Raw genomic sequence first — 144,179 nt, 5'->3', positions numbered from 1 at the left:
TCGGTCTACGGCGAGAATTAGACGCGAGTCGAAATCAGCGGGGCATTAAAATTCCTGTCGTTGATATCACCGCGATATACATATCGATATAGGTACATGCGTTTCCTTTTCACGTGCCTATTTTCCTTCCTATACTTTGTCTTTGTTTTTACTTTCGTGAACGTTTTTACTACAATGTAATATTGACGCGCAAGATTGGATGGAATATTTCAGAAAGCAGGAGGTATCGTCGGGAAAAGTGTGGAGAATATATGAAAAGGCGCAGACGCTAGGAAAAATGGGTTTCATACGGATAGCGATTTGAAGAAAATTTGAAGAATCTGATGGAACAACGAGGAAAAACAAGATACATAGAGAATGTTGAGTTAAAATGGAGAGAAAAAGTCACATCGTTTGCACATGTACGGTAATAACGTAGAAATATGATCTAAAATCATGTTAACGAGCATAATTTACTCGTTTACAAATAATACGGCTGGAAATTTCATGTATTTCTATACGCAAGACAACGTAGACAAAAATAGAACAAGGTTGCGATACATATTGGAAAATATACGTTGATTTACGATTTTCGCTTGTGAATATCGTACTTAAATTATATTATGACCTTTCTTTTTCTATCCATATTACTTTATCTGGATATGTTTCGTTGTGATACGAAACGTTCGCTTACATTTCTTTGAGTAATAGCAATAGTTCGAAACATTCGACAGATTGCCACGAGGTGCGTTCAAGCTACCGACAAATATAAAATTCGTTTCTATAATTATAATAAATTCGTAATACGTACTAATTACGTAAACGGTAAATTTCCAATTTCGAGTTTCGCATCGTTTAGGAATTCTTTATCTTTAGGTAGAGTTTTTGATCGAGAGTAAAAGAACATAGTTTCTCGAAATGCTTACTTTTATCGAATGCCTGATTAAAATAACGCTTGGCGTTACGCGTAATACAAAGATATTAAAAATTCAAACTTATTTACCGATAATACCGATAATACCGATAATACCGATAATACCGATCTCGTGACGTTCTTCGTTCTTTCTCTTGAAATTCGAATTCAGATCGCGCGAAATTAGCGCGAAAAACACGAATCCGCGCAACTGTGTCTGCAGGAACGTAGCCTCGTGTAATCCGCGTCTACGTACTCCCGCGTTTTACTCTCCATCTCGATTGTCCCACTTGGTAAACAGGACAAAACTGGAAGAGCAAGGCTGGGGTCCTGCCGGTGGCGGAGAGCGGCAAAAGCGGAAAGAGGTGGTCGATCCGCTCGACTTTTTACCATCGCATCGTCACGAATCCGAGACGAGAGTCGCCGCGTTGGAAGGAGGCAGTAAAGTAAGCAACAGAACGGAAGAGGAAACCGAACCAGCCGCGTTAAGATCGCGAACAGTTCGTTATCGCCGTTACAACTTTGAACGCCTCGACCCACTCTTGGTTTCCGACGCCAAACAAAATGGAAACAATCTGATCCCCTCTCCTCTGCTGCTTCCTTCTTCTTCTTCGTTCTCTAACTTTTTCATACCTCTTCGATCGGATTTGACTTTGTGCTGCGATTGATTCGACCGTGCAGCCGATAAATATACATATGTATCAGGTTGTCGGAAAAGTTTCTTTCCTTTTATGATGTTTTTCCTCTATTATATCATAGACGCACAACGTTTTTTTGTTTTATATTATTTTGTCGTATTACGTGCGATCCATTTTGTTATATTGAGATAAATACCGCGACATTTCACAGACTTGGTTTCACCTGCTTTGTATGAAGGTACGCTGTTGTAAAAAAAAGAAAAAAGAAAAAGAAGACGTTTGAGAAAGAAAGACAACCTTTTCGGACAACCTAATATATCGCCGATTATATATGGTCGATTTAGCGAAGGAGAGGTGCAATTAGCAAAACTAAATTTCGATGGAAATCGATTCGAGATAGAATAATTATAAAAAATTATTAATAACCCGATCATTCAGCGATGAGACATGTCCTTTTTTCTAATTTAGGTAACTCTGAACTTTCAGGTTATTTGGTAATTATTGCAGTTAAAATTAGTTAGTTTAGTAATAGTGGTAGTAATTTCTTACGGGATAACGTCACGTTAACGGGGAAACATTTTACTATTAATTATTGACAATTCTTCTTCCTCTTTTGGTTCACTTACGCCATCTAGTTCCATTTTTGAGCATCGTGATCGAGAAAGGAAGCTTAAAGAATATTTTAAAATATCTTTTTGTCCCTATTTCTTGCTTCGCTTACAGTTAGATTTTGTCATATACAGCGTAACCGTAAGCCTAACGCCTCTTATAATACAATGATCGTTGTACACAGTTTACGATTATACGCAACGAGCACAATGGCCATGTATTCAATGATACGTACGTATATTAAATGGTTCGTAACTATATTTTAAAGATCACCGTCTATTGTATACTCTTCAGAATGGAAAAATCTCGACTATCGTCAATTGTTAATTCTCCTTCGAACGACTCGTTCCACTTCCACTCCAGTTAGGATTATAATTAATGAAGAATGGCCTCCTGGTAGTCTCCTTCTTTTATCTTGGAATTTAGGACATTTTTTGCCGGTTCTTGATAAAAAGATTTTACGAGAAGCCGCGATCTGTTATTTTTATGAGATCGGGCTTATTTTTACGATCGTGCCGACCAACCGCGCATACCAGAACCAACACAACCTAGCCATCGATTCCTTTCTACGCTTCTTTTTTTTCTTTTCGTTTGTCCGACGAATCGAACCGGGTCACATTTCCTTCGCGATGCCACGACAATGGATAGCGAGGAACCTTTACCTAGCTACGCTTAACGCAGAATTCGGATGACACCGGAGTTCCGTTGCCCAAATTTCTCCCTCTCTCGTTGATTCTGCATACCCAAATCCGGAACCTGGTTTAGTCGTACAGGGGACCGTCGCCGCCACCGCCGCCGCTCTCCCCCCCCCCCCCGCACATCTGACAGAATGTCCTCATTTTTTTTGGGGCCTCGAGGGCCGCGTGACTTCCACAACGTAACAACTGGGAGTCACGACGCGACATAGGCTCGCGTGAACTTCCAATTCGTCCCTTCGAATTCCGTGAACGTGATCTTTCTGGCGGTTAATTTTACCGTTCTTTGCTGCTTCGATTCATTGATATCCGGACAGCAGCTCCTATCGCGTGAACGAAAAATAATAGATACGTAGCGAGGGAAATTGGTGAGATTCTGCTGCGACTACCAACTCGAATTTCGAACTTTATACGTGCATAAATAATACGTAAACGGCCTGCCATATCCAAACTAGTAAAGAGAGAAAAATGTTGAGATAACGGAATATTCAGATAATAGAACGATCGCTTCTGATATCAACTAGCGACCAACAAAGTTGTTTTAATATCTCATTGGCGGCTAAACGGCATAAAATTTCCACGTGACAACGTGTCTTGTCATCATTTTCATTAGCTGTTTATGCTTTGATACACGCGTGTAGCGATAATGTTTCTAACAGAAAGAAAGCATCTATTACCGGTGGGGATTCTGCTCCGGATAACAGAATACGTATTCGGCATTTGGATAATAGAATGTTCAAACATTAGACGTATTCGAACAATTCGCGATTTCGGATACAGAAAGCTCTATTATATTGTAACGCGTTTGATAGGTATTACGTACAAAAGCTAGTTGTTAATATGTTATATCGTTAAACAAATTTCTTCGGTTTCTTCTTCGCAGAAACATGATTATGTGCGATCTCTTGTTTCAGTTTTTTACTACGCTCTGGTACAATCGTTATTTTACATACATCGAACGAAATGGGCGATTTTACCTAACTGGACCTGAAGATCGCCGACTCTTCCTTTGTTAATTTCACACGCATTCCATCTATGTATTATATTTTCGTGTCGTGTTAATTTCTCTTGTAAAACGGTAGTCTCGGATCGTAGGAGACCTTTTTCTTCCTTAAATTTTTTAAACAATCGCCATTTTCTCTTTCGAGTTTTCTTTCTTTCTTTTGAATCGCATGTACGGTTTGTTCGTTGTTAAATTTTAAGTAGTGTTTGAAAAAATCTCTATCCGTCAAACTTTCTGTAAATATGTCGCATAACCAATGCGGAAGGCATTGGTTCAGTTTCTTTACTCATCTTATTTGAGCCTAGTGACGACTAATGACGGAATAGCTTACTTTTACTTGAAATGATATTTCTCTTACTGTTCTTCTGCGGATTATTCTCGGTAATATCTTTCCAGATTTGAAACATTATCATCGATTCAATTCAAATATTTCGCCTTCCTTCGGATTTTAGCATTTGCCAGATATTATAATGTTATAACGTTTAGAAATTATTATAATACTTATAAATACATATAAATTACTTGGGTATTGGTTTAATTACCTAATACTTAATACGATATTTATACATTACTTGGATGTGCTATATTTCTACGCGCAATCCACCGATGAGAAGTCATACGAATATTCGAGTTATTCACGATAATGGATAATATTATGAGCTTCTTCAACGTTTTTATTCGTATCATACCGTAAAACTGTGCCCTAGCTTCTTTTCGATCGAACGTTGTCGATATATCTCATCGGTCATATCAAATATTGTACAAACGTGTGTCATTGGGGGCATTGTTAGAGAGTTGTACCTAACACAAAAGCGATATACGAAACGAATGTGCGTTATTAATTATTGTGTTATTTGTATAATTATATTTGTAGATAGTGCGTTATTACAATAGTATCCGTAGTCGTTGGTCGCTTGTCAACGATCGCATACGATTACGATTAACGGGACTGTTGGAAGGATATCATGAACGAAATACACTTTCACGGAGTTCTGCGAGATCACAACCGTTCGTCAAGAATAAATAAACTTGTTTGATTATACGGTAGCTGACGAAAGTATTCGGATATTTGTAGAAACCTTTCGTGAATGTATCGCGTGCGTTGTTATACGAAACATTTTGACATTTTGCTAGCACTTTTATGAGATTCGTCTCTCTCTCTCTCTCTCTCTCTCTCTCTCTCTCTCTCTCTCTCTCTATATATATATATATATATATATATATATATATATATATATATATATATATGGGTATATAGTGGTATCGTGGATGACGATGATACGAAAACGAAGGACATGGTGCGCTGTATGACGGTATGCGACGTGTTTGCCGAAATTGTGGCGAATCGATTGCTGATATCGGTGCAGAGCGCAGAAGAACAATCGAGGTTGCTTGGACGCGTTTGGCGGTGAAATTGTTTGTGCTGTATAATTTCTTTCGTTTCATGATCACCGACGATGAAGGATATTTGTGATTTTGCAATTCTTTGGTAATATCGTGTAATTTTAATAAATTGGTAATACCGTTGTTGCGATACTCGAGAACAATGTTTTCCGTTGTATTTTGACTTTTACTCCCCCTATACCTAACCGTTTTATTCATAGATATTCTTCTTCGTATCTCGCTTTCTCTGCTTCTCTGCATCCTCGATCGCTATTGTTCGTCGTTGTTCTCGTTCTTATCGCCTCTCTGGTCGTTCGCATCGTCACGTTCATTTTCAATTGATACGACGCTGCCATCGGCTTCCAAAACGGTCGTCGTGTCCCTTTCTCGCGTATGTATGGCAGATATGGTAAAAACAGCGGTTGGAGGTACGTTTGTCGTTCCTACGTTCTTGAAAACGATAAATTAAATGTGTTCCTTAACACGAGGAATGTTACGCCTTGTATCGTACGTAGTTGCCGATGAAGCATTTCCGAGGCATTTAAAAGATATTTACCGAGGCGAAATGCCGCTTCGCGAATTCAAGCGGACGGATTGGAAAGAATTTTCTTTCGCCGTTTGTCGCGTGTGCGAAGAATTTCGGAAGATGCATTCGGAATGTCAAGCCGAAGGATTTCAGCTTGGCAATCGTAGACCAAAGCGAATGAATTGTCCGTCCATCTATGAATTATCCGTATTCAACTACTTTCGTTCCCAGCGATTGTACGATCGAGCGATTTAACATTTTTGGCTGGTTTCATAGCCGTGGAACGTTGCTAAATGAAACGTAGCCTACAAATATTGACTTGGAAAACAGAAATAAATACGGAGAACCATAAAATACGTAAAATTACTTAAATAAGCTTAAATAGGTAGAAAATGGATTTGTATCGGAGAAACGCTGTTATTCGGAGTAAGTGCACGTTTGAATCGTGCATTACGGGGCGTCAGCCTCGAAACAACGAGTTGGCCGTTCACCGGCGATCGCGGAGCGGCGCAGCGGCTCGTCTCGGCGCGATAAACAATTACGAAACGGATTGTTAAAAAAGGAAGTAATACGGCTTGCGCATATTTATGTAACGGCCGCACAGGCTTAGCGACCACGAGCGTGTAACGGCAACGCGAGTAAGTTTCCTCGTGAGCTAGTGTATAACATCCGCATCGACAGCCTATGTATGCACGCGCCACCCAGGCTACAGGCTTCTTGCCTTGCACACCTGTGCACTAGCACGTATGCCTGCCACGTGTGTGTCCGCGTCTGCGTCACACTTAACGCCTATCTCTAGTCATCGGCCAATGTGTATGGTAGGGGTAGGATCCTCCATGCTCCAGTATACCACCAAGAAATTTCACTTGGTGCTCACCACGACTCCACGATTCTTTCTCACGTATACGTATACGTATACGTATACGTATAAGAAAACTCGAGCGTTCCAATTACGTCTACGTATAGGTATATGTGTATTATGCGTTAGCCGTATAAGTATGTAAGCGAGTTTTCGTGTTCCCATTATGTTTACGTACGTAAACGCGTACGCGTGTGCGTGAACGGCGAATTCGCGTGTTCCTTATTGCGTCTATTGCGTTTATTGCGTTTATTGCGTTTATTGCGTTTATTGCGTTTATTGCGTTTATTGCGTTTACGTGTATGCACGGGTTATTTGTTAGCTGTATGTATTACTTGCTGCAGGCAAGTTCGATTACGTGTATAGGTAAACGTACGCTGCAAATTGCGTGTATCTGTCTGCCTGCAAGCACACGTACGTTGAAGCTCGTACGCGTGCTACCGGCCGTTTAATCGGAGAATGGCCGGCCAAGTCCTTGGCAAGGCCGATCGAGACATCATCCAGCCACCTTTTTCCAATTAGCGGACGTCTGGTAATCGGCAACCGACTTCCTACGAACAAATGCACGCGCCTCCGACCGCGCCGTGTGTTTGCGAATTGTCTCGTTCTTTCCAATCTCTTTTTATCCTATACTTTTTCTTTTGCACGATTTTCTATTCCGACTGATTTCCGCTTGGTTAAATAGTTCTATGCATTCTTGATCGTGACGAGATCGTAGGACAAGTACTTGAGAAGTACTGAATTATTTATCGAATAAAATATTTCGATTAATTACTTTTAATTCAATTAAATTCAATTAAAATAAACGTTATTTCAGATTAAGCCGTATTTTTGAAAAGAAAATTCCTAGATAGTGTTTATACCTTACCTTAGTTGATGGAAGTGAAAATTTTAATTTGCTATTAAATGTAATTGTTTACGTTTTTGTTAAAATTTATAGTAGCGCCAATTTAATTCTCGGGCTGCGGACTACGGACTGTGGTAAAAACGGAATTACACATTTACAGCGTTATTATTTCCACTCCATCGACGCGTAGAAAGCAAAGAGGGTATAGAATCCTAGACGATTGCAATTTATGACAAAATTGTTTATAGATATATGAACGGATGAAGAATACGTTAAGATTAAGATTAAGATTAAGATTAAGATTAAGATTAAGATTAAGATTAGGATTAAAAAAACTTTTTTATAAATACCGATGTTGGTGTTATCTACATGCAAGTTGGTGAGTCAGGGTTCATTGGTGGAAGGAACGTATTTTTCAATCATTACCGAGTAAATAGGTAAACGAATCAAGCTACGCAATTCATTTAATTGATAAATAATTATGTAGAAAATCTTCCGTTAAATATTCATAGAAATTTACGTTATCGGCGACCAATATAGATCCAATCGGCTATCATCCATTTACATATTTATTTTAACAACTTTTAAACCACTTTGTATCTACTATATCTGTAATTTCACATTGAAAGTTATGGAAAAATGTTAAATATTAAAGCTATTCAAACTCGTATATACATATTTGTACACTTGTACACTTGCTGGATAAGCATAAAATTTTCTGATCGTTCGTACCAGGATTAATTAATCGATGGTAAGTACAATAATCTGATTGTTCGTTTTGTTTCGGTAGCACGATTCCTTCGAGGAAGGTATCTCTTGACCTTGGAGAACGATTATCACGGCGAGCAATAAAATTTGCCAATAGTTGACGAGGACGAGGGTACCGAGGTTGCGATTTACAAAATTTACGGCATCGGGCCACTGGGTTCTTCGCCGTTCTAGTAGACACTGTTCAAAATTGAATTGGCTAGGTGTACAGCTTCCCAAGTGTCGTAAAACACAAAGAAAGGATGTTCGGTGGCCACATCTAGGCCCACAGGTTGTTTTCGACCGCTTTACTACGGTAAGATTTTACACGGGTATCGCGTCGTTTGACGCGCGCCGCGAGATACGATCTTCTCGACTTTGTACAGTTTTGGAATTGACGGTGTCAGAGAAACGACTACCTATGAAAGAATTACCAGCCTTACGATAAATTTCAATATACGGTAAGGAGGAAAGATTTTTGTTTATTGAATATTTTATTAGAAAAAGAAAAAGAAAAAGAAAAAGAGAAAGAAAACGCTGTGATTTATTCTACGTTTTAATGTTTAAAACGATGCGGCAAGTTACGTATAGATCTATTTCCTATTTTCTGTAGCCTCTGGATAAATCACTTTATCGAACTCGTGAGAATCGATAAACGTCAGACGTGAAAGTGCGATGCCTTCCACGACAAACTGTCAAATCTCCGAACAATGTCATTTACTATTTTTTTACGACAATCGGTACAAGTAGCACATCCCTTCTTGGTCAAGGTCTCGAGATTCATGTACTCAGGTGTAGCTATAATGGCAGAGCGAAATGGTTTTCGGTGACCACATCGGGCGCCACAAACCGTTCTTTCTTTCATTTTGCTCGTTCGCAAAACCACCGTAAATTTTCAGCCGTATTTGCTGATGGACCGACGTCCAACTTTCAAGTATTCAAAAGGAAAAATTTTCGTGCCGTGCCTACCAACAATCGCTGTGGAATTTAAGTGTCATCAAAACCTGTTAAATTATTATTTACAGCTTCTTGTTCGAAATATGACCATGAACTTTGTCCCTCGATCAGATCGATCTTGACTTGAAATAGAAACTGACTAATAAATAAGTCTCCTAGCCAGCATTTTATCGTTTTTCAAAATAGCTAAAAGTATTTTCGCCGTAACTTCTATCTTCTCGATAAATTCTTTTCGATACAGTTCGTTATGGAATAACGATACCGAGTATCAGTTTAATCGAACGAAGACGATATTTTATGTATATTTAGTTATCTGTTTAACGGAACATGTGATAATTAGACTTATTTAAATTTGTATATTTGCAAACGCAATCAATTACCTACTATATATCAGAACGTGTACTATTTCTATTTTCGATATATCGTATACGAGTATTTTTGTGTATTATTTGTATTTTCTGCATATTTGCACGTTTGAACGCGGCCCGTATAAACGTTATAAACGTATAAACATTCGCAAGATTACCAGTAGTAACTATTTCAAAATCGCGTACAACGTATTCAAAATCCTGTGGTATTTGTGTTTCGATCGTTTCTTTATCAGTACGTTGTTCTTTGCTTTGTTCCGACATTTCGTCAATATTTCGGTTCACCTTTTCACGGCTGATTGTTCTGCTAGAACAAACGGTCAACGTACTAATAAGAAGACGATCGAAACCCGAAGGACTACAAGCATATTATATCTAATTGTCGTTATTATAGATCTGAAATATTTCAAATCTTTTATCGTACAAGATGCGACGAAGCAGCTATTTCAAACTAATGGTTCGAACGAAAGGAATTCCAAGAATAATTTATATTAAATCGAAGTACGAGCTGATTCGCATCGCAGCGTTGGTGGAAGTGGTTACAATTTCTAGAACAGTTTTTACAATCGCTTTAAATACCTTTGTTTACACTTGACTCTTCGCACACGTTGTTTTATGTGCGACGCGAACCTACTTTCTTCGGCGTCGTAAATTTTTGATATCTGCCCGTAACGATAGATGGTCCATCGTTTACCATAGACATTCTTTCAGCCGTGAATGCCACCATCGGATGACGCAGCGTGTTTCGTGGACAAAATGCGCTTCGTGTGAAATGCATGAAACGCACTGAAATTACAATTGCAACGACTTTTTATCTCGTATGTTGTATTCGACATTACGTCTTACCTTCCGATCGACGATTTTTATTAGCCTTTCGTAGATAGTTGGTAACTGCCTAGTGCAAAGAAGCCGATATAGAAACATTTTACGGCAACTACCAAAATAGATCAAGATAAATTGGTTGAAAGAAAATTAGAGATATAAATATATGTATTCAGATAGAGTGTATATAAGAATATAATTTTATTGGTTTCTTTGTATAAATTTTCCATTCGATCTAATTTTCCATTCGATCGATGTCGTAATTGTAATCTCGCCGAGTAATACTCTAATCATCTTCAAGTCAAGTATTCGTTTAAGCAGAAGGCTCTTATTTTTCGCATTGTTCGTATAAAATCAAACATCTTCGTTTTTACATTTCAGTTATGTATATAGACATGTATTGTTGTCTTTATCGAAGGTTTTCAATGTGTTGTGTGAGCCGATCCAGCTTTTGTTAGGAAAACGATCGAGGACCAGAAGCTAAATATAAGGAATAATATTTTAAATTCTCCGACTTGTTTTTCATTGTTGCGTTTTCGTTTCAAAAGAAAATAAGTAAGAATAAGAACGAGTAATCGTAAAAGATCTTTTGAACAAATATTTTAACAAACTGTAAAACGACAGAGTCGCGGTATTACGAATTTCAACAAATAAAATGATAGAAACTTTTGTCTGTTATCCGTTAGGATATTTATCACGATTAAATTAAATTCTATAAATACGGTATAAATACGGTATGTATATAGAATTTATACTATTTGTTTATAGGGAATTTTTCTTGAATCGCAATATGGAAAGCAATTTTCAGAGAGCTACAATTTTTGCCAATAGCCGATTCTATTTAAGAAAGAGTAAACCAATTTCAAGAGTATCGGCACGGTTATGCCACATTAAGGGACTGTTTTTAACTTTTAGAGGAGCGATCCGCTACAACAGGCGTATCAAATCTCGCGTGGCAAAATATTTTTGGTTGAGGAGCATGGAGATGGAAAAACTCGGTAGGCGAGCAGCTAGACAAGCTGGCAGGCAGGCAGGCAGGCAGGCAGGCAGGTAATCGACCGACCGACCGACCGTAAGAAATCACGTCTCGTAATATTTAGACTCATACTACTTAAGCATGTAGAAACGCATTGTCGTGGGAGATGACAGATTGTTCATGGCCCTTTTCTTCTCTCCATTTTTCGGCTTACACTCGGAAGAAGATCCTTTTGGGTTCGTTGTACCGACAATAAGGAAGTCCCGGTACGTTTGGCAGGTAGTCCTTTCCTTTCTGGAAAACTTCCGTGTAGTCCACTGCTCCGTACAACAATACCTGTTGTTCCTTACTTTTTAAAAATTGGATCAGATTTAGATCTACTAGGATAGTCTATTAGTATAGAAAAGTCAAATTTTCTTTCTACTTCTAATTATGCTATTTGAATTTTATTGTTATTTTGTAAAATTAACAAACCAGTGAAACGACCGAATAAATATGTTGCACGTTATAGAAAACGGTATTATACGGTGGTCCACTGCATATACATATAACTCGTATCGACGTTGTAGATAATTCAGTTTTATTATTATGTATTGAATAAAAATGATTGTAATTAAATTACAAGGCGTAATAAATACGTTAATAACTCTTTCGCAATAAATAATTTAAATACCGTACAATAACATTTCATTTCTTTTATTTCATACTATTTCCTTCTATTTTTTTTCTATTTCTTTCTACTTCTTTCTATTTCTTTCTATTTTTGCCTTTGTACGAAGTATTAAGTTCTATTCGAACATAATATTCGTGTAAATGATACGTAAATTGTAAATCCACGTGCAAATATTCCCATCTTATTTCACATTAGCCGACATTATCCACACATCGTTATGATTTAATTGCGTTGTTTGTCATAATGTACATGTACAGATATTTAAGTTAATGTTTCAATTCATATTCTGTGTGTAACACATAGCATGTATGTATACGAGTATTTAACTTTCGAGCGGTAGAAGTATGGTAACGCGACAGACAGTTCAATCAGATTAATTAATAAATGTGTAAACGAAACTAGTATATCTCCTACAAAACGAAACGAATGCGACGAAAGAAAACAAGATTTTAAAATTGAATCACTCTGTTGCCAACGATTAACTTTTGCTTCTTGCTTCTTCAACGATTCGTTTCAGGCACGTTTATTAATGAAAATCAAACGATCGTTAAAGGGGCGGGACGGACGCAAGATATGTAATTGGTAAATCAAGGAAACGCTTTTGACGAGTAATTTGCTTGACCTCGGCGAGTTTTATTAGCCGTACCTTGAGGCGCGTGTGAATCGTTGTCTAATCGCTTCGTCGACTGTGCGAGCCGCCTCGGTTTATTTAATCGTTTCCTTGGGAGAACCTTGCTGCGTTGCACGAGCAATGACACGAGCACAACTGATCTATCCTTCGTTCGTTTTTCTGCTTTATTCTTTGTTTTATGGCTTATACTTACGTTATTATTAATGCAGAGAAATCCCGGTTTCCCTTGTTATGCGGCGGTAAGCGCAAAATTACTTACCCGTTGCGATTCGATCGAGATCGCTCGAAGGAATGTTTATTAGATTATTGTACAAAGACTTTTTCTTACTTTATCACGGGGTATGCGTTCTTTTCGACTGTTTAACATTTCCCTCGAATTTTAATGTAATTTTAATTTTTAGATAAAGTGTAATTTTTATGTAAAGATACGAGCAATTGGACAGGATACATGTATCTTGATAATGAAATTTTTAATAGCACTTATACAGCACATACGCATAAGGCAAATGTTTAATTTATTTATGGAATATTTTCGCAATGATTTCATTAAATATGTTACGTTGATTAAGCAAATTATGCACATTTATGTGGTCTCAGATGTATATACAGAAATTATTTAGGCGCTCCGTAATAAATGATAAAGGTATAACACACGTTTTCGTGTCGGATCGATAAACTATAAAAAGTAGGAACTGGAATTTTATCGGAGAGAATGAAACGCATGAAGGCAGACGAAAAGGCTTTTGGAGATTGGAGAATCTGGCTATGTACGAATACCTTAGCCGTAGCCACTGTGTACCATTAAATGTACAAATTTAGATGTAAAAATATCGATTAATAGAAATTTTAATAGAAGTATCGATAATCAGACAATAATATACAATAACTATTTCTGCACGTTTGGTTAAACATGGCCAAATAACGTGAAAACGACGGTTGTAAATTATCATTGAGGCATTGAGAGAACACGAGGAATAGCGTTAGAACTTTGTAACACGTGGAGGGAAGGATATTTGAGCAATTTTTACCAAGGACCCGAGATATAGAACGCAAATATTTTAAGTAATCGTCACGCGTGTCGTATTTTCGACACGTGACCATTGTAAATTTTCAACGATTCGTAATAAATACTCTCACCGTCTGTGACACACGTGTCTTGTTCGCGTTGCCACGTTCCTGGTCGTGCTTCGTCCTTACGGTACCACGTGTCTTTGGCCAACATCTTGTGCCTAAACGAACTCCACGACAATACATGCAATTCGTCGTCTCATCAGCACGGGCAGATGTCGAACGAGTATTTCGGTCATGCCAATTTCGAATCTTTTTTGACTTTTTCTCTTCCAATAAAACGAGTACCTTAAGTGGACAAAGAGGATTATTTAACAGACTATTTAACGGAACAAGATTAAGAATTGAAATAATCGTGTTAAATGCGAATATTCTATGCTTTCGAACAAAATAAGTGGCTTATATCGATGGAAATAAAGAGAATCGGCGAGTAACGATGAAAATTGATTATAAATATTCGGCTAATTTGACTTTATTCTATATTTCTTATATGATAAAGGAAAGATTAATTATGATGATACTATGAATTATACGAACATAGCTTTTGAGTCTTTGGAACTCGAGGCTTGAACCAAACCCGTCTAAATGAGTACACGCGAACAAAGACAGAAGTGGAATTAGAATTAGAATTAGGTATTCGATAATAATTAATTGATAACGCGAATTGATAAACCAATATCGTGGATTAACTTAGATCTCTGCCTCTGTTTCACGTTGCCTTATCTGTAAAACGATATAAGCTATTAATTAGAAATAATTATAAATATCTTTATATAACATTTGTCACGTGGCCCAATTATTTGGATATTTACTGTTCTTACAACCTTGTTACTCTATGCTGAGAATAGATAGAGAATTTACTTATTATTTAAGTATTATTACTATCCTTGTAGTTGTGGTCCTGAGCTGTAATCAGTCTTAAAAATATTCGATTATATACGTTTATTATTATATGATTATATGATAGAAGATTGGGGGCGGGGGGTGGACGTATTTTTAGACGCGGGGATGCCTAAATATTTTGACAGCTTCTAACTTTGGAACAGCACGCGAGGTGGTAAAATTTACAATGTTCTCTTTGCTATTTCCAAAGGTTACGCTTGCTTGAGGATCTACAAACAACCCTGTGCATTCCGCACGAACACTTAGGATTTGCCGATTGTAGGATTTTTATTGCTTCCAATAAACAAGGTCTTGTGCTGCCGTTTTGCTGACTTTTACAAAGAATCACGAGTGATCCTCACTTAAGCCTCCGTTTCGAACAAACAATTTTAACGTTCGAGAAGATGGTTCGGGAAGAGAGCAGCTTGAATGTAATTTTTTTATCCGGTGCATTATAATTGAAAATTTACTTCCGATGAAATGAATTCAGATGAAAACGATTAGGTGTCGGTGGTTCCATTATCATTTTCCATTTTCCATACGATCGAAAAATGTCTGTTATACCTTTACTGGCTCTATATGGCTCTATGTGGCTCTATATGGCTCCATATGGCTGTATATGGCTGTATATGGCTGTATATATCTGTAGCTGTATCAGCGATATTTCCGAAACTTTCTTTCCATTTCCGGCAAGAATGATGATCGAGAAACGGAACGATGCTCGACGAAGCGAGACAGTCGGTAATTCTCTGTGAGTGACCGAGAAGACTCTCACGGTTCGCATACTTTTAAAATAAACTTGGAAACAATTAGGTCGATCTGGTTAGCGATCTTCGCGGAGGAGGAACGCGGTCGAGTGGTACCACTAGTCGCAGTAACGAAAGTGTAACCGACTGGGGCAAAAGTGGGGCCCGGTTCGTTGGAATCGACGGAAAGGGGCCCCCGACGGTGGGACGCGGCGATCGCTGGTCGTACCGTGTCGCGCGTCCTTGCGTCACAGAAAAACGGAGCCCTCTTCGACCATATATATGCCTGCCGCGGCCAGCACCACCAAGCTTCGACGCCTAATTAATCGAAAGTTATGCAACGATTACCCATTATGATGCAAATCGCCACGATCCTATTACACGTGACAGCGTGTACGACGTGACAGTATCACCGCAGCAACGTGACACATATATACACATTGGCTTTCCTTAACTTCCATAGGGTGAATAAGAAACCTATTCGTACGATTCAATACGAAATTGGCATAGTTTGAATTTGTTTTTTTTATAGTTTTTGGTCTTTTGGTTTCTTACAATTTGTCCTGAAGGACATTTGGCAAAGTATTATATCTTAGTTATTAGGAAAAAAAATAAAAATATAAAAATAAAAATATAGCATGTGGATGGCTTCGTGTTTGCTAGGTTATATCTTTTATGAGGTCTATCGGGTGTTTCCTTTTTAGTCTTTTTGCGATGTTTGTTGTGTCGTTCGTTTCCGCTGCCAGCTGGTTCGGGTGTGATAGTTTGAATCGACGGTGTTTAGTTAATTTCGGCAAGGAAGATACGCGTGAATATAAGAGATACCAGATAATTAAGGAATCTCTGATGGGAGAAAGATGCGATGTAGGTAAACATTGTCAGTGCCGTTGCCTGTGCGAAGACGTAAATTCTCGACGTAAGGTTTGCACTTTAAAGGAGGAAAAAAGAACGTTGACCTTAGAACCTTTCGCCACCTGGAATTCCGTCAATGACTATATCGATAGGTCTGTTTATAGTATTTTGCGAACTACGGTTACAATAACGGTAACCTGCATTTTTTTTCCTCTTAAAATCTCCGAAAGTTTTGGTTTTTCATCTCTACAGTATGACCATGACTGTCACGGATTTGTAGGGTAACTGTAAAAGGATTTTCCGTTGAAGGGTTATTTTTTTTTTTAACATCGACAAAAATTCATACCTAACCCCGATACTGCTTACATTTTGCTTCGTTCGAGAGCGAATGTTCAGTATTATCGAAAGTTGCGGAAAGCGATTTCTCCAACGTGTCACATGCTTGTTACATCGCTGAATCGATGAATTTGTCATAAGTTTATTGGTTACTTGATTTTTTTATCTAACGTAAATATTTCCAGTAATACTTCCAGTAGAAGATATTTACAATTTCCCATATAGCATATTATTTGATACGAAACGTAGTTTTACTATCGATACGTGCATAGCTATACTCGATCTTTCTAGTTTTATACTTTGATCTTTTAGATACTTGGTCTTATTAATACATCGTACATTAGCCGAACAGAACGCATCTTACCAACGAATACGGGCATGCAATAGCGCTTTGGATGGTTGCAAGAAATGGCCATGACGAGGCATGTGCTGAAAGCGTATGAACATTCCTTTGCTCGTGTTCTTTCAACTTTTCAGAAACTTCACCGTGCGTTATTTCTATTGACTACATGGTTGACTGTTGGAATTGACTCGCTGGAATCCACGACCAGCTAAAAATTAAGCAAATAACGGATAACAATTATGCAAATACCCAAATAAGAGAAAACGATTGGTAGGTATAGACGAGTTCTTGGTGTAAATATCTAATACCTAATACCTAATATCTAATACCTGATACCTAATATATAAACATGATGTACATAAACGATATTTTATCCGTTATACGGGAAAGATGTAAACATACATTTTGTTCGATCGATACAGCACTTTTATTTTGTTAAAGCACTTGTTCTCGAATATTTCTCTTCTAACGAACATTGAATCGTATCTCAAGTTTAACGGAAAATACGAAAAGATCGTTATTTTTATGCATAACTTTTCCTTTCGATTTTATGGTAAACTCGATTCAATTCCATGTTAAATAACGAGGATATTAGAAATTTCGTTCGTTCGTTCGTTCGTTCGTTCGTTCGTTCGTTAAAATGAGAGCAAGACCGAAATGAAACGGAGTAAAAGTTGGGAAACTGCAACAGGATTAATCTTGCGACGGTGTGAAAACTAGGAGAAGTTTTACAAAGCTGGAGATACGATTGCATATGTATATCTGTATAAAATGTCAAACTAATTGATTTAAGTTCAAGAACGGTATATTCGAATGTAAAACTTCTTCGATGTGACATTTCCGTTCTAACGACGATTCTAGAGTTTTAAACGTAAAGTGTGAATTTTAACGGACTGTCGGAACGAGCGAATTTATGTTAGCTGGTTTGGTTAGCTGGTCGAAAGAGAGGAACGCCATTTCATTTCCATTGACGTGACCTGTTTTAAGCTTTAATAATTAAACCGTATCATTATCCACGTAAACAGTTAAACGGCAACGAATGATCACCGCTCGTCTAAATATAGCGCGTTGGAGGCGCAACAATGCATAACTCGATTACAGTGCAAGAATTACACCTTTGCTATCTTTCTCCCGAGCTGCAGTCATGCATGCATAATGCATATCTTTGTTTCTGTTGCGCGCCCATGATCGTGGAAAATCCGACGGTCGACCAATCAAACGAGATAAACAGTTTTGCGATAAACTTTGTGGAAATTATACGGAACGAGTCCGCACGGTTATTTTCGCGTGTACCTGAATAACCTCCTATTTAGCCAAGTTTGAGTATTAAGTACACGCTGTGTATCGTTGACTAATATCGCAATCGTTGACTAATCGATTCTCTGTTCGAGATGCATGAAAAGATCGTTTAGCGCAGCGGACGTAACTTTGAATTCGTAATCTTGAGGCAGAAAACGAGGAGGAAAACTCGAGGAAAGGAAAAAAAAAGAAAGAGAACAAGAAAATTATTCAGACTCGGGCGTACGGTATACGGTGATACGTCGTCGTAGTCATTCGCCGGTGGCAATGGTGCGTACGCGTGAGTTCGATCGTCCATGTATCTGGTGAAGGTGAAAATTACGAAATTCTCGTCTCTGCCAGTTAAATTCAAAACTCGAGCACAGACGCGCTACGGTAAACACGACTACCTGGTTGGTCAATTCGCGTGCTCGACGATGGACGAATCATAGATCGTATTTTCTTTTCTCCGATATTTACATTGGCTCGATAACGATAATTAACGGCGGGACCCTAGTTAGAAGAGGAAGAAGCGTGGAGCTTCTATTCGGTCGAATCGCTATTTCGACGTATATCGCTATTTCGGCGGCGTATAAACACTCTGTACTCTATTTATCGTATACGATACGACATTGATAACATTTACCACGTAATATATACTTGTTCTGTGTTCGATCGCATCGACCGCGAGATGAATAGCGACGACGTTGCGAGTCTGGACGAGTTACAGCAGTTAAGCCGGAAAGCTTCGGTTTATGGTGGTTCCTTGGGTTTCTTGCAGGTCAGTGTAACGAGGGGTAGGCCTTGGCGGCCGGACCGAAAGGGACGTCGCATGGACCCTCTCGCGCGACGTAACACATACATATGTATTATCGAGCATACAGTTTATTGCGTTTCCTGCGTAATCCTGTGCTGTTAGAATTGCGTCTGGTTTCGTTCTTCGGCACTCGCACGTTAGAAAAGAAGGTGAAAATAAGAAACTTACACAGATCGTTACTCGTCGTTACGGTTCATTTCTCTTTTGATATAATGTACATATACCGTATATATTTCACCGTTTGTCGCATCATCGATAACGTGTCGAATAGTTTGTCTTCGATAGATTCGTCGAACGAAAATCGTTCATAATCGAGTCAATCGAGTCTAGCGAATCACGATGAAAATTGCTTCTGGCACGGTATCTTAAATATCCTATTGATTCGAATAACTGTATCGCGTCTTACTCCATGGTGGATAAATGGGATACGGGGGCACGCGAAGATGATACTGCTTCGTGACGCGTTGACGACTCCGATGCGTGCGTGGGTGAAAAGCGATTGAATCGGAGAAAAAAGGTAGGAGAGTATCCGTTCGTGCGGCGAGTATTTCTCGCCAATGCTTTCATGATTTCATGATTTTAATTGGAATCGAAGGATATTAATTATGGTGGGATAATTGAATCGGTGTTTGCGTTCGGCAAACGGCCTGGAGGAACAATGTTGTACGAATCAACATACAATAACTTATACCAACGACGTTTCACTCCTGTTGTTCCAATAAGTATATATCGGATTTGCACGATGATCAGGCACGACGAAAATAGACTGTTAAAGTTTTACCTGCTGGATAGAATTGATGGACAGATGGATATGTAATTTCATATTTTTATGGATCTGGTCAAAGAAACGGAATTTATATAGAGGGAGATTTGTCTATATATTTAATTGCTTTATTAAAAGAAATTAATTTTTACAAACTCATGGAGGGTTCGTAACGAAAACTCGACTTCCTTGCAGGCAAACGATACTTTAGAATCATCGATAACGTGTCCGATAATCGTAATTGTTTTAATCTTTTTCAAACAAAACATTCATCATATCGCACATTTGTTGCAATTATATGTGCGTGTAATTACATGTAACAACTGTAACAACTGTATCCAATGAGATTGTGAAATTCTGAATCTCGTAACGAGATTGTTGTTTTTATAGAAACGATTAACTTTCATTCGACGATAAATCGAATCTTACGCCAGATCGTTACTCGTATGGAGTCCTCTATGGAGCCTAGTTTTTTAACCTTTCTAACAATAGCTTTGCATATATTTAGTAATATTCGCGTATCTGCCGCGCGATTGATATCTTTAGAACGTTTAAACGAAGATCGTGCGCTTTTTTTAAATTCGTTGCACGAACGTAGCAACAATAAGCAAGTTTATTATTAAAATAACAATTACAATTAAATTAAATACAATTGCAATCGATGTGAATCAAGTTTATTCGATCAAGTAACCCATGTCGAAGAAGTATCGACCAAGTATAATTTTCGGTATTTAACGTATTTTAGAGAATTAAAAATGTATATTTTTTTTTTTTTTTTTTTTTTTTTTTTTAATAAAAAGATGACCGACAGTTATATGTGCATTTTAATTTCCACCGGATGTGTGGGAAAGGAACGGAGTGTAATTCGCGTTGTATCCATCGGTTGATCTTCTTTTTCTATATAATAATAAAGACATCGGTAATAAGAAAGTGCACTGGCTACGGATATTCGTGCAAATGTGTTTGTTGCGTTTCCACAAACTGATTGCTGGTAAATATCTAGAGGAGAAAAGAGAAAAAGGAGGAGGGAGGAGGATAAACCGAGGGAACAGAACCAAAGTGTGGACTTGTTTTATTTTTTTAATCGTTATCAGGTATAATTTAATTTGAACGTTTTGTATATTTGTGCACGTATACGTAGGTACATTTGCATCTTACTTGTTGCATGTATGTGTTAACTAATAACTAAAAGTATCGGAAATCGATGTTTTTAACGCATTTCGTGGGCTAACAAACAATCACGTTTTTGTATCTGTAAAAAAAAAAAAAAGAAAACACTTGGCTTTATTTCGTTTTGCGTATTATTCTATTAGAAAGGCAAAGAGGGAAAACGATTCGGTTAAAAAAAATAAAAGTTGTGCACCTTCGAGAGATCAGGATCGAAGAGAATCGTACGTTAAGATCTATCCGCGCCCGTATCAAAGTAGTTACTTGGCCGTAGTCGGTATCGTTGAATAATCGTGGCTGGTCCGAAATCGAGAAAACTCTTTCGACCAGCTTAGTGGTATTCCGACCTGGTGACGACGTATCGGTGTTACGAGCGGTATCGGTGGACAGTGATTTAACACCGGTGGTGTAGGATACACAAAATGGTGTGGCCGAAGGTGGTGGAAGAAGAGCAGCAACGCACAGGAGGAGAATCACGAGGAAGGAGGTAGCAATTCGTTCGAAGTGGGGGGTCCGTAGCCCCACCTCTACTTCTCGTCGCACGGTACGCAAGGAGGGCCGCTGGAGGTAGGGGCCCCTGTCGGTTGGTACCGCGTAAGACCCCTCGCAGTAAGGGCCCACAGGCCATCCAGTTCGTTTCTTCTTCGCCTACTTTTAGGAATTAGTCGCATCTCGTCCGGCGCCAGACGAGCGAGGCCTCTCTCCTGTTCGTGCTACATCGACAAGGCCTCCCTCCTCCTCTCTCTCTCTCTCTCTCTTCTTTCTCCTTCTCTCTCTCTCTCTCTCTCTTCTCCCCGCCCCCTCTCTCTATCTCATTCTTTCTTTGTCTATTGCTCGTTCTGTCGCTGTCTCTCTCTCTCTCTCTCTCTCTCTCGCTCTCTTCCTCTCTCGCGCGCGCTTGTCTCTGACGTTATCAACCGGAACGTCAGATAGTTCGGAATTGACGAGACACGAGGAATGAGACGCGGAAGAGTTGTTGGATCAACGAACGACGTCAATGTCCTCGTGCGTAAATTTTTGTCGCGACAGTGATCGTATCCGAGTTGGATTTTGCGAGAAGAAACGCGAGACACAGACGTCGTGGTTGAGTGATCGTATTTGATCCGGACTCGTCTTATCGATCCCGGAGCCTGTGACATCGACGCGGAGGATATCGAGCAAGATCGGAGGTGATACAGCGACTGCAAAGACCGTGTAAAGAGAGAACGGTAGGTGTTCGAACGGAGGCAACGGAGGAGCCGCTGGTCAAGGTCAAGGACCGTATCCCGCGGGAATTCCATTTGCCGATCTATGCCGGAACGCGTACCACGGATTTTTCGACAACTTGCCAGAGGAAGCACGGAGTCTGCCTGGAAGGAAACGCTGGATGATCGAGAAGAACACGAGAAAGAGAAGAAAAGGAAGATCAAAGTTTCGTGGTCCTTTCGTGATTCTTTCGTGGATTTCGGTCACCTCTCGGAGAATTGGACGGTCGATCGGTCGTATATTCGGTGATCTTGTGATCAGATTTCCCTACGTCGTTCCGTTCCCTCAGAAACACGATAACACGGTTTCGTTTTGTTATCGTTTGTCGGGCCGCTTCTCGCCGTTTGCTCGGTGCTGCGCCGCGTGACAGGTGAAGTCTGTACAAGTGATCTGGATAATTCGTCGTCGAGAGAAGCAGACCCACGGGTGAACAGTGTCTCGTTCTCTGGATAGATTTACACGAGCAGGTGGTCCCGAGGACATCAAAAATTCCACTCTGGATACCACGCTGCTCATATGTAAGTGGATCGTTAAAGTACACGTATTCTATCCTTGTTCCGTCGTTTCCGTCTGTTCCGAATCTTAATATTTTTGTTTCGTAGAAGAAACAGTTTTTCTGCAGAACGGCTACTTTCACAGAATGAATCGCGTGAATTTTTGTATTTACGTGTAAAATGGGGGGAAACGGTGTTACACGTGTTACACCGTCTTGTAAATGTCTTTCTTCGAAACGGTTATACGATTAACTGACTGAATCACGGCACAAACTGACAAACTGACAAACTGACACAGTTGCACAATATGGCTGTTCTGTTTGCACAAATTTCGCGCGTGTCGTCGTGCCATTCGTAACAAATGATAAATTCGATCGTGATTTTTCCGCGACAAATTTGAGGAAGCGGGTCGTGAACGTTTTGCGAACGGCGTTGCATTTTTATGAATCGATTCCTGCACAGAATTTCTTGTACCACATACGTCATTCGAGTTACCACGCTTTCTAACGATAGAACCCGTGTCTCGTATTCACGATCGAAGTTGCGAATTCCGGCCGACTTTTTTTTCCCTCCGCTGCGAAGAAATTCAACGAGTCTCGTTTAACGACCCCGCCGCGTACGAACGATCGCGTAGGAAATGAAATGGTCGCGAGCTGGTTATCCTTGGACTTTCGCAACGTGGTGAACGATATCGTAAGGAAGGTCAGGTCTACTTGTTTCAATGGACTAGAATTGTTCCGGAACAGCAGGAAGTTGTACAGAGAGTGCTACCGATGCGACCCAGTAAAAAGTCGAAGACACTGGAAATTGAGAAATCGAGCAGTCACGATGCAATGGATCGGCGATTTTATCGCGAGTATACAGTGGAATCTAAGCTGGTTTGAAAACATCGCAATTGAAAAATACCATGTTTTCAAAAATTGTGCATAATACAAAAAGTGGCCAGGTTGACGTGAATATGTTGATTTAAATAATACCGAGTACTTTTTATTCGCGGCGATATAATTGTATAACAGTTTACAACAGATTCGCTTGTATTTGCTATTTAAGATATTTGTTATTTAAGAGGGAACGAGTTTGTTTCGATAACCGATATAAGAGAATAGTGGGAAATATCGTTATCCTTTGGTTGGTTTCGAGAGGTCGCTCGCAACGTGTCAGTGGGACCTGGCACTAAAACCTAACAGTTAGTAACGGGTACTGGTAACCGTGTCATAAAGGAGGATTCTCCGCGGCGTGAAAACATTTCGGTATTTCCGCGGTGGACCGCGCGTAACCCGCTATATTAACCCGGTATATTGAAAATGGGCAAATTTGCAAACAAAGCGGCATCTGTTTGTGCAAAGATCGCTTCTTAAATATCGTTTCCACATATATTTTCATCCACATCTGCCGACTATCCGATCTGCGTTCCCACCGTCGTAAAAACGACTTTCTATCTACGACGAGGGGGGAAACGTCTACGGCAATGGCGACTCGTAGACGCAATTTCAGCAATATGAAATTGCAGCCGAATGAACGCCACCGTATATTTAGTTGGGAAGTTGTCAGAGCACGCGAAGGGTGTCAAAGTCGTTAGCCGTTGAATAATAACGGGTCGAATGGTGAACCGTTTCTGGGAGAAATTTGTTTCGCCTGTATCATTGTTGGATGGTATCGTCTTACGGAGGTGTTGCGATCGCCGCTAGCTAGACTTTTCGAGTTTCTCGCTCTTTCGAAAACGACGAATCGCATAGCAGGGCCACGTTCGATCCGATCTAGAGTATAGATTTACGCGACAGTTGCAACGGAAATTACGTTGCACCGAGCAAAGTCTCGCTATATCGGAAAGACAGCGATATCGTCGAGCTTGGAACAGTGTCTTTGGCTGTGTTTTGGGAACAGCGAGCTTGTCCTTGACCGAGACCACGAATTTCGACGACCGGTTCGAGGAATGCGCCGGTCGATTTTCCAAGTATAGAAGATATGTGAATCGCGGCATAATAACAATATAATACACGGACGAAAGTGTAGGACAAGTAGGCCTAGTAGGGGATAAGGAAGACTAGGAAAGCAGCGCCTATACGTCTTGCTGGTGGTTGTTTGACATTTAGAAGCCGACACGGCCATTAGGTATTCGGGTACCGACAACCAGGAGGACGTCGGATAGGAAGAAGACTATAGAGACGACGGAGACGGAGGCTGCTCGGTTCGCGGTGAAATTTCTCCGCGGTGACTTGCTTAGTTCTGGCGAGTGGGGGATCGACGTGTTGGCGCGAGGTTGTAGACATCTCGCAAGGCGGTTCGTTGCTCCATGCCGATTCACGATTGGCTCGAGCCAGTGTCAGTGTCAGCACGCCGATTTCTCGCGATATGCTCGTTCTTTCGAGCCGAGATCGACCGAAAGTATTCGGAAAATTCGTTGCAGGCAGTCGTGTGCGAAGAAAAATATTCGGCAAAGGGCCTGATTTGCAAAGTATCGCGATCTTTCATCTTCCTGTACGTCGATGTATATGTAACGCGGCAATTACGTTAACGCGATGGTGCTCGTCTCGTTTTCTTCCCCCTTTTCTACCGCCGCGATATCGAACAAACTGTCAAGACGATTAACCCTGTTGGCGTTAATAATAATTCCGCCTACGAAACTGGTATTCCACCTGTTCGATTCACGGTTGCACCGAGCCGCCGCCGCAACCTTCGTCTCTTCGTGGATATAAACGATCGTAACCTATCGTAAGTCGGCTTGGAAACTTTCAATGCTGCGCGTCGAGCCTTCCCAGAAGAGGAATCGAGGACGAAGAAAGAGGAAGCGCGTGAAAGAGCAAGCATCGGGAAACACGTCAGAGGCTGTTTTTTACGAAGGACCAGAAAAACACGAGCGAGTTTGTCGGCGAGAGAGCAGGTCTATTCGGTGTGAGAGAAAAGTGGCGATCGGTGAGAAAAGAGAGAGAATTACGGAGGTGCAGAAAGGGAATGCCGGTGGAGCGACGAGGAAGGAGGAAGGAGGAAAGAGGGTGGAGCGTGAAGCGAGGAGCGAGGAGCGAGGAACGAGGAGCGAGAAGAAAATACTGGCGGAGAAAAGGACGAGAGAATAACAGCGTGGTGGGGCATTGAGCCGGTGGTACCGCCGTGGCTGGAGAGTAGGTCAGTGTACCACGTTAACCGGTATTCCAGCGAGGTAGGGGGGCTTCCGACTCGTCAGTTCCGCAAGCCTCTATAGATACTCGCAGCTCCGTCCACGGTCGCGTCCATGCTCGCCTCGCTCTTCTCATCGGCGAACGTAACTGCTTTGTTCGCTCGGATGTTCGAGTACCGGTACTTTGCCGGGCTTGTTTCATCGTCCAGGCAACTGCCCCCAAAGAATCGGCTTTGGCTTCCTTTGTAGTACAATAGCAAACAGTTTTTCGTCGATCCGACAGAGATCGCGATGGTGGTCGAAATTCCGATCGCCCGTTCTGTCCATTTCGACACGTTTCCCGTCGGCCGTCTCTCCTTTACCTCGAGCTCGTCTTCTTTAACCTTTACCTTAATGGTTACCGCACTTTCTCCGTTGGCAGCACGGTGCCAGGTTGCCTCGCGTACGTTCGTACGCGCCTACTTGCTACCACGCATTTTGATGTCTCGACGTTCGGCCAAATACCGGAGCAACGTTGAATCGGCCAACGGGGTTAGGTGCAAGAGAACTTGCTTTCAACCTTGAAATTCTCTTCGATTACATGGTCGATAATTTCAAAATTATCCTCCAATCGATGAAGCTTCGCCAGACTTTTGTCATTGTCGTTGGCACGTGCACACGTACACGGAAATTAATAACAGCTAGATTTTCTGTGAAACTGACTTGCTCGATTATCGATTTCTCGATCGTCGTCGCGTTATTCTTCGATCAACTGAAAATCCTAAATTAATTATCCACGTTTAGGTCGCTCTTTCCTGTTTCGCGTAATCATACCTATGGCATACCGAACTCTAATCTCTGATACTTATCTCGCACTTTGTTGTATCGGTGATACCCGGCCGCTTTCGTGCGATGAAAAATCGCGTGGTCGGTCACGTACGATTGCAGAATCAATCGTATTTAACGGAATACTAACGAGTCGTTACGAGATCCACGAGTCGAAGATAAGGTATTTGCGCAAAGTATGCGAAGCGCTACAAGGGCAGGCGTCGTTACGCTTTTGCCGGCGTTCAAGTCTCCAATTTCGATGCGCGTACAGCCGGCTTTCCGTACACCTATCGCCACGAACGAAAGCGATTGACGTTGCACAGGGATTTTACGATAGTTAGTGCTTTTCTCAAACCCACATAGTCGACGCTAATCAGCCAGAGTGCTAACGAACGTTCTAAATATAACCGTGTTTGAATATACCGCTATGATAGATAAAAGATAATACCCTCATTTGTATCTACTTTTAAAACGTATTAACGCGAAAGTCACCGACAAACAGACACGTTATCCTGCATTCCTGCATTCCTCCTGCATGCCAATCCAATTTACCTCTAATGCGACTTCCGCTCCTAGAAACGTATCCTCTTTTTCTCTTCCTGTGTAATTTATCCGCGATCGATATCGAATTTTATCGTAAGGATTTCGCGAACCTGCCGAAGGTCCTTTTTTCCTTTTTAATCTGTAACGCATTTATTCCGTTGTCCTTTGGTTTCAAACAGACTGTACGAATTGCTAAAGTGTTCTAAAGAAAAAAAAAAAAAAAAAGAGAGAGAGAGAAAAAAAAAGAAACGGGAAACTACGGGAAGAGAGGAAATTTTCATACTTTTGAATTACTTTAGAATCGTTACTTTTATCGTCAAGACCGATGGTGATCGGCACGGAATTTCCGTGCGCGTCCAAAAGCGAAAGAACAACGGGGCTTTTACAATCGGAGCTTGTAATTTCGACCGAATTGAAAAACGCGCACGATCCCTGGTTCGTGGGTTGCACGCGAAAACGTGCAAGCGAGTTTCACGTTTACTGATTTCTGGTTTTCCGTGTTACGAGAAACGGCGTGTCCAACATTGTGCAGCGGCAGCAGCAGCAGCAGCACCACCACGGTACCACAGGAGACAGGAGACGCGTGCACGAGTACGAGTGTGGCACGTTTCTCGTATGTAGGTCACCGTGGGGAGCTGCGATTCGCACGCGCCATTTTTCGCAACGAAAAGGAAAGCCATGGCTCACGCGCCTAGCAAAATCTGACTGGTTTTGCGTAGGCCTCCTCTCCGTCGAGCGCAACGCGTAACGGTGCTTCGACCTACTTCCGTTCCCCACTATACACGCGCTCGGATATAGTTTAGCCGCGTATAGTAGCGCGAACAAGTGCGCCCCTGTCACGTGACCACGCGCGCGCCTCTCGTCCAACCATCGAGAAATTCGAATTCCGAGCGTAAAAATACTTCTAACCTCGGTTATTTTAATCGTGGACAGCCAGACGATCGATCGTAGAATTGCTGCAACGACCGTTGAACGCCAATTTACGATTATAGGATACGCGTTTACAACGTTGTCCGTATTATAAAAGGCATAACATGAAAGAGGCACGATTGTTTTTCATGGGATGTTGGCGTCGTTACGTTCGAAAGAAAATCGGCGGGTTTGCTGGCCGAGGAGGATAGCGCATCGGCCGGCAAATGTGGGTCAGAGCAAAAACCGCGGCTCGCACGCGCCATTTTTCACAACGAAAAGGAAAGCCATCTGGACAAAATCTAGCCGATTTGCGTAGGCTCGAATCGTGCAGCGGGTTGTAACGGTGCTCCGGCCTACTTCGCTTCTTGTCCCCACTATACGCGAGCGCGGTATAGTTTCGGCGTATAGCGACGGGCACGAGTGGCCGCGGATCAACGTTGCAGCTTCTTCTCGCTTACGCGTGAACGGCCATTTAATTCCGATATGTTTGCATCGGCAACGATCGTTACGAACGGTCCCTTTCGTTATGATACAGAGCCGTGGAATTTGTATTTTTAAAGGTGACCTAGAAAATTCGTATCGACGATGCTTTAAACCCGTTCAAACTTTTCTCCATGCGGCTGTACCGTGCCATCGAGTAAATTCCGTCGAAATATCGGACGAATAAGTAAATGTCCGAACCGTGAATATATGAAATACACGAAACGACGGTTATATACGGAAATATACGATCGAACGACGGTTTAAAACGCGGTATAAAATATATCCGGGGATGGACGCACGTATAAAGCAGTACGAGTCGGAAAGTTGGATGGGTCCGCGTAAATCGATAAAGCCGAATTGGTCGCGCCGCGCGAATACCCGGTGATCCCATTGATAAGTGGCTCACCGAGACATTGTCGTAGGGCCGAAAAAGTGGGACCGTAGTGCGAGCTGTTCTCTCGTGGTTGATCGGCGAGCGGGTCGAGCGGCCTGCTCGCCAGTCCACGCCATTGGATAACGGTACCCGGTGAACACGTCACAGCTCCACGAGAGCCCCTGTCCCCTCTGTCGGTCCCCGAAGCAGGCACCTCCAACGCTTGTCTACCGTCGGTTGGCAATCGACAAGGACGGGCTCTAACCGACGCGACGACAAGGACGGACACGGCATGCTGGAGGGAGCTTGGCTTGGGCAGAAACGATGGTAGAAGGGATGTCGGACCTCGTGGTGGGTAGCCGGACTATACGTATGCGTCGACCATTTGCATGATTCCCATGACGTGCTTCTACGGCCACGCGGATATGTCAATCGGAACGGAGAGAGAGGAAGAGAGAGGAAGAGAGAGAGAGAGAGAGAGAGAGAGAGAGCCGACTCGCATTTTTCGTGGCAGGATACGGGGATCGCGAACTCCTACGAGAAAATGCAAATAAATCTTCCTTTGTGCAATCATCTCACGGCCAGATTTATATGTCGTTCGCAACCGGATACTAGATTATTTAGACTTTTCTATTTGAAGCGAAACCTTGACGTTTTTCCGTCTGTCCTCTTGATTGTAGGATACTTTTTGAAATTAAAGTTAGAAAGGACAGTTTTCCAGTTACCTTCAATTCTTAGGAGTCGCGTGATTCGCAAACCTACTTTGCATTGTTTCATTTGTTCGCGTTGGAATTTTCTACCAGCGTCGTCTGCCTTTTCGTGAATGAACGGTTTTTGCCTTCGTTTTTGCGTTTCTCTTCTCTATTTTCTCACTCGTGTGATAGCTAGTTATTCGAAAGACGAAAATGTATTTTTAAACGCGGCAATTTGGTTGGTCGAGTGTACCCAGCCGTGGCTGGCTAGCGTGCCACTAACCTAGTTAACAGGAGCAAGTCTTTCTTCTCGAGAGAAGTGGTATCTGCCTACTTAACTTCGCGATACATGCTGCTATGCTATACGTGTGTATTTATACGCACCGGTAGTATTGCCTACGTTTTACCTGTTGATATGCACGCTACATAGGAATAGTATTGTTTATAGGATATATACGCGCGCGCAAATGAAAAACAAAGTAATTGGTTCACCAAACTATTTGTTCCGTTTACCGTATAATCATCGCATTTCGAATCCTTCTTTCTCATATTTTTTAAGTCAAGAACAGTACCTGACGTAACGTTAATTTAAAACTCTAATTTCAAAAAGTATTCGACGACTGCGCAAACCTGATCAAATTTTCGTTTTTATAGAAATTATTTCGAATATAAGGTAAAATAGAAACGAGCGATGTTTCGCTGCACGGTGAAATTCTTCTTCTTCTTATCATTATTATTATTACTATTGTTGTTGTTGTTGTTGTTGTTGTCGTTGTTATTATTATTATTATTACTACGATTAATTCATATCTTTATAAAGGCAAGGTATAGTAATAGATTTGTTTTACCTTCAAAATGTTGTAATAGGTATTAAACGATATTACGCGGATTGCGTGGATTTCTGCATCCTTTCTTCGAAATTTTCCATAAATGCATAAAAATCCGCAGCCTGACTATCACGTGTACGATTCCTTTTGAAAACTGAAATCCATGTTACAGGTCCCCGCGGCGCCGTTGGCGGTTGCAGCACCCCCGGCAGTAGAGTGGATCCCTGGTGGAATCCTGGTACCCTCTTCCCCTCGACCCCTGGGCCCCCAAGGATCGACGAGGGGGCACCGGATAACGGTAGTGGTAGTTTTCAGTTCTATAGTCCACCGAATCGTAACGCGAATAGTCCATCGCAACAGTCGCAACAACAGCAGCAACAGCAGCAGCAACAGCAGCAGCAACCGAATCAACGACAACAGTCGTCGCAACATCAGCCGAATCAGTCGAACGCGAGCAGAAGCATCTGTACGAGCTACGGTATCGCCTCGACGTCGTCCTCTTCGTGCTCGTCGTCGGGCCTCGGTCACGTGGATTCGGTAGCGCGAGGTGCCGATGCCGTAGGTTCGCCTAGCAGCGTGTACGGCATCGCCTCGTCGTCACCGGAACCCTCTTCGGCCAACAATCTGATTCTTTCCGCGCTCTTGACCACCACGTCCTCCACGGAGACCCATAATCGAACACTGCGAGCCGGGCTCCCAACTACGACCACGGGTCAGAGCAACGTGCTACCGTCCACGTCCACGATATCGCACGGTCCGACTAACGCTAGGAACAACGTCGGCAACAGCAGCGTCGCGTCGCCAGATTCCTTAAACGGAATCCTGTCGTCTCTAAACGTCAGGATCAAGACGGAGGAATATCCGAAAGTACGCACGGAGGAACGAAGAACGACAAACGCGACACTTTCATCAGCGTCACCGTCGTTGTCTTCGTCCTCGACGTCCACCTTTAACGCATCCCTGCTCAGCTCCTTGTTGTCCACGTCGCGAATCTCGACGGCCTCCTGTAGGAACGACAGCGACGAGGACATTCTGTCGAGATCGTGCATCAAGCTCGAGTATCCGTCCACGGATACGCAACGGTCAAGTCAAGAACAGCAACAGGAGGAACAAAGTACGGTGCGCGGCATCAAAGTAGAATATCCTCTCAGTCAATCGTCGCAGGACGTTCTGGACACCGGTGAAGAGGAGGAACTCGCTACCACGTCGCCGTACGACATCATCCCAGCCGGGAATCCCAGGTGTTCGACGAAGCAGACGGTTTGCACCGGCAAGAGCCAAACGAGTTCCTTGGTTAAAGACGTGATCGTGCCCGTCTGTCCGGGCGCTGTGTCGCCAACATCGTCCATCGTGATCGAGATGAAGTACGAAACGCAGTCAGGTCCGCCAACAGCGCCGCCGCATCTAACGTCCTCCGGGGTTGAGCCGCCTCACAGCAGTCAAGGGACAGGCATCGTCGTCGGTGGTTCGCCCGCGGAGGTTGTCGGAGTGGACAGTTTACTTCTATCGCCATGGGGAGCGACTGGTCCGGACTTTCTGGAGCCTCCCGACGTCAAGCAAACGGCAGCTGGTCTGCAGGATGCATGGGACACCCTTCTTCTTGGTTCGTCGGTCGGCGTTGCCTCGGCCCAATCGTTGGCAGAATTGAAACCTCTTCCACCCTTCACCGGTTATACCGGACATTTGAGCATCAACGGTATACCTGGTCATCACTATCACACGATAGCATCGTCCGCGCAGAGGCCATCGCTACCATCCTCATCGCCAACGTCTTCGTCGAATCAAGAGTATTACGAGTCACCGGTCGTATCCTCCAGCACGCCGTGCCCGCAGGGTACCCAAAAGCAGCAACAACAGCAACAACAGCAACAGCAGCAACAACATCATCAACATCAACAGCAGCAGCAGCAACAGCAGCAGCAGCAACAACAACAACAACAGCAGCAACAGCAGCAGCAACAGCAGCAGCAACAACAACAGCATCATCATCATCATCATCATCATCACCAACAGCAACAGCTGCCACAGTCGACGCAACAAGTAGACTACGATATCGAGGATATAGCTGAGATTATTGGTTCGGCGATAGCGGACACGACAGTTCCTGGTGGTGGAAACGGGGCAGGTTCGGAGCACGATCCGGACGCGTCGCGCGATTGGATCGACATTGCCGAGTGGATCGATACCGCGTGCTCGCCGAAAGCTCAAGAAACTACGTCGCCAAGCCCGTATTCGCAGATATACGGGACGGCGACACCTTCGACGCAGGCACAGCAGCACGGCTCGACCTTACAGAGTTTGCTGACGCATGGGTACGCGCCGCTGATCAACGCCAGGTTGCAATCCGCGAATGCTGGCCTACAAAATGCATCCTGCGGCGAGACTCCGTCGTCGACGAGCCCCTACCCACCTGTCAGTCCACCTGGCAGAGTCTCAACCTCGTGCAGTCCCGATCATTTGCTGCACTCGTCCTTCGCGGCACCCTCTCACCCTAGAAAGAGGTCACGGCCTGCTCCAGGCTCGCAGAATCCGTCGAAGAAGAGTCCAGGCACGGGTGCGACGGCGCTACCGTACGGAACGGAATCTGGTCTGATAGGCGGCAAGGAGAAGCCGGTGCATAGGTGTTCCATCTGCAACAGAGGATTTCTAAACAAGAGCAATATCAAGGTGCACTTGAGAACGCATACGGGCGAGAAGCCGTTTAGGTGTGAAGTGTGCGGCAAAGCCTTCAGGCAGAAGGCGCACCTCATTAAACACCAACAGATTCACAAAAGGATCGGCAGGGATTAGATTCACGGAGCGGTTTCTCTCTATTGTGGGGAGAACGTATCGAGCGTACCTAAATTACTGTAAGTACCTATTTCGAAATGACGTTGATCGAAGTTAAGACGTCGAAACGTTGACGACTCGATCGTTATCTAACGTGTTTAATACGATTCGTTCGAGGAAACTCAACGAGAAGCTGATGCGTTGCCAAACGGGGACCTAAACGAGGAATCTGTTTCTATCCAGCATATGTAAGTGAGCAAACTTGCGCCGAACGTAACGAAACCGTGCCGAATGATAATTCTTGGTCTCGAGAAAAGATAGGTGGTAGTGCGTAATTCCTAGGTGCAATATCGAGCTGGATCGAGAATCTCGTAGATGGGTATGAAGCCTTCGATCGGGACTCGACCAACGATTCTTCTGTGCGGGTGAATTCAGGAGAAGTGACATGATCTCTTGTGCTGTGTTATATTGACGACGTTAAATTGTGCGTGCAAGCCACTGTCGCGAGGTGTGTACATATACGTGTCGGTAACAGAGCACACGTACGCGGGTACGTGCGTATACGTAGCTACATACGTAGAAAGAAGCGAACATCAAAGAAAAAAGAAAATCTCGAGCAAAACATATTGAGCAGCGAGAATACACACACACACACACACACACACAAACACATACATATATATATATTTACACATACATACATGAGGGTATACATATATATGTCGATATAGAATAAACGTACGCGGGTACGATCGTATACGTAGCTACATACGTAGAAAGAAGCGAACGTTAAAGAAAAAGGAAAATCTCGAGCAAAACGCATTGAGCAGAGAGTATACATATGTATGTATATATACATACATACATGAGTGTATATATACATACGTGTCGATAACAGAGCACACGTACACCGGTACGTTCGTATACGTAGCTACATACGTAGAAAGAAGCGAACATTAAAGAAAAAGGAAAATCTCGAGCAAAACGCATTGAGCAGAGAGTATATATATATATATGTATATATATATATATACATACACGAGTGTATATATATACACGTGTCGATAACAGAGCACACGTGCGCGGATACGTTCGTTACGTAGTTACATAGGTAGAAAGAAGCGAACATTAAAGAAAAAGGAAAATCTCGAGCAAAACGCATTGAGCAGAGAGTATATATATATATGTATATATATATATACATACACGAGTGTATATATATATATATATATATATGTATATATATATATACATACACGAGTGTATATATATATACACGTGTCGATAACAGAGCACACGTGCGCGGATACGTTCGTTACGTAGTTACATAGGTAGAAAGAAGCGAACATTAAAGAAAAAGGAAAATCTCGAGCAAAACGCATTGAGCAGAGAGTATATATATATATATATATATATACATACATGAGTGTATACATATACATAGCTAGGTGTAACATATACGTAATATAATAGACGTAAAAGGAAGTGACGAAAACTACGCAAGGCGCGGCCACGCGTATGGTCTCGCTACGGATGTACCTAATCTCTTCCAAATACGTTTTATTTTTATTCTCCTTTTTTTTTTTTTATCAAGTAAGTCCTACCGCTTGTTCTCTTATTTATATATTGCTTTTATATTATATATTCTCACAGTCATATTGTCTGCAGTCCTTTTCTGTTTCTTTGTTATTTAATTTCATTCGTCTCTCTCTCTCTCTCTCTCTCTCTCTCTCTCTCATCTATTCCTCTTTCTATCGGTTTATCTTTGTAAGATAGTCAGTCGTTTTTTATGTCGCTTTTTTAATCGTGTTTCTCATCCTTTTCCGTTGCCTGTTCTCCCGCTCTGTAAGTTCCTTTCGTCCTTTAGCTTTTGATCCTCACGCATCGTTTGTAACACAACAGTTTGTATGACAACAGTTTCAGGATTGTTTAAGGAAATCCTTTTCGAGACCGACGTTTCGAAGATACGACATTGCGCTGTTCTACGTATTTTAATGTTCGTATCTGCCGAAGCTTCATTACGGGTTCTTTTCGTTCTTTCGATTCCTTTCTCTTTTTCCTTTTTTTTTTTCTTTTTTTTTTTCTCTTTTTTTGTATGAAGAAAATGTAGTACTTGGGAAAGAGAATTATATGTACTTGCTCGATCGTTGTTTCGATTCGTCGTCGGAGAACGAGCCACGAGCCTTCGATGGATCGACCGACGGAGGGCGATATCTTTCTTTTAAAAATACGCGACGTTTTCAAAAGAATACTCATTAGTTTTCGACAGGCTGATACGTTCGACCATGGTATTAATTTATTCCGATCGTCCTTCCTTACTCGATCCACGAATTCTCGTTGAAATTGTGTCGTGTGTTGCAATGGTCGATGACTGCGGAACTGTAATTTTTAATTTGTATAAAGTCGGAAGATGTGGATTATTTATAAAACTCATGTTCGATTAAATGATTGTTACCGTAATACAAAGTTGCCAGTTCGTTTTACTTCCCACGATCCCTACTCGTTTCATCCTCCGTTGGTGGTGCGCTTTTTGGTCTTCGTCGTTTCGTTCGTCTTTCATCTGGTACGAATGTTCAATTAAATAATCCTACGAATTAACGAAATATAATCTTTCTTTTGGAATTTTGAGGTATCATAGATTAACGCGGTGTACTTAATTTACCGTAAAGGAGTGGATAAATCACGCGAAATGACCATCTTTAGTAACGAAATTTGCCATCTTCGTGGAAGTTTAACCGAAGCGGAACGTATCGACATTCGCAAGGTGAAAGTTGGCGAGTTTTCATCCGAAATAATCAGGCTGTAATACTTGACGACGAAATGTACCCTCCGTGTATTTATGGGGCTAGCCAATCAGGAACCACACGCGGATCTCGGCTGCTCGTTGCGTGTTCCGTGTATCCGGATGTCCTCTCACGTGTACGTGCCCGTTTTGTTACTTTTATTTCACTTTAAGTGTGGCACTGACTCAAAGAGGAGAGCCCACGTCCGGATTCTGCGTTTACTTCGTATAATGGTCCCGTTGCGTGTTTCGATCTCTCGGAAACAGATTTTTCTTCTTATCGTACATTTGGCGGTGGATAAAAACTCGATGTCTCTTTAATATGAAACGCAAATACGAAATATGGAAAATAATAAAAAATTCTTATCCGCGTGTAGCCAAGCTCGAAAGAGGAATCTGCGTTCTATAAGAGAAATCTGCGTTAGTAATAGTAAATAAATTAGTAATATAGTATTTAGCGTTCTAAACAGAGCTTTAAATCTGATTTTACAGGAATTTTCGTTTCACGATAGAAATTTGTTTTATATTATATATCGATTAATGTTATGTTAATGTTATATTAAATATCGATGAATATTTCGACGAAAATTCCATTTTATCCAGGATTTTAGCGCGGAGTAGGAGTTGAGATGTTTAGGTAGGCATCGTGTTGTCGCGGTGTATCTTATCTCTGTGTTTAATATAGTTGCGCGTTACGTACGATAAATCGCCGATATATCGATAAACGGTCGATATGTGATATTTCACTTTCAATAAATCGCAACAAAGTCGCGTGGAGCCGCGACGAAACGTTCGAAATGCGTTTAAAAATAAGACTCTGTATCTCGCCACGGTCGAATCGAGAGGCACGTCTAACATTCTCCTCTCTGTTCTCTTTCGTTACTTCGTTACACGTACTTGTAAAAATGTACTTACTCCATAACAATAATTTATTTCTCTTTTGCTTAAGATTAACCTGTCTTTCCTTCGCAATTTATTATCGTTTTCTCCCCGTTCCGTTTCCCCAATTAAATAGTGAGTAGAAAGTTTTTCTTTCGGTTGCTATATTATTATTACGTTGTCTTGTATAATTTAATTCCCGCTGCATTCGTAAAACGGGTTTCCTCAATAGGGAATTCCCCGGTTTCTCAATGAATACGCGTATTACTCGAACACGCATACGCATCATAGATCTGATTTTCTCAGCTCGCATCTTTGTCTCACGCGGTAGATCGCTAGCAAGTCAGTCGATTACCACGTTCGCTCCGTTTCGGAAGTATTGGCACACGTACGTAAACTTAAGTAAACGTTAAAAGTTGTTAGAAAATTATGACGACGTTTCGAAGCGTTCGACCATTCCTTATTTATCTTATTTTCAAGCGAATCGTATTTTGCTATCGTATTTACAAAGTTCTCGAGTATCGAAAGAAACTATGTAAAGTGAAATCTCAGTTTACGTGAATTTAGCCCAGTTATAACAGTTTCGTAATAACTTGTAACCATTGCAAACAATGACCTTGCTGCTTTCCATTTAACGTTAAATATATTAACAATAAATATCCTATTTACGTCGTTTTATCGATGTCTAAAATCAAAAAGATCTGCCAATGACGTTACATACCATGATATGAAAATTATACGATATAAAAGTATAATACGTTGGCAATGTTTCTGAAACATTAAGTTTTTTACAAGTAAAGTAGGATTTTAAGTTTGTTAAAAGTAAAGCGTATGTATATATGGAAATAAAAGAGGAACGTGGATTCGAGTCGACGACTCGTGTCAAATTACACACGATGAAGATCGGTCAAAGGTGGCGAGCGTTCACGAAGAAAGGAAAAAAAAAAAAGAAGGATTGGAGACAGCTTCCGTGACAGGTTGTAGGAACGGTGCATTGGTTAGAATAAAGAGCGCGGACCATTGTTAAATGTAATAATATAACGGGGTTACGGTCCCAAAGGTTACACGGTCTCTCGTGACGTTGTCTTGGCAAGGAGAATAGGGGGACAGAGGTAGAACGGGTGCAGCCGGACGAAAGAGGAGGCGAGATCGGGTACCGATCTTCTTATTTTGGCCCGACTATGGAGATCCGTTAAAGCCACAAGCGCGAACAGCAGGTACAAACGAACACCTTACAATTTATGCCGTAGACATTGCGATAGACGCGGCCTGCTACCGCGAATTCGTTTATCCGCCATCGCCATTTATCACCATTTATCACCATTTATAACCATTTATCGACGAATTTGCCTGGGACAGAGGCCGAGAGACTGAGCGAATTAGGTTAATTCCGGCACCTCGGCACCAGAGATGCAGCTCGTTTTTCAACCTGGATAATGTATCAACTTGGATATGTATACACAATATATAAAACATCCAGAGTAAAATACTTTCCTAAACGAAAACGATTCTCTGCTTAGATTTCATTTCCTTAATCCTATTAACACTAGTTGCCTAGTAAATTTCTGCAGCAAATTGTCTTTTCCAGGGCGTGCGTAATTATCCTAACGCGATATTTCTATAAATAGTTGGTCGTGTCTGATTGTATGTTGGACAAAGTATCGATCAGTCTGATCGGATAACAAGAAATGTACCATTGATCGTATTCGGTCGAAACGGAAAGAGAAGAAGAAGAAGACGAAGAAGAAGAAGAAGAAGAAGAAGAAGAAGAAGAAGAGGAAGAAGAAGAGGAAGAAGAAGAAGAAGATGATGATGATGATGATGAAAGAAACCGATCGGTTGAGAGAAGGAACCGATCCGAAGGAAGAGTGATTAAGAAAGGCGAGAAACAGACGAGATACGAGAAGTTAGAGGCTAAACGGCTAAACGTTAAGACGGTACGGTGGAAGAAAGGGATCGTGGCATCACGAATCCAATCGCGGCCTACGTAGCCAGTCAGGCCAATGACCTAGATTTTTCGGGCCCGTTGGGCCAGGCAGGGCTTTTTACCAAAGATCGCTGGGTCAGGTTATAACGAGCGTACACCTTTTCTAGGAGACTGGTTCCCGGACTCCCGTAGCGCGGCAACGTAAGAAGGTTCCCGACGCTCCAACAAATCGAGGAATCCGAATTAACAGGATGCCCGGTGTCGATACTACGTTTTCCACTATCCACTCGGTATCGGCTGACTCGTTTGCTGCTCTTAAATAACTATTAACGTTGAAAAACTACGTTTCCACGATGTTTCGAAACATCGTAATTATAAATATATAAATATATATATAATGAATAAGTAGACACGTATCGTAGTTGTATCTTATCTTATCCGGAGAGTGCTCCCACCCGCCTTCGAATTCCAGGCAAACATCCGCGTTCCTAGCGAGCGTTTTCACGTTTCCGTTTCGACCGCCAACCTAGTAATTTATAAATTGCCCTTTGTAGCGGTCAACGTTAAGTCGGACAATAGAGGCACGCGGAAGTGAAGGAAGATCGGTATTTTCGGAGATGGTTGGAGCATGCAGGAAAGAAGAGCCTCGGAAAACGGATGTGCGGAAGATTGGGCTCGATTATGGGTTCTCGTCGAGAGAGAGAGAGAGAGAGAGAGAGAGAGAGAGAGAGAGAGAGAGAGAGAGACAATGGACATCCTTCTGTGGTTTGGTGCACGGGTTCTACCGTTGGGTAAAGCGTGACAGACGGTAGCGTGCTGGCAGCGACTGTAGAACGGCATAGGCCGGCCGAAGAAAGTCTTTCACCGTGTACGCGACTCCAGGGGGGGGGAGTACCTTCCGTGGAATACGAGGAGTACGAGGAGTACGAGGAGTACGAGTAGAAGGAGCAGCAGCAGCGGATAGTGGTGGAACAGGGCAAAGAGGAACGACGAGGGAGGAGAACGATGTTATACTACGTTGTTACGTTGGTATACTTGGTCGTCGGTACCAGGCAGCGATGTTCCACTTACACGGCACACTTAGCAACCCGCCTCGGTTCAGGATCCTGAAGAGTGGGTCTATTCCACGGCTCCGACCGCGTCATGTACTACTCGGTCGTGTATACGACGGCTGTTCCGACGTGAAATTCCCGATAGAGCAGTGCCGACCGTCCGTACTTCCTTAGGAAATGACGGACTCGATGCTAGAAAACTAGGGGAGAATTCACGTGCACGCGTTCCGATCGACGCTTGTCATTTGCGCCGAATTTCCACTTGCACCGTTGACAAATTCAGATTCAAAACGATTATCAGTATTAATCAATTGTATCGCGTAGCAGTAACAAGGATCGTAACTTTGGCAATGTATGGTGGAAAGTTAGAGAGCCAATGTAACTCTCGACAAATAACAAAAGTTGAGTAAATGTGCTCGCGAAATTATTTTATCGGTAAGAAAAACAAACTCTTTGTTCGCGTAATTCGTAATTTGCGTCTTTGTAATACTTTGATTTTCTAATCGCTTGCAGAAAAATGACGAGAGCACTGCTGACAAAACTTGGCGCGGTTATTCCAAGAGAAATGATTTCGTTATAAACTAAACGTAATCTAACGAACTAGTTCTCACAGGTTGAAGGTTCTAGGGCAACGGAGTGTTTCGATACGTGAAACGCGCCAGATAATTAACATAACAATTGCGAGTCGCGGAATGACGGCAACGCGTTCCTGCTCCGCTGTTTGCCTTTCAGTACCGACGTCTTTCGAAATTTATTAGGAATTTACATACCTACATCGACGTAATAAATATATAGAAAAGTAAAAATTAACAATTAAGAAATTAACAATTAATATATAACAATAGTTGGATAAATTTGCGCGAAAACAGAGGAAAATAATGAAATTTTCATTCGTTGTTGTACGTATAAATGTGTCTGTATTTCAACCTTTTCAAACATTATGAAATCGTAAAGTCGATATAAAGTTTATAAAGTTTGTAAAATCGTAGGCGGAAAGAGAGACGTACCATGGAAAGAAGACCTTAAACAAATCGTTGGAACTTTTCTTAGTTGATCGATTAACGGTCGTGAAAACTAACTTAACTGATTAGAGAAGCTTGTGCTCGGGATGACACGATTGGTCGCTGAACGTAGCCACGGTCACGGCATCGACGTTTTTACCTAACAGAGAAGCGTCAATATTATGAGACACACGTTGCGTTAAGAATGAAACCCCGGACAGGAGCAATGTCACAGCTACTGCCTGGATCTGCCTGGCAACGGCGGCTGGAATTTTGTTGGTATCCCCGGCCAATAATCGACAAAACGAACGCGATCGTAAGGAGAGGAAAGTTTTCATCAGTCTTTATGTGCAGTATATATACCGAGCGTCGCACCGAGTTACCCCGTTGACCGTGGATTCGTTATCGAACCTAAGAACATTGTCAATAACATCTCGATTATAATATAATCTCTATTGTGCAACAACGATGGCTGGTGCGAACGAAGCCCCTAAACATAGCTATAATCTGAGGCTAAATGATCGACTTGAGTGACAATCGAGTCAATTGACGATACCTTTTCTAGCCACTGTAATGGCGACGTAGCCACGAAAAGATCGCGAATCGTTCGAGCCACGCGATTCGATTCCACTCGGTTCGGCCGATTCGTAATCAGCGACGAGATAGAGGCGGCGCGCGAACGTCCGTGTCTCGAAGATTACGCAGCAACCGGACCAAGTCCACGAAATTTCGCACGCTTCTCGAACTTGTGTTCAAATTCTAGCGTTTGCTCGTGGTGCGAGGGATAGAAGACCGGTGGCGTCCGCGGTTAACAATGTCGTTGTCCTCGCGGTTCTGCAGAGAATACGACCGACGCGATAGCGGCATGAAACAGCAAGATGTTCCGAATTCCCGTTGAGAAATCGAAATTACGTCGAATCCGCTCGTTTCAAGTTCGACACGCTTTCCACCGTTTAAAGAAAGTTCCGCCGCGAAAAATTCTGCGTCACTCGCGAAATCCTCGAAATTGCACTTGCAAGCACGGTCGTCGATGTCTCTGGTACTGTTTCATCGAGAACGAGGGAGATATAACGGAAGGTAAAGAGTACTTGTTTATTTACTATGCTACTCTACTATGGTAGAGTACCAGTGGAAACGTTATCCACGTTCCAACGTATTTTATTATTATTTATTCTTCCAATTACAACATACGCAAAGGAATAATCGAAGCTGCACCGACGCGTTGTTCGATGAACTGAACTCTCGATTCGCTGGTTCTTCTTTACACGTACGGTACGCTTACACGTTTGGCGTTGTAAACGGCTAAATACCGACAGTAACTTCGTAGAATTAGATCTCTTTCCAAATGAAATTTCTTTTCTCGTAAGACGTTTCGTAACATTGCGTCCCGTTGCGCTCGATATCGATATTTTTTTAATTTTATCGTAAATTTGACCAAATTTTGAAAAATAATTCCTTCCCGGTAATTTATTATATAGAGCGGTTAAGTAAAATTGCACGACCTAGAAACAGAATTTTTCCATCTACGAAATTTGGATATTTTCACGAATAGACATAGAATAGAGAATAAACGTAGTAATTTGTTTTACCAATAATCGCAATAAATAGACCGCTTCGTGTCGTCGATACGATGCTATCGAGCTGTTGCCATTTTATTCTAATTAAGATTTATCTCGATGCTCTAATTGCGTACAACCTCCACCTGCGCAAACGTCGTAGAGATATTGTTCTCTATTCTAATTACATAGAAATATACATATTTATGTCTACATAAATGTTATAGATATATACTTGTACAGGCTGTTGGAAAATGGTTTGTCACGAACATGGAAGGGTAGCCGCCGAATTGATCTTGACATTGAAGAAAGATGGACATTTTCAAATACACGTTGTATATCTTTTAACACGTTTGATTGGAACGCGGTTGAGCCCCCCCCCCAAAAAAAAAAAAAAAAAAAAAGGAAAAAAAAAAACGTAAAACTCGAAGAACTCGGAAAAAATGTATCGTCTAATGGCGGTGAAAGTTTAAAGTCTAGAAATAAATGCGCAATACGTTTGGATGGAAAATAGACAGCTGTCCCGGCGGCTGCTGACGAACCGATTGCGCGGCGGTGGGGCCGCGGGGCAGGAAAAAGAATTTCGTAAATGGACGAATAATTAAAGGCGATTCGAATCATGTGAGTGGTATGGTTCACACAATTACGTGTTCCGAGCTGCTTCTCAATGGACGATGGTGGGTATGCTTTGTAGACAAGAAGACGAACGCCTTACACACGCGTGCACACTGTACACGCATAGACCCGCGTCATACTTCCAACTTGTGACTCCGTAATAGGATTCTCCATTCCCGTGGTAAAGTTCCCATCGTCTGGTCTATCGTTCTTCGGTCTTTTCAACGCAACCTCAGCCGGAGATCGTGTCAAAAGATTCGCGACACATTAGGTCGCAGTCCGACGAAAATAAGAAAACAAAACGACTCGAAGAATACGTTTCTCGTTTCGCTTGTTTCTTCGGCTCGATTCGTCCTCCATGCAATTTCATTCTCTTTTCTTTTCTTTCACCTCTTAGGGTTAGCACGTGGAATTTTATATCTCGTAGCGATATTATGAAACAACCGATATAAATAAGAGTCGACTATTCGATTCTCTCGATAAAACGTCTTAATCGAATAACTTCGATGTCGTTTTACTTGTAAGTTATAAGAAAAACATTATTCATCCATTATTTTATTATTAGATTGGGAAAAAGATTCGATCGTCTGGTCGCTCTACGTCTGTATCGGTCTAGATAATGAGAAGAATCTTACTATATCCTGAAGCTTAAATGCGGAACACTTGTCGATCTATCAAAGAAAGCAGAACACAACGAGTAGTACGTAAAGCGTAGAAAGCCTTTCACCATTAAGATACTATCGGCAAAATAAGCGTGTACATAGGAGGTGCTGAAGAAGCAAGTTCAGAAAGGTGAAGGAAGATTTTTTTGAAACCAGGCGGCAATTGTTTCCTCGGAAGGAGGTTTGACTTTCCGTAATTGTTCTCGACCTACGTGGCAGACCGTGGCCTGTTAACTTTTAGTCAAATTGCTCGTTCCGTCATCGTTTAAAAATCTCGATCGTTAGCGTAAGAGTAGCGCCAGTCCGTGATTAAGAGGCCATTAAGCGTTACCTCTCGCCCTGTTGAAATTTGCGGCAAATAAGCCGCGCTGTCACACGAAGCTCGCTTTACAATGTTAGCTTCGTATTATACGTTCAGACGTAGAATAGGAACGTATTATCATTGAACGAGGATGGATAACGAGGCACAAAGACGATCGATTACCGTTGAAAATCCTTCGACAAGGATATTTTCAAAAAGTTATACGATTTTCGTGTTGGTTTTTCGATAAAAGCGATTTTTAACGACTAACGAGTTGCACAGAAGTTATCTTTAATCGACTCTATAAATTGAAGTTCAATTTTACTTTTCAATTTTGGAATTTGCATTTTTCCGTTATTTATGCTACATTTTTTCTTACGATCGATACGTTTACAGAGACGAATCGTTTATTATTTAAGCTGTACAACGTACAACGTCAATATTTGGATAGTGAAATTAAAAGACTCGTACAGAGAGTGGAATCGAGCAGTTCGACTAGCAATATTTATCGTTTGAACGGCAGTACTTAATCGGGTAGAGGAATTTTTGCACGAATGGAACCGCATGGATAATCCGAGTGAACCTCGGTGTTAATATATCGGCTATCGAGGCTGCTAGTTGGGAATGCTTTTGAAAACGAGAAAGAAATGGCGCAGTGAGACACGGAGAAGTACAGTTAAGAATTCGTCGCACGTGGAATCGCTATATCTAGCTGTTCTTGCCCTTATCTGATGCTCCATTTAAATAAGAATTCCTAATTACCATTGTACACTCCCTTCCAGTCACGATTTACGATTTGCCGTCGAACGATGTACACGTTGAATGACAACGATCGTTGCTTGTCATCGGCGTTAAGGGCACCTGCCGTCCTTCTTTTTACTTCGGCACCACTATCTTTCTCCTCTCTTCTATCGGTTCTATCGGTTCTAGCGGTACCGTGATTACATTAGCATATTTTTAATGCGCGCGCAACGATTAAATTGTAACATATAATATATATGTTACAATATATGTGTGTAGAATCGAACAATCAACGATCGATCAACGGATAGATTGAAAATCTTGATTCGTCCGGGCTAACGAGGTAAGTGCTTACGGGCTAACGAAACTCGTAATGCAGATACGATGGTAATCCTTGTATTTGCTCGGTGTCGTAGAACCAAGCCAATATACAAAGTATAAGATATCGAAAAAATCTCCGCGTAAATTTTAGTCTTTTGGTTATAAAAACGTAAAAAAGATGGTTAAAAAATTCATAAAAAAGACTCGTGGTCTAGTTATTATATAGTTACACGTTACGTAGCTAATAGAATATATTAACGATTCAGTTGTTCGATAATTATCGATTAAATTAAATAATTATTATATTCCTGTTTGAAAATTCCTATTTGGTGTGCAGCATTTTGCACAGAGATATAAGGATTAAACACAAATACAGAATATTTCGATAGAACGAGTGAAATTTGTTAAGATCGTTGAATTAAAATTTTAACGAAGCTAATGATTTTTAAATATTTACAACATTCCTTCCTCGTTGTTTATAACTTGTAGCTTAAAACCAAGTAATTTTTAGAACGTGTATTTGTTAAGACTTCCTACTTACATACATGTACATTATATGCTCTAAAAGTTTTCGACCTTCTTTTCAAAACACTCTATATATTTCGCTTTCTCCTAGATGTTCTGAAAGACAAGTATCTTGGCAAAAGCGTAATCCTCTGTATACACGTAGAGATAGAAGGAATATCTCGTCGATTCCAATACCATTGAGTAAACTGATTGATGAGGCTGTTATTGATCGTTAAACGTACAAACGTATACGACAAATTCATAAAAATCTGTATTTAGAATAATCGATTGACAACGATGAACGTTCGATTGGATGAATTTTAAATTAAAATATCGAATAAATACCGAAACGTTGTTAAACAAACGGAAATATAATTCCGGCGAAAAGATAGAAAAGGAAGAGATCGATCGTTGTCTTATGACCTTTCGAAGCAATAATCCGGCTGACGTGGCTGCTGTAATGTAATGATTGTCACATCTTGACGATCGATGAGACTAATCGTTGTACCGCGTGATTTACGACGTTTGTCGCGAACGCGATATACATCCATACATATGCGTTCATATATTGGAAAAATTGACCGTTCCTTTCTGACTGTTGTACGACAAATAAGTACTCGACGTTTCATCCGAATCTAATTAATTGACGATAATATTATCTTCTTTGCGTATTTTCTTATAAGAAATGTTGCGATAGATGCGAGGACTCGAATGAAAAAAAAAAAGGTAATGCACGAAATTCATCAAATATCATAGAATAATAGACGCCGATTGTAGCCGAGCGATTGTTGATTTTTCACACAGATTTCATTAAAATTGATATTCTTCTGGTATCGTGTATGAATACCAAGTGGCATTTGTTTTCATTGTCTCATTTTTTTTTTCTTTTTTTCGAGAATGGATACATTTCGTACTCGTACGTGGTATTAATGATACTTGTATCGCGTTTCCGTAGATTTCACCGTTAGTATCGTTATAACGATTCCGCACAGTAGTTTCTACAGCGACGTACGATCTGTGTATCGATCGAACGCGAATCCGAAAGCGTATTCCGTTTCAGTTCGTACGATATTAGAGAGACGATCGACTTGACTATACCGCTATTGTACGTTAAGATAACGTCGATGCATTAATATAAAACAATTGTAATTTAATAAGACGTAACATAGAATAAAGTTGCTGATAACGTTAGAAATGTAATACTGCTCTTCGATCGAGCGTAAACCGAAATACCGAAATACCAAAATACCGAATACCGAATATGTTTATACCGAGTACCGTGAATATGTTTTACTTGTCGCGGTTTATTTTAGAAAAAATGACATTTGAAAGAGAAAATGGTATTCCACGTTCGACCATTCTCCTCTGTTATTACAGATTATTCGATTTTGCTCGATGAAAGTTTTTCCCATCTTCTGTCGTTTGAGAGCGGTAGCTTGTCCCAGGTACGCGAGACCCACTCTATATCGCAAGGAAGAAGTGCGTTTTTCTTTAATTTTTCAGATCACTGAATGGAATCAAGTGGAAGTAAGTAGACCAGTGTTTACGAACGATACGATACACGGTATGATACGTATTTATCGGTTAGAATGAACTAAACTGATCCGCGACTTTGTTGTACTACGTTTCAGCATATTTATTTCAAATATTAACCAGATCCAAGCAATGAAACAAAGCAAATGAATATTAGTAGTAAGTATTACCACTACTACGTATATTTGTTTACATGAAATACATTCTCGTGCGAAATAATCACTTATTATTAAGTCTTGGAATCGTTATTAACACGAGTTTCCCAACAGTATTCACAACGTAAACAATAGAACATCGGGTTCGAAAGTTCAGAATTAATTTTCTTTATTGAAATACTAATATATATCTAATTATTTTAAAAAAGCGTTACATATATATATATATATATATATATATATAATTAATAGAATTAAGATTTACGAGTTACAGCGAGTTTTATATCGGGGTAATTCTATCGACAAAAGGAAGTGGTTGACCTACCTGTTTCACCAAGTTCACCTTGCCTTTATATTGCTTGCCTCTTTATAAACAGAGCTCGATATCCAACCAACGATAGCTGCGAAAAATGCGCAGAGTAAGGCAGCATGATGATAAAACGTCTGCAGTCTTGTGTTGTGTTCGGATGCAACCAGGTCATTTTGAACGTCTCTCGTGGAAGCACGCACGGATACAGTTTGTTTCGGAAGAAACTCGCTACAACTCGGAAACAAGGTCGAACAGGGCACACGTTTATACGAACTTGTTTTATTGTTTCCGTGTGCGGAATTTAGCAGAAAATGTCCGTATATCTGCTGTAACTACTACGAGCGGCACTGTCTGTTATTTCGTACAAAACACAGAGGGGTGGCGGCTCTTTTGCGCCATAATATTGTATTTACCTGCTACGTGAACGTAATGACCAGATGTGATATACGTAATACATGTCAATGTACTTTCAATATTTTACACATTTTACCTTCAAAATTTTTACAAATATATCATTACGATTCCTTACAAATATACTAAGGCGTCCGCATGCTATATCGATGGCAGTGTATCCTAATCATTTTGTCCATTTTTGTTCAAAATTCCCAACGTGTATTTTTACCTCGACCGTTTAGTGCGTAGAATTTTTGATAGATTGTAATTTCGTTAGAAAATTAAAAATGGGAGTCACCGAAGACCAAAGCGACAGACCGATTTTCTACTCGTAGATCGTTGCGTCTTGACGGGTTAAAGTACGCTTTCCGGCTTCGTCCGATCGTTCCTCGTCCTCGGTCTTCGCAGGCTGTTCTTGCACGCGGCAAAACAACCTCGAACGCGGCTAATGGGCCGAGCTGACGTCGCGGCTCGCTTAGCGATCAAGTTCGATTTCTCTTGGCATCGTAGCTACCGCGTGTGCGGCACGCGCGGTGAAAACTATATGGGGTGCCGTCGAAAATCGCCATCGAACATTATCGTCGTTCGGTTCGATGCGCGAACGAAGAACCACCTTCGGCGAGTTGCTAGCTACTAGCCAACGGTGCGGTGCGACGATGATCGGTCTCGATACCATTTCGACTATATTCGTCGAACCTCGTCGTCGGAGGAGGCGAAACCTTTCTTTGGTTCGCTTGTGACACACGCGCGTGAATACTCGTCGCGGAATTATCTCACAATACTGGATTTTTCATTTTCACGTTGATCAAGATTTCAAGTTGAAAGAAATTTCTTTTTCGCGTCTGCCCTGGACAGGCAAACTGGGATACGTTCGCTCACGCAGCTCGAAACAAAGCGCAACGTATCAACCAGTCGATCGATGTACGAATTTTAACCAGATCTTACAACTTTCAATTCGATTATTAATGATTAAGATTCGTATAAATCGCTTTGTTTTTATTATGATTGCCAATCGTTCATTTTCTTTCGATAGATCTCTTAATCAAAGGATCTATATTACAGTTGTTTCAGATTCTAACAGCGATATTTATATAAATACGTATTACGCAAATTTTATGCCAATCTTTATATCGCGTTGCATTAGTTTCTAATTTTCCGAGGAAAAGACGTTTTCGTAACAATAATTTCTCCTACTTTAAAAACGTTTCAGATGTATTCGAAAAAGTCATTTCGCATCGCTCCTGCAAGTATATAACCCGCATTACGCGATCTATTTCAACCGCAGTGAAAGTGTCACACTTTGTAGCATAGTCGTTTCCAAAGATCGTGACTTTAACTAAAATTTACTTGATCGATCATCGCTGGCATAATTATACCATCGAATTACGAGTCAACCGTTCATTCGCATCGTTATACATGATTTGAAGGTGGAAAAGCGGCTGTTACTAAAAGGGCGGAGATATATCTTCGATAGAACTCTTCGTCCATATTATTTTGTAAATTCTTCGGAAGTCAAACTGCGAGTTAGGAGGATATTCAAATAATGTCGTCAAATTAAAATAAGGCAGCCGTTGAACGAGGAAATTTCTCGTTGTCGACGTAATATCGGCGCTAGGATCGATGTAACCATATCATTGCACGTTTAACTTTATTACTATAATCTGTACGATAACTGTACCGTTGATACTGTTACTGTTACTACTATTCCAGTATATCTAGCGCGTCTATTGCCATCATTATCGACCCTGCTATTCGAATAATCCACAAAATCAAGGATCACTCGACGTCGACGCTTTGTTAACATTCCGTCTTCGTTCGAGCGTTTTACAATCACGAATCCTCCAACGATCATCCAACGATCATCCGCCGGTTACGACGAATAAATCCGGCTGATCTAAAACGCGTTGTATCGACACGCGCTTACGTAGAGTCGATCGATTCTTTTGCCGGTGTTGCACCAGGAAGAGAAGGTACACCGTGCTTGGAGCATATTGTAGAAAGCACCGATTGCGTTGGTGGTTATCTCTTTCTCTCTCTCTCTCTCTCTCTCTCTCTGCCTCTCCCTACTTCAATGTACAGATACGCCAGTACGAAAGCGTTCATCCGTTGCGTTGCAAGCGTGGAGTTGATCGCAAATCAAACGAAACAACAGCTCGGAAGAGACAGCGATTTCAAACCTTTAATATATAATAGCGGTGCATTTAAATTTGTATGTGGACTGTTGAAAAGGGATAATTTAGGAAACAGGATACTTTGCTTCGTAACTACGAAAGCGATCTGGAATTTTCAATTCTTACAGAGGTATCAGCCACGAGGACAGTACGAATTTATCGCGCAATATGACGAATTGACTTTTCGTATGACAAAATATCTTGCAACGCTGGTTCTACAGCTATCAAACAAGCATAATCTAGCTCTTTAGCGCTTTCTTTTTTGTCGTCTTCTTTGATCGATCGTATTAATCCGATGCTTTCTCGAGGGGCAGAGGTAAAACTGTTCCCAAGTACGATTTCAAACGTTGCACAGCCGTTATTTCGAGACAAGTGCCGTTCAAAATAATCGGTGACGAGTATACGAAGATATAATACGATGTTTCTTCGTCATTTCCCATAAATTAACATCTCCTTGCTACCTCTTCCGAATGAAATACGAATGAAATACACTTTGGTTTAGTATTATAACGTATCGCGACTGTCACAGGTCTAACAACAGCCGTTTCGATTTTTCTCCGCGTAAATAATTTTTGCCTTCCTCGAATTATAAAAATCGCAAGTCTAGAGTAAAATTTTATTTTCCAGAAGGATGATTCGTAAACCTCGATAAGAATTTCAAATATCTACAGGAGGAAACGACCGTTGTTTTGACATTGAAAAAATGAAGAATCGAGTGCGACGCACGCGGTATCCGAAATTCTCTAGTTTCTAAAACAGAGTTAGTTCTACGTGCAACAGCACGGAATTCAGTCAACGCTAGTAAATAAAACAGAATGCTTCGCACGTGCACTAGACAAATTTTTAACCCATCGTTCTTCTCTCGACGACGAATATACCTCTTTACAAATATTTTATTTCACACTTTCGATCGTATATCAACATATAAAATTATCCTCGATCGGTCTCGAAATTTCGTGAAAGTATTCCAACACTTACCACGGAAGATTTTTATGAATATGATTGTACGCGTTATACGAAACGTTTAGAAATTTCGTTAGCGTCGTAACCAGACGCCACTATCGTAATGACGATGATAAAGTTAAAAAGTTATTCCGAAAATGTATGGAGAAGTTACAGGACGTTTATTACAAACATACGCCGAGCGAAACGTTAGTATAGAACATAAATAACGGTCTTGAACGTACAAATGGTGGCAAAGATGGTCTCGCTAAATATCCTGACTTATTCATATAACGAATAATTGACTGTTCAAATAGTTTGGCGAATAGTTTTATTGGAAGTGTATGCTTCCAATAAATATCAGATGCGTTTCGAAACTAATATAATCGCGAGAGACTGTCGTATCTCGTTATAACGCTAATGAGATTTCGAAATGTTTTGCAGAATATCTGTATACGTACGCAAAAAGTTTCTAGGGACGCTCGAATACTTTTCCGAGCCATTGTAATCTTAACCTGTGACAAGCTAACCGCTTTATGCAATATTTACCGTACGTGTTCCGCGCTGAAGAAAAGAAATGAAAAGAAAAGAAAAGAAAAGAAGAGGAAAGGAAAGAAAAGAAAAGAAAAGGAAAGAAAAGAAAAGAAGAAGAAAAGACAAAACTACGTATTTAAGGATCATAAATAACAACAATTCCGCTGGCGCACGTGTGCTGTGTGCAATCGCGTTCGCGAGAGAGCACCGCGTGTGCTCGTGTAGGTCTATGGAAGTACGAAGCGGAGCTTGAGTCGAGCGCGCCGTGCCGCTGCGTTCTCCGCTTCTCTCGTGCTCGTCGTGCTCCTCGTGCTCGTCGTGCTCCTCGTGCTCCTCGTGCTCCTCGTGCTAGTGGGACCTTGTTTCATGACCCACATAAAGCAAGGCCGTTAACACTACTCGCGGCTCGTGCGCGTATGGGTGCGGGCCCCGACCAGCTACTCGCCGCTCTATGGGACCCCACGGACCCCCTCCAACTGTTTGTCAGGGGGGCCTGACGCGCCCCTCCGATATACGCTACCTGCATATACGTACCTGCATGTATCTGTAACGTCGTGTTACCATACATCACGCGTGCGTATGAGTGTAAGATGAACCGGAGAAGACGCAGACTCGTCGGTATGGGTGAAACAAGTGGACCTGTACGCCGAAATCTGTATGCGTGTGTACGCGTGTGCAGCTCGAAAGTCTATGTAGAGGTTAGTCGTTAAAATCGTAGCTCGTAGATAACTATAGGATGATAGATTTTCTATAGGTCGTGCGCTGATTTGTCTATACTTGTGTAGACTGAAATCTACGTTAATGGAGTAGTCGTTGGTGGAAGAAAGATCGAAATGTTTTCTTACGAATTATCTCAACGCTGCAACCGCGTATGCGGATCCAGGTATAGAATGTATGATGTCTGCTGATCGGACTATCGTTACAATAGCGATTAATTTAGGCGGTCGATCTCCGGATATGTCCGTTGCGTGTAAGAAACGTTCGCGATGCTAAAACTTTGTCGAAGAAATATTTGTTCCGAAACGAGGAGAGAAACAGCGTGGCTGTTACGTTTAAGGAACATTAAAACGACGAAGGATACGTAAATCGAAAGTTGAGCGGGAAAAAAGGACAGATCCTGGGTCCTGTTCGTGCATTTATGTAGGATTTGTAGCGTGCACGCTGAATGCACATCCGTATACAAGTGTGCGCGCGGCTCGATAAGTTAGTAGGTCGCATGGACGAGAGACGTAGGTGTGCGTGAGCAGCGCAAACCAACGCGCTATCGTATCCATGGAGAACTGTGACTCGAAACGAGACTCGACAAGGTATGTACCTTGATCTTGACTGGATGCAAGGACCGTTTCGTTGTCGTCGTACGTTCGATATCGCATTGCCCCTATTTGCTTTCGCATTGTTCGCATTGCTGCCGCGTATTGAACCAACTTTATACGTACTAGGAGACTGTATATGGGAAAAGTTGGAAAAGTTGTACGTGTTTGCAAATTTTCCGTGAAACGTGTTCGTGCGATATATCGCGAGGAGGAAATATCGCAACAACTATAATTTATTTGGCTGTATGTATATAGAGACACAAACGTAGATTTGTACATTTTGATTAAAGAAGCTGTTAACGTAACGCGGCTTGTTAGTCCGGCACGCGGTAACGTAAAATACAGTTATACGATATAGATCGATACAGCGTAAACGAAAATATGTTTCCTTTGTACGTATTCCTATATTGTTACTCGATATTTAGAAATTTCAACGCACGTGTACGTTTAAGATCAAGTTTAGGCTATAAATTTTCGTATTCGTAGCGGTCGTATATTCCGCGATATACGTTGCATTTATTCGTTGTTCTGTTACCAACTGTAAATCCACTTTGTAAAATTATGGTACGTTTATAGGTTTCTTATTTTCTTCGCCCGTCGTTGTATATTTCAAATTGGAAGGAACGATTTATTTGTGCCGATCGGTACAACGAAATGAGGGACTAATTCTCCCGGTAAATAGAAATGTATTTCGGATCGAATCGTAAACGATTTTTGAATATCGGGTAGGTGGTTATAAGCACGTTTGCTGCCATCTGACGGGGACGTTCCGCATCGGACGTTGTTGCAAGGGAACGCTGAAAGATGTCCGGCGATCGTATATGCGGTGAATTTGCACGAATCGCTGTGCAATGAAATCGATGATCCTGGCCTTACGTTTGGTTTTTGCATTCGTGCAGATGCTATCGCGAAGGTCAAAATTTAAATAAACGGTCGCTCGTCGCACAGTGTGCTTAGAAATCTCTGTGCTTTTACTATGTAAGTAAGGCAAGTAACGCCGACACATGGTTAAAAGGATGTTTTATTATTATTCTTGCGACGAATTAGTATAGAAATACACGATAGGTGGCATAAATATATGTGTGTGTGTGTTGTCTTTATCGATTCAACTTATCGTAATTTGGTAAAATAGTAGCACTTCTATATTCTGTGCCACTAGCTTTCGATAGAAATTTTATACAAAGATATCTTCGTAAAGTAATATCTCGTAGAAATGATATTTTCATAAAGGAAGATGATAAAAAATTTCATAAAAAGATGAAGAAAGGTTAGGTTTGCGAGTTTTCCATAGAAATAATACAATAGTTATCGCTTCGTAAGGAATGATAATATACAATTTCTGTGTAACGTTTCAAAGATTTGACCCTGTGAAGGAATTCGCGATACCTATGGAGACGCCCGCGTCTCTGTCCTATCGATCGACCTGAAAATCCACAGCAGATGTGTATACCGTGAGGCGCCGTGATTCGCGTTTTCTGCCGGTTTTGCACGCGATCTGTAATCATCGAGCGACTCGTAGCGGTCACGACGCTTGACCGAATGCGAGTTTAAGCAGGTTGCCGCGGTTATCCGGGTGACGAAACGAAGAAAAGTGCAAGAGCTTTAGACTTTCAAGAATTGTTGTCTATTTTATTGGTCTTCGAATCTTTCTTGTACAGCAACGGTGACAATATATTTGGAATTCTTTCGCATCGTTAGTAGCATGGTACACGAGCGGTTTAGCGGTTCCATCTAGGATACACGATGTGTATCAAAGTGTTCGGTCCAAATTATTCTTAACAATTTATCTATAACAGAGTAAAGTTTTTTCGCTGAAAGTACGAAGAAACGTGCGTATTGTGTCGGGTATACGTATGGCAGGTTCCTATTTAAGAATCGTGTATTATAAATTTAAATGCGACGGTTCGAATGCTCGAATTATTATGTGCGATTAGCACCAAATACGATTTCGATCTGATTTTCGGTAAGCGCGAAGCTCGTGGATTTAAATTTAGCGTTACACGGTTTATCGCAACAAGGTTCAAGTCAACTTTATTATTCTAATCGTTCGAATCGAAAAGTTACGAAGGTTTTAGTTAGAAAATTTCTTCTATTTTTAAAATACGCGCAAAGTACAATTTTTGATAACGAAACTTTCCTTTTTGGCATTCTTAGCGTTTCTCCGGTGTATTTATAAAACGGAATATTCTTTTTTCAAAAAAATTTGTTTCCCTCTTTTGTGCGAATCTTTGTTATGTTTTAACGGTCAATTCTATGAAAATATTTGCCGAAAGCTTGGCTCTTTTAACGAACGATATACGTTTAGAAAAATATCGCTTCTATAGCACGCGCCGAACCCGTTTCACCGTTTTCTGTGCTGTAAGTACACGCTCGTAAGTCGATATAATCGTAAATAATTGTACCATGCTCCGCAAGAGTAGCCCGCTTAACGTTCAATTTGTTCATACTATAGCGGTGCAACTAACGATCCTTCGCGTCAAGCTGAACTCGATAACGACGGATCGGTAGTGTGGTCAACTCGACGGTTGATTTCGATTAAACTTACATCTTATTACACCGATTTCTTGAAAAATCGTTTAATCGTCGACAATTCGATAGAGCAACGTACGTGTATCCTCGCAAGTTCTAACGTTACATATTCTCAGGATAATCGAAGCCGCATTTCGTTTCTGTTAAATCAATAACACGGATACAACAGTTTACTAAAGACCTTTATCGATCGAACGAAACCAACTGTTCGATCATTATCTCTTGGTAAAGTTATCTATCGTTTCAAAATTCGTCCAACGAATGCGGCAACGTTACGTGTTTGTGATACGCGATGCACAGATTGGCCTGTCGTTGATCGATAGGTCGACGTGTCGCGCAAGGGCAAACCTATATATCTCAGAATTTTCGGGCTTTCGTCTTTCGTTCGTGTGTTTCTTATTTTTTTTATTTGGACCAGCTCTTAAACGATAACGCCTTGTTGGGCGAGCAATTGTTTCCTTTGATGAAGGCTCGGCGACTCTCCTTCCATCTCTGTCGACTTAACACCGTCCAACGACTTGGAGGTCTTTAAATTATTCAAAGCTTTCAAACAGTTGTTCGTAGTCATTTCTAAGGACTTGGAGCTTTTCAGCGACGCGTTCGCCAGTTTCTTTATAGTCTCTGAAATAGGACACTTGATGAAATCGGCTCTCTCCCTTTCCTTCTCTTTGATCCTCTGATTATTCTCCACGGTCGGCACAGAATCTTTCGATTCGACTTGCTCTTCCATTTCCACTTCTTCTTTCGTGTCTTTCGCGTCTTTCGCGTCTTTCGCGTCGTTCGCGTCGTTCGCGCCGTTCGCGTCGTTCGCGTCTTTCGTTTCTTTGGAATCTTCGTTTTTCGTTTTTCCGCTCTCTTCCACGTTCGATCCTCTCAGGACATCCGGTGACCCGGTCTGGTCTTGACCCGACTCCACGCCACCGTTATTGGTCTCTTCGTCCTCTTTGCGGTCGTCTTGGCCCAATAAAGACTTTGGCGGTGCCTCGACGTAACCGCTTTCGTCGCTGTCCACTTCCTCGTCCAAGGAGTCCAAAGTCAAGAAAGGGGAGTCGTCGTTTTGCAGCAAGTCGTGACTCATTCTGCCAGGATACTTTTCCATCACTCGTCTCTCTCTATCCTGCGGGTCGTCCAACCTGCATAATATCTCGCCTCTTGGTCTATAATCGACCACGTCGTCAAAGTCCTCGACGTACTCGAAATCGAACACATGCGACGCAGGATCCTCTATCTCTTCCTCCTCCTCCTCCATCGATTCGTCCTCTTCGTTCCGATGTGGAAACCTTTCACGGCTGGTATGCACCGTGTTTCGACGGTGAAAACGCGGACTTCCGGCACAGGTCATGAAGTTTGGCGAACCTTCGGAATTTCTTCGGGGACCTGCACCTCTTACGACCGCGTCATCCGAGAACATCACTCTTCTGTCTATTCGCTGTTCCGTTGTCTCACCTGTAATGTATGCGTGTTACGTTACGATAGCAAAAACGAGTAAACGTGGCTATAATAATTCATATCTCGAACGATCTCAAGTAATCTAGTTCCGATTATTTAGCCGAGTTGTTCCGTTTCCAGTTGCTCGAGTTCGAGTAACTCGACCCTGTATTTGTACTCGCTATATTTCTGTTACATTCATTTTAACGGTATTTAAATGGTGAAAACAGAAACAAGAGATTATCGATCTAGGTACTAGGCAAGTGGATCGTCGGAAGAAGATACCTTGGTACGTTTAAAATCGTTAGAAAGATTAGTCACAGCGGATAAACAGGTATATAAGAATTATATCGAAATTGGAATATCTGCAGAAATATCGAACAATTTGCTCAGTCGTTATGCTAATACGTTATACTAGCGATTGTTAGATAAGATAAACTTTATATATTAACGAAATGGTTTCAAGCGACTCGAATCGATGTAGGTGATCGATGCAGGGGATATAATCTGAACCAAGTTTAACCGACCTATATAGTTTATCCACGAAATCCAATTCGTTCTTTTCTACTAATCAAATTTTTCTCTGGTATCAGTTTCTAAAGTTCGATCCTTAACGATCTTCCTTAATTTTTAAACAATTGACTTGACGATAATTCGCTCTAACTATTTTTTAATGTATCTTTTTAAACGTATATGTCTTCAATTTTATACATATTTGAGAGAAAAGCCAAAATTGAAACAAATTAGCGTATTATATAGAAGTAAGTTAAAAAGGTAATTAAATCGAAAGAATTTTCGATTGGTTTCTAATGTGTTTTTGGGTTCCGATGAATGAAATTTCTATCGAGTGGCTCGGACATTTTTATATACCTGTAGCATGGTGATCTTCCGGACCTGGAGCTCTTTCTTCGCTGGTCGCGGTGCTGGCTGTTTCACACCCGCTCGAAATACTTCCGTTCTCGTCGGAAGATTCGCGATTCAGAGCATCGAGTAATCGAGCGAGCCTCCAGCTATCTTGATCTTGCCAACTGTGCGCCACGTTCTCTAGTGTCCTCAACTCTTCGAGGATCCTCTGTTGCTCTATTTCCTCAGCGACGATATCTTCCTCGATCGCTGATAATTTCGGCGCGCTTTTCGATCTCTCAAGGGGAGGTCGGTAATTTTGGCCTCCGATACTGAGAAGTAGCTTTCGTCGTGGTAAAGAAGGGTTCTCGTACAGAGCGTTTGCTAGCGATAATCTGAAAAAGAAAGAAAAAAAAACGATGTTCACAGTTTTAGAGATTTAGGTGTCCTCGCTTGGCGTTATCGCTCTTTTCTATAACAGATTAGCGGCGGATCGACTTTTTGATAATTTCAAATAATCGTTACGTTTGCTGGCGTCTCGATGCTTATATACGGAACCGTTTTTACCAAAAGTTAAAACACAGCGTAGTTTACGTGTTTTCTTCGAGACGGTTACTTATATACGGTCAGTGACAGTAGAGTCCAAATACACGTATCCATCGAATTTTGAGTATTTGGCTTTCCGAAAGAGAAATTACGCTTTGCTACAAAATTATTTATACTTGGAAATCGATGCAATTATCATTAGCGCATTTTCGATAAAATTATTCGAGAAATTACGAAACTTTTAGTTTCTTCGACAGCAACGGGAGATAACAGCACATTATTGTTAACAAATGTCAACGATAAAATGTATACGTAGCTTTTTATATTGTTCCACGTGGTTTTTCTTAGTAAAAGCGAAACTGAAGTGAAAGAACTTTACAGGCCTATCGTTTTTACTATAATATTCTATATATCAAAGGAATGTACTGCAGTCATCCGCATCTTTCGCGATCAACTGTATCGAAGCAAATATTGTTCATTTATTTTAATTTAGCGTAGCGTAGCTTAGCTTCCCGATATCCGGCTCAAAGTTCCGTCATTCGGAACAAACATCCGCAATTTGCGACAATCGATCGGGATTTTGATCGCGCCAAAACATAAATCTCTGATATTATTTAAGGAAAGGACGCTAGCGACTATCGTCGTGATCGTTTCTTTTTCGAAACGTTCGGTTAGATACGCGTTGTCGAACGATCGAATTTGACCTGAATCGTGACTCGATTGCTGCGATCGTGTTCTACGAACGCGACCCAAATTGTCTCTTCAGCGAGAGGTTACGGTCTTACGGTAGCTCTTGTCGACTGGCAAATGCCTGGCAATGCTGGCACACACACAAAGTGCATCTGATTTCCCCGCCGTCGAATTCCTGCGGGAATCCACTGGCCTCGATTTTCTTACGGTAAAGGAAGACGGGCTTCGTCGAACGTTCGAACAACTATCTACGATTCCGGCTACGTCTAATACATGCCGAGTATATACTGAACGTACACCCAACACTTTATTTATTTATTTTTACTTATTATCCATCGCAGGGAGAGACTTACGATCATTAAGGGGGGAAAAAAAGAGAAAATTGTACGCGTATAAGACGTTGTACGTAGCTGCTAATCGGGATTAAAAGGATACGATCGATAAATAAACAAATAGGTATATGTTAACGTTTCTCGGTTCGATGAAAGCAGTAATAGAAGGTTTTACTTGTGCTCGGTCCGACGATGATTTCAAACGTGAAATAAGAGACCGAGAGCAACGTATGCGTAGAACTTCTTTCCCTTATTGAATCGGGTACATCTTTTTCCGCGAGACAGAGAGAGTACAATGAGAAACAACCGTTTCGAATACGGTCGGTAATTAAATTCGTTCAGGAAAAGATAAATTCGAGTCAGGATACGTATTGGCGAATAATATAGTGAAAGAAGATTCGTGTACATAAACTTTTTATCGAAAGGGGAAAAGAACATTTATTCGATTTCTTTTCTTTTTTTAAGATGCTTCGTTTCTATGTAGGTACCTCTATAATTTGTATATAATTACTTATATATATATATATATATACCTTTTGTAAATTTGTCAATTTGGTTACACAGATAACGTAATTAACGTTCGATTCTGCAGAAACGACATATGTTTTTTGAGAAAAGCATTGGAATCGGAGTGTATGGTCAGTTCCTTTGGAAATGGATTCGAAGAGCGGCATTTCAAAGGTATGAAAGGTAACAACGGTTAACGAAGGCGTGGATAAAGCAGCCAACTATTTTCGCGTTATAAATAGACGTCATCGAAAAATAGATGTAAATAGCGACATGAAAGATCGTCTTAAACGTCGTTAGAAAAGACAGGTGTTGCAAAGGTCTTAACAGAAGAAGCGGAAGAGCATGCTCCCAAGTACTTGACACGAGAAAACGATATCGGATAGGAAAAATGTCAAAGTTGAAAGTGCGAGACGTACGACACGAGCGTCGATCGGCGGAATTGGAATAGGTCAGGCGGCTCTAACTGTACAAAGTTGCCGATGAGCTTCGACGTTGAAGCAACGTTAATAGCAGAGAAAACAGGAAAGTAAAAAAAAAAAAAAAGAAAACTTACTCCGTAAGTTCGTTTGTCAGGTGGAAAGGAATGGGAGTAGGAATAAGTGTAGACAACGAATAACGAGGACCGATCGGTGTGCGATCTCTAAATTTAAATTTGCTTGTTTCGACTACGACGATTTTCGACTATCGATTACTAGCTGCGAATCCGTTCGCGTCCTTTCGCGTAATTCTTTTCGACGCCGTTTCATCAGGCCGTTCTCTTTCGTACTTACGCGTAACACACGATCGATTTGCTTACCTAGCATTTTGTCTGGAGACCTTGTCCCGTCGGAATTCTAGGAGCGCTTGCTGTAACCTGGCGTTCAAGGTCGAGGCCAGCCTCCTGGCGGTGGACTCCTTGCTACAGAGGGCAGCGTGGCACCTGAGCTCTGGCCTCAACCTACGTCCTTCGTGCCGGTAGACCCAGACGAAGAGGCGCGGATGAGAAACAGGTGCCGTGCAATAGGTCACCCTATGCGCCCAGTACTCCGTCAAACCGTGATCCTTGGTCGTGGCGGTCAAGCCGCCGTTCGTGACCGTCAACCTCATCGAGACGTCCGGCCTGCTGCTGGTAACGTAATTGCGCCATAACGTTGACACTGGTTTCTCTACACAGCCCTCCCCTGCGATTTCAATCAGAGTTTCTCGTCAAATTATGGCGGAATTATTGCAACTGTTGCGTTTTATGTGCGCGAATAGGCATCAGAATTTTCTTATTCGACAGTTATTATTACGGTTATTACGACGACGTACGTAACGTTTTAGGAACGTTTTAACACTTTACCGACCGTTAGCGTTTCAACGGCATACGCACGTCCGACCGGCAGCTCAGGCGCGGATTCTTCCTGGCGCCGGCTCCGTTTCCATTTAGACTACTCTCCGATACCATTACGTTTTTTCAAATTGGTATAAAACTGTGGGATCTTGCAAAGCGGCGCCACGCCTCGGCAAAGTACCTTATAGCACTAAATAAGAAATTACTGCTCGAATAACGGGAGAGATTATCGGCGACAAAATGCCGATTAATCGGCTATCGGTCGGTAAAGTGTTGATCAAGCTCGGAATTATCGTATTATCGTAGCGGACGAAAGAACCGTGTTGCTGGCAGTCGCCTATTTTACGGTGGATATTTCATCGCTGCTTTCGTCAAACGGAACAAGAATATTATTTCGTAAAATTACGGTATTTAGTAATTTTAGTAATTAGACTGCTTATATCTAAACTTTGTTTCGAGTATTTCTGAGCGAGATCGGTTAAAAACGACGAGTCACCTCTATGACGATCTATAACAAGAAAAATATCGGATTTCACGTTTCAACGAGGTGTTAATACAGACAGGGCTTTTAAAAATTTCAGGCCGTTTCAAAATTTCTTTTTTCTTACAGACGTTTTATCGAACGTAGTTTTTCTACGTCTTGCTTTTAGGCTAGCAACGCGTGAGATTATATCAATTTTGCTATCGATCTTTTAATCTCTTTTAATCTCTCTTAACTCTTCTCGACAAATGCTTCTGTCTTTGTAGATACACACTGTATCGTACGTTTCAAAATCTATAGTCGTACAGTAGGCGTTGGAAAGAAGTAACCTGTTGTTTCTCGATCGTTGCGCCTCGCTCCTCTAAAACAACAATACTATTGGTTCCGTTAAAGCATTAGCGTATTACGTGTACTATTGGCATTGCAACTAGTTTCGAACCAAGATGTCTCTATACGTTGCGGAAGGTTGTTAGGTCGTTACGATCAAACAACGTAACAATCGCCTTACTGTTACCGCGTGCCATTATTATTCAATGTTTGTATCGCGGTATTATTAAGAGTGCCATCAGCGAGTAACAGTAATCGAGACAAAAGCTCCGCGTACACGAGTTTCACCGCTCGTTTCCGCGTACAATTACACGTAGTACAATTGCACGGTACATAATATCTATTACTTGCATTACAGAGCTCGAAACAAAGTGGTTCTGTTCAGGGTTAAAGCCAAGACGCGGTCTATATTCGCACGAATCCGAACGTAAAGCTATTCTTCGCTTCTTCTGCATGGGGTCACGATACGTCTCTGCTATGGGTTATGGGAAACGACGGGAACGATATTTATTATATCGCCGATAGCGATTTCTCAAAGGAGATTCCGAGTGTAAAGCTATCTACTACGTTGGAGTAATCGTAGGATATTGAAAGGAAGAGGAGGGACGGTTATAAAATGAGAACAACCGCGAAACAGGCAAATAAAAAGCGAATAGAAAGAAAGCGGTGGATGTGAACGGGCGGTATATCGATTTTCGAAATTGTCAGAGGCTGGAAAACGCCGCGATGTCCGTCCGCGGAGCAAAGCGACTTGAAACTTCGGGACGGTCGATGATATCTTTGAAGAAGTGGCTGGAAGAAGCGTAAGAAAGGACGGCGAGCGGTCGTTACCACCGAATGCCTTGGCGCGTGTACGCCTCGACTAGACGGGCATAGACATTCCAGCTTCTAGACGCGTACGGAATACACAGCGAGGGAACTAAATCGAGGAACAGACATATCCTGACCTTCGATACAGTTCGATTGGCCGTTCTTCGTTCGTTGCTCGGATCGCGTTACCAATTTAGAGATACAGGAAACGCCAGTAGTAGTACAGTTACTTGGAGTAAAGAGAGCGATGGAAGGGAGCGCGTGAGTCGCGAAGAAACGAACAGGACAACGACAGGGTGCGACAACGGAGGTAGCGATAGCGGGTAAACGTCGCCACGAAGTAACCTGCTCTCTTCCAACAGAGTAGAGATGGCTAATTGCGAGCCATCGGGTCATCGCACCACTAACTAAACCTGACCCGCATTCTCTGTAATATTTCGCTACGCCGTTTCCTTTTGCTGGTTCGCCGTATACGAAATACGATTCGCGCTGCGCTTCTTGCTTCCTACGAGTTTTATTTATTCCAATGGAATTTCTGATAACGCTCGATCGAATTAATTATCGCCGATCAAATCCTATCGCGTATATTCCGATCGAACGAAATTTAATTAAAACGTGAATTGCTGTTGTACGTGTCGGAGAGGAGAGACTCTAGCGCGTTAAAGTAAGAAGAAGTCGCTTAACACTTCGGTCACCCTGCCTACGCTTAAACTTTTAAGCTCCTAGATTGCTTGTTATTTAAGACAGTTCAAAGTCGATTCGTAATCGCTTTCGGACTCGACTCGATTTTCTATCTCTTTCGCGAGACTTGCAATTCCTCGTTAGAAAATTAACTGTACGTGAACGATAATATTTTAAGTGGCTAATAATGGACAGAGCTCGAGAGAATTGATACCTCGAACGAACGAATAAAATCTATCTTTAGGATATTTTATCGATTACGCTTACGATAAAGAAAAATATCCGAGACAATGGCACGATAAAGATAAATATGCGAACCACGTGTCAAATCCGTTATTTCCTTGGATTATGATCACGATAGAAACGTATTTGAAACTAGGGAACGACAACGGCGAAAGAATAAATAACGTAAAACCTAGCCCCAACCTCGATGCACGATAATGCATAGAATGTATCGAGAATGACTATGAAAGTCTAAAGCGGAATTAGTTAACGGAATTAGTTAATCGGTATAAAGGGTATATAGAATCGGATGGAAATTATTTTCATGACGTACGATGCTTCGAAGAAAGTACGTATCACCGATGTTCCATCTCGGAATTCTTCTTCGAGCTTTGCAAACTTGTATACCTTAGGTCAGTGAACTCGTCTGGGACCGGCTAGGCTGAACGTCTAATTAAAAAAGGATACGTAGATCCGTTTAAAAAAAGTAGCATTTGCCTTGAGTATTTTGGTGGTATGTCCGCTTACGAAAGATTTATAAATAATGCTGCATTTTAGCAATACTCCTATGCAATGATTAAAACGCGATAGCCTATATCGCGTGTAACTACGTTCATCCGTATTTGCTAATTCAATTAATTGCATCTACCTACGTATATTGATTAAATTGCCAATTAAATTGCTCGTTACGTAGATTATTTCGTGTTGTCGTAATTAGATTCTTCGATCCTGCACAACTGTGTTTCATATATCGATTTGATAAACGAATTCGTAAGTAAGATGTAAGTAAGATGTACTTAAATTGATTAAGATGTAATTTAAAGTTAAGCGATGTTGCTGGTGGCTATAATAGAAATTATCACGCAGCTCTATCTTTGTTCGACGATAGCAAAACGATTATGTTTTAACATACGTTGAATCAATCGATAGAACGCAGAGTATTACAAATCGTAATAGGCGTGTGAATTTTGTCCGTTTAAATAAAATATGTATGATTCTGCGTTGCAAAAAAAAAAAAAAAAAAAAAAAAAAAAAAAAAAAAAAAAAAAAAAAAAATGAAAAATGACAAACAAAGTAAAATAATTGGAGTGATATTACTATTTCAACAAGGAAATGATTTTAATCATCTTGACATGAATTTTGATCGATAAATATTATTAGCACCTATATAAGAGCCGACTTTCACCTTACGTAAAACACTCCGCTTTCTCGTTAATCTAATAAATTCACCGAAAATTTCATTTTCACTTTCCGCGAGGCAAAGGAAAATTAATTGGAAACGAAAAGGGAAGGAACGAACGAACTGAAAGGGAATACAACCGGATAATAACGTTTATAACGAGAACAAAGTACATCGATGTTCTACCGGATAAGTTAGAATTGTAATCAAATATATTTTGATCGAGCAAGTATGCGACTTTTGAGTAAATTCAACGCAGCGTTTCATTTACGGCGTTCTTTTCGGTAAATTTACATCGATGAATCGTATTTCTGAACGCTACGATCGACGCGGAGAGAAACTCCAAGAATCTCTTTCGTACTTTTTCGTTCCATTTTCTATTTTCGCTGGTTTCTCGGTGTTAGATCCACGCGAGTCTTTCGTCTAGATGCATATCGAGATGAACATTTAACGCTGTCCTTTCCGATTAGATCTTCGCTGCTCGGATCGACTTGGCCGTGTTACGCGTCTTGCGGTGAAAGTAGCGTGAACTGACTTTCAGTGGGCCAAGAAGTGGAAAACTCGAATTAACAGCAACGCGATTAACGCAAACGAGTAATAATGGTACGAATAACCGTATTTTCTTTCGTCTATACCCTGCGATTTTATAAATTTCGAAGAAACGAAAGCGCCCGCTTTATCCGTTCGTAGCGCTCGCACCATTCGTTTCGCCGTATGATTTTTAATAGGTTCGTTTATTTCGTAACGTATAAGGTGATCCTCATAAATATTCATGTAGTAAAATAGAAGTACGTGTTACAGAGTACGAAGCGTAGCAGCTAGACATTCCCAAGACATAAAATATAAAGAAACGGATGATCGTTTCGATAGATAAGCTTGATCTCGTTTTAGAGAACCTGGTCTCCGATCGGATTGGATGTTTCGCGCGCAACCATGTCACGGACATTTCGAGATCCATGAGTTTTGACTATGGTTATAGCCAGGATCGATCGAGATCGCGAATAAAGAAGAAGCAATCGGATCGGAAAAACGGTGCAGCTGTCGAGGAGTCGCTGAAACGATTAACTTTCGTGTTAAAAGTGGTTGGCGATTGAGGGGTTCGGTGGAAAAATCGTTCAGCTGGCGGATAATTACGAGAAACGATGCGCAAGATTTTCTTACGTATACACGTTACGAGTATGTTTAAAGTGCGAGCATACGGTTTACCTTACAGTTTAATTTTATGTGGATTTCGTAGATAGATAAGTTATATCTTTTTAATACGCGTTATTTCGTTTCTATCTAAACGAAACTATACCACGATTATATTTGAAATAATTAGAATCGACCTGCTTAAGGTTGATTCGCCTTTGTATAACTTATAGTTTTATAGTTATTGAAATTTTTCATTACAAAATTACTCGATTAGAATTACGAACGAATCGGTGTTTGAACAATCGGTGATGGAATTTATGCGGTTTCGAAAACCTGCTGTTTTCGAAACGAATAATCGGTAACGTTTAGTTCGATCTCTCTAATGCTTCTTTGTATGCGCACTTTGTACGTAGTCTTGTACGAGAAACAAATGAAATCAAAGATAGACGTTGATCCGTCGGATGGTCGCAAAATAATTAAGGCTTTTAATAATCGATATCTCGTTTGAAACTTTGTAACGTAAATTATTCGTATATTCGATCATCAAATTCATTCGTTCGTCGCGTTTAACGCGCTTCGTTCGCCGGCTACTTTTACCATCGACGTTTTTCTGTATGCAAATATCCTGTCGTTAATATAAAATCACTCTGTGCCGATTAAAAATACTTTTCTTTTCGTCTAAAAGAAGACTAAAAGAAAGAGTTTTGCGTTTCCTAGTAGCGGAGAATAATTAATCACGTGTTCTGTTATTTTAAGAGACTCTGACTACGAAACCAACGAAAGTCTTCCACGATATCTTTATGATCGCAACATTGTAACCGTATCGATGCTTTTGTCACCAACGAAACGATCATCTTCTTCGTTTTACGACTCTTTGAACGTTCTACAGTTGCATAGAGTATGTATAGTTGCAAACAAAGTGGTTCCAATGTAAATAACAAACGAGTTAATTATTTAGAAAACAATGCGATAAATATTTCATGATTCGTAATTACGCGCAAAGTTTAGTTTCTCGTTGCTTTCGTTACATCAAGCGGTTAACCGTATAACGTTAAATTCTTGATTTACGTGAATACATATTCTCGCACTATGAAATTCAAATTTTTCTCAGCCGCAACATGCAACAGAATCCAATTAACTTGAACGTTTCATCCGACATTCCGTGCATATTTCGTTCGTTTCGAAAACTGCGCACTCGAAACAAGTACGAATCTTAGGTTTCCTAATTAAATTCAACGCGGTTTCTACCGCATCGTTTACAGTTTTACGGTTTACGGTTTACGATATTCCTCCGATTTGATCGTTCGACTTACCAAATTCGAAAAAAAGAAGAAAACTGTACAATTAAGAGAAGAATTTTCGAATCCTAAAGCCGGTGACTTTTGAAAGTTTCGAGTAACGAAATTACTTTGTTATTTTTTTAATATTTTTATAAAGTATCCTCGTTTCTTTGCCATTTATGGCAAGCGCCGGTAAACGAATATCCCGATATTTTCTTTACCCGTTGTTTACAACGATTTCAGCCACGTGCGGCGATTAAACTCGTACGAGTTTTACCTGAGAAAACAACATTTCGTATGCATCGATCTGACAGAAATGGCGAGCGATTACGAAACATCTTGCCATTCGGATAAGTCGAATCTCGGTTGAACACAATCGACAAAAGTGAACCGTGCGAGCAAACGATCGTAAAAATCCGAGCCATTAGGCTATTCTCGCTTCTCACAAACGGATTAGCGGGTTTTCTTACACGTTCTCGTTTATGCTGGTTTCTTACGCCTCTATCATTAGCGACTTCATCTTCTTCACACCGCCGATAACATTCGTCATTGTCATTTTTATGCTCCGGTGGAAATTTTCGTTTGCTCGAGTATCGCGATATACGTACTATGCATGTATGCGAGTACAAAGTCTTGGAACTTGCTAATTATCTTTATCGCGTTCCGCTTATCGCCTAACTGTTACGTCAATAGCCATCCCAGGATAGCCAGGTGCCCAATCGAATACATTCGGCGGACGTTTCTTTGAAACCGCCCGAATTCGTTACTACTTATTAATTGAAAACTGCCCATTTGCACGAATATCATGCGTATCGTCTCTTTTCGAACGAATAAAGGCGTTTACGGTGCTGCGTAATTGCTGCGTAATTGCTGCGTAATTGATCATAGAATAGATCGAGTCTTTCCGTTGGGAGGATTCGGGCGACGATTTTTTTTTGTCCAGAGATTACACGAAGAACGTCGAGACATATCTGGAAAGGAAGTTTCAGGCTGTCTGCCAGTTCGAGATAACGATCAACGTGCGTGTATAAATTTGTAAGATTCACGATCGATGGATCGACCAGATGGTTAACCGGATATCGAACAACGTTGTGCATCTCGGCATCGTCGGCGCAAGGGTTGCTTTTATTTAATTTTAATTGGAATAATGAAAAAATGATAAGCGTGTAAGTAATCGCTAAACTCCTGTCAAAGTACAATCGCGAGACGACAGATTGCTCCATCGTTCTCCGTTTGTTGCGTCGTCACGTACAAGCTTTGTATTCGCCCCATTCTTCGCATTCCGTACGATCATGTATAATAGTGTACGTGATTGTTACAGCCTGTACGATTCGTACGAAATTTTGCAACGAGCTTGTTTAAAATTTCCAGCGATACCTGCCGTTAGCCGTTTGCTCTACGACACCCGTTTCAGTTTCACCCGTTTTTGCAAACACGATGTCGTCGCAAGAATGAAAGCAACGTGCACTGCAGGCGTAAATTCGTGACACGAGTGAAATCGGAATAGATTTTACGGCTTAAAAGAGGACGAAAATTAAGAATATGGAAATTGCGTTGGAGACTCAACTTTTAACAAAACGCGGTTCGAAAGCTTGTCAAATATACAGTAGCGGACAAAAGATTAAGACGAAATGGAAAAAATAAATAATTGATTTACTTTCCATAAAAAATATAAATACAGTGTTCTACATTTGGTATTAACTAATTAGGCATTTGTTTATACACTTACAAAAAAAATTTCATTTTGATATTTTGCTCAGTAGCGAAGTTACAAAAAAAGGAACGAAATCTGTATAATATTTTGTCGGTCAAAAGTTTAAGACTACACAAAAAATATTAAGTTTTGGTAAAAAAATATGCACAATTTTTGTTTAAATTCAATATTTTGTCCAATATCCGTTATTTCTTATCACTTCGGTACATCTTCTTGGCATTGAATCTATTAATTTTTTACATTGATCTACCGTAATATTACTCCAAGCTGTTTCAATTGTAGAGTAAAGTTCATTCAAATTTTTCGGTTTATAACCTTGTACTGTCTTTTTTATGATGCTCCACAAGTTCTCGATTGGATTAATATCTGGTGATTGGGACGGCCACGGCAGCACGGTGATATTTTCTTCTTGAAAAAACTGTTTCACAACCCGAGCCGTGTGCTTCGGATCATTAACATTTTGAAAAATAAAATCATCACTCATATTGTTGCGTGCAAAAGGTAACATTGTGTTCTTGAGTATGTCCTTGTATTGAAAACGGTCCATAATTCCATTGATACGACATATCGGACCAGGGCCGCTTCGAGAAAAACACGCCCACACCATAACGTTGCCACCACCATGTTTAAGGGTTTTTAAAACGCACTGTGTTTTCAAACTTTCGCCAATTCGACGTCTAACGTACCGTATCCCGTCAGAACAGACGCGATTGAATTTCGATTCGTCAGAAAACAATACCTTTTGCCAATCTTCACTTGTCCAATGCTTATGAGCTTTAGCAAATGCAAGTCGTCTTTTTCGATTCCTAGAACTCAGCAGTGGTTTCTTTTGGGGTTTTCGTCCTCTTAAGTTAAAGTCTTCTAATCTTCTCCTAACAGTTCTAGCACTAATTTGTGTATCGTTTTCATAGTTTATCTCCGCAGCAATATTATTTGCACTACGAAAACGATCCTTTTCGCTCAATCGATGAATCCGGCGATCCATTTTCGGTGTTGTTTTCCGTGGTCTTCCGTTTTTCGGTTGATCGCAATACATGCCTGTCTTTAAACATTTATACCAAGCTTGTTTACAAGCTGTTTCTGACCTGTTCACTATATTTGCTATTTCGGTGAAGGTTTTACTTTGCTTTCGCAGCCTTACGATTTGTTCCCTTTCGTTTTCAAGTAAATTCTTTGATTTACCCATAGTCTGTTCCTACCTAAATGAATTTTAAGCAATAAAAGGTACACTAAACAATGATTTTGATATTCCAGAATCAAAATGTTCAAAAACTGTACTCGTACTCACGTTTTACACAGATCGTCTTAAACTAATGTCCACTGTTTCCAAGTGCTAGGCGGTAACTAACTGTTGTAACTCCTACATTGTTTGTATTTAACAACTGACTGTCTGAGGTTACGAAGGTCAAACATACAGCTACGTTATTCCAAAGAGACAAACCGAATAGAAGAACAATATGCGTATAAGATGTTTGTAATCCGGTTTACAAATCATCGTCTTAAACTTTTGTCCGCTACTGTACGTGTGTTCGTTCGACTAATTCTCGACTGGACAGCGAAGTAAAATTCTTTCGTCCAAAGTCTTTGACAAAATGATCCTCGTCTTCTTCTATCGTACTCTTTAATTTAATCGTTCTTTTACTAAATACACGTTTGCGATAAATATGTTGCAGTTTCTACGTATATATACGTTGTCAGATTCGTTTAAAACGTTACTAACGTAATCGTGCCAGTCGCATCTCGTTACAGTGCCAAAAAAGTTTGACAATATTTTGTATAACGCACGCGATGTACTCTATAAGATAGAATGGAACGTCTCGTTGAAAGTAGTCGACGCCTATCGCGTTAGTATTGGTAAAATTTCAAGCAGATCTGAAGATGTACATGCAAGTTACAGGGTATTCGTTTAAAGTTTTTATTGTTTGAACGTTCAATTATTTGCTATGTTATAGAGAGCGTCCCGCGTTGGCATCGCAAGATTCTGCGTATGAAAAGAGTAAAAAAACGTTCGTACAGACAGATGCCCTGTTTGACGTAGTTGGCCTAGTTTTCTTCCTTGACAAACTGTATCTGCATACCTCCGCGAGAGATGTTCAAAATGACCTCTTTACGTCCGAACAGTCTTACTCTGTCCGTTTCTCGGGCTACCGTCTTGACTTTTCGCGAGTCTCGGTCGATTCTCTCGCAAAGCATCTCGATGCCGTCACATTTTATTTCGACGCGAAGCTTGCCGGAGAACTTGAGAACAAGGTCGAGTAGGACATACGTTTGATTTTTTATCGTTTTCGTTAGTTCCGTTTCGCAGAATCCACCGCTGAAGCGGCTGCCCGATACATATACACGATGACACGATAGAGCTACGGGACACCCGACATACAGCGAGAGCACTGATCGCGATTAACTTTAAGATCGCTATTTACGCAGTATACTAGTAATTTTTCATCGAGCGTATGCGTTTGCAACAAACGCGTTGCAACTTCTTTTCGAGATTGCTTCAAACTCTACCGTCGTAATCGTGATAGTCGTGTCACTCGTTGCGGTGCTAACGAAATTTCACGCGATTTCGTACGATGCGTATGATAGGTGGATAAAAAATGGATGAAAATTGGATAAAAAAATTCTGTGGTAAGCGTTGGAATACTACTATACACCGTGGGTATAGCGATTTTCTGCCGAACGCGTATCGTACGATTCTCGACACGTCGAGAGAAAGCAGCGGCAACGGCGTCGTTGACAATGATCGTCACGATCGAACGAACCAACGACGCGAGGTATCGCGCTGTTGGTATCGAATCGCAAGCGGAAAAACGGACGATCTGGAACGACGCGGAACAGGAAGCGTCGCTACGAGAGAGCCGGTCGGTTGCAGAACGAGTGGTATAGCAAAAGTATATACGACCGCTAGGCCGTAACACTCTGTTCGGTATTATCCAATTAAAGGTAATGCTAGCAACCCGTTAATTTTTCTTCCGTTAGACGTCGGCCATTTTGCCGACCGGCCTCGAGTTCATCGTGTTTTCGAGAAAATGAGAGCTACGGCCTGCTACCGGCCCGCTACCGGCCCGCTACCGGCTCGCTACCGGCTCGCTACCGACCGACTCGACGCCCGACAGGACGCGACACGACGGTGCCACGCAACTGCTCCCGCCACGTTTCCCTTCCTAATGGCATCGTGCTGCAGATGAAAAATCCGCCTTTGCTTGGTCAATCGTTGTGACCTGGATGGTCAATCTATCGCTCGAATCAGCGGAGCTAACCAACTGCCACGATCCAACGATCCAAATGACGCAGATACGGATCCACGTAACGAGACTCACGTTGCAATTCGATTGCAACGTGGTAGGGTTATTTCGACGACCTACGCTTGTTACTCGTACTACTACTACTACTACTACTAATAATAATAACAATAATAATAATAATAATAATAATAATAGGCGAACTATCTCTCGATGTAGACACCATAAAGATATCGGAGTTCGATTGGTTCCCGTTTCCCCCTTTTTTACTATTGTTCGGATTATTCGACGCTTCGAGTTTCGAGAAATCGTATTCTCTTCCGACTAATCAACATGGTAAGAAGAACGGAACACTGGAACTTTCAAACCTCTCGAAATTTCTGTAAACTTTGTGCCATTTCTGTGACTGAAAACTATCGACATCCAGATGGATAATGGGCAATTTGTATCGATAACCTGGAAGAATCTTGCATCGACGCGAGCTTTTCTTTGTGTTTTATATTTGTTTAATAACGATCTTACGAGAGCTTGCAAAGTTTCGTACTTGGGCATCGCGAATCTGAAAGTCAAGTTTCCAGCCATCCGTACGGAACAACAATAGGAAATGAAAACGCGAAGAACTGTAAATCGTCGTGTCTCGAGTGTTTGCGACCTTTCGTTCGTGACGCACTTTTACTAGCGTATTTTCCAGTACCTGTTCGCGGTATCTTTAATGGAAAGTTAATGTTTTACGATGATACCGTAATCACGAGCGTTAAATCAAGTATCGAGCGCATGGATTTGAAAGATAAGCTGATAAGTAACTCTGTCAAAAATGTTTTACTCGACAGAAGGTAGATGATACACGGAATCCTGTGGCGATAAGCGAATGTACGATTCGAACGTTTTAAAATAAATAAAAGATACCGACGGTGAACGAACAAGCTTGAATCGTGTTTGATAATATCACGGAGATATATAACGGAACAATAGTAGGAGAAACGGTATAACAACGGTGGTATCGATAAAGGCTATAGCCTTAAAGGAATAACTAGAAGGAATTGCGTTATGAATTTCACGTTACGACGTTAAAGGTACACTGGTATTCGACGTTAAAAGGCGATAATTTTGAAAACTGATCGACGATTTGCTAAAACGTATCCACAGACATAGAAAGCAATTTATTTTTGTTTCGGTTGTTGCGCGAGTGCTGTCGCGGGTCGTCTTGTTCGATCGACGGCATTCGCGTTTCGTATCGCGTAGATTCCACCTAGTTCGGTTCTTGTCGCTCTACGCCTTTTATATCGAAGAATTGGGGGGAAAGGAGCAGCGCAGCTACAAGGAATCCGTGTCCGTGATTCTTGCATCGTATTGGTCTCGAGCCTTTCGGAGCGTCCAAGCCGAGCAGCGTACAACCGTGCGAATAAGGGAATTCGCGCGAACCTGACAGAAGCAAGTAGACTAAATAGCGAGTAACTAGACTGTTACTGTTAGCGCGTTTACGGATTTGTGGGAAATTGAGAGGTGCAAAAATGAGCGGAATACTCGTGATATGGAAAAGTATGCAAAGTACGTGACATTCGAACTCGAGTACGGTGTAATCTACGACGTGCAAAGATCTAATTATACCAACGTTCTACCGTTCGAACATTTCATTGGCCGAACGTTCTACGAAATCGAACGATATTTTCCTTTTCGCTATTTCATAGCTACTCCTTCGCTGTTCCTTTCCGCGATCTTACATCTTTCCGTATCTCTGAAAATATGGGAACATCAACGAGCGAAAAAACATTCTTACAACGTTTTAGACTTTTGATCTGCGAAATTTCGTAAATAAGATAATCAGGCAATGAATTGATACCAACGATATGAAATTATCAGGCTGCAAATCGTCTCTCTGGTGGTAATAAACGACGGAGATCGTTATATCACCGTTCGTATACAGCGCATTGTATGCGTTATAGATCGGTGTACGTATTTATTTTGAAACGCAAAACACTAAGTTGCTTGAATAGTGGTTTGTTAACGACATTTTTACGCTTGCTCGTCGCCCATAGATACCGCAGACGGTGCACGATTAGTCATGCGTCGAATGAAATCTATTTATTATCCAACTATATCGTCGATGAAACGACCATTAACGATACGGCAAAGTCCATCCATCTATCCAAGTGTGAAAAAAAGTAAGTTTCACTGTCGCGTAGCATTTTAATGGGTAAGAATAACGGATGTCGTTTCGTAATTTAAATACTCGAACGTACGATAAGTACGATAAGGTGGTTTTAAATATACCGATCAGGGCAGCAACCCTTCGGATATGTCGTGTTTTTCGAACCCAAAGAGGAATGTTTGCGAGCTTTTATTAAAATTGAAAGGAAACAAGATTTATCGCGCGATATGTCGAGTATATCGAGTTTCTATCCGACATGTATATATTTCTAGGTACATCGACGAAATTTGATAAGCTGAAATTATTATTACATCGTCGATGAATAAATCGCGAAATGTTAAAATATTCCAAAGAATATACGAGCATTTGGTAAGGTTGGAACGGAAGTTTAGCCAATTAACAGGTTAAATCACGAATATTATGGAATATCGATATCTTTCTTACACACGTGCAATTGAAATTTCCATTATTTACGATATACCCACGGATAAATAAAGCAACTATATGTACATTCCATTATTGATATTTCATATTTTCTATCTAAGGCTTCAAAGATTGTTTCTTTTCTACGCTTTCGAGTATCGCGGACAAACTTTGCCTCTGATTTTTAAAAGCAGATACGCATGGACGGGCACGCAGGTAGGTTCCTTTTGATCCAATCTTGATATCAAACCTCGAATCTTGTCGCAAGCTTCCAACATTTCTTCGGATTTAAAACTTTTTAGTCAAATTATATTTATGATTCTTCGGTGGCGTTTCGAAGCATCTCTTCTTTGTACACCCGTCTTTTATCGACCTTGATATTCGCGATAACCAGCGGTCATCCGTATCGTCGTCGATATTCTTACAGGTTAGGCCGTGGAATGTTTGGCCAGAATCAAAAGTTGACCAGATGGTTGCTACGAAGTTTAACTCGAGTCGACTTTGTCTTCTAAACGGAGAAGCAACGTGACTTCGTGGTTATTGAATTTTTCTATTATTTCTCGACTGCGTCGAATCGTCTCGAGTTTTTCATTGTCTCCGACGCATTTCGAAACACGTGCCGTTGCGAAACAAAATTAATGCATTTCCCCTGCACTCGTTGCACCCACGGATAGATAACGATTTCCAGGTAAAAGTAGACAGAAATACCTTTCGATCGTCCGTGGATACGCGTAAAATGAATAACCGCGTCGATTTGTCCACGTTGTGCAACTTTGCGCGAACAAATTCTTGCAAGAATCTCTGAATAAAAAGAAAGGACCGTCGACGATAAAATCTAATTCCCACGATATTTTCAATTCTCGTTATCCTCGCTTCCAGTCATATATGCGCAGTTATTAACGTAACCACGTTAAAACCTACTAAACAGATATATGGGTCTATGAATTTGAAAAGCAGAGGGAGCAACGTCTATTTTCAATGTTTTTATCGGTTCGCGTCAGATAAGGTTAAAGATTCGCAGGTTGATTAAAAAGAGGTTATATCTACGTTTCGTTGGAACGAGGCAAAGTATGATTTCACTTTTGCTACGGCTAAAAATACACCGTGTTTTCTTCCTACTGTATATGTAATATCGCGCACAGTTACATACAGTGCATAGAACGAACAAAGTATCTGGATAGCGATAATGCTCCAACGTTTCTCGTTTTCATAATAATTAAAACGGATACTTTCCCCGATATTCCGATATTTTACGGTTGCCCGCGACTCGGAACAAACGAACGCATCGATACGTATAAAACGATGATTTTTTTCCCTGCCATCTTGCTTATACCCGATGAAAGGACAAACTAGGTATTACATATTGCCATGCGCAGATCATTTTCAATTTGTTCGATTCGAACGAGCCGTTCTAATACCGGATGATAGATAATAAACCAACGTGACACGGTTCGATCTATCTTTCTCGTTTAACGTTATATCGACAAAGTTACAAACCCCCGACAGCCTATCTAACGCAGTCGAATTTACCGAATTTTATTTCTTCGCTGGTAAACGAATACCGATATTTTCCGTCTCCCTCTGTAACGTCGCACGACTTGAGATCTACACGAGTGCATAGTCGTTTTATCAAATCTGCCCATTACTCTGTCATCGTATTCTACCACTGTGCCATATTGACAATAAGTTATCTCTACTTGTATCGAAACTTATTGGTATCTAGTTTACAAACGAAAGCAACGTATCGAGATTCGATGGCAATTTTACTTCTTACGTAGAACAAACCTAGGTCCTAGAGCCTAGATCCTAGATTCTAGATTCTAGATTCTAGATTAATAAGCAGAGTAAGAATAGAGCTGAAATAAGATATTCGATCGAAGAGAAAATCGGCTATCGTAAGAGTAATGATTTAAAGAACAACTGACGATTGCGCGATTGCGCTCGTACTTTAACGAAACAAGTAAGTAAACGAAAGAGAATTTTCCTCTTTCGTCGCTTTGCCGTACCTATTATCACGACTCGTCTAGAGTTACCGTTTACGGTAGACGAAGAACCGCGTTTCGAACAAGATTACAGAAAGTCAAAAATAATGATATTCGGTTGCATCTATTTGCATTCTTGTCGAAACTGGCGCGAAGGTCAGCGAGAACGAGTTGGAGGCAAAACTGGAAGCTGTTAAATCGAATAAATTGAACGACGGACCGGTGCTACACAAGTATCGTTCTATAAACTCGGATTTTACGGTATCCGTTGAGAAAAGTAAAAACAAATTTGATCGACGTAGCTGTTAAAATTAACGTTAACGCTACAAAGGACGATAATTTATCCGCATATTTGCAAGAAACCTCGAATACGTGTTCCTTTCGCTTTAATATTATATCGGCATTCACGGACAACAGATCGATTCGTTCGAACGTCTTTGCCGTGTTTCTACAAAGAAACACATTTTTTTAACGTTCCGAGAAAATCTTTTACGCGTAAAATCGGAATACAAAAGTGTGCGTTTCTTTTAACGTGAAAGTAAACGAACTCCGCGTTTCGTATTTAACATTTTCTTCCTCGGTCGCCTGTGCGAATTCGTATCCTTGTAAACGTAACTAAAAGATAGAATTTAAACGGATATTCGTGTCCGTCTACCAACCGTCGTATCACGTACAGTCGACAACGACTGCGCGACACGAATTTACCGAAATACCTTTAGATATAATGAAGGATAAAACGACAATAGTACGATGATAACGTTAACGATAATAGAAAATAAACGTATCGAATTAGGATGTTTGAGAAAAGTCGACAAAGTCTCGTTTAATCGCGTTTAATGGAAAACATCAAATGGAAATGAAATGAAAATCGTCCCTTAATTGTACGCTACGGTAACCACGGCCGTATTTTCGTTCAAGTTTTAACGTTCAAGTTGTAAAACGCAATTGTCATTTTACTTTTGATCGATAAGCGCGAGATATTTTTCTAACGAAAACTAAACAGATATATGTGGAAGTTTAGATATTATAACGAGTTAATATTTGCATTTTTGCATCTTCGAATATGGCAGAAACACGGGAGAATCCGCAGTTTAGTAACGAAAGAGCCCGATATGCCGATGCGGAGTTCATTTCGTGGCTATTAATTATTAATACCCGGTAAAACCACCTTCCACGCTATTAAGATGTTAATCGCATCTCGTGATCTCTAGCGGGTGAAAGTATCGGCGATCGTGTTACAGTCGATTAGTTAAATAATTTTCTTTCCGAGTTTCTGGGAATGGCGACAGGCGGTGGATTTCGTGAAAAGCAGCTCGAGGAGAACGACGGGGCTTTTACTACCTTCCGTAAAAGGGATCGAAGGAGGTTACGAGTGTCTGCTAGCCAGAGTCAGCCGAGAATTAATTAATCGCGACGAAATAAGCGGTTGCGAATAAACGTACCGTAATAATGGTGTTCCCGATGATTAAGGCCGACCCAGTCCGAAGCAAAGGTATGTAGAGAAAGTAGGAGTCCCCTCCTATCGGGATTGCAGATTGTACTCTGTATACGCTTGTCGTTGTACCGCGCGATATCCAAGTACTCGTTTCTTTCTTTCTCTCTTCTGAATCTCTGGCTACAGCGGATGCAATTCTTCTTCTCATTGATAGACCGTTTGGATGCCAAATGCATCCGAATAATAGAATATTTGCACGCCTAGTAGATACTATGGGAAATATCGTATCTCGAATTGTGCGCAGCGAAGGTGGCGAAGGATGTTTTCTTGTTAACATGCGCCAAAGTTATCGTTGTCTCAACAGTTTCTATTTCGTTACTTTTTAAGTAGATATAATTGTTCGGCGAGTAAAATTCGTTTCGTTTATTTGCTTCGTTAACCGGTAACTGGTGCACGCGCGCGCCAACTTACGATAAATCCCAGTCGAACGATTTATTCGTATCGAACGCTGGCGGTATCAACGGCTGGAGTACACGATCGGGCTGGTTAGTAGACGTTGACCTTGCACGGCTGCTAACTGCTACGAGTACGTATTACGCGCTTCCGTCTGGTCGTTCACGCGTCTCGGACTCGACGATTCAGAAATACGCGAGCTCTCCGCGCGTCTCTGTCGTCTCTCGACGTCTCTTTGATTCATCCGTGTCGGGTCAGGCACCTTTCTCCTGACGCGATTAATTAGCTGCCCTGCCGATTACAATTTCCAACCACTAGGCTAAAAAACATTTATGCAAGTTCGCATCTTTTTAAACCGACTCTTCTAACCGAACACTGGATGTTTATGCTTTGCTTTCGATATTTTCCGTAATAATACGCATATAAACGTATGCCTTGCGCTATTGCATCTTTTAATTTCCCACGAACGAACGAGCGTGCACAGTCTGCTAATAACGATAAATGGATATACGTCGTTTCGCTTATATACGTAGACGCGAACCGAGTGGAAACCTTCGTCGTTGTACATAATAAACGTTCGATACAAAACTCGCATCTACTTGTTTACGTTCAACGAAGAAAATCATGTTTTGTAAGACAAGAATCGTCAATGGTATTTATCGTGCAAGGTGCGAGGCTTATGTACATCGATATTCATAGAAAATTACGTAATTTAATCGAAGCTGCCACACGCTGCGGTGACATATTTCAAAACGAGTAAAATGGCAAGTTGATCGTCGAAGAAAATTTCTATATAAGATTAACAGCTTTGTAGATGCAAAGACATTGATCGCGTATTCTAATGTTTCGTTACGATACAAGTAGCTTTTTATACTAAGATTAATTAGTTGTCAGACGTTATTAGATAAAATCGCGAGATATTCGTATCTATATTTAGATAGAACTGCTCGAACTAATCGGTATGTAATCTTGCTATCAGTTTCCAAGAACTTTTTTTATCACGCTATTTATATAACTTGCGACATTCTTATATATCTTTGATTAAATGTTAAATTTCGGCACGTTCGATTTATCGTCGCGTTATCTCGGTCGAGCGTGAGTAAATCGATCGGCTGTTCTCTTTCGAAAATTAAATCACATTCTACGAAAGATAGTAAACGAGTATCCGGATACTTTCAAGCGGCACTCGAAATACTTAAAATATTAGAAAACTGTAGGCGTCTCGTTAATCTGGAAACGCGATTCCTCGCGGCTTGGACGGCCAACGTTGCGAAACATTTGTTCCATTGTCGTCGCCGACACCGACGATAATAGACGTTGGTATCGAGTCGGCGAAACGCGTACGTAATTTCCAACCTAATAAATTCGAAGCGTCCGCTCGAATATCGTTTTCGTATTAATAGGAAATGCGTATGCATGCGTATATACGTGGAGCGTGCCAAGAACGTGGATTCCTTTAACGTCGAAGGAATAAGTGAAACGGAAAAGAAGATGGTCGTTAATGCGGGGCGAATATACGCGGCTTTCGAAGAAACCGCGTATTTAATTAGAGTCGTGAAACACGGCGTATTGGTATTTCCAGCCAATCGATAAGTCGTCGGTTGCTTGATCCGATCGTAGGAAATCGCGGGACGAAAAGCGAGAAACCATAGAAATGTTAAACGTTAACGTAAACCTAGCCACTGTCCTGCTGTCCGGATAGAAGCTCGCCTCGCAGACGTCGTATCGAGCGATCGGAGCAAGGCGAGCCTCGGTACCAGTGTCTCTGCGATGTTTCGTTTTGTACGCAAGCGAGGAATACCGATCGTACAAGCGAGGAATACCGATGATTAAAACTCGGTGGTTATTTCGGTGGTTATAAAGGAGCGGACGTCGAATAAGAAGAAATGGCCCGGTGGCTGGCGGAAAAACGCGCGCGAACTTTAACGATCGGTGCCCGTAAAGACAAAGAAAATCAGATAATCGGCTTACCCTTGGCCCATCCGGTGAGAACGTTCCCAAGATAAGCGACCTTGTAGCAAGGGTCGTATTCGGTGATGGAGGCGTTGCCACGATGCCTCCTCCAAAGTCTGCCGAGGCCCCTCTTCAAGGACTTGAGGGTCTTGTGGCCGAATTCTTTGCCGGCAGTGGGGTTCTGTGGCGAGGCGCGAGTGCCGTTCTGTTCGTCGACGGAATTCGGGGCCACGTCGCCCATCGTTTTCATGGTTGGCGCGCGACCGCGGCCACGCTGCTACCGTCCGGTTCTACCGTCCGAAAATATTCCAACTTCTTGTTTCTGTTTTTCTCTTGTCGAGGGTGACGGGCGCGTACAACGCGGAACACGATTTCGATCGGATACGATCTTATCGCGCGATGGAGTCGCCGGCAAAGGTCGCTACATCGTGCGACTTCCGGTGGTGGTGCGGCGGTGATCCGGTGGTGGTCCGATGGCGGTATCGAGAGGCAGGAGCAAGGCTGGCGAAAGAGCGAGGCTACCAAGCGGCTCGACCTTTCAGGGTTCTGTGGCGGCTGCTCGAATCGAGAGTCGAGTTATCCAACCAGGTGGATGAGCTCTATCGAGGTCACGACCGCGACCACCGGTGCCGCTGATCGAGAGAGGTTGCGAAACTCGAATAAATCTCTCTCTTGATACCGAGTTCTGCTGCCTGCTCCGCGACTATTACCGCGCGACGCCGCGTATTTCCACGCTTCAAGGCCGACCTCTCCTACTTATTCTCACGTAAAATGGAAGGTCGTTGGTTCTCACGAAAACCCGCGAATATCTTCCGGAGCCTCCTTCCCAGTGCGAACGACGTTCCTTCGGTTGTTCCTGCAACAGAATCGGACATTGAAATTCATCGTGGAATTATTGCTTCGATCGCGCCAGTCGCGAGAAAAAAGAAAACTCGATCGTTTGTTATCGGTAGGCATCGATGGGATACAGGGGTATATGCTTTTTAAAATACATCGCCTGTCACCGGAATACCTACGCTGCCCACTTTTCGACAAACTTTCGAATTTTACTTTTACGTAATACGCTCTCTATCGCTTTAGTTTCATTTTTTCCAATTGTAAGCCGTTTTATCGAAATCTACGAATAAAACCTCGATAACTGGGTCAGCGATAATAGAAAATAACAAGTGTGGTGAGAAAAAACAAATTTTTACAGGGACGTTCCAATTCCGAATAGAAACAAAACTACGTTTGTATGTTAACGCGGAGACATTTTCCAATATGAAAGAAAAATGGCTAAAATTGTATAGAAATCGAACGTGGCGAAAATTTAAAATTGGCCAAGTAACGGCAGTTCTTGAAATTCAGAGTTACGAACAAGTCGAATTCTTGGGAAAAACCGATATTCCCCGATGTTAATTATATCTTGCAAGAGGGCTAAACGAGTTTCATATCGATATATTCTTCCTCTGATTGTGCTCCTTTTCTTTCTTTTCTTAATTAAACTTAATTAAACTTTTGCACGCGCTTTGCTTCGCACGCGCGCACAATGAATTTTTCTTAAATGACAGCGGTATTTTCAAAATTACGAGATATTTCTTATATATTTCTTTTCGTTTTATCGTTCCAAATATAAACGCATTTATTCTAATATGTAATTATCTTGTAAAACGCGGATGGCTATTTCCTTTGCCTATATAAAGGCATCTGAGAAACGAGAAGGTTCTATTATATAAGTGAATTTTAATTGCTCTTTTAATTACGACGGTATGTAAAAGTCTGCGATCCTAAAAGAAAAGAAGGTGACGGGAAGAACGCGTAGACTGTAAAATAGAAATGCTACTGTCGCGAGAAATCAAAGTGGGAGGTGAAGAATCGTTTCAAGACTGTGAAAATGGAAATGCTATTTTTGACATTTTTTTCGTCTCCCAAAGCGTAAGTAGACTGGGTAGAAATTCTCCTACGTGTGTATATATATATACATATTTTTTCACACGCGCGTCCAAGCTCTCTTTTCTTTCTCTTGTTTCTTGTTTCTGCAAAAACGCTTTGTCTCGAATACGAGGATTTACGAGAAAATCTTATTTTACATTTTCGAGTTACTTTCGCAAATTTTCGTTACGCGACACGCAAAGATACGATATGTTTCCCATGGCGAATACATTCTCGACGATTATCCGAAAGCGAATCTTTATTATAAAAGCAACGTGCAAATAAAGAAATATCTCTTAATTGGTACAACTAAACATTAATACGTGCAATTTTGTCGTTAACGTCGATCGATCGATGTCGTCTCGTTATGAGATTTCTGTGCGTGTAAAGCCACGTAGTTCTTGACGAGGAGTTTCTTTGGCAGGCACAGAACTACGTTCCGTGTGATGTTCGTTCGTATTACAGAATTATAGAAGAATAGGCTGTTGGTAGCATTGTCAATCGCAGATGCGAGTACGTATCAACAGGATAAAGACGCATAATGTAATTTCCCGGACGACCTTCTGCTAGGTTTCGCGTGGAAACGTCGATAAAAGAGCTTCCATTTGCGAGCACATGGAACCCGGACGATAAGCACGTGTCAGGAAAACACACACAGGCGACACATTGTTTTCTATGTGTGTACGTATAAACGTGTATATCGTGTATATATTTTCAGATAACTGCGTCCACCAGCCGTCCAGCACCTTGGCAAAAATTGAAAAGTAATCGTTACCTGCGTCGATGAACATTTTCCACGGTACGATAGGTATACACGCACGTTGCCTGCGATTAGAAAGGTTCGTCTCGAACCATTAGCGATGCTTCAAACTTTAAAAAGATCGTAACGCGAATAAAATGTCATTATGAAGCTAATCGTTTTATCAGTGTCGCTACATTTTCGTTACATAGTTTAACGCGCGATCTTTGTACGCACGTTACATTTTAATTTAATACCGGGGAATATGTAAAATATCCAAAATACGATATTCCAGTATCTGATAAATATTTAATAATATCGAATAAATGAAAAAGGACTCGTACTCGTGTCCCGTCTTTTCCGATATTTTCGCAAACATATAAATTTCCACGAATATCTAGTAATCGTTGTCATCTGTCTATTACCAGATATTACGGGGTAACAGTGTACGCAAAGTCATATTTTTCTTTGATCTACTAGGTATCGATAATATCGAATAATTATCGACATCGGTGTTTCCCACAAACGCGTATAAAACTCTGCGGTTAATCGTTACTTTTACAAACGAGATGCCATTCCTCTAATTTCACAAACTTCAAAATCACACGAATGTTTATCGTTTTCGTGGAATGGAAAACACGCGAAACATTGTAGTCGATCGTAAACGAACGTACGAAGAAATAGGAATTTCCAACATTGTTTTAAGAGATAGAAAAAAACGTCTTTAGTATCGCGTTATATTGATTTTAAACGTGTAATCTAGAAAAATATATAGTGTCGTTATTTGTAGTCGAACAGACCGATACAGAGTATCGTACGAGACGATGTTTCGCGATTCTGTTACCGCTGTTCGTAACTAAAATGACAAACTACGCGAATCGAGATATCAAACGTGGATAGACCACACAGCACGGGACGTGTCGAGAGAGTTTACGAAATTTCACTCGCTGCGAACTACGCTAAATAAAAGGATCGCAAGGATGGACGGGGATAAGCGTAAAAGTTGGTACACGGTTTGTTGAATTTCGAGCCCAAGGCTCCTGTCTTGCGCTTCGGCGCGGACTGAACAGTACAAATCGTCTATGTTTTTGCCCGCTTAACTTATCTTGGCGGAAATTACGGCTTTCAACGGAAGCGTTGCGGTCAGTCCGGTAGGAAACGTTGCCCAAGAATCGAGCTACCGCGTTCGACAACGCCAAAAAATTTCTTTCCTCTGCGAATTTCTTTTATCGAGCGTTTCTTTGCCTGTACGCGCACACGCCTACACCGCGTCCAAGGTATTCTTTTCTCGATATACCGCACAAATTGATAGAATATAAAAGAAATGGGAAGAAAAAGTAGAGCCTCGCGTCTCCTCCATACGACGGATTTAACAAGATAAACGTTAAAATATCTGCCAAGCGAATGACTTTGATACGGATGATGTAGATAGGTTTCATATAGATAGGTTAATAAGTTGTTTTATAAGAGATGTTTCAAACACGTACGATTAAAAAACTAATATGAAAATTCCTTTATCGCGAAAAATTCATCCATTACGTTAACCTACGAAGCATGCGAACTTATAGAAAAGAAAACTGATAAACGATCGTGCGTTTTAAAACTGTCAGGTGATTATCGGACGAGTGTCGGAACATTTCGATAATAACTCGTTACTTGCGATTAACCGTAATTGCGCGTGGTAAGCGTGAAATAAAACGCAACGCCGATGTAAGAAATTGCCGTCTGTCCGGCTTGAAAATAAAAACGTAAGATAGCTAAAGGCAAAGTGCAAGAACAGTGTTCGTTGTTATTTAGAACGGAAGAAACGTCTCCAAGAAGAGGTAAATCATCGATCAAAGCATCGTTATAATCGACCGGTAGATAATCGTTTCCGCGAAGTGCTTCCGATTTACAACGCATCGTATCGAAGACGATCGGCTCGCAAGTGCTTTCTCAGTCACTGAATAACGTGAGATTAAGATTTGAACTCTACGTTTCTCGTGGAATAACGAAGCTGGTAAATTTTTGAAAACCGTATCGAGTCACGTGGAAATTGCATCCTTAGTAGTGGGTGTACACATGTATAACGTATTGAAAATATTATTATAACAATACATGATCGACGTTACGAAATAGCAAATGTAGTAAAAATCCACGTAGTCGTCCTGAATATCAGGCGTAGCCGACTGCCTATTCGCACAAATATCGGGCGTATAGCGTCTTCTTGAATAAATAAAAGCGTTTACGGTGCTGCGTACTGTGCGACTTTCTCCGTTCGGAGGATTCGAGCGACGATTCTTTTTGTTCAGAGATTGCACGAAAAACGTGGAGACGTATCTGGAAAAGAAGTTCTAGCCAGTTCGAGTCAACGATCAACGTGCGTGTATAAATTTGTAAGATCCACGCGTGGATCGAAATGGGCAGCCGGGTATCGAACATCTCGACTATTATTACACGTCGCTCGACCGTATGTTGTTAAACAGGACATAATCGTGATTGCTCGAGACAATGTCGTGCGCAAAGATGACGGTTGTAACTATTACAATAGGCCGAAAATAGAATACTCGAATCGCCATGTATGTACGTATACGGTTTGTTATTCAACGATCGCGTAAGACTGTTTCGCCAAGTGTCGTTGTATCGACTACCTAACGTGTGATATAATACGCGAATAAATCCTACAAAGTAATGGAATATCGTATTATACGGTAGATAATTTCGAAACGTTAGAACGTTATCCGATATATTATAAATTTAGAGGCTAGTAAATAAGAAATCTCTAAAATAAGAAAAGTGGAGTTTACGTGGAAAATGTATTTACCTAGCGAGTAAACGATAACATATATAACATAAAAATTGAAAGTCAAAGTCGCAGTTGAGTTACGCTGTAACGACGTATGTGGTGTTTAAAAAGTTGCGTACGAAGAAAGCTTGCGAACTCACCGAAACACGCTGTCGGCTGTCGGGATCAAGTATCGTTTAAAACGATGTTTAATCGAGAAACGAACCTTACGAAGTTGAACACGAGTTAGATGGGTACAGTCCGTTGTATCTTTGTAGTAAGTTGTAAATACGAGAAGAAGCTGTACGTTTGCTGTGGATCGTTTAAACGCCTCCTTACTTCTAACGTATCGCTACCCACCGTAGTCGCTATAATAATTAGTTATCTTATCGCTTGTAATTATCTATCTGTGCTTATCCGTACATGTATAATTTATATTAAAAGTCACGATTACAGAAACTATTAATTATCTGTTGTTAAATTATCGGTCGCCTGTCGCACGATCATCGCACAAAGAACGATAATTCATCGGGATCTTGATTCATCGCGATATTATTAATGAAATCGCTCTCGTTTTATCCATCGCGCTATTTATTAACAGCAATTTCGTGGCAGTGCTTGTCACGAAGGAATCGCCTCTTTACGCTCTGTAGCCGCTTCGTTTGAAACGTGCGCGTCGATATCCCGCCATGTGTCACGACGAACTGTAAAATTACGACGCCACCGGGCATAACTTTCGATACATCTATCGCCTCGCGCGCGCGCGCACACACACACACGCTTAATCTTCGTTCGGTATTTAACGCTTATTATACGCGGTTTGTTTTTAGCGGCAAATACATATCTTGAATGCCCGTTTCTAGATTTTACATAGAAACGTTTTTAGATTAGTTTCATCAGATGCTACTAAAATTTCCACGTGTTTTTATAACGCGTACCGTATAAACATAAAAGTTTCGCGTAATATATATCGGAACCTATATCTATGTACAGTGATGAAAAGGTGATGGATGAATTAGCAGCTCGAACGTCTGCGATTATTCAACTAATTATTTTTTATGTACGTTTACGTAACGAAAGGTTGGTCCGTTTGTTAGTACGGGCTAACGATCCGAAGCTTCGAGAAAAGGCTGGATATTTTATAAGAAAACAGTTGTAATTACCTTATCACGCTTTAATCGTACCTCTACGTACTATAGTACGAATTAAAATCGTTGAATTTGACGATTAAAAGTATTATACAAATTTCGTACGTAGCGATTCTTGATAATTAAGATAAATACAGAGTTTCTCGTGGCGAGTGAAGCGAGTCCGCAAGGAGAAACGAATCTAAACTTGAGAATAACGTTTTTGAGACGAGATTGCTTTGCCACGTGTACATGCGCGTACAGTTATTTTTCTGAAAATACCGTTTCGCTAATACCGATACTTTTTCCGGATTTATCGGGATAAAAATTACGTTAATTTTCATAGATAGAAATTTACATATACCGTTCTATCGTGATCTGCTGTGCCTGACAATTCATAAATCGATAAACGCTTGGAGAACAAGAATCGAAACATTTTTACGATTATCGAATGCGAACCAATGGTTTGATATTCTAACAAAAACAGTTGCTTTCCTTTTATCGTGATATCAATAATTTCGTGACTTGTACCAAAGACGCTTGGAATTATATCGCTATTATTTACTTTATTTACTTTATACCGAAACTACATATTTCTCGTGGAACAGAGAGGATTATCGATGAAACGGTCGACGGTAAGTCGAATTATCGTGAAACTTTTACTCATTTTGTAAATATAAAATAAACGAATGTTTCAAATAATTTTTAATCGTAATTATCAATCAGGACGTGGCTAAAGTGCTAAATGCTAGAAACTTGTACTAAAATTTGCGACGCAACTCGCACGATTAGCTCGGTTCCTCGTGGGTGGTCCTTCGTTCGCAAATCTCCTCGATTAAAAGTAGCAACGACCGAGTACCCTGTCAGCGAGTAATATCTAATATAATCGACCGTAATTCTCTCTTTTTCTCTCGTTTTCTCTCGTTTTCTCTCGTTTTCTCCCGTTTTCTCCCGTTTTCTCGGTTTTTGGGTCGTTACGAGTAGCTGTTTTCCACGTGAACGAATTATCACGGTCTTCCTGGCCATGACTGTCGCCGCGTAACGATCAACCGCTAATACAACTATCATCGAGACGAATCGTAAGAACAAGAGCAGGCACCATGGATTTTCGCATATTACGAAACGAAACGCGTAGATGTAAGATTCAGGTGACCTCGAACGTGCCTTGAATCTGCAAACATGCTTGACATTGTGAGAAATGTGCCAGCAGAAGGAGACAACGCCGGTAAAATTTCCGACTAGGCATCTGGCACTAGGATTGTATCGCTGCGTATATGAGAAATTCGTAATTCCAGTTCGCGAGAACTTCTTTCTAGTTCTTAAACTGTATTTGTAGGTCGTACGATCGGGTTATCGCCAGAAACCTAACCGTACCTGTAACGCGTATTTCTTCCAATTTTTATTACTTTCAATAAACTTTTGCGGTAAATCTAATTTTTCCCCGCCAAACACCGATCGGTCGTTAGCAGATCGATATAAAATTTCTTTTCGATACGTTCCATTTCAAATTGTTGCGTTGATTCGTGTACGTACACTTTGATCGCGCTATATTTTCTCCGCGCTATATGTTCGCTGTTTCGCTAAATCGTTCCATTGACTAGCCACGTGATTTGCTTAATTCTCACGTTGGCCTTTTTGCTCAATTTTCGACGAAGGTCGGTAGAAAGCGTTTGCATTCCTAGTAGCAACGTGAAAGAATGTGTTTATGCACCGTATTCGTGTAAATACCATCGCGGAGGTCATTTAACCAACGGATCTCGTAAATAGTGAAAGGATTTAGTGGAATTAACGACCTAGAGTCGAGCAGAAAAAAAATCTTATATCTGGTGTAAACTTTCTCCGAATAAATTGCCTCCCGAGAGTCTTCTGTACGACAAGATTTTTTAGAAATATGTCGTAGCTATTTCTGTCTAAAGATTAAATTGTTCGTTTCTATCGCAACATACCGAACTTGAAAACACGATCTATCTATCCCAAGAACTACGTACGTGTAATTCGTATATTCTTCTGAAATCCAAAGCGAACGAATCTAGACGAAATACATACGTAACAATGAAAACGATATTCGCGTACATTGTCGCGAGAAGTATGGTACAAGTTATTTAACGCGGGTATATGTCGCACTGTGATAGTCGGTCAATGTTCCGACGTAACCGCGACCCATTTGAACCGATTGTTCTACCATAATCCGCTTGAACCGTTTCTACCATAATCTATTATTTTTAGGCTCGCGAGGTACAAGAGGCTCGATCTGTAATTAACCGAGCATCGAGAGAAAAAAAAAAAGAAACGAGTTATTTGCAAACCGACAAACAGAGTGGAGAACGGACAATGGAGAACCGAAACGGTAAAACTTGTGTCTCCTGTATCGTTTTGAAAGGCGATTACGTAGCACTTAGCTACCACTCGATGTTTGTCAACACGAGTTTATCGAATAAATTTCGAATTAGACGAAAGATTAGTTTAGAGTTTACAGGTATAAATAACTATAAAGTACAGCCCACGGATAAATTAAAACAGATAATAGTATATGATATTGTACGAACATATATTGTTACTTAGCGATAATACCGCGTATTAACTTTTAAAAGCTATCATCGAGGGGAATCGCGTTTCGTAATGCGATCGCGCGATACTATCTTATTGAAATATATCTTATCTTATTTTAGGTACGGATAAAGTCGAACAAACGCAATTAAATTAAATTCTATTATCATTTGATACTAAACAAAAGGCAGATACATTAAGGAGCAACAATACCGAATAAATAGTTGTTGTTTACGATAGTTACAAGTAACATGGATTGTAAAATCGATGTTCAAATATAATTGGCAGCTTTGATAATAATTGATATCTTTTAAGAAGTAATATTTACGCGATATCAACGCAGATACCCACGTTCCGTTTTTACACGAGTTCGTTCGAACGCTTTCCAGAAAAAATATCGAGTACTTGTTTTTACCGCCTAACGCGATACCAGCCACTTCTTTTAATAAATATTCGTTTGAATTCGTCTCTTTGCATTCGGAGCTTTTTTTTCTATAGCGTTATTCTCCGTTGCGATCTGATCTAAATTTATGTTTCCAATTCTTACGCGATATAATTACTTGCTATCTCGTTTTTTGCTGCCGCTATACAAGGGTGCTGTACAAGTTAAATCGGAAATTCCGCGACAGATAGAAAACTGTTCGATTATAAGATCCTAGAGATCGTATTTATCGTCGAAGGTTCGAAAGACCATCCATCGATCCTTTTATCGAGACTGTACCAAACTGAATAACTGAATCTTCCGTAATCGAGATTGTGCTAAACTGACCGAACCTTACTACACAACCCTATGACTTGGCTAAATCGAATAATTAAATTGAACCACGGTTGAATCTGTGACTCAACCTCGTTCTCTTCCAATCCAAGAGTCGTTCTCAGTCGAGAATTTCTCACGGTTTCCAATCGATTCCTTTCCTTCGAAACAGATTTTTCTTTTTTTTTTTCTTTTTTTTTTTTTTTTTTTTTTATCGGATGATATTTCTATCGCCCGTCGTTTCTTTAGTGTCTCCAAACGGCGTAAAGTTATCTCGATAAAGAAAGAAAAAAGTAAATATTTAAATGCATAAAAATATTCTCACGCGTAACATATACCTCAGATGGTCGTGAACTAGTTTACCAGAAACAAACGCGAAATATACTCGTCGGCGCGAAATAAGGATAGGAAAGGAGATAAAGAAGAAACACACGCGAGCAAAAGAAAACGATCTCGGTACTCTGTAGTACCGAGCGTATGGACTCGTCGGGGTAATTATCTCGATGGTTGGAAAAAGAAAAAAAAAAGACGTTGGCAAAGGAAGACGAGACGAAGGGAAATGGAGCATAGCCCTGCACCGGAACCTCCCACGATTGTATGCTAAAGCAACGATTGCGAGAGCACTGTCTGCAAATTCACCTTTTATCCGCTACACGAAACTCAGTCGTACTTTCGTCGTTTCGTGATTTATAGATATGATGGCGAACATGAGTTGATCGGTGCGTCGAGAGTTCTACGAAAGTGGAAAGAACAAAGTGAAAAGTACGGAACTTGTTGCATTGGTTGCACGCCGGTTAGAGGGAAATCGACGGAAACGAGAAAGGGGATGACGCGCGGGAAAATGCGTCATCGAATTGCGTACGCGGCTTGCACGTGTAACAATTACGTAAATAAGATGGATGGTATACGGTCGTGAAAACGAGTAAGAATTTCATCTACGTACAACCTGTCTCAAGATAAGTGAGAAATATATCGCTTTTACGATATAAATTACGCCCGATTATAATATGTCGAGTAATATAGAATAATATAACGACGATGATACAGCGGGGGAAGTTATATACGTAAAAGCCAAAATACGTAAAAGTAGTTCTCTCGTCCCCATTGGAACAAAACGTACGTACGTAATAGCTTTACAGCTCTCGAAGCGCTACGTTATTTAGATAGCTGCGATATAAAAGGGAAAGAGACGTCGACAAGGAGGAAAATAAAAAAGCGAATAACCACATCTCTGATACATAGATAGACGTAACAAGAAAAAGTGACAAGTAAATATAGTCGTGTAACGAGCGTCGTTGCGCTGCGCTCGCTCAAAGGCCGTTGGACTCTGTGAAACTTTCGCTTGACGCTTTCATGCGGTGGTGTAGGAAAAAAGAATTGTCTCAAACACATCAGAGAAGAAACGGAGAAAAAACAGCCGACGTTCGAATTACGTAGGAAACTTCGTCTCGACGAAGTTCAATTTTCTTACTAATTGGTAATCTTAAAAATATACGATTAGCGCCAGAGACGCTCTTGACCAAGTATCGTAGCGCGTTAATACAACGAACGATTGACCGTTCGAACGTACCGCTCGAAACGTATGAACGTGCGTACATACATATCGTTAGTGACAAGTTTTGCTCGATAATTATTAAGAACCTGCGACTAACGAGCTACGATTATCGCTAAGAGCGTATGAATCAATGGCAGACCAACGATCGAAAGATGTTTCGTGTGTCGTGTGTAATCTAAATCGTTTATCTACAACCTTATCGACGATGTATTAAAATTAGATACGCGGTCTATAGAAATGTCAAATATCGTTTATTATCGTCGATTATCGCTGCAATCGGTAACGATAGTCAAAAATTTCCTCGCGTCTGTGATAATGTTGAATCGATCGATACAATAAGGGATAAAATCGTTCCGAGTCTAATTGTAATTTCGTAGTTAATTTATATTCTGTGAGAAATAAGCGAGCGTCCATACATTTTCTAACAGTGTTCGAATACTTTCGCGAGCTACTATATAGGTAGAGATAAGGAAGTCATAATTTCGTCATTCGAACGAAGAAGCGTCTTTGTACCAATTTATACCGTTGGTTTCGCAACAGCGGGGCTGCGAACAGCGGTGATTCTCTTCCCGGTCAAGCAGTTCGTAGTTGCGTCGTTGAACGTTCGTGGCCGATAGCTGGAAAGTTTGATCGAGTCCTATCGGGGGTGAAATTGGCGATCGTGTTAGGAAATAAACTGCGGCGCGTGAAGATGAAAAGAAAAAGAAAAAGAAAAAGTAAAGAAAAGGGCAAAGGGGCACCGTTCGTCGGCAAGATTCGTCGAAGAAGCCGGCGAACCTTCTCAAGGAAGGAAGTAAGGAAACCGAGGTTCGTGCCGGGACTTTCTCACGACGGTGGCATCGTAATCGCTATCGCGAATCTCTCGTTGAATCCTAATTGCAATCTCTTACCGTAGCCGCCTACGAGTAACCGCAGTCGTTTAAATTTGTGTCATTATATTTCTTCGTGTGCACGATGCTTGTGAGCTTCTACTTTCGTCGATACAGAACGAGAGGAGAAACGAAAGGTGAAACGAGGGAAATCATCAGCCATATCGTTGGAGGAAAGTCGAGTTTTCGAGTAGATTTTTTAATGCCTAGTAGCGACGTATCGTATTTTTGTTCGACGCCTTGAATCGACAATGAGCCTTTGCGCCTAACAATTTAGTAATAATTAGTGGATATTTATGTAAATGGAACTTGAAGAAATGCAAGACGGTATTTTATCTACCGAATGTCACAAGATGTGTTACGAGATGAATGTTGCACTTTCGATATTTATATACTTTTCCATATTACGTTCTGTGTAACTCCGTGCATTTCCGTGCATTTCCGTGCATTTTCAAATTTCTAATCTAACTTATCGATAATAACCTACCTATATGGTAATTAACGAAAGTTCAAGAGCAGACGAGCGAAAGTTGGACCGATAATAACGTTAACTAAGATTTTGTTCGAATAAATGAAAATTCTATCGTATTATGAAATTTCGTTTAAAGTTGTCGCACCGTATCGTACGCACCATTCGGTAGAAGAACGAACCTGATATAGAAAACCAAAGGGAATCGTTGGCCTGTGCGTCGCTCGTGTTTTCGTGGCCGCAACGGCCAAGCGCGTACAAAGTATCGACCTCGTATCGTGTATGTACACGCGTTGTTACGTATTTTCTCGAAGCCAGTGATTACCGACGATCTGGTGGCTGGCGACCGAGTACGTAACGGAGCTCTTAAAACGTCGAAATAAGCTTTGCACGAGAACGTTCCTAAGGCGGAATTTACGCGTCTTGACGACGCTCGCGCGACAATCCACCTAACGGGTTCCTATTAATAACTAGCTTTCTTAGTTAAACACGGACCTTAGCGTAGCTCGATTTACGGCACGTAACGTACAATACAGAGATTAGGATTCTGCGTTGTTCGACACGATCGAAACTCGGTTATTAGCTAAATTACGCGATCCGTGCGAGCAACGTTTACCACCTAAGGGAATTAATTGTTTCGAGCGTTACGTACAGACTGCAAACTTTAAAGTGTTCCGCTTTGATTTACGTAGACGCGTAATTATTATTATTTCTTCTTCTCCTTATTATATCTTCGAATTGAAAAATCTTTGAGTTAGGTTATCAAAGGGATAATATATGCAGCGTTAATATAGCTTTCCGAACGTCACGACTTTGACACCTCGCGTCAGTTCACGTAATTTTCAATATCGTATTTTTACCTTTTAACGTCCGAGATCGTGACTTTTCCAATACCATGTATCGTGCTCTATCCGTAAGGCTCCATCGTATTTAACAAATTTTCCAAGCATCTTAACTTTTCGTAACGCTAAATTACGCTAAATTCAAAATAAATTAGAGATTACATATCCATTTGTCCATCTTTTTTAATACTACCAGTATTTTATTCGTCTATCTGGAAACGGGTCGAGTTGAAAGCAACTGGGACACCGTATTGGCAATATTATTGTATTGGGGCCCTTCGACGAACGTTTCCGACGATATTCCGCGGACGTAAAAGTCGATCGCGGTGATCCGGACGTCCTCGATTCAAAAAACCGCGCCACGAGCGACGTATAAAAGAGCGACTTGGGTCGGGACGATAAAAAATCAAGACCACTTTCTACAGCGTCTGTGCTCCAGTTACGATCGAGTTATATACTACAGCGCGTATGTTTGCGCGGTTATAAAGCGATCGAGGTGCAAGATCATGGACCGTTTGAAAAAAGATCGAGCGACCAGCCTCCTGGCGGCGTTTCTGGCTTCGCCCTGCCATATTATTCGCACATTCCTTAAGGACGTCGATCAACTTAATGCAAAAGGTTTATTCGTATTTTATTTATATTTATAAAAGGATACTTGGATAACGTAAATCGCTTTCGGTCACGCGAGATAATTTGCTCGATTTTAGTTTCAAAAATTCTACACCGAACGTGGTTGAACGTGAAACGCGGTGAAACCGCTTCACCTCGAACGGACAGTCGAGATCGCTTCCTGCAGGATTTCTTTTCGTCTGCAACGTGCATTTCGTGCCTTGGCAAGGTGATCGACAAGATCCACCGACGAGGTCAACGATTCCGAGTTTTTGCGTTCTTTTCTTTGCCACGGACAACCAATCGATAAGATAAAATTTGATTTCCATTAATTTCTCCCTCGTAAACTCGCCACCCGAATTCTCTAACTATACCGATAATATAACACTGTATGTCGCCATAAGAAAGAAAAAAGATCGTTAGAAGCAAAGATACGCAAATATTAAAAAAATATTTCCAAATCATAGCAAGTATCCTCGCTGCAGCGACAGAAAGAATTTCTCCTCGAAACAGACTATAATTTAACGACAGATTGGTCCGTTTACATTTTCATCGAGACAAACTCAAAGGCCGAACAAAAGCCAGAGGTTGGTTTTCAGCTGCCGGAATTTTAATAAATAATGACGTTCTGTCCAACGACCGGCGAGAGAAGGGGAAATACGTGTTCCTTCCTAGCCTCGATCTTTCCACAGGATGGTAGAAACAGGCGAATCGGGCATCTACCACGTTTATTCCATTGTATCGTCGTGCAACTGTACGTCAATTTAGCACGATATTAATTTAAAGTCGAGTACACGTGCGAACGAAGTAAGTAGCTACATAGCAAGCACAAAAGGCAAAAGAAACAATACTTTCGAGTAGCGAGTTCGAAACTTTATTACCCTTCGAATCATTTTTCTCGATTACATCGATGAAATTCGCTATAGCGAAATTTTCACGCGTAATCTAATTGTTGCCCGCTAATAACCGGCTATTTCCCTTTTGCGAAGGCATAGAAGGCATACGTAAGAGTGCCGTTTAAATGTATCTTTACGAATGTCTCCGAAACTATTGGTAACAGCGGAGAATATTTCGAAAAAAAAAGGATAAACGATTTTCAGACTGATGCAATTTCACGTCGATAATTAACAATGAAAATACAAAGAATCGATAACATCTGCAAAGAAAAATACTGTACTATACGCGATTCGTATTCGATATTCTACAGCTTTGATAATATACATTATCTTGATGTTATAAACCAGATATAAGATAGTAATTAAGAAATATATAAAAGTGCCACGGCAACGTATCGGATTATCGTAAAAAAATCCGTGTTTCCAGGACGGAACACGTACGTTTCTTAGCTTTCTTTTCGTTAACGATGCAAGTTTCTCTAATAGCGAATGCGTGCTTTTGGCGATTCCTATAAGCCGATGCACAACGCAAACGCAACAAGGGACAGGGAAATGCATTAGAAAACGCATAGATGCGAGCTCGTGACTAAACTCTCTTAATCTCTTTCCGGTTGGCGCACGCACCTGCAGGAAAGTCCGTTCCTTTCTTTCGCGTGTTTAGCGTCTTCACACCTGACAGGAAGGTATCGTTAAAAGTTTTGTCGCCTAAGCTCCAACCACTCGGCATTCGATCCGCTTCCTTCCAGTCTGTTCCAGTCAGAGCCAGCCGGTGAAATTTCTCAAGTCCGATATACAAATACGTGACGCAAATCGCTTTTACTCTTTTACTCTTTTACTCTTGACTTTTAATTAACCCTTGATAATTAATTAACTCGCGACCACTACGAATTTCAATGTGTGAGAAACGATATTTAAAAGGACGAAGCGAAAACAACTTGGAATCGATAGATGATAATAATAGAAGGAAAATTGTTTCTTAAGTTTGTCGTATTCGTTTTTTACTATTTGATAGACAGTTTAGATTTCGATTGAAATATCGAAATCGACGTAGCAGTAACAGTAGTAACAACGTGATAACGTTACTAATCGAGCGGTATTAAAGCGTCGACGGATAGATAAAATGTCTGACTACGCGTAAAAGCAAAACTACGATCGAAATCAATTCCTTTCTAGCCACAATTTCCTATTTTTACCGTGGATGCGAATGACGTTTTTTCAAAAGTTAGCCCTCGTTCGTTCGTTCCGTTTAATCGAAATATCAGTCACGACTGTTTTCGCCGGCAGTGAAAAATCTACGCCGCGTTAGAAAGTTGCGCGGCAGGAATGAAAAATTTCTTATAAAACCGTGACGATCGCGTAAATCGTTTTTACGGACTTTTAAACGAAACTCGATGCCAAGAAATCTGTTCGATTCGAAGAAACCGTTTCGGTTTCGAAATGCGAGAAACTCCCTACGCGGAACGTCTCTGAATTTTCCTCATCTCCTCCAATATCATCTGTAACTACAAAGCCTAACTACGATCGCAGAGCCAGCAACGTTCACTTTTCGGATAAACGAATTTATACAAGTCGCTTGTCTCCTGAGAACCGAGTTTCGTCAACTTGTCCAATGCGATCAAGAAATTAACGGAATCGATCGATTTTACTTTTATTATATTCTAATAAGATATTAGCGACAGGAATTAACGCGATCGCGAAGAACGAAATGAAAATAGACGAGAGATGGACGTGCAACTGAGCGTTGAAGAAGGACACATGGATGAGTTACCGGTAATATTTTCCAATCTATTTTCAATGCCGTGGAATATGAACGAAGGAATACGAACGATGTCAGCGCATTGTGTAAGAAACAAGGTAAAGATAGAAAAAGGAGAACAGACTGGTTTTTCATTCGACGCGATAGCTAAACGAGAGTTAACCTCTATGAAGGACGGAAGAATCGATCTTTGGCTCGTAAGATCGCCGCGTATTGCGCCGCTGGATTTTCCTCGCGAAGAACGTTAAAGGAAACAATTTACCAGGTAAGATGAACGCGTATCCGCAAATAATGCATTTATCCAAGCCTTACGTTCGATCCGATATTTTATTTATTAGATATTTGCACGAACCTTTCGCACTGTTGTTCGTAACGTGTCGTTGATGCAGAACATTATCCACAATTTACCAACAACATATTGTCTAATTCTCGTAATATTTGATAATTAACTTTATCAGAGATATTTAGATTCGCTCGTTCCACGAGATTATGTAAGTTATGAATCGCGCAAGAAACTTTTCTCATATTCTATTCTACTTTTATTTTTTTCTACTTCTTCCAACTGTTCTGCACCTGCTCGATGAATCTTTAATTCGAATCATTCCAATTGGCTGATTTTTTTTACATCATATATCATGAATCTCTATTTAACGATACCAATTTAATTTTCCTGCGCACCTAATCATTTACTTCCGACAGCGTAATTTAGGTAACTTATAAAATAAAAGTAACGAGTTTTAATTAACATATTTTACGTAAAACGATATTGTTACGTTTCGATAGCAGATTGTATACGATGCTCGAGGGTTTCTATGGAAAAAATTATAAATTAATAGACGCACAAGTTGGTTGCTAGTAGAGCTTGGCAAACTTCGTTTGGAATTTAAATGAAATAAAATAAAATGTATAACAATTTCACGTAGTTTCGATCTCGTAATTGCAATTAAAGTTATAATTGAACGAAATATCGGTTTGTTTACGGTATCGGTTATGGTAACGGCCATTTCAAATATCATTATGCATACGTATCTCCGCTTTTTAAGCGTAAATAAAGGAAATAGTAGTTAAAGGAATTATATCTACGTTCGAAATAGTAAACATTCGAGTCCGTTTACTGCCATTTCAATTATACAAAAAGACAACTTTCTGAAATAAAAGACAAAAATGTGAAAGCCTGCCGCAAGAAACGTTGCAAACCGTTAATAAACAGAGATAGTAACCGAATAAATAGAGATAGAGCAACTTAAAATACGAAAAGAGAAAAGTAGCGTGGGTGATTGGAAAACGTCGAGATAGATTTTTTCGCAAGTATAGCTAATTATACGTGTAACGAATCTAAGAAACTAAGAAACGATTAGCAAGTTGGAAGGACATTGAAACTAGCTTAACGAAAGCGTAGACACACCTGATCGAATCAACCAACTATGTATTATTATATTAATGGATGCGTGTTCGATTAAATTTCAGGCTTACGGTATAAAATATATACACAGAAGCAATTTGCTTAAGAGCTGCTTGAGATTTTGCTCGCACCTATTTCCAAGGCGGAACGATCAAACGTATGCGATTAAAAGCACTGGATAGTTGGCGTAACATCGCACGTTGCGCTTCGAACGAAAACGTTCGAACATACCGAACGAAATAAAGAGAGGCAAATGGTAGCGAGGCGCATCTTTCCATAAAATAGCGGATATCTTTCATTTGTTCCGGCAACCGATCCCGGGTTCCAGCAACGGACAGTGGATTTCAATCCGTTTGAAAATTCTATTTCGCCGATTACGAAATGCCGACAGCGTGCGGCTGGTATCTGTGTCGAGGCGAATTCCAACATCGATTTTCCCCAAGCTAATTTGGATTTCATGGAGGAGCATAAAAGATATAGAGGAAGAGGTCGATGGCATTCAGCTGCGGCACAGAGCAGAGTTACGCGGCGGTTAACCGATGAAAATTCAGGATTAACGTTCCTTGAAAACCGTGGGAACATTTTCCGCTGGCCAGCGCGTCGCCACTCAGGCCCGATAACAATCCCAATTTTAATTTCCCCGAGGATGCTTTCGATTTTCGTTCGGTGGAGACACATACATACGCTCGTCTATGTGTATGTATATATATACATAGGCTGTTTCGAAAAGTTTGCCAGCAAAAACTTGGATACCATATCGACGGATAATATAGATACATTGATACATCGTAAATTCCATTACAGATCCATTGTCTAAAGAATGGCAAAGTTTCTAATCGATACGAACCACACGAGAATAATATAAAATTGACTGATTTAGCTTTTGTACGCTGTAAACATTAAACCATGAACCGCAACTTTTGCCAATAAAAAAATACAAATAGCCTGATATTCGCCAAAGGTATATGAGCTTCGACCGCTATAACGTCCTGACTTTATTAATATCTGAAACTTGTTCGTTGTACGATTCGTTAATTCGATCATATTCTACCGTACAACTTGCTTTGGCATTGGCATTAGCCATATGTCACCGATGCCGTACGTTTGCGTTCTATACGATCGATTCGAACTGCAAATTCGTCGATTTAACGAAAAATCGATATACGCCGTGTATAGTCGTATACCAGGCTAGCGTTAAAAACGATCTCAAAAAATCGGCTGTTTAAATATTTTGGCGGTGTTTAAGAAGCGTATAGCTTCCGCTGAATATCAAAATTTACCAATGCAGTCGCGATAGTCGTGTCTCGTTACGATGCTGATCAAATTTCAAAATGCTTCGATAATTTGTAATATAATAAAAAGCTTCTACGGGTATTCAAATACTTTCGCGAACTAATAAATATAAACTTTTTGTTATTACAACGACAAGTTCGTATAAGCGGTGCCCTGCCGTCCATAAGAACAACGATAAACACCTGCAACTTATATCTAAATTTTTATCCCAGCTTTTTCGAACACCCCGTATATGTGCCTGTATATATATGTACGCATATACACACGGATGTCCGTTACGTATGCCCACGTGTAAGTGCGTGTACATGTTTAAAGACGGGACTAACTAACGTCTAATCGGCTGGCCTAACGACCCAACTAACTATACGGGATACGCAGCAGCGCAGCAGCAACAACATCTTCGCATAACGATCCCCGGCTTACTGCCTGTTAGTCATCGCTGAATCATGATCCAGTGATACACGACCCGCCATCCGAGGCAAAAAAATACGTGGAGGACTTACGATACACGTGGTAGATACACCCTGCAGTTTGTCCTTTCAAGCTACTTCCGTACGTGTACCGGTCACTTATCTTTCGTCGGGGCCAACGATCACGATCACGAACATTCGTAGCCTGTCTCTCATCGGGCGAACAACTTGGCGACCGATTACCGCGACATTTTTCTCATCGTTTCCTCCTTTCTTTACATTCTACCTGCGCTAATTTCTTTTATTCGTCAACGATGTAACTTGATATCTCATCCATTTCATGAATTTCGATGATTTTTCAATAAGTTGACTGCGAGGTAGTAGCGATAGTTTTTCGCAAATATATATATATATATATATATATATATATATAATCTTATCGGAAACTAAGATCGGCCGTCAGTCACACCTACCGAGAGAAAAGAGACTCGGGAAAAGGTCGCATACTAAAAATTCAACGAAATCAGACAAGTTGAGTTAAAACGATCTCGGTATTTCAATAGGGCATGTATAGTCAAATATTCGTTGAATAATATGCTATCGATACGATGTTTTTATCTTTCTTGACGATCGAATGCAACGAGAATCCTTACTGTGTGCCCTTTAGGCATTTTGTCCGTGAAAATTTGTAATGAAAATTTGTAACGAGTACTCGTCATTTTTTAATAATTCGACGTACCTTCAATTTTTTAAACAGCAATTTAACTTTTCTCTCGTTCGTCTACGCGTATAATACACGTACGTATCGCAAACTATATATAAATACGATTCTGTTATAACGTCTTCCGTTATAATATAATATAATTCGATAACGTTTCCTCTCGTCCCTATATTCCATCGATACTACCTATCGCGAAGCTGTCACGATTTCAACAATGTCAAATAGCTGTGCAATTTGAGGTATAAAGAGATCTGTTTACCTGTGATCGTTGTTACGAAATTATATTCGAAACTAAAATCACTCGTTCCGAAACAAGTACAAGCTGTCTTCTTAATACCGATTTCAAGAAAGTGATAAATATCGCGTCGAAGCGAATTAAGATTGCCTTTGAGACAATGCGGTCGCTCAAAGCGAAAAGGCTTAGCAATTTCAATTTACGCGAAGACGCAGCACGGTAGCAAGGGTAGATGAAAATTGTTATCAGCGACGAGAGCCCCTAGTGAAATAAATTAACGCGTACGAGGTCGATGGCAAACAGCTTCATCGCGTAATCGAGAAAAATACGTGATACAACGTGCCGTGGTGCTACGGCCTGTATCCGTTGGTGGGTCGGTCGTTAATGCATAATGCACCAAGCGCACCGTGCGTGTACCAGCTACCAGACACGATCGTTTTCCCAATCGTTGATCGAAAAAAATTCGCGCGAGTATTAGATCAAAGGACGGTGGTCGCCGCGGCAACGCAAATTATGTCTCGCGGCATCCGACGATTCACCGAGTCCAGTGATTTTCACCCTACGATATATCCGATTTTTTCTCGCCTCTCCGCTACAGGAAAAAAACTTTAAGAGTTCCGTGACTTTGCTACTCGTTTTTTCGAGAAAACTGGTAGAACTTGAACTTGCGCACAGTCGTTACGTACGCCTACCGTGAAAAGTGGAACATGCGTGTGTATGAGTAAAGAAAGATCGAAAGGTTTGCACGCGATAGAAGAAAAAGGTTGTATCGCAGCGAGCAAGTCGAACGGTAACCTCTTTTCTTCCTATTTATCCTTCCTCCGCCTTTACTTCTCTCTTTTTTTTCTTTTTTTTTTTTCTTTTTTTTTCTGAACACCGCGGATCTCGTTAACCAACTCCACCCGAAAAACGAGCTACGCCTACGATGAAATCGCGTTAGAATAACGTTTCCTATCCTGAAAGGGTATAACGTGTATCCTATCGTAATTACGCTCTAAACGCTCGGCACCTGATCAGTGGACGGAAACGCGCCGTTTCTCAAGTCCGCCTTACGAGCATATATGGAGATTATGGAGAATACGTAAATGGAGATTGATCAGAGTATGCGTGTACGATGTACGTTATGCACGTAGTCTGCGATATTTTTCACGATACTGAAAAGCAGCATATGAAAAATACAACCGATTAAACGCGTTTTTTGATCAAAGACGCGTAATTTTTATCAATGTAACAATCTACTCTCGTTATTAAGACACGATTCGAACCGTGAATTGTGAATTGTGAATTGTGAGATCGATAACTATTCTAGGAAATTGTGATTCGTCTCTTTGGAAAGAGCATACCACGTATATACGTGTACGTGTACGTGTGTACGTATAGGTGACGTCTATGGTCTTGTACTTGCGCGAAAGGATTCGATCGCTTTGAGAAGGAAATTTTCAAGATCGATTCGTATCCGGTGGAACAGCAGAAATGGTCGTCCGATGGACGAGACAGAGTCGATCGATCCTGCAAGTACTCGAACATTTAAAGATAATGGGAATCGTATAGATATTGGAAATTTAAAAATAACAGGGAAATAATAAGCGGAACGAGCTTATCGGACGACCTAATAGCGATTTGTAGTATAGTTTCTTGTTTCGTATAAGAGATCGTACATTGAAATCGACAAAATCTCGTATAAAAACATTAGGAAGGAAACGATGTGGCGGCATAATTTGTACAACTCGTCGTTATATGTGAGCATGTACGAATACATCTAAAGGATTTAAAAACTCGTCAAATTCTGTAATAAAAAAAACACAGAACGTGAAATATATCGAGACTATATTATTTTAAACGTATGGAGAAAAGCACAACGTTCTTTCCATTAAAGTTTAGTAAAGGATAGTTTAGTGGGAATTCGAGGTACGGATACGAGCGTGCAATACGAAATAAGATAATACGTTACGTTATTCCATTTGCCAAGGTCCCTGGGCTCCTGTATTTGAAACTCGTATTACGAATGGGTCGAAGCCACGATAAAGGAACGGAGAACGGTCTCGTGACGTCGAAATATTGAAATTAGAACGTAACGAGTATCGATATCTTCGCGTTCGATGTTAACATCGCGCATTATATTTATACGTTTCGTTTATCGATTTAAAGTCGCTGATTTTTCTCGTTTCCTTCGCTTGGTTAAGACGCGGCGCGTCGAAAATATTAATTTGAACAAGTTGAACAAGTTGGTAACCGAAGCACAGCTGTAGGAAGGCTACGTGTTTAAATAAAAATTGTTCCATCGGTCTTGCAGTAAAAATTCTTTCTGCTACCAGATTGGTATCGAGCAAGTGGCACGCCGGATTAATAAGCAGCAGTTGGATACGTCAGAGCTCGGTTGTCGACAAAGTCACGCTGCACCGGTTTAACGTTAAAATATTCATTAGGCGTAACGATTGGCCCGATACTTTCTGCGTGGTTCTACGTGGTTCTGCGTGGTTCCACGTGTGCTCGATACACGTGTGCATGGCGTAATATAACCGGCGAGTAGAACGATGATAACGAGCAAAAATCGTGCTATACTATAATCGGAAATGCCATTTTTCTGCGCTAGTACGCGCCATTTTGCGACGATATGTATATCACCGTTGTCTTGCGATTGTCTTTACAGCGTACTCGCGATATTTACGATCACAATTTGTTATTTGACAGCGAAGCACGACGAAATGAATTTCGTTATTTCGTAGAATTATAAGAAATTAAGATTCTACGTTGATAACCGATATTATTTTTCAAATATTTCCTTTCGATAGTCTCGGGTCTTGGTTAAGCTGTTTAAAAGGGCGAATCAGGTATTATTCTTACAAGTGGATGAAGCGGACGTTTCAGGCTTTGAGGAAAGGGCAGGCGAGATATCTCGTCTATAGATGTGAAAGAGAGTCGATCCGAGCTAATATCATTACGCCGGTTATATCGCGCAGAACGGATAATCGACGCTTTCTTACCTCGGTTCGCACCAGACAACGAACAGGTGAATCGAGAGACCGTGACGGAAAAGCTTGGCGTGAAAAACCTCGATAAAAGAGAAAGCCATTGAACCTATGCCGCCAGCTACCTGGCGTTCGTAATCCCGTGGAACGTAGATTCGCGTAGCTCGCAGCAATTACCAAGATCGTCTTATTAATTTCGCGCTTATTAATGAAACGATCCGGGCTACGATTAATCGCTAATGGGTCTGGACGATGATGTCGGCGACGAAGCCAAATTCATTTCGTTGCGTGTAGCAGGGAGAACCGTCGGATTGGGGGCAGGAGGCGAAAGAGTCGTGGGATTAAACGGTCGATAATTGAATCTATCGTTACAAGAGTACGAGGTTTTCTCGCCGGTCGTAATGACCGAGCTTAATGACTCGTGTGATCCAGCGAGAGAATCGAGAGACCTTCTTCCGTCCCCACGTTCTTTCGTGTCACTGCAGAAAGTTGAAAACCCGCAACGCGGCTTAGCGTGCAGAAGGAGGATTTTTCCTTCGGGGAAAATAAATTATCATATTCATTCTGCTAAAACGATTTGGTTAATCGCTCTACTACAGTCGTTTATTAATCCTAGGTGATGTAAATTTTAATTACACTTTTTCTCGTAAAAGTTGATCGTCGTATTAGAAGCTTCGAATCGTATGCGTTCAACTGGGATAGTAGTCACGCGACCACACATGTTCGCAGAACTATCTCCGCTATATCATCCACCAATTCTTCATATACGGAAGAATTTTAATTGCTAGCCGCGTAATTGTCTCGCATAGATGCTTCGCGGTGCTCTACAGGCGGTCAATTTTAAATAGAAAATTTCTAATTGCTTCTATTAGCGACTAATGCACGCGATTTACCATGTTTTACTCGATTTACGCGATTAAGCGTTAAGCTTGAAAAATTAGCGAAACCGTGGCGATTGCAACTTTGTGTCAACAAAATCTTCCACCTTCTTACGGAGACTGTACGTATGGAAGATTTAAGCGAGCATCGTCGAGTGTTTTTACAGGAAGGAAAAAGCGAGGAAAACTTGCGTTTCGTGCTCGGCTATGTCATTAACTTGGTATAAATTACGCTTCGTTAACACGAACGCTAGATTATACGCGCTATCTGGGATTGACAGTATCGACAGTCCATGAACAGTTTCTTTCTTATACTGAAATAACGAATCGTCTCTATTAAAACGTACACGTATCGTCTCTATATAAAAGTATGAAATTCTTATATAAACACCGGAAGACTCGGCGAAAGGAAGTTTTAGACAAATCCATCGTTTTACAAGAAAACATTTTTTTCTCGAAAAAGGAATCGAATAAACAACTAATAAGAAGATGTTTGGAAATGTACGTAAGATCGGGGAAGGAAACGTCGTCTGTGACCATATACCTTTCTTCGAGATAAGGATAATTTGTATAGAAAGCGGTGACGATGGAAAATGGACGGTGGAAGTTGATCGAACCGTTTCTTTACACGTCGGGCCGACGATATTTTTCTCTAGCATTTCGCGGCACGCGAGAAATAGCGAGCATAACTGTTACGCAAAGTCCTTGTCTCGTTGTCAGTCTACCGTAAACTTGACTTTACGAGCATCGCACGGCCACGAGTCAGCTTCGATGCGTAACTTTTTCGCGGTTTCCTCTGCATTTTGCTTCGTCTCGCCAGCGTAACGGTTCCCCGTTGCAACCTGTCGAGCTTGTTGCAGCGGCCGGAAGATCGAATCCCTGCCGACCTACTGGCTTTTTTCTTTTCTTTTTTTTTTTTTTTTTTTTTTTTTTATTCTCGAGGAAGTATGCCACGGAAAAGCGCCACCAATTTCTTCGCGGCGCTATAGCATAGCAACGTCGGAATTTCCACCCGAACATCAGGTCCGCTAGAGCTACGTTATAATGCCACGATACGACGATACGATACGATACGATACGATACGGTATACGATACAGTATAGGATTCAGGCTACGATGAAAAGGAAACGGCAGAACCCTTTGGCGCTTTGTGTCTCAGCGAAAATTATCGCCGATGCCTCGATACGTCGAATTCCACGGATTCTATCGGAGATGTACGAATGTCAGCGGCGATTCATCCACGAGACCGACTATCCGAGAATGTCTCTGTCCTTCGGATTCCGCGAATCGCGGATCGGTATCGGCCCATTCCCTTTTACAAATTCGCAGAAGAGAGCGCAAAGTAAATCTGAAACGTTTCTAGCCAGAGTTTGTTTCCCAGCGGTTGATAAATATTTTTGGATGCTAGATACGTTCTGCGCGTTTTTACTCCAATTTTATTGTTTACGAGTATACGAACTAATTAGAGATAGACACGCGTTTCACGCTTGTACCGATCGATAAAGATAATCGTTGGATCGAGCAATCCTAACGATCAGCAGCCTCTACATACTTACGTATCTACATACGTACAAGTATCTTTACATTTGTACGAACGAAACGAGGTGTCGGTTTTTATTCGTATGTAAATATCACGCGCGTATCACGTACAACGTATTATATCGTGCGATTTTATACCCATTTCCTATCCTTCTCCGCACCAACAAATTTCGCGTTTATAGAGATTCCTATATTCATATTATGTATCGATTCGATCTTTGTTAGGTTACGTTGCATGGTTGAGGCTTAGTAATCCATTCGCATGCGTTGCTCCAGCTGATAATACTCGCATTTGTATTCAAGCGAAACAAATGCATTAAAGATGTTGCGTATATTCTATTGTTTTCGGTTAATATGGTTCGTTTGTATTTATCATTCGATGAATTAAAATTCCCCTTTGTTTTGTATCGCGTTCGCTCTTTGTATGTACTCGTATTACTTAAAAGTAATTATTTGCAGATTAACGTTGTTTCTATTATTAGAGACGGTAGTAAGAGAACATGAGCGAGCGTCATGTACGCAGGTGGTCAACTCGAAGGCTTTCGAGAAACTTTAGATATAGAAACCACGTCGTAGCGGATACCATATTTATTTAAGCGGTACATTGGATGCAAAAGGTAGCATCTTGTTCACGAATAATCATAGTACAGAATACGAGAATAAAATCAGGTTTATTCGTATCTGTATATAGTTATTCCGCCAACTTTATAAACGAAATATATCGACATTTTTATTAATTTGAACGATCAAAAGCGAATTTCGAAAAGATATATCAAAGATCCTGTAAAGGAAGGAATTTCGAAATTTAGAAAAAAACGCACCCAATCGTATCGCAGTCGCGTTGGATGGATCAATAATTTGCTAAGAATCGAATACGATGGAGAGAATTTCGTTTGCTACTTTATTATCGTTGTCGCCGCTATTATTCGATCTGTGCGAGAAAAGCAGAATACCGCGGCATTCCGCGTGAATTTCGATCAACACCGCACCACCCTGTACCGTGTCTACCGTGTGTACCGTGTGTACCGTGTGTACCGTGTGTACCGTGTGTATCGCGCACGCTGCAGCTCGATGTTCGCCGCTCGTTAACTTGCGCGGTTAATTACATCACGGCCAATGACGTAAAGCAGGAATCATCCGCACGAAGCACGGTAGGTATGTGCGAAATTATCTCGGGAATATCTTTCCAGTGGTCATTGCGTACCGATTCTATTGGCTGCACAGCGTTAACAAATTATGCGACCATCTCACCGTTACGATTAGACCATCTATCATCGTGTTTAGGGCTCGTTATTAACCAACGGCCGCGTGTATCGTCGTGCTCTTTATTTATGAATGTACAGCTGCAGGCATGTAACGGCACTTAACAACACTGCGCTGGTACACGGGGCACACGCAACAAATACATCGCGCGTTAGAAAAATACTTTGGTTCTCGTTATCCTAAAACGAGACATCTATCTCCTCGATATCTGGCTGCTTGGAAAATTACGCGTTTACGCGAGAACAGGGACGCGCTATCTTATACGCATCTTATATGCATTCGGCGCGTCGAAACGATTTGATAATTAACGCGTTCATATCCATTTCGATCGGAGAATGTCCTCGCTGCGTACACGATTCCAAGGGATCGTGCATCTCACCGACGATCATCGATTACCATCCGACATCCGGCTCATTTTCATCCTTAATTCTACGCATGATCGTTTCTTACTTCCTTCTGTAATTGCTCTTCTGTAATTCGCATCTCGCACGAGGTGCGCATACCCCCCGACAGCTTCGCCAGTCATTCGCAGCAACAACGAACAGAACGCACCGGTTGTAACGCTGCAAAATAGAGGAAAATCGTCCCTACCACTGGCCCTCTCTAAATTAGACCGATCCAACACCCCACCTGTTAACGCGGATATTTCTCCTTCCCTAAAGACAAATATCCGCGTAACGTCGTTAATCAGAGGACGGCACAGCCATCGCACAGCCACCGCACAGCCACCATCTAACCTTTTCGTTCGAAACACGCTACTTATTTATTTACTTGTAAACGCGCGTGCTTTTCCTTTTTTGATCGCGATAACTGTTACGACACGGAACTCCTTCAATTTCGACTTATTATACCGTAAAATAGAAAGTTGCCTCGCTGACTTCGATAGAAACTCTTATCTTGTTAATATTTACAGCGACACGCGTTAATATTCCAATATTTCGCTTATTTATTTATCTATTATTATTTATTATCAGCTTATTTAGCTTATTGTCTCTTATTTAGGAAAGGTACGTGCGTTAGTTTTTTTAATGTACGATATTCAGACAGAAAAACGCTGCGGTTAATTACCAGAGACAAACGTATAGAAGAATAATGTTCCGCATACCGTTAATCCTGCTCGCTGTTATTACACACGCGCATAGTTGTGGTATGAAAAATATTACGTCGTGTCAAAATATCCCGTATCTTTATTTTCAAACATGAAAATATTCGCTAGAGTATCATTTTGTTGTTGGTATTGTGGCTGATCTTTCTCGATTGACCGTGTAACTTTTTTTTTCTACTTTTCTTCTAATATAGAGTACGATGACGATAAAGACTGCGTTTCTGTGTAAATCTATCGATTCCTAAGACAAAGAAGTATATCCAGTTGTACAAAACTTTAGCCGTTATATTGGGTTGGCAACTAAGTGATTACGGATTTTTTCATTAGCTGGTAATGACAAAACGTGGTACGATAATTTCCTTCGACGATAGCTTTAAAGGTTAAATCAGCAAAGAATAGAGTAAAAAGATCGAAAGCATAGAATTTTCTAGAAAGCAATACAAATGGAAAAAAGAAAAGTTTAAATCACGCAGTTTTTACCATTTTACCTGCGGATGAAGAGGAAATATTTGAGAAAAAATGTATTACACGACATTGAGGCACCTATATTAAGCTTACCTATTCTTCGTATCGTTTGTCAGTTTGATCAACGCGTCTATCGTCTATCGTTCCGAATCTTTGGCAAACTTATCCGATCAAGAAAATCTTCGGAAAGATTTGAAAGTGTCGCACCACGATCTATTTGTATAATTTAATAATCGACGTAACTATTGGAAAATAAATTTATATCTCTCGTGCCGTAAACAAGGACAAGCGTTAAATCGTCGAATTTACGATTAAAATTCTTCCTACGTATTTAATAATTTCTATTACTTCCTACTGTTTTCATATTTTACGATAATTTACATTTGACGTAGTACAAAAGAACAAAAATCAATGTAAAGCGTGTATACGCGCTACTCTCTCACCGAACAGTTCGATCGATCTCGCCCCGTTTTCTACACTTATTACGAACGAACGAACGAACGAACGAACGAACGATTCAAAAACAAAAATCATAATATTACTGTTGGCAGTTTTATCTTCGATAGGTATTATTATTACATAGATGATAATAGATATGGTTACGGTTATGGTTATCCAACGCTCACGTCGTTTTTATCTACTTTATTTTCATATCGTTTATCTATGAGAATTAATTTATGCGTTTGTTCGTTAAGAAACCTCGATCGATCTAATTTTCTTCCCCTTCTTCTTCTTCTTCTTCTTCTTCCTCCTCGTCGTCGTCTTCTTGCATTCTTAAACATCGCGTCGCATCGATAATATGGTCTTTAGCGACGGTCATTCTAATTTGAATTATTTCTTATAAACGACAATTTTCCCGTAAGCAACGTTTTTCAAACGGTATTACACGCTTCCTTCCTCTCCACCTGAGTCTGATCGCTCCGATCGTTCGTCACTCGATATTTTTAATAGAATCCAGATTTTGCTTCAAATTAATTCACCAAGTAAAAACATTTGCGAGCGATTCTACTTGTAGAAGAAACACGTATAAAAGAAAACGCACGTCACGCTTACTTTCCGAAAATAAACACGATCGCTTTAAATTCCAGCCCCTGTCGATTCACGTATTAACGAACTCTGATCGTTGCCAGAGACATTTTGCCGAGCCAATGGACTCGAGGATTTCGTTCGCTGCAACATTTTGCTCGCAATTACGAAGGAAATCGCCTACCTGATACGATCACTGTTTTCTCCCCACCGACCACCCGCCCTCCCACGGTTGCTCGTCGTCGGTCACGTTCGATCACAAATCCCAAGGTTTGGCAGCACCTCGAAACACGTCCACGGTAAGAAACGAATTGATAAAAAATCACGGAAGAGAAGAAAAATCGAGCGACAGAGGTGATACACGCACGGCGGTCGTACACGAACTACTGACACGAGTCGCGAGTGTGCCGCTGGCTGGCGACGTTAGCGTCTGACTACAGACGGCGCCTGACTACTCACCACGGGATTGGTCGACGGCCGACCACCTTGCACGTATGCACGTATGTATGTACGTACGTGTATACACACCGTACACCTGGCTAAATTGCACGATCGTTCGTGTGCGTTTCTGCGGTCAGGAACAATAGAGGCGGAACTGGTACCGAGCTGCATTTTTTTCGCGACGAATGAATGAGATGCGCTCGCTCGGAGCTGCTGGCTCGCGTTCCCGCTGTCTCGTCTCCTACTCCTACTCCTACTCCTACTCCTACTACCTCCTCTACGATAGAGTGGCGCGCACGCCCGATCAACCTAACGCAACACTGCGAAAAATTAACTCTGTATATACTATACGCATATATATATATATATATGTATGTATACTTGTCGCGTTTGAATACCGCTAACCTGCGAGTCCATAAATTCTGATACAGTCAATAGTCCATCTTTTATGTGGGATGCCATGCTGAATCTCGCGTTTTCAAACGTTTTCTAAAGTTTTGAAAAACATCTGCGCGTATCGTGACGAGAAGAAAATTGTCAGAAGCACGCACTAGCCACTCAAGGTATTTATCATTGCATTCGAACATTGATTAATCGATTAATTAAATCTCAAACATTTTACTGATTTCCCAGTGACTTACGTTTAAAGGTATCACTGATTCTACCGTATAAACTACATTCGCGTTTCACTTATGCATCGATAAAGAACCTTGTTACGTTTCCGAACAACTTATTTAAACGGATATAATTTGATATCGAATCTGATGTCGATATCGATACAGGACGCAGGATAGAAAAGATAACATTCTACGTAAAACATCGTCTATAATAAAAATCTCATAGCGATGCAGACAGCGATAGGACTAATTTTAATTTAGTTAGCTAGTTTTAATCGTACGTTACGTTAATCGAATCGTAAATCATAGGATAAAATAAATTTCGATTATCGAATTTAGTCGCTTCGCTATTCGTTCTTCGTTGCTTCCAATAAATCTTCCTTACCGATTACGACTTTGGAAATAGAAACGAACTATCGTATCGATCAGTTCAATATCTTTATTCCATTGTCGTTCCGATCTCACAAACTAAACTGAAAATATCCATTTTAGAAGAAAAAAGACAAAAAATACCATTTTAATGAATTAAAAAATAATCAAAAAATTGCGTACGCGTGTTTAAGAACGAGATACCCATGGTTTCCAGTCGTGCCATATAAAAACGAAAATCACCGTTCCTTCTAGCTAACTTGGAATAATCGCTTCTATCAAGATCCGAGCGATTCGTCTGTGCGAGTCTGGTAAAAGAAGACAAATTGCAATAGCCGCACGGAGTATGCAAATGAAGAAATGGATTCTCCGAAAGAAAGCTCGTGACGTTACATCATCTCTGGCAGAATTTTGTACGACGACATAAAAGAATAACGACTTTCGCCGTGCGTCGTTTGTAATTTGGTGAAAGTACACGGTGTTTCTTCCATTTGTACTTGGTTCGATTTCAAAGGCGTCTATCGGATGTCGTTATTGCGCAGCAAGATCGTTCCATTTAATTAGGCGTACAGTCGTAAATAGAAATTCTATCGGACCGCGACCATCGCCGAACGAAAGTTTGCGCGATTCCACTCTTTTTTTCATCGATTCGGTCGACCGTCTTCTTTTTTTCTTATATTTTCTTATGTTTTTTCGACGTCTGCTGGCGACGTACGGTTTTTCAACGTTACTATCCGACTCTACGTTCGATATCCTTGATATAGAAGTTTGAAAAAAATGCAAGAACCAAATAACGGAAAATTATTTGTTATCAAAGAATTAGAATTACAGAACTAAAGGAATTATAGGTATACGTGTATCAACTGTTTCCCACTAAGCCGGCCCGAGTGCTCCAAATATTATTTAAACGAAACGCACGAAAACAGTGAAACGCGTTGTAAATATTTTTTTAATATAATTTATTAAATATGTCTTGCTCTCTCGCCCTATAAAACTTCCGTTAAAACTAGTTGTTTTATGAAATTTAAAATTATTTTAAGATCAACGCTGAAATCATCCCCTCCACATAGTACGTGTAACTCACAAATCGAAATGTTTATTACTTATCGAAGATGATTTATTGATTTAAACAGATGCCTGTCCTTAATGGTAATTAGGATCGTATTACACGATAAAATACGTACTAAAATTTTTTTTTCTGGCTCGTATCTAATTCGACTCAACCGTTCGAATACTGGAATACTCGACTGTGCGACGCGTGACGACGTTCGATCGCGGCAAAACGGTCGTCGCTAATGCTCGTCGAGAACATGGGCCTCGTTCGTCTGCACGCTCGTTTAATACACGTATTATTGCAAAACCACGAAATCGCGAAATAGACGAACCGCGTGCAGAATATCACGACGAGGGCACGTAGCGTCGCACGTAGAAACGATAATAGCTGCGAGTCGAATGTTAAATAAAATAGAAACGGATCGATTTCCACTTGTTTGCAAAATGCCGATTTGTTCATTTTCTGGTAGGCAAACTATTCGAAAAACTAAAATCTTTGCGAGGGAAGACGAGGAAAGTCGAAGAAATCGAAATGCGATCGTGTGCGTTCGTGCGCAATTGCGCAACCGTGCAGATATTAATTAACAGCTGTTGGTTGCATCGAAAATCCATTACGTTGTCGAAGGAGAAACGTAACTGAATACCTACGTATCGATGATTATGCGATTTAATGGTTTAAAGAATTTTCAACGTTTTGAACAAGTGTAACTACCGATGAAATTCAGTTCGTTTACAAATATACAAAATACAGCCCACATCCGTTCGCGCGTATTAAGTAATATTAGGTATTTATAAAAAACCAAGTGAAACCATTACAAAATCGTTTAGCCTTATTGGCGATCTTAAATTGCAAAACAACCATGTTAGACATCATAATGAAAATTTCATCAATTTTGGATCGTCGTGTTGTACAGGGTGCGTCAAAGTTATATGACAGGGTTACCGCAGCGTGATTCTACAGCCTCGGTTTCCTACAAATTGGTGTAAGAAAGCTAACACACGACACCGAGTCTAACTTTGAAATTCAAAGTCGGAAGAACGAATTTGTTCGCTCGTCGCGAGGGAACGATGAGAAAAGTTTCATTGGCTCCTGTATTGGCGTTATTCGCGGTACGTTTAGATTTCACAATCGGATACAAAGAGTCGAATGGCGTCAGAGAGGGCACGATTTCACATCGTTAGTTTCTTCGCAGGTAGGCACGGAAACAACGCACGAACGAGATTCCGTATTCCCAGCCTCTTCTCTACAATTTTCCAGCACTGTGTAACTTTTCTGTTTCTGTTTCTCTGATTATAGAGATCGATAGCAAACGACAGAATCTCTCTGCGGAAAGGTAAATTAGCCAGACGGCAATTGTATCGTGTATATATATATTGTAAGAATTTTAAATTGCTTTAATATCTAATATTTGAATAATTTAATATATGGATGAGAGCAAGAAGAACAACGGCGGAGAAAGGTGAAGACGGGCGAACGAGAGAAACTGTCAGACAGACGATCGGGTAATCGAGTTGACCCCATGGACGATTAACCAAATTGGAAGGTCGCGGGATGACTGAATCATGACTTATCCTTGAGCTCGTGCCATCCGTTGTATTTGCCGAATGTTCGTAGATTCGAGTACAAACGTTCGACAAAAGTTAATCGAGCGAAATTTATAAAAGTTCGCGACTATGTAAACGGAGATGAAAAAATGAAAGTACCTAACAAGTTGGTAGATTTTAACGATCCTCGACCTACTCCATACAAATTCATCGTGAAAAGCGTGGCGGTAACGTTGTGTCAAGGTAACAAGGTCTTTGTAACTTTTTGGATAAATGTTCGAAGAGAGAATGTATATAGCTGAAGGAAGTTATTGCATCGAACGATATGACTTTACAGCCATCAGGAAACGAGGCTCGCGTTACTCTATAATAATAAATAATAGTTACTCCACGATTTAAATTTATCGTGTGCTTCGGAATAATCGTTTTTACGTTCAACGAATTAACGTAATATCGATGATCTTATTTAACAGCTAGTTCGACAGTTTGTTGAACAGTCGATATCTCCTATTCGACCTTTAAAAAAGATAGATCGAGCTCGAAGGAAATCCGACTAAACGTTAATCTTATTATTTTCAATTTAGAGTAATACACGCGATGTAAAATGTTTTAATTTCGACAAGCGTGTATGTATCGATGAGTGAATTTCGAACAGAAGGATATCGTTACGTCGCGCGAGATGATCCGTGCGACGTCCCTCTCGGTCTGGCCGCCAAGGCCTACCCCTCGTTACACCGACCCGCGATAAACCCAAGGAACCGCCATCAACCGAATCGTTTTAGCTTAATTTCTATTCGTATAAATATTTTCGGTTTATGGATGGTCCTTCGAACGGTCCTTGGGTTTGTTGCATGCACGCTCTTGCTGATTACGGAGAAAACAGATGTGCCCAGCGAAATAGCTGGTTTTTCCCAGGAACAAGGACACCCATGAGCCACATCTGCAGGAGACTTTCTTCTCGTATTTTATTTATTAACATTGGCTATAACCAATGGGCATCGCGGATCGTTACCCTCGCTTTTCTACCGAAAAGCTTGAACAACGAATCCGCGTTCTTAGTTCAAAAAGGGTACATCCACACCGAGCTTCCCTCCTAAATAGTACGAGACGGCTCTGTTACTGTTCTTACGCTCCTCGGACAGTCGAGTCCACTGTTCTATCAATCCTCGGGCAGTCACGATCTCGGTACTCGACACCTCAAATCTATCAGCCTTCGGGTCAATTAACTAGTACACTTTCCGACACGACGAAGTCAAATGATTTCTGTCTACGTTATAAGTGTTGTAATCTGGTGGAAATATATACGTATTATATAACTGTAGGCTACAGTTGTATTCGACAACAAACACCCCTATTATCCCGAATGAAATAAGGGGATCGCCCTGCTCGTGGTGTCGATTCGTATAATCGTAACGGGAATTTACGACTCCCGTTGACGCGCTTCAACGCGATCGCGTCTCCCCGCGACTGGACGAAAATACAGATATCACGGTATCACCAAATTGATACGAATGATATGAAAGATATGAATTTCTTTCTTCCGAGCTTCATAGGGATTTTCAAAGTCGTTGCAAGATAAAATAAAGTATCGGCACAATGTGCCCTCCTCGGAGTCCTACGACATTTCGGTTTCAAACGTTATTTTCCTTCATCCATGGTGTTCAAGGTACTCGCGCGTTTTCACATAGAACGGACACACCGTATATTCATAGAAGGTTTGGACAAGTGTTGGAATACTTTCGTAAGCTACTTTTAACATAACATAATTACATTTCGACAACGGTAATGCCATTTATCTCTCTCGAATTATCGGGCTCTAACGATATATCGCAGCGACACTCGTCGTTCGGTACAACGATCGTCCTCCGTTTCAACGGTGACGGCACCCTTCCCAATGGTCATCGATGTTTATTAATATTTGAAATATCCGATAAACGGATGTATATTCCTTTATATTCTCCGACTTCTCTAGAATTACGTAACTTGGATGAACTTCCGCGACGAATACTAAATCCGATGGAATAATTTAGATAAACGTTGGAATCTCGCCTCGAGTCGCTAGAAGATGTGATCGATATGTATTTTAGATTCTAAAGCTTCTTTTACGCGATTCACGCCCATAATTAACCACTTGAAAATTAATAAGTAGATATTTATGACTTTTCACGTTCGTGCTATTTATTACTGGACATTTTATTACGAGCATTAAAAAACAGCATTAAAGCATCGAATATACGTGTATATACTTACGTACGTGTATTATATAAGCTCCGATGCTGTTGCTATTCTATAGATCTTTTTTTGTAACGCAAACTACAAATCACTTTACGAATATCAAATAAGACAGAATCTTTCCTTACGATAATAACACGATGCATAACACCTTTGATATCTTTTAACACCGTACGATTTTTATACAAATTCACATTTTTACCAACGCAACTAAAGAAACAGAAATATAAATAAAGATCTAAATCACGTACTCGATACTTTGAACGTTTTATATATTTTATATATTCTGTACATTTTTGCGTCATTAAAATCTCTCATCGATAATAGTTAGTCTGTCGCGCAAAATAATAACGATTATTCGTTCGTTGAAAAATCTCAGCCCGATCCAAGCCCAATCGATTTAATCGAGTTGTGATAGACATTTCTTGTATTTCTCGCGTCGCTCTTTCTCCTTCTATCTCTAGTCACGGATATACAGTTGTGCACGGGGCTTTAAGCTCGCCCGACCCTCCTCTATAAACGGAAGATAAGGCGACTGGCAACCAATACTCACGCGTACGCTGTAATAGACGCACGACTATAGGCACAATTCGCTTACCGCGTGGTACGGACAGTTTTTTACCAACTCGGAAACTAAGCGTAACCGCGTAGGTTATATATATATAGGAAAAAGTTTTTCAAAATATTAATTTCTATCGCATATTTCAAAGTCATCGAAATCGGATACGAGATAGCTTTTCCGCAGTTTCACCGAGCAAACGTTAGAAATGATTCGCGATACGTGTATGAGAAGCAAAAAATGTAAATAAACGATGGTGGGAACAGCGTTTTTCTGGCGGCAGACAACTTTAGAACGGCGCTGATGTAAATCACGTTCAAACATTTTTTTCTTTATTCTTCCGGCGCTTATCAACGTACAACCTTTTTGTACGAACGAAAGCTGTTAATTGCTAACAGTTAACTGCGAGTAGTTTGAACAAATTTTCAACAGAAATTTACGTACAGATAAAAGAAGCGAACATTTTTTCTATAAATCTATCGATAAAAGAAACAAATGCCATAAAATTGTGCGAATTAGTTTAATAAACATACATGAACAGATAAAATGTGTTAAAAGCTACCTTTTGCACACGTAGAGTACATTCCTTCTTCGGATACTCCGCTTATATATTCAGATACACGTTGACATCCGGAGAATATAAATGGAAACGATCGAAAAAGGTATAACGATCGTAGAGGTGAGTTTACGATAAAAGATTTATCAAGCAGCGTACAACGTATAAGCGACCTAACAAGACTGCTTACGAGATAACATCTAGTTCGTTCCAAGTATACGATCCATACTAAATTCGCCGATCGATCGAATCTGAAGATGCTCTCTGATCTTCCGAGAATAACGAAAAATGTACCGATACAACTTTCCATCTTCATCCTTGAAAATTCCAATCAGTTAGCACGACGACACGATGCTTGTTGTTTCCGATTTCCACCAAAAGAACAAGTAATTCTAAACAGATTCTGAACAATTTAATTTCTTTGCTTTCTCACATTCTGCGATATGAGAATGTTCAAATACGATAGAGTTTTTTTGTAACAGCGAAAGTTTCAAATATGTCAGCTAAATATTAGCACGATAATATATGTACGTATCTCTCGAGGGAAAATAAATTTCTTAAATTTCAAGACAAAGTGAATGAACTATTGATGTTATTATTATCGCATTAATATTACGATGTAACTGATATTTCGATTTTATGTATAAATATCCTTTCAAAACATTAAACGTTTGCGTTTTACTTTCTATTACTAATCTCTTTTTATTATTGTTGCAGTCATTGGCGACTACTATCGTGTTAAACAACGCGCACGTATATTCTCGATCTGCTAGAGAGAAGGCCGCTACTAGCGAGCTATCGTGTTTCGAACCATCATTGTGGTACTCGCGCTCAAGGCTCTAACAGTCTGTGGCGCATGGACCTCTTAGACTATTGGTAGTCTAACGTGTCAGTACCTGCTACCTCCACGCACAGTGAGTAGCAATTAAACATGAGAGATAGTTTTATGTTTTACGCGGATACCGCAGCACCAAAGCTGCGCTGAAATAACCACGATACAACTACGAATAAACCGACCGGTATTCCAACAGCTTTTATTTATCGAAATGAATTGTCACGTAACGATTGAAGGAACGCAGCATGGTTTAATAATTTGCTTAGAACAGCACACTGAAATATCGAAACGTGCTATATAAGATTCCTTATGAATTGCAAAAAGTCATGGAAAGGATCGATGTGTGTGTGTGTGTGTGTGTGTGTCGATGTATAAAACGATAAGTCAATGAAAATACTATATCGCCTTTAAAATTTCAAATTTCGCCACCAACTTTCTAGCCCAGCCAATATTAACTTCGAAATCATTGTAGCCCTAATTAATGAAACGAAGCGTAATATCGTCAAGAATATCAGTAGGATTTTTCGTTTCGAAATTTTCTTACGCATTTGAGGTTGGGTGAAAGTAGTGCACCGAGTGAAAGTCAAAGCTACAACATCGAGCCTTTGGAAGTACATAAAAATGATTGCACGAAACGAAAAGAAGTTTAACGTAATATTTAAAGAGCAGTCGTTTCTAAAAGCCTCGAGATATTTGCGACACTTGGAAAATCGATTTTTCAATTTTCTTACGTACTGTGCAATAATCTTGGTGGATAACGTAATTCACACTTTTTGCGTGTACATTCCGCGGATGAAACAGGTGCCTGTTATGCCATGTTTAGATATTAGCGCATCAGGAATTGCTGTGTACGGTGACCGCGAGAACTCATAAAGCGACCAAGTCAGATGTTGTGTCATTAAGGCCATGTTTGTAATAATCATCTCGAGAATGGTCGAATATTAGATAAATAAATAACGCGTTAGCTACGTGTATATTAGCGTATATAGGGTGTTTCGTGCGACAGAAGCTGCGTTTTTTCTTTTTTCTTCTTTTTTTTACAATTAATAGAGATATAAAAAGATTTTAGAAAAGAGAATTAAATCAAGTAGCGAACATCAGCTAAATATATACTTGCTATTACTTTCGTTTCATTATTTTTATTACTTCCATTACTTCTGTCATAATGCTATCTTTTACTTTCACTGCCGTATCATGGATAAGAGTTGCTAACTTCTTCGCCCACTTCTTTCCTTTATTACGCATTAACGACCAAAGATTCTCATCAGATTCGCAACTTCGAAACGAATTTTTCGAATTAACGATCATAAGGCTACTGACTAAATGACAGAAAGAAGAAAGAACTATCACCCGAAGAAACGGTGTATATTCTGTTTATAGAATTCTAAAATATAATAATTCTACGAAAATATTTTAATATTACCTTTAAATTTTAAACTTAAACTTCACCGCATAATTTTTAAACGAACCGATATATCTACCAAAATTAATATTTCCCAGCGAATCGCGTTTCCGTTTGAAAAAGAAAAGGACAGGGAGGGGGAGGGGGGTCGAAAGAAGCGCGATAAAGGAAAGGAAAGGAAAGGAATGGGAAGGAAAGTAGCGAAGTAAAGCAAAACGAGGAAAAGGCAAAAGACAAGAGTCGCGGGCAAAGCAAAGGCACATACCTGAACAAGTCGCTTCGCGTCGCTGCGATCGCGATTGTCGGGCCCCACGGCTATGTTAGGTTGCCGCATTCCACCTGTCAGAAGGTGGGTCCGCTCTCTCACGGACCGTAAAGGAAGCAAAGAAGCCACTAACGGCAGAAAACGAATCGCGCTCCGAAACTTTCTTTCCTAACTGTCACGAAATCACCTTCGGAAACCGATCCTTTTCAATATGGCTGTGTACATACATAGGTTCTGATCCGCTATTCGCTATACTTACGTATGTACCTCTTTAATGTCCATTTTCCGCTAACGATTCGCGCCGCATTCCTGATTCGATCGTAGAAAATCCCAGCTAGAGATCCTATCGAAACTGCCGTCGACGTTGCTTCTTGAAAAATATTTTCACCTTTCTCCCAAATCTGTTCACCAAGCACACCAGATCCTGCGCAAATGTGTATCGAGAAGCACGCGTGGGTCTGGAATGTAAATGGACTGGACGATTATTAAAAGATCAAACAAAACCGACGAAATGTACTTTTTCACGATCACTGAACGCACGATCGATAACGTGATACAGTCCGTAACGTCTTTATCGAACGAACGATTCTACGGGATGTCTCTCGAAACAAAAGTCCAAACAAATTGTTGCCCGAGCAACGTTCTCCACAACATAACTGGACACCGGTAGGTAGGGGAACTGATCCGAGGAACGAGTGCTAGGGGCTAGGTAGGAGGTAGGAGCTGGTCTGAAAGGCGAGAGGAAGGACGTAGGATACCGACGAAGAAGAGGGAGGAAAGACAAAACCAACAGGAGGGGGAAGCCTCGTACTCAACGCTGTCCTGATGAGGCAGGAGGATGGCCGGTAGGCGTTAGGGCTCAACACAGTTTTCTTCCTGTGTAGCAACCTCTCTATACGCACGTGAATGTAATTGAAATATCCTTGTTTCCTTTCAGATCTTTTTTTCTATTTATTACCGTGTATACCTGAGACTCGATTTTTACCTTCCACGCTAATACCCAGCAGCTATCGCGTCTCAATGCCTCTCCACTTTATGTTCCTCATTGTTTACACGACTACTTTGCGTTTCTTTCTTTTTTTTTTTCTTTTCTTTTTTTTGTTTTACGTTATTACGGTGTTTAATAAATATCGTTTTCCTTATAGTCTCGTAACGGTATGAATCATATTATTTAAAGAGAAATTTAAAGAGAAACAACAAGATAAAAAGAAATCTACTCTTAAGGAACCAAATACACTCGTAGGTATACTCCAAATACACTAGGACGTATCTTATACTATTTTCAGACTGTTCATTGGAAATCTAACGGACAGAAGAAACAAAGGAAATGCTAAATACAATTGAAAAAAGAGGGGGTTGATGCTCGTTAAAAGTTAATTTCTTTCATTTCAACAACTGACACGGAAAATAAATTTATTCTTACGTTAACGTTCTATCTTTCGCCTATATTCCATCTATAGCTCATCCGCTTATCATTTTTATTTCGCTCTAACTGCAGCCAATTATTTTTTAGAATATTTTTACATTTTAGATCGTCTATACAACAGTAAGGAAATTTTTAATAGTCCCACATTATAAAAGGTATATTAAAAAATTAGTTTCAAACGCTTATTAACACATATACCGTAGATGCATACACGTACATACATGTATATCTCACTTATATCTCTCTTTTATTTCTGGTTTTTAATTTTATCCGTTAATTAATGGAAGAATCCTGAAATTAATAGCTATAGAATTAATATTTATGATTGTTTATAAAACAAATTGAATCGATTAGAATACGATCTCTATCATTATCTTATACGCTTAAACGTGACAAATATTTAAAACTGCATTTTACGTTAAAATTATTCCTCTTATTGCAGCGGAGACATTAATCTAAAGAGTAGCGTAAAAAATGGTTCGCGTGATCGTATACATCCATGAGAGAAGAAGAAATATTTAAATCGTCGTCACCGAGTACACCGCAAAATTACATAATATGTAATTCCTTTTACAATTGAGGCCAATCACATTGCGTAAAAGAATCTCGTCATTTACTCCGCTCTAACTGCTTCTAAGCGCGCGATTTATGCAGATTTCCAAAGATACAAATGAAGATTTAAACAAAAGATATTAAGATATAATAAAGTGAACGATCTTAATAATGATACTTAATATCAGTATCGATGATTCAGTTCTGTGATTATTTAATTAATTTTCATCTTGTACGAATATAGCAAAGAATTATATATATATATATAAATGAAATAATAATATATGAATTTTTATTTTAAAGTATAATTAAAATATAATAATGTTTTTTCACAATTTGTTTTATATATATGTATGTGTGTGTGTGTGTGTGTGTGTGTGTGTGTGTATTATTTTTTTAACCAAATATGTACATTTTTTAAATATACATAATAATTACTTTATGTTTTGAATTTTTGATTTCTTTTCAATGACATCGAACTATATTAGAAATGCAAAATGTAGTTACAGTTAAATATAGTTATTGTGTACTCGATCGATTCTTGCGTTGTACATAGAAAATATACATACTTCATAGGTAGATTCCCTTATAGTTAACCTCACTTGTGAGTTTGCCAAAAGTACGTTGATCGCTATAGAAATAAAATGGCAACAATAATGGAATTGATTGATTCTTTTGATCATGAATCAAAAGAGTATGAAGAATTCTTGCAACACTTAATATGTTTTAACAGAGATATACCATTTGATGTAGAAGAGGTAAAATTATATTTTTGAACATAACCTTACGCTTGAAAGATAATACATTTTGATCGTAATTTTAACTCAAATATACCACCCTTTTTTCAAATATATGTAATATACAATGTACATTCCTATTTTTAGGTTGAACAACTAGAGGATGTCTTTGTATCGACTGTAAATAACTATTTAAATGAATCACATTCTCGATGTAAAGCTTTATTACTTTTGAACATGATTTTACCACAATGCTCGACAGATACTCTTTTAAGATATTGCACATTATGGATAACAAAAGCTACCCAAGTATTAAATAGTATCCATAGTACGCCACAAGACTTATCAATTTCTTGTAAAATTATTGGACGTCTGATTATCAGATCAAAAGACATTCCTGATCTACAAAGACAAGTATCTAAGCAACATGTAAAGTCGCTTATCGATGTAATCAGTAATTTGAGTACAGAAACGAAGTGTGGTCCAGTATATTATTTGATTGCTGTATTGTTACATCGATATCCAGAAATTTGTGAACGTCATCAGGTATTCGATCTTCTTTACTATCGCAGAAAAGTAATGTATAGACATATTTACTTAGTGTGAAATATTTTAATATCTCAGGAGACTATAAAAACCATTATACTACTACAAGTTGATTCTACGCAAGAAAATCTGGTTTGTGCCAGTGCAAAATGCTATGCCCTTCTGGCAAAAGCAACAGAGCGTTCGTTTAAACCTCCACCGTCGAAACCAAATTATAATGGATGGATATATAACCAAGCACTTATTTGCAATAGCTTACATGTAATAATGGATGAATTATTTTCAAACTTGACAGAATTAGAAAACGTGGACATATGGGATAAATTAGAATTACCTGATATATCTGAAGAGAATATCATTCAATTCTATTTTACACAGAAACAAAGATTTTCGAACTTGTGTTCTTATTTATCATTTATGTTATGGTAAGAGAATAATTTACAAATGTCAGTTTGTATGTAATATATTAAAAGGAGATTGTTTAAATAGTCTAAACTTTATAGTGGACTTGATGAAAATAATTCAGTATTACCACATGAGATCTTGAAGGTTTTATGTAGAGGATTAGCGATACAACCGTCAAACATAAAAAATCAAAATTCTGTTAAAGAACAAATTTTATATCTTATTTTACCAAAACTACATATTGCTTTATTCAACGTTCTGAATTCGCTGATAAATGGGTAAGAATATTATAATTTTGAAATAGCCAATTATTTATTAAAATGAAACTTATATGAGTATAAAATATGTAGATTTAAAGAACAGTTAGTATCGTATGGATCGACGATATTGGAACTGCTTCTTCAAACATTGCAATGGACAGAGAATGCTTTAGAAAACCAAATAACGATTAGTAAAGACAAACCATTTAGAAATGTGAGGATATCTGTTTATAAATGTCTGAACTCTTGGTTAATGAATACTAATTCATTATCTGGTATAGAGACAGTTGCGGATGAATATCTTCCTTCTATATTAAAAGATATTGTACCAGAAAAAAGTCGTGTTTTATTGACTGTAAGTTTATAATAGCATTTAATAAAAATTTAATTGTATTTCAATATAATACAAACTTAATTGACTTGTTTAACGGATAAATTGGTGTCACAGATTCAAAAAACGCAAGATTTATCAAAAAGAGCATTGAAGCGTTTCCGAAATAGTCAATATGAGAATGGTATACATTTGAGTAATGGAATTGCTTCTAATAAAGAGCATTATTTGGATACGGATGTATGTAAAGTGGCTCTTGATATATTGCAAAATATATTTTTCAATGGCGGTACTCTCTTAAAACAAACATTTTTTAAGGTAAGCCTTCCATTTTCATATTTTGTTATAAAGCTTGATGCTTGATGTAATAATTGTTTCTTTTTTTTAGACTGTACAAAATATTGTAATACCTTTGCTGTACGACTGTTATTTGAGTACAAGTGAAGAAAAATTTTATAAAGAACATACTCACTGTCGTTTGTTACTATTTAGAGTTTTGAGAGCTCTGCAAATGAATCCGCATTCCTTAACACCTTTACCTACGCAATACTCTCTAGAGATATTTGAAATGGCTTTGAATGATAATAATTTACATATTATTCAAGAAGCCAGAGTGGCATTGGCTGAACTTGAAAAAATCATGCATCCTCATGCTCCACCTATTCAACTAACTCAAGTAGAGTAAGTTTTAAGAGTTTATGTATTTGCTTAAGAATATTAATGTCAATGGCGAATAGAATCCTATAATTTAGATTTTATATATTTATATTATTATATTATATATATTTTTTATATATATTGAATTATATATATTTTTCAGGACAATAGAAAAGGAATTTGTTACTGGTGAACAAATTGTACAAGGACATAGTACAATGGAAAACGTACTTTCACCTGTTATTGAAACTATTGCGGACGAAGGTGTAGAATCATCGCCAAATAAAAAATTAAAAATTACAAAATCACAGATTCATAGTGAAATTGTTGAATCTGGGATAGAAAATGTTATTAAAGATAAACTGCATATTACACAAACAAGCAAAGATATTGTAGAAGAACAAGATAACACGATAAAAGAACAAATAACAGTCACAATACTGAATAAAGATATTGTAGAAAGTGAACAAGCTGCACAAATTTCTGACGAATCAGTAAATAAAACTGCTTCAATGACAGTCGTGACTAGTGATACAGAAATACCGAAATCAGTGTCATCCTTGAACGTTATTAAACAAACTGACGGTATTTGTATTGGAAATACGAATACAACAGGAGCTATTAAGCGTACCTCGAAAAATATTTCTAAAATATCTGAAGTAGATAAAGAACATTTTGCACAAGAAGAAGAGGAAGAAGAAATACTGCAATTGTTCCAGGATGTACTAAAGAATGACAGTTAATCACATTTTGAACATTTTAAATTCGCGATATATATATATATATATATAGAATTGTACTTGTGGATTATATATTTGGCTGCTGAAATTTCTTTCCAAATATAGTTTTTATATTTATATTTTGTACTTTCTATCAAGTCATTGATTTTTAGGATTTTAAAATTCGTTATAGAGATTTTTTAATCATAGAGCATCATTATGAGAATTTTATAATTGTATATACAATTATTTACTTCTCGATAATTTCGATAATGCGAACGTAAAGGCAGCACTAACTCCAGTACCATGACCAAGTGCTATAATTCTTTTTTTGATGTTCATCAAAATATTCTATATGATCTTCCACTTATTTAACTTAACTTAAAAACTTAAAAATCCTAACATAAATGTGTAACATCATGTATGAAAAGTATCTTTTCTGTCTTACTATTATACAATGAAAATAAATATTATAATAATTATATTAATGTAGGTACTTATTTGTAGTTTGATTATCAAATGAACCCAATCTATATTGAATCGACACAACTTGTATTATTTTTCTTTCAATTATGTCCTTTATCTCATACTGACAAGCAAAACCTCTTCTAATACCGCCCCCCCCCACGTACGGAAATATTAATGTCGGATATCCATCGTTAGAATTTGGAAACATAACTGTGAATGTGTTCAAAAATCTAACATTACAATCTTCGCATCTTGTAATTCTCTTGTCGTTAATTAATATTAAGTTGGATACACGGTGGTTCCTGTTTCGTGGCATTAATTTCACCTTCCAAGTGCAGAGGAAATAGTCTCTAAACGGAATAATGATCATCTTTACTTCTTTATTTAATGAGCATATTTCGTTTAGTAAAAGAGTGTAATTTAAATAAACTTTTAGTGATAACACTATCATGTTTATTAAGTTAAGTCATGCAATCCTTATTACAGGATGTACGAGTTGATAAATCGATGTTCACATACATATATTTTATAGCGATAAAGTTTTATTGTTGTAATTATATATCATTAATATGTGTCAGCTTTTAAATTAAATCGTCTACACATTTTGCATGCTTGCATTACAATAATCGGAACATCCGTTTCTCTAAGTATTCTTGGTATTGATAACTAACACAAGTGAGAGTTTCTATACACGCAGACAGAGCAGAACTATATAAATGCTTAATACTATAAAATTAACAATTGTAAATTATTATTTTTACAATAAAATCTATACCAAGTATCGTTTCGTCAAAGATACATTTCAGTTTTTAAAATCAAACATTTCGGCGGGCAGGCAGTGCAGCCAATTTAAACTTTATACGTTGATGTGATTTCCGGTTGTGTCTTTCTCTGTTCGATATCGGTTTGGTCGGTATGTGACTCGTGATTATGTTACATTTAAAATCCTCTTAAATTTATGAAAATAAAATGCATCTGCTATAAAACAATTGTCATTAGAACACATTTATTAATTTTGTAGACGTTCCTGTAAATATTTTAGTTTTTAGGAAGAAAATTAAGTTAAATGTTGATTGTATCGTTTAGAGGTTATGTTGTTACGCTACGAGAATAACAGATAGTGTCACGTTTTTCACTGTTTCTAGCATTGTAAGAGCAAAATGATTTAACGTTTTATGTAATTTTGTGTATAGGATTTGAATCATGGGTCGAGTGATTCGTGCTCAGCGTAAAGGAGCTGGATCTGTTTTCAGATCCCATACAAAAAGGAGAAAGGGAGCACCAAAACTTCGCTCCTTGGATTTCTCCGAAAGACATGGTTATATCAAAGGTGTTGTGAAGGTTCGTTCGATTTTTTTATTTGTAATATTTTTAGTTAACTTTGTCCTTTTTTTTTTTATCTTTTTTCTTTTTCACTGTAGATTCTTACTGTATTTTCATTTTTTTAGAAGTTACATTCACATTCCTGATGAATTTTAGTTTGTCTACTTCTACTGAATAGACATCCGATGATGCTACTAGAGGCTCTTTCTCACGCTGTTATGCGCTTTTATAACATTATACTGTAAAAATTTATTACGATCTCCTGTTAAAAATGATTGCATTTGCAGGATATCATTCATGACCCTGGTCGTGGCGCGCCGTTGGCTGTTGTTCATTTCAGAGATCCGTACAAGTTCAAAACCCGTAAAGAATTATTTATTGCTCCCGAAGGAATGTATACTGGACAATTTTTGTATTGTGGGAAAAAAGGTAAACGAAGAACTTTAACCAGGATATATTATTTAGAATGCATTAAATTGTTTATAAAATGGAAGAAATATGAAAAAAGTATTGGTATAAATTAATAATATAGAATATTTTATGTTGCAGCAAATCTTCAAATTGGAAATGTGATGCCTGTTGGTCAAATGCCTGAAGGTACCATTATTTGTAATTTGGAGGAAAAAACTGGCGATAGAGGTCGATTGGCAAGGGCTTCAGGAAATTATGCTACGGTCATAGCTCATAATCCCGATACAAAGAAAACCAGAGTGAAATTACCATCTGGCGCTAAAAAGGTTATACCATCCAACAATAGAGCGATGGTTGGTATCGTCGCTGGTGGTGGACGTATTGATAAACCAATTCTTAAAGCTGGTCGTGCGTATCATAAATACAAGGCAAAGAGAAATTGCTGGCCCAAGGTACAGTTTATCTTTTATATTACTAAATACAATATGTGCAGATTTTTACGTTTTATTAGAAAAATGTTTGTCGATGATGGTTTTTAGACATTTGAAACCTGAACAATTTGTTGTGGAAAATCTTTGAACTGAGCAAGCCTACAGTTTAATCTCTATAATATGGTAGTAGCATCACGGTATTGGATCTGTAATATTTTCCCTTATTTACAGGTTCGTGGTGTTGCTATGAACCCAGTTGAGCATCCTCATGGTGGTGGTAACCATCAACATATTGGTAAAGCATCCACAGTTAAACGTGGAACTAGCGCTGGTCGTAAGATCGGTCTTATTGCTGCTCGTCGCACAGGAAGAATTCGTGGTGGAAAGACCGATACTAAGAAAGACGATTAGATTAAAGATTGATTGAACTCTGAAACTTATACAATAAAATGTTTAAAAAGAATCATTTTGTCATAATATTATTCGCGTTGCCGTTCGATTCGTGTCATTGAAAGATTTATTTTACAAAAGTGTTGAATAGTAATCTTATAGTTTTATTTTTCTAGTTTATTTAATAATGGAATCTGAATTTAGCGTAACAATTTGGTCTGAAATTTGGATGTAGTCAATATGTCGAACACGGGTACCAACCGATAATAAATTGGAAAAGTAATACAATGTGTTCATGGATTCCATTCTAACATCATGTGTAAGCCGTAAATTTTGTTCTAAACTTTAATACGGAAGAGTAGTAGGAATGGTAAACAAACAGAAAATTGTCCAGCAAAGTATGCTTTTTTAGTTGCATCGATATCCGGCGGATATTAGTCGTCAGCCATTTTGCTAGCGATATTTCGGCGCTCGGCCATTTTTGTTGCGTCGACGTCAAGTGTGGCCAGAGGCCTTTCATCGTAGCCAGTATTCGAATTTCCTTTGTATCGAATTATCGACAGGCAGAAACTGTAATTCTAAATACTTGACTTAGTCGACAAGTTTCGTTTTTAGCTCATCAAGAAACGAAAGGAAAGAAAAAAGGAACGAACAATTGAAATTTTTTGCTTAGTGATTGTCTAGGTGAGAAATAGCTAAAGAGCTTCTGCGGCAGAGCCACGAAAAATACGCACCGAGGCGGAGTAATATGAGTAATGCAGCCAACCAGAATGGATCAGGTCTAGAGCAGCAGGTAAAGAAAATTAACGGTATTGTTATATTTTTGACAGGCCAAGCCTCGTTCCAATCTACCATTTCTTTCTTTATCCTTTCTACTCGAATCTTTTGTTGTCTTGTACCGTCCCAAAAATTTTCTTTATGTAATCGCGCGTGACTGTCCGTAAGTATTATTTTATGAGCTACATTTTTGCGAATCAATCATTCTTACATCTTTCCTACATTAAAAAGTTTGTAGACTTGGATCATCGTCGGGTTGGTTTGTGACGTACAGCTTTGTAATGGCGGCAACCAATTCCGGGAACAGCAAACCTCGTGCTGTGACGCATTCTAACTCTTTTATCATGTTCAAATTCTTATGATTAGATGAATTACATATAATACATAATTCCGTATAAAATTGAGGGTACACCGGATGTAAAAGCTCCATTTGCTTAAGGAATACAGAACAACATCCTCACTGCTTAAATTTGTCATAAATGTGATATGAGTTTTAAACAACTAATAATTGCTTATTTAACAGTAAATGATTCATTATCTAATAAAAACAAGCAATATGTTTGATATTCTGTTAATAAGAACAAGAAGATACATACATTTTAGTGACAAATTTCAGCATATATCCTATAAAATAATTTCTATATATTATCATATATACATATATAGTAACATTTATGACAGTGTATAAATATCAAATAGGTATATATTCCGTTTGTTTCCTAGTATTTAAATTTAAGATATATCTGTTCCGTGGTTCTTTTGTTTCAATAGTTAGGTCTGTCTTTTTTTCATCAATGGGATGCTGTTTAATTTTGTCCTTGATTCCTGAGATTCCTGAGATAGATTGAGATCTGGAAATTGACAAAATATTTAATAATCGTTTTCAGTTGTTATTAAAAATAGAAAGTAGTATACAACCTAAATCTGTTGTTGATGTGTCAATCAAACAATAAATTTTATTAGTTATCTCATGTTTACTTTCATCCATATATTATTTTCATAAGTAAATTAACTTCATTAAAAAGTGCTACATTATTTTAAAATTTCTTTTCGCTATACATTTATTTTATGAAGGTAGATATTCTTTTATATGTTGTCATTATAGTCTTTATTGTGTGACATGTGACAAACAATATTTATTGACCTCAGTGAAATATCTTTTATCAACTTTGCATATTAGATCAAAGACTAGTTTGTCTTATTGTGCGTGCATGCGTGTGTGTCAATGATATATATCATTATAATTATTTATGTTAAACTGCATGTTAAACATGATCTATTTGTTACTTTTTGTATTTTACTTAATTTGTCAATATGATATTTTACTTATTTCTCATATCAGCCCATTGGCTACTAAAAACCATTGATGTAAATTGTCAACGAAATGCAAGATGATAACCCAACCTTTCATAGTGATAAAAAGATAGAAGTAAATGAAGGGATGATTGAAAGAATTGTAAACAATGATGTACACGCTGTTAAAGGATAGTTAGAACCAATTTTTAAACAACCGCTCATCTGTATATATATTATTTTATGTTTATTAAATAACATATATATTTATAGTTTATATTTGCTTTTTCAATTTTCAATTACATTTAATTACTTTACTTATTTTGAATTAATTAAAATAACTAATCAAATTTGATTTTCTGTTCAATTTGCCCCAGTTGTATGTTTTGTATTATTAATAAAGTATTCCTTGATATATTTTGGTTTAACAAATCGTGTGTTTGTGTACATATATAACATAATTTAAACAATTCCATTAAAATAATTCCATAGTAAAATACTTAAGTGTTATATTTTCAAAAAATCCAGAGTACGCTCATTACTGTTGTATATTATGAATAAAGAAGATTTAAAAAATATTTGCACTTTATATTTTAGTTAGCTGGTCTGGACTTGCAGGGCTCCCGCCAACCAAGTGGGGGTCGCTACGTAGCACCGCATTTGCGAAATAAATCTGGAAGTGAGTCTTCTAAGTTCTTATTGCATTATATCTATGCCGTATTTTTAATTCGCATGTGCATTTATATAATGTATGCAGAAAATTATCGTAAACACCCAAATATAATATCAAATATTGGATAAGTATCTAAAAAGTGTTGCTACTGAAAAGATATATGAGTCAGTAGGGCTCCTTGGTGTAGTGCTATTAAATAAAAAGTTTTATTGTTTAAACGATTTCATCTTAAAAAAAAAAAAAAAAACAAAAATAAAAGAAAAAGAAAAAAAAAGAAGAAAGAAAGAACGATAAGGACTGTAATATTAATTTGTCAACAGGTAACGCGCCTTCTGGCGGTGATCACCATTTTTCTTCCAACTCAAGACCATATTCCGATAGAGATAGAGGAAGGGATCGCGATCGTGAAAGGGAAAGGGATAGAGATCGCGATAGGGGAAGAGGTGGTTCAGCCTACAGAGATACACGCTCTCGTGATGTCGACTTTGGAAATTTCGGGAATTTTGGTGGGCGCAACAGACGTAGTGCCAATCAAGAAAATGGAAGAGATTATAGATATGCCAATTCTGACCGTGACCGAGACCGAGATCGCCAAATTAATTCTGGAAATGATCGTTGGCAGGATCAACCTAGAAACGATCGCTGGCAAGAGAGTAGAAACGATCACAGAATGGGTGGTAGATGGAAGGACGATAGAGAGGGAGGTAGAACAAACTCTGAAATCGACTGGACAATTCCCACTTCCAGAGATGAACGACTGGAGGTGGAGTTATTTGGTAGTGGCAATACTGGAATTAACTTTAGTAAATATGAGGATATCCCAGTTGAGGCTACTGGGGATAACATACCTCCACATATCACATCTGTAAGTTTTAAAATTGCATATAACTGAATTGCACGCGTATAGTTTATAACTAGAGATGAGTCGTTTTCAACTTTTACGCATCTTATGATCTTACTTCTTCTTATAGTTTGACGAAGTTAAGCTGACGGAGATAATAAAGAATAGCATTACTTTGGCTGGTTATGATAAACCCACGCCAGTACAGAAATATGCGATACCGATTATTATCGGGCGCCGTGATGTTATGGCCTGTGCCCAAACGGGGTCTGGTAAAACAGCGGCCTTTTTAGTGCCAATATTAAATCAGATTTATGAAAGCGGGCCACGTGCACCTCCAGCCAACACTTCTGGAAAGCGTAAACATTTCCCTCTTGGTCTAGTACTAGCACCTACAAGAGAGCTTGCTACGCAAATATATGACGAGGCGCGGAAATTCGCATATAGATCACGTATGCGTCCTGCTGTTGTTTATGGTGGTTCGAACATTGTAGATCAAATGCGAGAATTAGATCGTGGTTGTCATCTTCTTGTTGCAACACCTGGTCGCCTTGTAGATATGTTAGGGCGAGGTAAAATTGGGTTGCATAATTGCCGGTATGTATAAAACTTCTGTTATTATTAATATCGAACGTCTAATTTCTATTGTATAATGTTTAACTTTTCTTTTCAGATATTTAGTATTGGACGAAGCAGATCGTATGTTGGATATGGGTTTCGAGCCACAAATAAGACGTATAGTTCAGGAGGACACGATGCCTCCTACTGGGGAAAGGCAGACACTTATGTTTTCGGCTACGTTTCCGAAAGAAATTCAAATGTTAGCAAGAGACTTCCTCAGTAACTATATCTTTTTAGCTGTAGGACGTGTTGGTTCTACATCTGAAAATATTACTCAGAAAATTGTATGGGTGGAAGAACATGATAAGCGTTCTTATTTGCTTGACCTTCTTCAAGCTGGCAACTTCTCAGATTCTTGTACGTAATGGAAATTGCGAAACATCGTGTAATACCTGTATACTTCACATGTGCAACTTTAACAATTATCTTTTTATTTTAGCTGCTGAGTCATTGACTCTAGTATTTGTGGAAACAAAGAAAGGCGCGGATATGTTGGAAGAATATTTACATCAAATGGGATATCCGGTGACTAGCATTCACGGTGATCGGACACAACGTGAACGAGAAGAAGCTTTGCGTCGCTTCCGAGCTGGTAAAGCGCCAATACTTGTTGCTACCGCTGTTGCTGCCCGTGGGCTTGATATTCCACACGTGAAGCACGTAATTAACTTCGATTTACCGGGTGATGTCGAAGAATACGTTCATCGAATTGGCCGTACTGGTCGTATGGGAAATCTAGGTTCGTCTTGTTTACTTTATGATGTACTTTATGATATACTTTATGATTTACTTTATTGTTACACACGTTTACCAACCTTTCTTGTCCGATGTTTAACGATAGTGAAAATTTAATTCGCGTGACAGGTTTAGCAACGTCATTCTTCAACAGCAAGAATATTAACTTGGTGCGCGATTTGGTATCTCTTCTAATCGAAGCTAATCAGGAACTGCCTCCTTGGCTGGACGATATGTTCGCTGAAGCAAGATATTCCGGAGGTGGATCTCGTCGGGCTGGCAGTACTAAAGGCCGATTTAGCGGCGGGTTTGGTGCTAGAGATTATCGTCAAACACCAAGTTCCGGATCTGCCCGTAATAATGGTTCCTCCAATAGGCCTGGCAGTTACGGAGGTTCGTAAATGTTCATTATTGTGATTTAATGAAAATTTCGTATAAATCATTCTTTCTCTTATAGGAAGTTATGGCAATTACGGAGGTAACTATAACAGCCCGTATAATAGTTCTGCTAACAATGTCAGCGGTAATGATCCTGATTGGTGGGACAAGTAAAAATCATTATCGCCATTTCTATTTTCACTTTTACCATTATTACTATCTGTACACGTAAATTCAAATATATGTAAGAAAGACACGTACGACATACACATCGGGTACAACACGCACGTATTTGCGCGCGTATACGTATACACAAGAAAAGACAGTATCACGTATAAACAAATCACATTCGCTGACTGCCTGTGCACTACAATTTTCAAACTAAAAAGAAAAAAAATAATTGTGTTTATTCAATTCCATAAATACTTTTATTCGCGTGCGACGAAACACGATTGACAAATCCAGAACGCGATCCTCGGCATTAAGAACTGTGAAAGGAATTCGTCATACGATACCAAAAGACGATGAATTCATTTTGAAGGGAAAGAGTTATCAGGATTTGTCAGCTATCGGAGAGAAATGTAGGATCCATCCAAAGTTTCGTTGCCGTGCGTGTTGAACAACACAAATAGCATATTGATTAATGAATCAAATCGAGCAGTCGTTAATGCCTAGCTACGGTATTAACGATGTGACGCATAGTAGGAGAAGAAACTTAGTGAAATTTTTTAGAACTCCTGTCGAGACTATGGGGCTCATTGTGGCTTCATTATTAAAATTTTTGAAGGACGTGGTGGGCGTATCTTCGAGAATCGTGGCGTCTAGATTCGTGTAATCATAGAGCTTTAAATGCACAAGTGTGCTTTATTATTCTCGCCTGAATGGTCAGTACCTTGTGTAATTTAATTTAATACCAGTGGCGCCATTTTCCTCCTTACTTCGTTTTTAACGCATCTATATTTGACTAGGCGCCTACGATACGCCATATCGCCATCGCCATAGGTTTCGTCACGATTCCTGTTTTAAATTTACTATAGTCCAGCGACGAATGGTACTTTGTTGTTTTGCCGTCCCCAGACACAGACGACGTTGCGCCGGCGATATCATGGTTTAATCGACTAAATCGCGTCAAGTGTTCAGTAGTCGAGAGCTTTGATGTTACGAAAAGGACACACAGGCTACGTCTTAAGGTACTTTTAGAAATCTCGCTTATATTTCTGTCACGTCCTGTTAATATATAAGTAAGTTTAAAAGTCTGATGCTGTAAACTTCTTGCTTCTGTAACTCTTTTAATTCAAAGAGTTATTTTATTTAAAAGTTGGCTCATTGTATTTAGAGTAGGCTGAACATTTTCAGCAAACGTCAGGTATATTTGTACCTGAATTTTAACGTACTCTAATTAGAATTTCTAAACGTAACAAAGACGTTGTCCTGTAAAATTGGTACGGTGGTCAAAATCTTAGATCGCAATACTGAGAATGCGAGTGCTCTAGAACGAGAAAGCTTACACACACACACACACACACACAAAAAAAAGAAAAAAAAAACAAAAATGAAGAAGAAAAGAAAAGAACACAAAAACGAAAAAACGGGTAAAAATATACGGTTGCAGTTACAGAGGGGAACTTCAAAAGAGATAAGAACAAAGAGCAAAAATACATTACGTTGTTTGTTGGCTCAACCTTACAAGACAAAAGGGGGTAAAGAAAAAAAAAAAAAAAGAAAAGAGAAGAAAAATATACAAAAAGCAGGCTCTTTGAAAATAAGGATGCATAAAGGCGCACTCATATTTTATAACTGTATTTATCAGTACGCTATATATATATATACATACTAAGTAATATTCGTAAATACATAAACATTAAAATAATTGAAAAACGACTGTGATACCGAACGATCTTGTGACATTCAATTTCCATGCGAATTGATAAATGAACAATTTAACGAAATACAAATATTAAATGTATTAATTAATCGGCATTGAATGTCCGGAAAGCATGAGCTCAGTTGTTTGAGCAGAGGATGGAAATATTAAGTCGTTAAAAGTGAACAGAACATCAAGAACAACGTGGCTGTTGTCCGATCGGGGAGGGCTGAACGCTAGCCTCTTACAGTCCTAAAAACACGTTTTTGGGGCATTGTTTCTACTTAAAGTAAACGCGCATTAATAATAGATAATAACGGCGGAACGCGTCATTACTGATTGATGATGTTGGTAGGGCTTTATAGAATGTCGATATCTTTTGTGCAAACATGTCGGATTCTTACCTAATCTATGTGAGAAAAAGTACAAATTCAATTTGTGTGACAACTGACAGGATTTTTAGACATGTCATACTTATACCTGTTATATTAATAGATTTATAGTGCAATCGCGTGCGTGAATCGTATGCCGTGTGACAGTGGACCAAGGTGTGAATGCCTCTCTGACGGGGAATAATTATTTCAACTAGAACTTTCAAATAGTGTTATACGAATAATATTGTTGGCTTCCGACCATGATCGATGCGTGTGGTTTCAAATTCTAATATGATTGATTTATCATCGAGTCCGTTTATCAACTCGGAGGCCCTGCCAAGAACATTACAAGAAGAATTCACAACGAAAAGTGATCGGTCACTTTTCTGTTAATATAGTGTACAATTTTACGGCACAATTGTTCAGTTAGACCTTAGTCTATTTAAGAGATAGTAGATCATGCCGTAATATTACTATTATTACTATCACTAGTACCACTATCGCTATTGTTCGTATTATTTTTATTATTATTACTACTACTACTACCACTACTACTACTACTACTACTACTACTACTACTACTACTACTACTACTACTACTACTACTACTACTATTATTATTATTATTATTATTATTATTATTATTATTATTATTATTATAATTATTACTATTACTATTTCATCTACCTTCGATAAAAATGTTTACGTCGATTTCGTAGGTGGTACTATATGCGCAAACTTTGCATAACGGCTTTGCTGTATTGCGTTGCGTTATTTTACTGCGATAGGTGAAAACGAGCAAAAAAGAAAAAAAAAAAGAAAAAAACAAAGATAGGTGACTTTTGGACACTATTATCCTGAATTTTTCCTATCGCATATTTATACATCTTTTTTTCCTCTCCTTTCTTCGCGCGATTCGTAATCGATGAAACCCGCAGTCGTCTGTGACAGTAGTGTTTCGTTGTAGATCACACGTTAAAATTTCTATAGCTATGTATATGAAATCGGAGAAATTCTGGATTCTACTGTCCAATCGTTCGCTCAGGCAACGAATACATATGACGTGTCGGTGTAAGTTATTAGTCTTGTGCAGTTGGAAGTAATATGTTCATTTACGAATAATGTGGTGGACAGAGATTATGCAAGTAACAACTATACACGAAAGTATTTTCATACTTGTTTCTCTCCTAGTTATAACGCTATTTTTATACATAACAGAGTGATGTTGACCGCCGAGCAATCACAATGTCATTAATTCCATGTGTATTATTATCTTCTTTTTTTTTCCTCTTTCCTTTTATATATTGTGAACCAACAGGTGTTCGAGTATCGTGATCGAGTCTAAACGATGTGTAGCTATTGTCGTATGTTTCATATTTAAAAAAAAAAAGAAAAAAAAGATTGATAAATATATTTGTGCGATAGTCAGATGTCCACCGTTTCGTAACTGGCAAATGTATAAATTCAAGTACGGTATTATGATTTAGGACGTATTAGCATCTTTAGAGGAAATAGGAAACTGGTATAATAAACGAGACTATTTATTAACGTGTGTTAAGTATTTATTTTTTATGTTACATCTCTCGAAAGGACAGTCACATTTGTACGGTACAAATACCTTTAAATATTGTTTGGTCCTCTAAAGTATATCGGACGAGCAGCCTTAGAAAACATTTATGGATCTACGCAGAGTGGAATGATCAGACAAAGATCAATTAAAGTGTAGTGCGAAGAAACGTGAGGGGCTACGAATAGTAATCATTACATATTATGTAAAAAAAAGTGGCGTTTGACTGTGACTGCAATCATTATTACGAAAAGAATGCGCAATTACAAAGCACACATACGAGCGAGAGAAGGAGAGTGAGAGAGAGTGAGAGAGAGAGAGAGAGAAAGAGAGAAAAAAACATTGTAAGCCATATGTTACTCTGTACAACACGCAACAATGTCAACGAAAGAAGAAAATATAATCGGTAAACGTAAATTGCTACCGAATAAAATTGTTGCGTGCGGTAGATACATAGTTTTCTTTCTTTCGTGATCTTTTATGTTACGCGTGTTTGAAAACTCGAATCTTGTTCAATTTGCTCTTGGTGAAAAACAAAAAGATTTATATACGCCAATTGTGTGTCTACCTCGAGCAATTTTCTGTTTAAGGTAAAAAGAAAGGATAAAATACTAATACTCGAAGGAAAAAGAAAAAGAAAAAGAAGCATTGAGTTATCGTATGCGCGTGAGACGATTGCGTGGCAAAGGGAAGAAAGTAAACGAGAGAACGAGAGAGAAAGAAAACGGGAGAAGGGGGAGAGATAGAAAACGAAGAGCACACGCGTAGGTGGCAAACTTTCGTGGGCAAAACTAGGTGGGATGGCAAAAAAATTGTCTTCTAACTTTTATGAATGTTATTTAATCGAGAAGCGTCGCTTGTCGTTGAATCGAGAACGCAGACAAGACGTGTATAGAGGAACGAAAAAAGAAAAAGAGAAAAACAGAAAAAAAAAATGGAGATAAAGAAAAGAAAAGAAAGAGTAAAGAAGGAAAAGAACAAACTGCAGAAAGCACAATAATATTGCGCTCTCAATACGAGTCTCAATGGCTGTGTTTCATTTTTCTACGGCGAATGACGCTCGTTGTATCATTCACTTGTAACTCTAATGATACTGCTATATATCTACTTCACTGAGATGGCGAGCAAATGGCAAAAGTGTGAAAGAGTTAAGAAACGGAACGATGAATGTACCATTTTGTCGGTCTCTTAATTAATAATTGCACATTTACACGCTACATTAGGTGAACCGAGAAAAATACGAGAAGTAGGAAAAAAAATTCTGCAAACAACTGTACGTCGTACGGCTATTGAATGAAGTAATAAAAATAAAGTGTCTGAAATTTAAAAGGGAAGTCAACTTAACCTTATAAAGTGTATGATATATACATATACATATACATATATACGTAATATATATACACTTGACGTTCATTAGTAATAAGTTACGATCGCATTGTGGATAGCATGTGCTTCTTGCGCTTGGGTAAAGCAACATGTGTGTTCCGTGAAGAATGATTGTAGAGTGTCAATATTGTTACAAATACCTCATAAGAGACGATGGATCACATATATTATTTAAACGTCGTTCATTTAGTGATTCATTCGTTTATTTATAGTATTATGCAAAGTGACAGGAGAATTCTATTAAATGAATCGTATAATAAAGAAAGGAAAGATTATGCAGTGTAGAGTCTCTCTTTATACATTATATACGTGTATATATGCCTTTTTACCCTGCAGTTCGCATGAAAATTTAAATGTTTCGTCGTTTTTCAAACATGCCATTGCCAAGACATTTTGCATTACAGTTTCACTATTTTTTGCGAATATGCGTCAGTAGTTCCTTCTTATATTTTAACATAAAAAAAATTGCATAATCTTTTATACGGTACAATTTTTAATTCATGCAATTTCAGTAGGATAATTACCTGTGTGTTCTCACTTTCGTATCCGTGATGAAAACTACTATAAAATATTTCGTTTTCATAGGTATGGAAAATTATATTAATTTATATAAAATATCCTATATCGCTATTAAAAATGTATTGACCACACACAGATAATTTTCATGTATGTATTTTTATTATTTTATATATCTAGAAGAGAAGGGAAGAATATGTTTAGAGAAGGAAATAAATTTTAAATGAATTCTCACACGCGATTTCTTGATTTTAACAATTTTCTATTCGTTACATATTTTCATAAATAGAATTTTTGGTTGGGCCAAAAGGTTAGAGCATTAATTTATACAAGGTCTAGGTAAAGGACAAACTGCTCTTAGCGATAAATTTATAATTTAGGAAGCGGATAATCCTAGTTGGGTATCTTTATATGGTAGGTGTATTATCTGCAACTGGAATACAGGGGATCGTATACGCCGATGACGAAACGCCAATTCCGTTGGGAGTAACTTGGACCAATGGTATAAGACCACGATCGCAATGGCGGCGTGGCTGAACAGTTTTGCGTTATCGGGTGGTTAGGTAGAGGCTTCTAAAGCCAGCAAGTTCGTTTTCTTATGTATTAAAATATTCATATTATCGTGGTTCAGTTTTTTATTCAGTCATGTATCATTGTGGTTTGTTATTGGTCTTATTGGATCTGTCTTTAGATGGTAAATAATCCTAACCTACGATATAAGTATTTTAATACCTTTGATACCTTTAATATAAGTATTTTACGGTGTAATGCTTAATAACCTTGTATTCCAGTGGCTGGGAGTGTTTCTCAATTAGAAATTAACAGGCATTTGGAATTAGGTAGAGAATTTTTAGCAAAAGGACAGTTACAGGATGCACTGTCACATTATCATGCAGCTGTTGGTGAGTCTTGTTTGCAAGTGTTTATTTTAATATATTTTCCTTGTAAATAACTTTTGCGATAGATTTATAAAAAGTAAAATGTACAAAAAATAAAAAAATATAAAAAAAAAAAATATACGTATATGTATACGTTTATTAAATTTTCTTAAAATCTTGATATATATTGCTTTTATAGAGGGAGATTCGAATAACTATCTAACGTATTATAAAAGGGGCACAGTTTATCTAGCATTAGGTAAAGCCAAATTTGCGCTCCTCGATCTTGATAGAGTCTTGGAATTGAAGCCAGATTTCACCTCCGCCAGATTACAGCGTGGCAATGTATTGCTTAAACAAGCCCAATTTGAAAAAGCAGAGGCTGATTTTCGAGATGTTGTAAGCGTGCTTTTATCTAAAAACTCAAACATATAATTAACATACAGTGTTTCCATTCTGTTCTAATATTTCTGTTCGATTCGTTATAGTTAGCAGTCGAACCGCAGAATTCGGATGCCTATAGTGCTTTATATAAAATAGCACCTGTCCAAGAAGATTTGTTAGTTATAGACAGATTAATGAGGAATGGTGATTATGCGGCAGCTGTGCAACAAATTTCCAAAGTTATCGAGGTATGTCCCTGGTCGGCCGAACTTAGAGAACGTAGAGCTGAATGCTACGAAGCGCTTGAAGATTACGTTAGTGCTATTTCCGATGTACGTTCTACGACCAAGTTACAATCTGATAATACGCAAGGATTTTTAAAATTAGCCACCTTGCATTATCGTCTTGGACAAGTCGAAGAATCTTTAAAGTAAGTAAGAATAGAACGTAAAATTACGTATGTCGTATCTTAATTCATATAATTAAAATTACGTACGTGCAGGGAAATTCGAGAATGTTTGAAACTTGATCCGGAGCATTCAAAGTGTTTTTCATTTTATAAGAAAGTTAAGAAAGTGGCAAAATTATTAACAGATTCGAACGAGTACGAAAATGAAAGAGATTACGCTAGTTGTATAGACTCTGCTCAATCCGTACTTAAACACGAACCGCAAGTCGGTGATGTGCGTTTCATTGCTCATCAGCATCTTTGTAAATGTTATACTGGTAATTCAGAACCAAGTCAAGCAATAAAAAATTGTCACGAAGCGTTAAAAATAAGGAAAGAAGCTGCGGTATATTGCGACAGAGCAGAAGCGTATCTCGCTGCTGAGATGTTTGACGATGGTAAGTGTTATTTATATAAAGTGTCCCGTTTTAACTTTGATACGCGATTATCTTGCAAACTATACATTTCGTTCTTCGATTTAAACATTGAACTACCCTCTCTACTCCAGACTTGTTAAATCCGTCGAGTATTCTATTCTCGCACGACGACTTGTTTAAGAGATAATCGCGTGAAAATTATACAGCCGTACGTGCACGTTGTATAGTACACGAATCTTTTGCGTTGTTAATACAAGTTAATATCGTAAAAAATTATTTTTCCAAAAGCGATTAGAGATTTTAAAGAAGCTTTGGAAATTGATATGAGTCTACAAAGGGCGAAGCAAGGCCTTCATAAAGCGCAACAACGACAGAAACTTTCTGAATCACGAGATTATTACAAAATTTTGGGTGTGTCGAGAACAGCATCTAAACGTGATATTATCAAAGCATATAGGAAGGCTGCACAAAAATGGCACCCCGATAATTTTCAAGAAGGGGAGGAGAAGAAACGAGCGGAGAAAAGATTTATTGACATTGCAGCTGCCAAAGAAGTATTGACTGACGATGAAAAAAGAGCGAAATTTGATCAAGGAGAAGATCCATTAGATCCTGAATCAGGGAAGCATCAACAAGGTTTCAATCCCTTCCAAGAATTCCATCACTTCCATGGCTCTCCCTTCCAATTTAAGTTCCATTTTAATTAGTAATTTTCTTTCTTTTTTTATTCTCGCGGTATTAGGTCAAATAAAATTCCTAATTTTTCATAGTATGAAAATACTAAATCGCTATGTATGCAATATGACATTTGCTAGCTGAAATTTAATTTTGCTGATCTACCTCGTCGGTAGTCATATGTCTTGCATCTGCATTGAATCAGAAGACTGTATACGGAAAATTGTTAATCAATCGGTAAGTCAAGAAAAAGTGACCAATAACTGTAATAATAACAAACGATAAACATAATAAATGTTGAATCGTAACACATGATTAAAAATTATGTTGTTGTTCGAATCGCAGGAACTATAAAATATCCTCTCATTGTCAGTTTTCAGTCAATAACTTGTTATTGAAATTCAATATATACATAATGTAAATAACGTATGTATGTAATTTAATATGTTAGTTATAATAATTTATATAACATGGATTGTAATAACTTTGAGTAATCGACTTACTGAATAACTAATAACAGACATACTTGATGCAGACTGAACGTATAATTAGTTTTCAGCGATGTGAATATTCGATACCATCGATACTATATAGACATAGATTTCGTACCATTGACATACGAAACGAAAGTCGTGATTGAACTCGCATTTTAATAAAACTATAGGATATATGGCGGCGATAACAGTTGCTGTTACCTAAATGTTACAGCAGCGGGCTGTGGATTATTGAGTTTAGCTTAAAATCATGATGCGACGATTAGATGAAGTAAATACTATTAAAGTCATTTTTGATAATGTAACGATCGAGTACGGATACACTTGAGGTATGGATAGCGGAATTATGTTATGAAGTGATTGTATTCGATGTTGATAAACACATGTAGGGCAATGCTGTGTGCGTGTTGTATTCGCATGAGTGTGAGAGAACTTTATGTAAATACTGTATCTCTAATATTTGTTTAAATATATTTGATTAATTTATATACACATATTATACTTTATAAAATACGCGACGTATGTCGTATATCACGCTCTTGAATACCTGCCGCATTCTAGGAATATTTTAACGTATATCGATCTATTATCATCTAAATTTCTCTTTAAATGGCTAATATTTGTTCTAGATTTAATTAATCCTACCAGTGAATGGTCGGTTTTGACTATTTTCAGTTTATATATTTTTATAGACAATCGATTATAGACAATTAGTTTATGTCATGAAATAGTTCATTT

The 144,179-nt window shown here is 39.6% G+C and overlaps 6 protein-coding genes across 13 annotated transcripts; 5 read left to right on the top strand and 1 right to left on the bottom strand.

The window, feature by feature from the left end:
* Window positions 1–30,782: 30,782 nt before the first annotated feature.
* LOC132908910 (ichor) lies at window positions 30,783–33,766 on the top strand. Its single transcript, XM_060963355.1, has one exon. It carries the CDS (start codon window positions 31,729–31,731, stop codon window positions 33,157–33,159), a length of 1,431 nt encoding a protein of 476 aa, XP_060819338.1. The 5' UTR covers window positions 30,783–31,728; the 3' UTR covers window positions 33,160–33,766.
* Window positions 33,767–54,434: 20,668 nt separating this feature from the next.
* LOC132908964 (uncharacterized) lies at window positions 54,435–121,185 on the bottom strand. Of its 7 annotated transcripts, none has more exons than XM_060963456.1 (5): window positions 120,764–121,185; window positions 80,505–81,342; window positions 60,508–60,871; window positions 57,661–58,028; window positions 54,435–56,808 (listed from the first exon to the last, which is right to left on the bottom strand). In XM_060963456.1, the coding sequence occupies exons 2-5, from the start codon at window positions 80,734–80,736 to the stop codon at window positions 55,784–55,786; spliced, it is 1,989 nt and encodes a 662-aa protein (XP_060819439.1). In that variant the 5' UTR covers window positions 80,737–81,342; window positions 120,764–121,185; the 3' UTR covers window positions 54,435–55,783. The 7 variants fall into 7 exon arrangements, with proteins under 7 accessions (XP_060819439.1, XP_060819438.1, XP_060819442.1 ...); XM_060963455.1 differs by having other exon boundaries at window positions 120,772–121,185; XM_060963459.1 differs by lacking the exon at window positions 120,764–121,185 and adding an exon at window positions 111,090–111,286.
* Window positions 121,186–122,962: 1,777 nt separating this feature from the next.
* On the top strand, window positions 122,963–126,619 carry LOC132908643 (proline-, glutamic acid- and leucine-rich protein 1-like). Its single transcript, XM_060962825.1, has 8 exons — window positions 122,963–123,240; window positions 123,367–123,765; window positions 123,844–124,190; window positions 124,269–124,448; window positions 124,521–124,785; window positions 124,879–125,079; window positions 125,150–125,442; window positions 125,582–126,619. Exons 1-8 carry the CDS (start codon window positions 123,127–123,129, stop codon window positions 126,159–126,161), a joined length of 2,379 nt encoding a protein of 792 aa, XP_060818808.1. The 5' UTR covers window positions 122,963–123,126; the 3' UTR covers window positions 126,162–126,619.
* An 818-nt stretch (window positions 126,620–127,437) lies between these two features.
* Window positions 127,438–129,230, top strand: LOC132908668 (large ribosomal subunit protein uL2). The gene is made up of 5 exons (XM_060962881.1): window positions 127,438–127,518; window positions 127,799–127,946; window positions 128,216–128,357; window positions 128,478–128,791; window positions 129,002–129,230. Exons 2-5 carry the CDS (start codon window positions 127,809–127,811, stop codon window positions 129,179–129,181), a joined length of 774 nt encoding a protein of 257 aa, XP_060818864.1. The 5' UTR covers window positions 127,438–127,518; window positions 127,799–127,808; the 3' UTR covers window positions 129,182–129,230.
* Window positions 129,231–129,528: 298 nt separating this feature from the next.
* Window positions 129,529–135,987, top strand: LOC132908647 (putative ATP-dependent RNA helicase Pl10). The gene is made up of 8 exons (XM_060962833.1): window positions 129,529–129,953; window positions 131,828–131,909; window positions 132,224–132,768; window positions 132,875–133,341; window positions 133,418–133,722; window positions 133,805–134,104; window positions 134,230–134,493; window positions 134,558–135,987. Exons 1-8 carry the CDS (start codon window positions 129,909–129,911, stop codon window positions 134,650–134,652), a joined length of 2,103 nt encoding a protein of 700 aa, XP_060818816.1. The 5' UTR covers window positions 129,529–129,908; the 3' UTR covers window positions 134,653–135,987.
* A 142-nt stretch (window positions 135,988–136,129) lies between these two features.
* Window positions 136,130–143,931, top strand: LOC132908659 (dnaJ homolog subfamily C member 3). 2 transcript variants are annotated; one of them, XM_060962868.1, is made up of 7 exons: window positions 136,130–139,980; window positions 140,604–140,870; window positions 140,965–141,087; window positions 141,263–141,462; window positions 141,552–141,877; window positions 141,950–142,293; window positions 142,561–143,931. In XM_060962868.1, the coding sequence occupies exons 2-7, from the start codon at window positions 140,831–140,833 to the stop codon at window positions 142,977–142,979; spliced, it is 1,452 nt and encodes a 483-aa protein (XP_060818851.1). In that variant the 5' UTR covers window positions 136,130–139,980; window positions 140,604–140,830; the 3' UTR covers window positions 142,980–143,931. The 2 variants fall into 2 exon arrangements, with proteins under 2 accessions (XP_060818851.1, XP_060818852.1); XM_060962869.1 differs by having other exon boundaries at window positions 140,604–140,879; window positions 140,977–141,087.
* The last annotated feature ends 248 nt before the right edge of the window (window positions 143,932–144,179 follow it).

Source organism: Bombus pascuorum, chromosome 7 (genome assembly GCF_905332965.1).
Source record: "Bombus pascuorum chromosome 7, iyBomPasc1.1, whole genome shotgun sequence".
Classification (NCBI taxonomy): domain Eukaryota; kingdom Metazoa; phylum Arthropoda; class Insecta; order Hymenoptera; family Apidae; genus Bombus; species Bombus pascuorum.
The sequence above is the reverse complement of the archived record's forward strand: the minus strand, read 5'-3'. Positions and strand labels throughout refer to the sequence as shown.

Bases quoted from the DNA above. Each gene is read 5' to 3' on its own strand.
- LOC132908910 (XM_060963355.1), top strand. From the start codon at position 31,729: ATGAAGTACGAAACGCAGTCAGGTCCGCCAACAGCGCCGCCGCATCTA.
- LOC132908659 (XM_060962868.1), top strand. From the start codon at position 140,831: ATGTATCATTGTGGTTTGTTATTGGTCTTATTGGATCTGT. The intron at 141,463-141,551 runs GTAAGCGTGCTT...GATTCGTTATAG, and splicing joins AGGCTGATTTTCGAGATGTT to TTAGCAGTCGAACCGCAGAA. The intron at 142,294-142,560 runs GTAAGTGTTATT...TTTTTCCAAAAG, and splicing joins TGCTGAGATGTTTGACGATG to CGATTAGAGATTTTAAAGAA.
- LOC132908647 (XM_060962833.1), top strand. From the start codon at position 129,909: ATGAGTAATGCAGCCAACCAGAATGGATCAGGTCTAGAGCAGCAG. The intron at 132,769-132,874 runs GTAAGTTTTAAA...TTCTTCTTATAG, and splicing joins TACCTCCACATATCACATCT to TTTGACGAAGTTAAGCTGAC. The intron at 133,723-133,804 runs GTACGTAATGGA...TTTTTATTTTAG, and splicing joins TGGCAACTTCTCAGATTCTT to CTGCTGAGTCATTGACTCTA.
- LOC132908964 (XM_060963456.1), bottom strand. From the start codon at position 80,736: ATGAAAACGATGGGCGACGTGGCCCCGAATTCCGTCGACGAACAGAAC. The intron at 60,872-80,504 runs GTAAGCCGATTA...TTGAAATCGCAG, and splicing joins TCTCACCGGATGGGCCAAGG to GGGAGGGCTGTGTAGAGAAA. The intron at 58,029-60,507 runs GTAAGCAAATCG...TTTCTTTTTCAG, and splicing joins GTCTCCAGACAAAATGCTAG to ATTATCGCTAGCAAACGCTC.
- LOC132908643 (XM_060962825.1), top strand. From the start codon at position 123,127: ATGGCAACAATAATGGAATTGATTGATTCTTTTGATCATGAATCAAAA. The intron at 124,786-124,878 runs GTAAGTTTATAA...TTGGTGTCACAG, and splicing joins AAAGTCGTGTTTTATTGACT to ATTCAAAAAACGCAAGATTT. The intron at 125,080-125,149 runs GTAAGCCTTCCA...TCTTTTTTTTAG, and splicing joins TAAAACAAACATTTTTTAAG to ACTGTACAAAATATTGTAAT.
- LOC132908668 (XM_060962881.1), top strand. From the start codon at position 127,809: ATGGGTCGAGTGATTCGTGCTCAGCGTAAAGGAGCTGGATCTGTTTTC. The intron at 127,947-128,215 runs GTTCGTTCGATT...TTGCATTTGCAG, and splicing joins ATATCAAAGGTGTTGTGAAG to GATATCATTCATGACCCTGG. The intron at 128,358-128,477 runs GTAAACGAAGAA...TTTATGTTGCAG, and splicing joins TTTGTATTGTGGGAAAAAAG to CAAATCTTCAAATTGGAAAT.